Below are 121896 nucleotides of genomic sequence, written 5' to 3'. Positions count from 1 at the left end.
GTCATCAAAACGGATTTAAACTCAAATCAGGAAAACTGAATCGAAGCTGTGAAATCCTGGAAAAGTCTGATTTTAATGTTTGATAATTAGGCCGAGCGGCTGAATGATGTCAGACTGAATATTTTACACCCAGAACATAAATCCTGTCTGATTAATCTGGACCAGGTTTGATTTTAAAGTGAAACATCTAAAATGTTTCTGGATTAAAGACAAATTTACAGATTTTATGAGGTAACCTTTAATAATGCGGGAGCTGCGTTCCCTTCGTGTGAAATCTGTTTGAATGTGGATATTCCTGATGTTTTCTGGACGTTTTTCCAGGCTGTTTAATCCTGAATGTCCTCTGCACAAAGAACACCGGCTGGATTTGCATGTGTTGTTCTGCAAATAAAAGCTGTTTTACTTTTAAAATCAGGATGTAAATCAGGATCAGGGTTTAGTTTTCCATCAGCTGCAGCGAAGCGAAGCGGAGCGGCGGGTTGGACTTTCGGTTCAGGACAAACACGAGCAGAACCGGTTAACGTTTTATTGCTCATAAAAACAAAAGTTCCGATGATTTCTGACGGTTTATATTGGATCAGAGCAGAGCTCAGCGCCTGCAGCACGTCACCGCTGAACCCAGAGAAAGTCCAGGTTCAGGTGTGAGCGGCGCGCTGCAGCAGCATGCAGGCCGCAGCCAGCAGCAGCTGCTGCAGCCTGCGGCCTGCAGACACGCAGCCCGACCCCGCCGTGGGGGGGGCAGAGGTCAGGGGCGTCGTACCGCCGCTGCTGCCTGGGGGGCTCCGGCTGGGAGCCGCCGTGATCCGGGTCGTCGCAAGCGGCTGGAGGTCCGTCTGGGGGGCGGCGGTGTTGGGGGGGGCGGGTGGAGGAGGCGGGTGGGGTGCTTTTAGGGTCGCTGCCGCCGCCGGGGGGGCCGTCACTGCTAGGGGGGCTCTGGCTGGGAGCCGCCGTGATCCGGGTCGTCACAAGCGGCTGGACGTCCGTCTGAGGGGCGGCGGTGCTGGGGGGGCGGGTGGAGGAGGCGGGTGGGGCTCTGGTGGGGCCGTCACTGCTAGGGGGGCTCTGGCTGGGAGCCGCCGTGATCCGGGTCGTCACAAGCGGCTGGACGTCCGTCTGAGGGGCGGCGGTGCTGGGGGGGCGGGTGGAGGAGGCGGGTGGGGCCCTGGTGGGGTCGCTGCTGCCGCCGGGGGGCGTACCGGTCTCCGAGGGGGGGGGCGACCAGCTGAGCGTAGACTGGAGGGTCGCATTAGTCCCTGTGATGGTTGAGGTGAGGGTGGTCGCCATGACGACAGTGGAGGAGCTGTAGCTGGAGGAGGTGGTGTCCTGAGCCTGCAGGGGGAGGAGAGGTGGAGTGAGAACCGACCTGCACCTGGAACACCTGGAACAACACCTGGAACACCTGGAACAACACCTGGAACAACACCTGGAACATCTCGAACAACACCTGGAACAACACCTGGAACACCTGGAACAACACCTGGAACAACACCTGGAACAAAACCTGGAACAACACCTGAAACACCTGGAACACCTGGAACAACACCTGAAACACCTGGAACAACACCTGGAACAACACCTGGAACACTGCAGTTCCAAGATCTGACAACTATAATAATCTGGAACAAACTTCCAGAAAACTGCAAAACTGTCAAAACAACATTTAGTTATAGATATATATTTAGTCTGTTAACTAAATATTTTAGTTTGGTAACTAAATAATGAAATCAACTGAATTGGTAAAATGTTTCTCTCCTGTCTCATAATCAGGTTCTGTGTCGTGTTTTGTGCTGAAATGTTCTAAACAAATAAACTCGACTTGATTTGGATCAGAACCAGAGAACAAACAGAGCTTCCTGTCTGAGCCTTCAGGTAATGACCTGTGTGTGTGTGTGTGTGTGTGTGTGTGTGTGTGTGTGTGTGTGTGTGTGTGTGTGTGTGTGTGTGTGTGTGAGTGTATGCAAAGGAGCAGCATCATCTGTTCCATGACCACATTAAGGGACTTTGCATGCGGCTGCCGTCGCTGATCTGCGTTTCCTGCAGACGTCATCCTGTCTTTGCTTCAATCTCAGTTTCTGCTTCGTGTTTTTCCTCCAGATCTCCTCCTGCTGCCCTGCAGGAGCGTCTCCGGCCCGATCACAGCTCTTCTACGGCGGGGCCACCCTGGGCCACGTCGGGCCCCGTGTTGGGTGCCAATTTGTCAGCAGTCAAAATGTAGCAAGTAACACAAATAAATCACCACAGGACTCGTTCCTGTCTGATTTATTCCAACTGGTCTGTTTTACAGCGTATGATCAGCCTGTCTGATGATGTGTGATTTTATACACTGCAAAAACAAAATGATCTTTGGTCTAGTTTCTAGTGCCAATATTTTAGTTAACTTGAAATAAGTCAGAACTAATTTATAAGTAACTTCTTAGCGAGATATGGCAGCTTGTTCAGTTCCTTAATATTTCATTATTCCTTAACATCGATTAATAAAAAAGTTCTTCCTCAAACAGACTGATCTGACGTTTCCCAGCCGATCAAAACATCCAGAATAAAACCAGTACCCTCCTCCACCAGCAGGTGTCAGGCTTTTTCCTGCTCAACCAGAACCTGGGCCTGAACATGACCTCTGACCCTGCAGGCCCTGAACTGTCTCCATTTGCTCTGAAGCTCAGTTTATCTTTCATCACTGTGAATCTTCATTAATGTTCCAGTTATTCCAGTAAAACTGAGCCAAACCGTCATTTTCCCATGATGCCTCTGTGAAACGCCATCATGGCTCCAGTTCATGTTAATCTGCTGGACAGTTATCTTACCAGAACCAGAACCAGCTGCAGCTTCCTTCTCTGATCTGATCGGGTTTATTTCCCGGCTGAAGCAGAACCTTCCCAGAGGCCAGCGGGTTGTTCACTGGTTCTACTGGTTCTGATTACTGGTTCCGCCTGATTGGATCTGGGATCTGTTACTGACTCGACCCAACCCGTCGATAACTTTACTGTTTGTAACTAAATATTTAATTTGAAGTTAAATATCTGTTGGTTTATCTGCTTGTTAACTAAATATTTTGTTTAAAGTTTTTTTAACTAATTTTTTATTGTGACATTTATAACTGAGTGGATAAAATGGTTAAAATCTGATTTTGAAAAATTAACTTTTGTTGTTATGAAAAACTGAATAACTAAAATTGTTGCTGTTAATTTTTTACAGTGTAGCTTCATAAACTCAAACTGGTTATATCCGAGTCACGTTCTGGTCTGCGACCGTCTACCGGTGACGGTCCAGTTAAAGTCCAGGCTACGCCCAGCAGAACCGGGCTCTGGGCAGGCTAACGGACCCGGTCACGGCCGACCCGTCAGAACCTGAAACCAGAAAACCCGGAGCAGCTGCAGCCGGCGCTGCATGGAAATCTGCATTTGAATGTCGCCATGCTTAAGCTGCTGAACCAAATGTCTGTTCTGGTTCCTGCGGGCCGGCCCGTTCTGCTTCCTTACCTGAGTGCAGCTCAGGAACATGACGACCAGAACCAGCACCTGGGTTCTCTCCATCCTGCCCGGGTCGTCCGTGTGTCTGTCCCCTCCTCCCGGTCTGCCGTTTTATACCTGAGCGGCGCCGCGGCGAGGCGATAGCAGCTGATAACACTTCTGCTCTCAGACTCAACTTCCTGCAGGAGAAACGACCCAGAACTCTGGTTCTGTTCATGAAACAGAACTTCGCACTTCTGACCCGATTCAGACTGAACCATGAAACCTCTGAACCCCTTAAATACAGATTCGCATGAACCCAGAAGGCAGATGTGAATAAAAACAGGCAGAAACGAAACATTCAGAGAGAAACAGCAGGAAAAACGTTCAGCTGCAAAATAACAAAATAATAATAAATATTGTTCCTGGAAACGACAGGATGAGGATGAGGCCGACATTCTGCTGTCAAACTCCTGGAATAGAATACAATAATATAGAATAAAATAAAATAGAATAACATTAAATTAAATTAAATAGAAACGGCCTTTTCTCTCCTGCAAAGGGGAATGCATGTAGCCTCATTATCAGGTATGAATATTCACATAATAAAGCTTTTAATGACTTAAAAACAATGTATGAAAAATGAGATAAGCAATAATAGTAATAACAATATTATAACTATTATTGGTATAATGTATTATTGAACAGTTTTTCTGCGCAGTTATTAGAATAAGAATATCAGACTCAAAGGGAAACGTGAGTCGGATCACTTTTCCCAAAATGTACATAAAATCTAAATTATGTTTTTATTTTTTACATGTTTGAAGTAAATAAAGGTTTTAATTTCTAAACTGTTAAACTAGGATGACTGTTTATCTGGAGCTGCAGGGAAATTAACTGAATGTTGTGGTTTTATTTTCCTGATTGATGTTTTAGTTTATGGATCAGAAATGTGATATTTTAGTTTATGGATCATAAATGTTTCCTCTGCTGTGTTTAGTTTTTCCTCTCAGTTCTTCTGTTTCCACTCTGAACATTTTTTCTCTTTCTATTTAGTTTAAATGTCAAAAAGTAAAAAAATAAGACATTCTGGATTGAAACATAAATTTTTGTTTTCTTGAGGAATATGATTTTTCCTTGAAAGAGAGAATAAAAAAATGAACTTTTTTTTTTCTTGCGTTTTTCTATTGCATATTTTTCTCTATAAAACATTTATGTCTGTCATTTCAAAAAGCCAACAGGAAAATGTTCCACAAGGAGAAAAACAACTTTTAGATATTTTAAATTTTGTTTTGTTTTACTCAAGACTTTTAAAGTAAAAAAAGAAGATTTGACCAGACAGCAAACTGTCTTTCCTCCACCAAACTTTCTCTCCCAGATAGAGAGACAGTTTGAACCAGCTTGAATCAGTCTCACTTCAGCTAAACGCTTCGTAAGGAAACCAGCAGAGGAGACGATAAATCAGCTGAAACTGGGAGGAAACCACAGAAACCAGCAGCTATGAGCTGATAACAGGTCCTGGTCAGACTGATGGTTTTATCGGCTTTTCTTTTCCAATTTGAGGCCAAACTGGAAATTTATCTGGGGAACAATTTTAAACCTTAAAAATGAATAAACAGCTTCCTGCCTGCTGCCCCTGCAGGGTTTGTCTGAGGCCGGAGCTCCAGGTCAGGCTGTGGGGGCCTCGCCTAAAGGTCAGAGGTCACGGAAACAGAAAGGTTGGGAGGAGAAGAGCCAGTTGGTTGTTCTGCTCCGGGAGACAAGCTGCTCTTTGTGGCGTTTATCAGCTGCTGCGTTTTTCCTGCTGCGGCGCAGATAACGCTGCAGGACGCAGGGAGGGAGCCCAGTCCGCCCTGCAGCGCACTGGTTTCACTGGTTTAGTTGCCATGGTAACACTAAACAGAGCAGAGAGGAAGCAGCAGCCATTTTCATTTAATCAGTTTGAACACCACAGTAGTCTTTTCCAGCGTCCAATCAGATTGCTTAGAAGCAGAAATTAAACCCAGTGGGACCAGACTCTTCGCACGTACGGCGCTGACGTCATATCCGCATGGGTAAAATGCGGCTTCTTGCTTCTGCTTTGAGTTACCATGGCAGCTAGAAAAGACAAAGTCTTATTTCAGACGCAAACAAAGCAATAATATGAATATTGTTGTCTTCCTAATATAATGGGCTTTTAAGGTTTCATGGATTTCCAAGCGGTCCTGAATTAAGAAGCCGGTGGCTTGTAAATATCAGTCGCTACCAGTTAAAGCTAAAGCCGCACAGCAAAGTTTACAGCCTTCACTTCACTCCGGATCAACTTGTTCAGCCTAAAACTACCGGGGGGAAACGGCTGGTAAATAAAGGAGCCTCCTGTGTTATTTCCATGGACTCACTTCTGTATTCAGCCTGAAAGAGTTTATGGGAACCAGAGAGCAGACCAGAGCCAGACAGCCGAGCTACTGACCCGCCTGTACAAACCGCTGGAAACACCGTCCTGCTTCACAAGAAACATGCAAAGGTAATAAATCGAAATAACACGGAGACCTTAAGGAACTCGGCCATATTTTTATAAAAGCAACAACTTTGAACCTGAACAGTCAGCTGAACTCTGACACCAGAGCTGCTCTACTGTTAAGCTATGGGCTTGTTGTGTTTCCTCTCGCTGCGGAAGCAAAAAGCCCGAACCGTAAAATCCCCGTTACTTGGCCTCTGTTCAACACTGACGACAATAAATAAGGTAAAAACATGGTCCTTTAGAACAGATTAAAATCTTTAGGACTTAAATAGCACATTTTGATGAGAAAAATGTCCGAGAATATTGCGAGATAAGCTAAAGCTAATGTTAGCCACAAAGTTTAAAGAAGTAAAACTCACCTTAGTATCTGTGAACGTATAACGAGGCGAACATCTTAAAATCTTTCTCCAGCTTATTGTTGGAGCTTCGGCTCGATGTTCATCATTAATTGTTACCTTGGACAAGCACCGAGTGTAAAATGACATTTTCAATAGACCGGAAGCGACCGAGCCACTTAACGCCAAACGCGGAAACTGACGTGCAAAGATCCTGCTGTGCACGTCAAATGTGCGTCAGATTTACGGTCGTACCAGAAACACACTAATACAAAGGTTCCAGGTTGGCCATGAAAAATTCAACTGATTGTGTTCATTTTTGACATGTTAAAGTCTTTGTAATTAATTTAACGCAGTAGCGTCCCAGTGCTGACAGAAAGATTTTCTGTGGTGAAAACCAACAAGCATGTGGCGACAGTGTGCAGGAACAACTCCTTTGTTTTCAGTTGGGTCTGTATTCTGTTTTTATCAGTGAAGCATGTCGACCTGCCTGTTCCTGAAACGTTGTAATAAACTCAACTTCTGCATTTGGTCCTAAACAGTTTGGTCTGGCTTGGTTGGAGCTGCCTTTATGAATACAGTATGCGGGTCTGAATGAATCATTGTAATTATAAAACACAAAAAACAAACAAATAAAACAGTAAAATATAATAAATAACATAAACCAGCTGCAGGAGATCTCCTCTAAGTTAAGAGATTTTATAGTTTAAATGTTAAGTTCAGTTTTTTTTTAACCAGATAAATGAATAAAACCAACCAAATGCATATAAATATTGATTTGAGTAATCTAGTAATTAAAAGAATTAAAAACCAATGTGAATCTATACAGTAAATGGTGTAATTGTAAATATGACTGATGTGTTATTATGTTGACTTGTTTTCTTCCTCCTATAATAACCTGGCCTGATGATGATGATGATGATGATGATGATGATGATGTAATCAGCAGTAATGACTCGGATGTCCTTCATATCGCCTAGGAAACCGGCGCTCATGCAAACGCAGCTGATATTTACATGCTGGGTAGAAACTTCCTGATCCGCTGTGATGCTGCTGGATAAGATCCGCCAACATCCTCCATCACTTCATTCATCGCTTCTTTCCTGACGTTGTGCAGATTTTCAATCAAACATTTCAGAGTTAAAAGTTACATTTGGTTGTTTTTAATTTAGCCAAAGCTTTTATTCTTGCATTTTAAACTTTAATAATGATCATAAACAGGTTCAATGAAGAACCGGGTTAAAGCAAGTTAATAAGTGACAAGTAACATATTTCCAACAAACTAAACATTTAGTTTACTGACTATATATTTTTGTCCCAACTAAACATTTCACAATCTAAACATTTAGTTTGAAGCTAAATATTTAGCTTTGATCTAAATATTTACCATTTTAACTTGTTAGCTAAATATTTAGTTTGAAACTGTGACATCTATAACAAGGTGAAAATGTTCTTTAGAAAAATTAACCCATTTTTTCATTTTATGACAAATTTAATAATTTTTAATTATTAAATTAAACATTTTATTATTTTTAGGGTAATAAAAACGGCATCCCATAATTTGAAACAAAAACACCCATTAATTATTCTAGCTAATTATAAACTTTATTATAAACAGGTTTATGGTCTCATCTTCACACAGGTTAGAAAAATAAACAGATTAAAATCTGGATGTCTGTCGCCCTCTGGTGGAGAGAGTCCAGCATTCAGCTTCCGGTAGGATTTAATGTGAGACCAGAGGAATTAATTTATTACATTCATTTTGTATTTAGATGAGACAAACTTTGTTTCTTCACCTGGCTTGGTGACGTCATCCCCCGTGAGCTGGCTGTAATGAACAGGTTCCACCACCAGGGGGCAGTGTGTGGATTTGAGGCTCCCCACCAGCAGCCGGAAGTGACGGAACGAGCCCGCGGTGAGCAGAGTGGAGGATCGGTGGGTTTAAATGAGCAGAGGAGCGTCTGGTATCAAACATCAGCCGCCCAGAGGTTAATCAGGCCCCCGCGGTCACTTCCTGCCCCGGCCTGATGGCGGCGCCGCCCCAGCAGCAGCAGCCTCCGCCCGGGGCGCTCCGGGAGATCTCCCCGGTGTTCCTCTGCAGGATCGGCCAGGAGACCGTGCAGGACATCGTCACGCGCACCATGGAGATCTTCCAGATCACGCGCGCCACGCAGGTGAGAGGCCGCAGGTGTGTCCGGGTGGGGGCAGGATTACCGGGGTTCTGGAGAACCTTAAACCCGACCTTAGCACGTTTCAGGTCCGGGGAGGTTCGGAGGTACCTCGGTGATCCAGAATCTCCTCTGGGTTTTATTTCTGGCGGAGTGAACGGAACCGGTAGAGAAACGGAACCGGTGAACGGGACGGAACCAGGGGTGTACACAGACATTTTGGGGTCGGGTTCTCCAGTGGATAGAAGGACACCTTGTGGTTCTAATGGAACTGCTGACGGGTTTTTAAAAAGCGTTGTGTTTTTATTTTATTTTTATTTTTGCCAGTTTATTTGAAAATAAATACTTTTATCTTTGATTTGATCTTTAATTTAAAAATAAAAACAAACTGTCCAGGTTAAATGGGAAAAAAAAATCTTCCTGACTGGTCCAGCTCTGGTTCTGGTTCTGGTTCTGACATCCCCCTGTGTGTGACCCAGCTCCCTAACGGAGTGACCCAGAGCCACGCCGTGTACCAGGACCGGTTCGGGAAGCTGCAGGAACACCTGCGGCAGCTCGCCCTGCTCTTCAGGAAGCTGCGGCTGCTGTACGAGCGCTGCGTGGAGATGACCTCTGACCTCCAGGAGTCGCCGACGGAGGTGAGGGCCGAGCCGGACCTGGGTTCTAACAGCGGTATCCGTTAGGATCCGATCCGATCCGTGTGGTTGTGTGTGTTCAGCTCGTCCCGTACGCTGGAGAGGAGCTGGTTCCGGTCCGATCGGAGCCCTGCAGCCCGGCCGTCATCCAGGAGCGCCAGGAGGTTCTGGAGGTGAGAGAAGCCCAGTTATCCACTGTTCACCGGTTCTGATCCGTCTGAGTTCTGGACGGGTTCTGGTTCTGTTCATGTTAGCGACCCAACATCAACCTTCAGCCTCTCACAACAAACGATTCTGGATGATAAAATGTCCCAGAAATGATTGTGATCAATGATAATATTGTCATTTTGAAACCATTTAAAACAAATATAAAATGTGATAATATAATACTGTATTATTATTTATAATATTAACAATGGCATAATAATGCAAGATCAAGAAAACTTTAATTTCTAAGGAAAATTTAACACTGGAGCCAGAAAACATTTAAAATGTCCAAAATAAAAGAAAACAAATGAATGGATTATGAAGTTTCTGTAACCAAAATTATATGTAAACAATAATAATCATAATAATCGTAATCATTCAGCTTCGACGGGGAAAACAGGCTAAAGGGGCAGGAAGTGCAGACTAACTACTTACTGGGTGTCAAATGTTTGCAGCGTTTCTCAGAGCGGTGGCTTTTCACTGATATTGAATGGAATTAATTGATTGTTTATTGATTATTGTGACAGTGAATTAGCCGATGGGCTCCAGCGTGTTGACGGCTTCCAGAGAGGATCTGAAGTCCAGATTCCTCTTTAGTGTCCAGGTCAGGTCGTTGATGGTGCAGGTCCCTGCAGACGCCTCCAGGGGGCAGCACTGCCTCAGCAGCAAACCTTCAACTGGTTCAGAGAACAGAGGCAGGTTATCGATTATCAATCTAAAGGTGATTGATCTTATGATGGACAGTTCTCCATGAGCCCTGACAACCGACCCGCTTAGCACCATTAACGGCGCCGAACTGAATCATGTTGTGCCTTTTCTCCGTTATTCCCTCTGCTTTGCCTTCGTAGCACATCAGTAGTTTTTGGTTGAGGAGTTGCTGCTTCTCAGCAACATGAAGGTGGAACTTCAGCACTTTGTTCAGTTTTTATATTTCTAAACAGAACCGCATAAAGAACATTTTACTTCCCACACCGGACTCTGATTGGACAGTTTCTCTTTCCCGTTCCGTTATGGCCGCCATCTTTGATTCTGCATCAACTTTTTCCTCTGCTTGATGATAACCAGCGGCGCCCCCTGCTGGATGGCGGCCGAGCGACAGCACTGAAACGGGTCTGAGCGGACGTAGTTAAAGAATCAATCAACAATTTATCATCAGTCAATTAATTGTTTTTGTAATTTTGTATGTTCTTATCAAAATGGACATCAGTGAGTCGACCTGGATAACCATCGGCCAAATAATAAAGAACATAGTTCAGGTGGTTCTGGTTCTGTTGGTTTGGACCCTGGTCTGACCCAGATGTTCTGTTTCCCACAGAAAGTCCGTCAGAAGAACCAGGAGATGAAGTTTCTGATGGACCAGATGAGGAACCTGCTGTGGGACGTCAACGCCATGCTGACCCTCAGGAAGTGATGAAGATGCATGACCTCCTCCTCCTCTTCCTCAGGCAGCTAGTGACTCTGTTTGTTCAGGTGTTTCAGAGCTGGCTGCACTTCCTGCTGGCCGCCAGCAGGGGGCGCCGGTCTCTCCTGTCTTTGTTTCCTCACTGGGAGGCATCTCACGGTGTTTTTGTAAACTGACGTGCTTTTGTATGAAATAAACCTTTTTTTAACATGTTGAGTGTTTGTTCCGTGGTTCCCGTTAATCCCAGCAGGGTTCCCGTTAATCCCAGCAGGATTCCCAGGACCAGAGCTGCTCCAGCCCCGGGTGGAGCTCGTTTTCCCGGCCGTGTTGATCCGTGTTTCCTCCCACGCCGCAGCAAGTCGAGGACTCATTCAGTCTGATTCACAACAATAACACAAAGCTGACTTCCGGCCCGAACCCACCAAACCCGACCCGAATCCAGAATCTTCAATCAAGGTGCATTGTGGGTTTTCAGAACCGCCATGGTGGCATCGCGTCCTTGAAAATTGGAGCTGAACCTGTTTTTTTTGTTTGTTTGTTTTGGATCAAAGTTAAAATTATCCTGGGATTTAATTCTGATAAATTAAACTCAGTGGGTCGTTTCAACAATAATAATTTTAATATAATTAATTTTATTATTTAATGTGACACTGACGTGGGCTACTGTTTGTAAAGTTAGTCGAAGAATACATGTAAAATTTTGGGTTATTTAGCCTTCAATTTCATTCATTCAGTTTTCATTCATTGTTGATTTTAAACTAATTTCAAGGTGAATATTCAGTTTATAGATAGGAAATCTAAATATTCAGCCTACAACACATATTTAGCTAACTAAATAATTAGTTCCAAGCTAAATGTTTAGTTTACAAATTATTAGGCTAAATGTTTAGTTTGTAGCCAACTATTCAGAGCTAAGTATTTAGCTTCAAATTAAATATTTAATTTGCTAATGAAATGGATCGAAACTGACAATTTAATGTAAAACACGGTAAATGAGGGTTTTTCTCTCTGACGCCCTGAATGACCCAGATTATTGCTGTTAATTCATAAACTGGCCTCAGATCCAGTTTATGAATCCAGATTCATAAACTGGCCTCTAGAACCCGGCTGAGCTTCGTATTCCAAGAAGCTGTTTGCTTGTTTTGATCTAATCACAGATTGTGCAGAAATAAAGACATTTTTTTCTGTTTATCCTGAGAGGTTTCTTATTGGACTCTGGTTAGAACCAGAACCCGAACACTTCCTGTTCTGTTTGGAACAGAAACCCAGATCACAAAACCGGACCTGCATTTAGAACCGCTTTATTGGTTCTGATAGAAATCCTTTTATTGTTTGACAACATTTCCCTGTGAAATAATCAGTTCATTATTATCGACGGCTCCTGCAAAGTTCTGCTGTGGGCTGAGCAGAACCGGTACCGGTCCCTCTGGCGTTCTGTCACCGTCCATCAGAGAAAGTCTTTCACCGTCCACAAGGACTCCTCTATCCGTCCAAAACCGCCAGGACCGGTCCGCATGGAGGACTGGACCCGTGCTCATCAGGTCGGTCCGGTCCGGTCCGGTCCGGTCCGGCGGCTACGCCCGCTCCAGGTCCTTGTACTTCTTCCGGAGGACGGACACCTGGTCCTTGAAGAGGACGGGGTCCAGGCGGAGCTGGGAGTGGACCAGCGGCATGTAGCCGAACCAGCTGGCGAACGTGTTGACGCACTCCTGCCTCTGGGTGAAGTGCTCCGGGTTGGCCCAGGGGGCGCTCTTCGTGCCCTGGGGGGACGGGACGCGTCAGAGACATTCAGACAACCTGTCCACGTTCAGGAGGACGTACCTGAGGAGGCGGGACTTCCTTGTACTGCTTCCTCTGAGCCACTTTAACAGGCGGCAGGTGAGTCGCCGCAGACACCAGGAAGTTCATCAGGATGTCCTCGCAGTTGGACGTCCGGTCCACCAGCGTCCGCAGGGACTGGGGCAGGTAGTGGGAGAACAGGAAGTTGTAGTACCTGCAGGGACACGCCCACAGGAAGTCAGAGCATTAATAAAAACTAAAGACGGGATTAAAATGTTTCATGGAATTAACAACAGAGTCTGGATTTAATAATAATTTAATTGTCAAAATAAGCAACATTTTAATTCAAAAACCATTTTTGCAACTAAATAATTGAATAAATAGACACATAAGATAAAAATGGGCTGCCACCTTATCGTGGTGGAGGGGTTTGAGTGTCCCAATGATCCTAGGAGCTATGCTGTCTGGGGCTTCATGCCCCTGGTAGGGTCACCCAAGGCAGACAGGTCCTAGGTGAGGGACCAGACAAAGACCCCAATGATGAAGGAAAACTTTGGACTTGGTGTTCCCTCGCCCGGACGCGGGTCACCGGGGCCCCACTCTGGAGCCAGGCCTGGAGGGGGGGCACGATGGCGAGCGTCTGGTGGCCGGGCTTTTACCCATGGAGCCCGGCCGGGCTCAGCCCGAAGAGGAAACATGGGCCCCCCCTCCCATGGGCCCACCACCCGTGGGAGGGGCCAAAGGGGTCGGGTGCAGTGTGGGATGGGTGGCAGCAGAGGGAGGGGACCCTGGCGGTCCGATCCTCGGTTGCAGAAACTGGCTCTTGGGACGTGGAATGTCACCTCTCTGGTGGGGAAGGAGCCGGAGCTAGTGCGTGAGGTCGAGAGGTTCCGGCTAGAAATAGTCGGTCTCGCCTCGACGCACGGCTCTGGTTCTGGAACCAGTCTCCTTGAGAGGGGCTGGACATACTTCCACTCTGGAGTTGCCCAAGGTGAGAGGCGTCGGGCAGGAGTGGGCATACTTGTTGCTCCCCATCTCGGCGCCTGTACGTTGGGGTTTACCCCGGTGAACGAGAGGGTAGCATCCCTCCGCCTACGGGTGGGGGGACGGGTTCTGACTGTCGTTTGTGCTTACGGGCCGAACGACAGTTCAGATTACCCACCCTTTTTGGAGTCCTTAGAGGGGGTACTGGAGAGTGCTCCTCCTGGGGACTCCCTTGTTCTGCTGGGGGACTTCAACGCTCACGTGGGCAATGACAGTGAGACCTGGAGGGGCGTGGTTGGGAGGAACGGCCCGCCCGACCTGAACTCGAGCGGTGTTCTGTTGCTGGACTTCTGTGCTCGCCATGGATTGTCCATAACGAACACCATGTTCAAGCATAAGGGTGTCCATATGTGCACTTGGCACCAGGACACCCTAGGCCGCAGTTCGATGATCGACTTTGTCATCGTTTCATCGGATCTGCGGCCGTATGTCTTGGACACTCGGGTGAAGAGAGGTGCGGAGCTGTCCACTGACCACTACCTGGTGGTGAGTTGGCTCCGGTGGTGGGGGCGAAAGCCGGTCAGACCTGGCAGGCCCAAACGTGTTGTGAGGGTCTGCTGGGAACGTCTGGCGGAATCCCCTGTGAGACGGAGCTTTAACTCCCATCTCCGGCAAAACTTCGAACACGTCCCGGGGGAGGTGGGGGACATGGAGTCTGAGTGGACCGTGTTCCGTGCCTCCATTGTCGAGGCGGCCGATCGGAGCTGTGGCCGCAAGGTTGTCGGTGCCTGTCGCGGCGGCAACCCTCGAACCCGCTGGTGGACACCTTCGGTGAGGGATGCCGTCAGGCTGAAGAAGGAGTCCTATCGGGCCTTTTTGGCCTGTGGGACTCCGGAAGCAGCTGATGGGTACCGGCGGGCGAAGCGGCATGCGGCTCGGGCGGTTGCTGAGGCAAAAACCCGGGCGTGGGAGGAGTTTGGAGAGGCCATGGAGAAAGACTTCCGTACGGCTTCGAGGCGATTCTGGTCCACCATCCGGCGTCTCAGGGGGGGGAAGCGGTGCAGCACCAACACTGTTTATAGTGGGGATGGTGTGCTGCTGACCTCTACTCGGGACGTTGTGGGCCGGTGGGCAGAGTACTTCGAAGACCTCCTCAATCCCACCAACATGCCTTCCACTGAGGAAGCGGAGCCTGGGGACTCTGGGTTAGGCTCTCCAATCTCTGGGGACGAGGTCGCCGAGGTGGTTAAAAAGCTCCTCGGTGGCAGGGCCCCGGGGGTGGATGAGATCCGCCCGGAGTTCCTTAAGGCTCTGGATGTTGTGTTGGCTGACGCGACTCTGCAATATTGCATGGACATCGGGGGCAGTTCCCCTGGACTGGCAGACCGGGGTGGTGGTCCCCCTGTTCAAAAAGGGGGACCGGAGGGTGTGCTCTAATTATAGAGGGGTCACACTCTTAAGCCTCCCTGGCAAGGTCTATTCAGGGGTCCTGGAGAGGAGGGTCTGTCGGATAGTCGAACCTCGGATTCAGGAAGAGCAGTGTGGTTCTGGTTCTGGTCGTGGAACACTGGACCAGCTCTACACCCTCGGCAGGGTCCTGGAGGGTGCTTGGGAGTTGGCCCAACCGGTCTACATGTGTTTTGTGGACTTGGAGAAGGCGTTCGACCGTGTCCCTCGGGGAGCCCTGTGGGGGTTTTTCCGGGAGTATGGGGAACCGGGCCCTTTGATACGGGCTGTCAGGTCCCTGTATGACCGGTGTCAGAGTCTGGTCCGCATTGCCGGCAGTAAGTCGGGCTCGTTTCCGGTGAGACTTGGACTCCGCCAGGGCTGCCCTTTGTCACCGATTCTGTTCATCACTTTCATGGACAGAATTTCTAGACCAGCCAAGGTGTTGAGGGGATCCGATTTGGTGGCCTTAGGATCTCATCTCTGCTTTTTGCAGACGATGTGGTCCTTCTGGCTTCATCAGGTCATGATCTGCAGCTCTCGCTGGAGCGGTTCGCAGCCGAGTGTGAAGCGGCCGGGATGGGGATCAGTGCCTCCAAATCCGAGGCCATGGTCTTGAGCCGGAAAAGGGTAGGGTGCCTTCTCCGGATCGGGGTGTCCTGCCCCAAGTGGAGGAGTTCAAGTATCTCGGGATCTTGTTCACGAATGAGGGAAGAAGGGAGCGAGACATCAACAGGCAGATTGGCGCAGCTTCTGCCGTCAAGCGGGCGCTGTACCGGTCCGTCGTGGTGAAGAGAGAGCTGAGCCAAAAAGCGAAGCTCTCGATTTACCGGTCGATCTACGTTCCCACCCTCATCTATGGTCATGAGCTTTGGGTCATGACCGAAAGAACGAGATCGCGGATACAAGCGGCCGAAATGGGTTTTCTCCGTAGGGTGGCTGGGCTCTCCCTTAGAGATAGGGTGAGAAGCTCAGTCATCCGGGAGGGACTCAGAGTAGAGCCGCTGCTCCTTCACATCGAGAGGAGCCAGTTGAGGTGGCTCGGGCATCTGGTCAGGATGCCTCCTGGACGCCTCCCTGGTGAGGTGTTCCGGGCACGTCCCACCGGGAGGAGGCCCCGGGGAAGACCCAGGACACGCTGGAGGGACTATGTCTCTCGGCTGGCCTGGGAACGCCTCGGGATTCCCCCGGAAGAGCTAGAAGAAGTGGCCGGGGAGAGGGAAGTCTGGGCCTCCCTTCTGAAGCTGCTACCCCGCGACCCGACCTCGGATAAGCGGAAGAGGATGGATGGATGGATGGATGGATGGCTGGATGGATGGATGGATGGATGGATGGATGGATTAAGAATTCCCATGAAGCTGCTACCCCCGTGACCCGACCCCGGATAAGCGGAAGAAGATGGATGGATGGATGGATGGATGGATGGATGGATGGATGGATGGATGGATGGATGGATGGATGGATGGATGGATGGAACTTACCAGGTCAATAAAACTTTTCTGAAGAATATTTAACTCTGGAACCAGAAACGCATCAGGTTCTGGAAATCAACTTTGCATGGAAATAAAGGTGATGAATTGCATTAAAATTGCAATTAGTAAATGAAAATTAACACAGTGAAGTCCCAGCCTTAAATAAAACATGATGTGTTTAATATTCATGTAGCCCCTGGTTAAAAACCATGCACTTAAGGCCTGTAATATTTACAAAATATTTACGAGGTTGGTTTTAAGTAAGAAAAAAAAGGATAAGTGGGAAATGTGTATTGTTTTTGTACATTTTTAATCTGAGTGATTATATACATGATGGAAAAAACAGAAAGCCAAAACTTTTCTGGAGGTGACTTGTGTATTTACATAAGTGTATTGTTTGATTAATCATCCCATTTGTTTAAAGACTATATTGAATATCCTACCTACGAAAGTAGTTTAGGTTAACGAGGGACAAGTGAACTCAACAGAGAGAAAAAAGAACTGAACAATGGGATTATGGGAAGAAGAAAGGAGAAGAGCGCGAGGGAGAGAAGAAGAAGAAGCTAATGGTGACCGCGGCTAATGTTTGCTGAGGTTGAGATGGGAGAAGGAACTGGATTGTTAGGGTACGTTCTGCACAAATAATCCTGCACACGGGGTGTGGGATATCTGCGGAAGAATTCTGCAGTGAAAAGCACGGAGGAAAAACTGCGGCTGAATCAAGGAGAACTGCGGCTGATCCGAGGTGGCGAGAGGGACATGGCGACACTGATTTCAGCGCGACGGAGGAGTAGTCCTGCAACTCGGGTGGCGGAGTTTTAAAGGAAGTTGGACTCGCGAAGCATCCTTCACGGAGAGGACGTCGGCTGAGCGAGCAGGTCGGAGTTGGTTCGTTGTTTAAACGAAGAAGAGGATCGTCGAGGCGACATCGATCTCTAGCTTCACCAGGCCTGCAACGAAACCTTAAACCGGTACCGGACAGTGTGTGTGTGTGTGTGAGAGAGAGTATGGGCCCATGTGTGATATTGTGATTTTGAACTGTAAACTTTCTGTATATGTATGGAGTTCTATTGGTAACAAAAATTTAATTCTGGTTGTAGTAACGCAATGGTTAACAGTGAGGGGTTTTCTTAAAAATCACAAAGGTAAAGTGAGTAAAACATAAGGGACTGAAAGAAAAAGTGCTTTATTTTGTTTTGGGAAACATTTGTTGTGAGGGAATTGATAACCTCATTCTATGTTTAAGTTTTTGATTGTTTTGGGGATTTGTAGAGCTAAGGTTTTATTTTTCTTAAGCTCTTATTAAAAAAACTGTTCAGGTAGCTGGTTGTCTGGAGTAGTTCATGTTACATCATAGGAGTGTATGATAATTGGAAGAGTAAGGAATTACTCAGTATTGGTAAACCTGCGTGGTATCTACCAGAACTATTCGAACCCAAATAGCCACCCCACCATTTTAAGTTCTTGTCCCAGTTACCAGCGGACGGAGCAGTGGGGTGCTACATAAATAAAATGGAGGCACCGCTGGGATACTTTTGATTTTATTTGCATAAAAACAGTATCATACCCAGACAACTAGCTTCTAGATTAAAAGTAAGTCATTTTGGTTAAACACAGCAGAAGACGTATTTTCATTAGTGATTAGTCGTGTTTTAATTTGGTGAAAAGACAGAATGGCTCAGTTACTACATTGGTGTAAAGGAGAGGGAATTAATCCATTACATGCTGTTTTGGTTAAAGATATCCCTGAAGAAACCGAAGTTAGTGTGATAGAAGACACTTTGCAGACCATCAAAGCTCTTGGACGTGTTAGAGTTAGAGGGAGAATGTATGATCCAATGTCTCAAAGCCTGACAGCTCTTTGTGAGTGTAGGGAACCAGTAAGTGCTAAAGCCATTCCTGCTGAGGTAACACCACAAGGTAGTGATTCTCGTTGGAGGATCATTGGGCCATCAGGGGTGGAGGAAGAGAGTACAGCTCAAACGGGGACAGATTCTCTGCAAACACCAGAGCTAGAAATGAGTCAAAATTCACTTTTCCAAGCATCTAGTCCAGAGGCTATAATCAGAGCAGTTGGTGATGTCTTGCAGCTCACTTCAAGACCCACTAGTGACAATGGCAGCTACAGACGACTTCGAACCTTTTCCGGCGTGCTTCCCACACCTCAAGGGGAAGAACACTTGGAGAACTGGCTGGAGCAAGCTAGATTGATGATTGAGGAGTCTGACAAGCCGGACAGAGAAAAAAAGATGAGGATAATGGAGAGTGTAAAAGGTCCTGCCATGGAGATCCTTCAAGCTGTGAGATTTAACAACCCTGATGCTACGCCTACAGAATATCTAAACATTATTGAAAATACCTTTGGGACAACAGAGACTGGCGAAGAGCTCTACTTTGCTTTCAGAATGATGTCTCAACACCCAGCTGAGAAGCTATCAGAGTTTCTCAGGAGAATGGAAAGAGTTCTAAATAAAGTGGTCCAAAGAGGGGGTCTACCTCCCTTGTCCAAAGACAAGGCACGTATTGAGCAACTCATCAAAGGTGCCACACGGTCTGACATGATGATGTTAAGTCTCAGGCTACGGGAGAGGAGAAGTTCTCCACCCGCATTTCTGGAGCTTCTGAATGAAATCCGCATTGAGGAGGAACATGAGGCGTCACGTCGTCGATTAAATCCCCCTAAATCTGTACATGTCAAAAGTACTGCTGCTGCAGCTATGGACTCAAAAGATCTTGCCGTGGAGGTTGAACAGCTGAGGTCACAAGTTTGTGAACTCAAGGCTTTGTCCCTTTCGCGCCTTTCTAACCCTCCTGAGCCACAACCTGCACTTAAAGCAGAAATAAGCAGCTCAGAAGGGGATGGGGGCCTTCAAGCCCTCAAGAGAGAAGTTGTAAAGCTGAGAAAACAAGTGTCAGTAATGTCAGTCCAGTCGACTGCAAGACCAAAAGACCATCCAACCCCCTCAGATCCTTCTTCAAGTCATGAGACGCCTAAAGCAGCTATGCACAAAGAACCCTGTGACATATTCTGCTACAGGTGTGGTGAAGATGGGCACATTTCCACTAAATGTATGTCACCGGAAAACTATCCAAAAGTCATACAAAAGTTGATACAGGCCCAAAGGAGGGGTAAAGCAGGTCAAAGATGTACCAACCCTCGTTCTGAGTGGAAAAATGCTAATGTGAAGAGGAGCGCGGTGAGTCTGCAGGCCAGTAACCTGCCCAAAGGACTAGTAGGACCACCAGCGACTGCTCATGTTAAAGTAAATGGAACACCATGTACTGCTCTCTTGGACAGTGGCTCTCAGGTCACAATCATTTTTGACAGCTGGTATGTCGAACACTTATCACATGTTCCTTTACATCCAGTGTCAGGTTTAGCCATCTGGGGTTTAAGTGAGTCTGAGAGCAGTTACCCATATAAAGGCTACATTCAAGTAGACTTGGAGTTTTCAGAGAAGACATCACACAAAGGAAAATCAGTTCCCATTCTTGCTTTAGTGTGCCCAGACCCGCGATGCTCAGACACCATTCCAGTTCTAATTGGAACCAATGTCAGCAAAGTGTGGTCCCTTCCATTAAATCGTAAAGCAGCCATCTCACGCACTATTTATGCTGCACGAGTTGGTGTAACAGAGAGAGAACTCGCAGATTCTGTAGATCTGGACTTTAAAGAGACGAAGCACAGCAATGTTTCCGTGGCTGATGTTAAATGGGTAGGCCCAGGTCCACTAATGATCCCTGCTGGTGGTGAGCATATAGCCATCTGTAAAGTCATTGAAAAGAAGAGAGTGGGAGATAGCATTCTCATCTCTGAGCGTGCTGCTACACCTGCACTCCCACCAAGTCTGTTTGTGCAGCCCACAGTTTTATTCTCTAAGATGTTGGATAAAGACAAGTTTTTGGTGTTCATGCGAAATGAGTCTCTGAAAGACACTGCCCTACCCATCGGCACAGTAGTAGCTCATCTTCATGTAGCTGACACAGTGACTGAGATCCCAAACACCAAGACACAAAATCCTAAAAAACTTGATCCATCACAATTTAATTTTGATGACCCCTCTATCCCGACTGAGTGGAAAGAGAGACTGGGGAAAAAACTCTCAGAACGATCCCATGTATTCTCAACCGAGGAGTGGGATGTGGGATTAGCATCTGGAGTGGAACACCACATAAGGCTAACTGACAACACTCCTTTCAGAGAGCGATCACGGCGTATAGCACCTGCTGATGTAGAGGACCTTCGTCGCCATCTTCAGGGGTTAATAGCAGCTGGGATAATCAAAGAATCCAGAAGTCCTTATGCCTCACCTATTGTGCTGGCACGAAAGAAAAATGGAAACATTCGCATGTGTGTCGATTATCGTACATTGAACCGCAGAACCATTCCTGATCAGTACACAGTGCCACGCATCGATGATGCGCTGGACTGTTTGTCTGGAAGTAGATGGTTCTCAGTGTTAGATTTAAGAAGCGGATACTACCAGATTCCGATGGCTGAGGAGGATAAAGAAAAGACCGCTTTCATCTGTCCTCTGGGATTTTTCCAGTTCGAAAGGATGCCTCAGGGAATAACTGGTGCTCCTTCAACATTCCAGCGGCTCATGGAAAAGGCCGTTGGGGACATGCACATGCTGGAGGTTATTGTATATCTCGATGACCTGATTGTTTTTGGAAAAACTTTGGAGGAGCATGAGCAAAGGCTTCTCAAGGTCATCGACCGTTTAGGGGAAATAGGACTGAAATTGTCGCTTGATAAATGTCAGTTTTGTAGACCCCAAGTTACATATGTTGGACATGTAGTGTCTGAACGAGGCATTGCTACAGATCCAAGCAAGGTCGAGGCAGTTGCCCACTGGAAGGAACCCACTGATCTTCCATCCCTCCAGTCCTTTCTAGGATTCTGTGGATATTATCGGCGTTTCATCAAAAACTATTCAATTACTGTGAGACCATTAACCGAACTGTGCAAGGGATATCCACCAACTCAAAAGAAGTGGAAATCCGCAAAGTATCCTGGGAGAACCTACTATAAAGTCAATGAACCTTTTGGAGAAAGATGGGATGAGAGTTGCACCGAGGCTTTCAAGCAGATTCTCAAATGCCTCACTCAGGCACCAGTGTTGGCATTTGCGGACCCATCTAAGCCCTACGTGCTGCACATAGATGCAAGTTTTCATGGCTTGGGGGCGGTGCTAAACCAAGAGCATCCCGAAGGACTGAGACCGGTCGCTTTTGCCAGCAGGAAGCTCAGTTCCTCTGAAAAGAACTATCCCGTGCATCAGCTAGAGTTCCTGGCACTTAAGTGGGCCGTGGTGGATAAATTTCACGATTACCTGTATGGCGCAGAGTTTGTTGTAAGGACAGATAACAACCCCCTTACATATATACTCACCACCGCAAAACTTAACGCCACTGGTCATCGCTGGCTCGCAGCTCTTTCCACCTATAACTTCACTCTGCAGTATCGGCCAGGCTCTAGTAACACAGATGCAGACGCGTTATCGCGGAACCCTGTTCCTGATGACAGAGATGAGTTCAGGAGTTTAACACCTGACAATGTTAAAGCACTCTGCAAGCAGGTATCCAGAGACCAGGCTGCTGAACCAGTTAGCTGCGCAGAATCTCTATGTGTCCCTCCCACTGCTATGCCAGAATGCTATGTTTTTCCAACCCGACTAGATCTTGGTTGTTTGACCCAGATCAGCCGAGCAGATCTGATTAAGGCACAAGACCACGACCCAACGATTTCACTGGTCAAAAAATCCTTAAATGGAGGACCAACATTCTCATCTGAGAGGTGTACTGACCATGGGGCCATCTTCCTGCAAAGAGAGGCGAGTAAGCTTGTGCTGGTGGATGGATTGCTCCACAGAAAGATTAATAAACCACCTAGCACAGAAATACTGCAGCTGGTTCTACCCAGAGAACATGTTCCCATGGTGCTCAAGTCGCTCCACGATGAATCAGGTCATCTTGGGGTGGAAAAGACGCTTGAACTGATTCGCAACAGATTCTACTGGCCTAAGATGGGGTCAGAAGTGGAGCAGTATGTGAAAACATGTGGTAGGTGCATTACCCGTAAAGCTCTGCCACAGCGAGCAGCTCCTTTAAATCAGATCACCAGCCAGGGACCACTAGATCTGGTCTGCATTGACTTTCTTTCTCTCGAGCCTGATTTGAGAGGATATGCTAATATCCTGGTGGTGACCGATCACTTTACAAGATACGCTCAGGCGTTTCCAGCTAAAGACCAACAAGCATCTACAGTGGCCAAGATCCTGTGTGAACAGTTCTTTGTTCACTATGGACTTCCTGCACGGATACATTCCGATCAGGGACGTGATTTCGAAAGCAAGCTTATCCAGGACTTGCTGAGAATGTTGGGGATCAGAAAGTCCAGGACATCGCCTTACCATCCTCAGGGAGATCCTCAACCTGAGAGATTTAACCGAACATTGTTGTCCATGCTCGGGACCTTGGATCCCACTCAGAGACAGAGATGGAGTCAGAATGTCAGTCAGTTGGTGCATGCCTATAATTGCACCCAGAATGAGGCAACTGGATATTCCCCCTATCTATTAATGTTCGGAAGGGAGGCTCGTCTTCCGGTGGACATTTGTTTCGGGGTATCAGACGAAACTGGGAAAAGCCCAACTTACCACCAATATGTTTCGAAACTAAGGAAAGATCTGGAACAAGCTTACCACCTTGCTGCAAAAGCCGCGGACAAAAATCATCAACGAAACAAGAAGGCACATGACAAACATGTGAAAGAACAGATCTTAGAAGAAGGAGACCGTGTGCTGCTGAGGAACTTTGGTGTCACCGGAAAACATAAGTTGAAAGAGAGATGGAGGACAGTGCCATACATTGTCTTGGAAAGAATGCCTAACCTGCCAGTCTACAAGGTGAAACCAGAAAGAGGACTTGGGGTTGAGAAAACAGTGCATCGCAACCACCTGTTACCCATTGGTCATCTGGTCCGACTTCCAGCTGGTGCTGAGACAGAACAAGTGCGGAAACCTGTCACTAGGAGCCAACAGAGACGGTCTGAATCTGCCATGCCTGTTGCTCAAACAGATGTTGCACTCTCTTCTGATTCTGAATATGAAGAGGTGAACACGGCAGTTCCATTACAAGTCAACTTGAGAGAACTTTTGAGGCAATCAAACATGAGAGCTACCAAACCTTCTACAGTCACAAGTGAAGTTCAGTTTACGTCTCCCCACAGGACTATTGATGATGCTGGATTAGGTCCCAACTCACCTAACATGCAAGACTCACTGCTCTGCTCTGATCTAGATTTAGAAGGGGGAGAGAAGGAAAGTGATGAGGTAGTAGGTGAGGGAGAACATATCCTTACAGAACGCTGTAGGCGAGTGAGGAAACCAGTCATAAGATTAAGCTATGATGAACTAGGACAGCCATCAGACCAGCCAGTAAGTGTTGTTAGTTGTGGAGTGCTACTTGGAAGTGGAACCTTTAAGGTACCAAGACAACCTTCTTGTTCTACTCTATGGTGTCACTCTATGGCTCTGTGTCCTAACTGTGTTAGTTCTAGCTTACCACAGTTCCCTACTTTTATTTGGGTTATGTAACTTTGATGTTTGATAGGGACATCAAACGGTTTAGAAGGGGGAGGGTGTAGCCCCTGGTTAAAAACCATGCACTTAAGGCCTGTAATATTTACAAAATATTTACGAGGTTGGTTTTAAGTAAGAAAAAAAAGGATAAGTGGGAAATGTGTATTGTTTTTGTACATTTTTAATCTGAGTGATTATATACATGATGGAAAAAACAGAAAGCCAAAACTTTTCTGGAGGTGACTTGTGTATTTACATAAGTGTATTGTTTGATTAATCATCCCATTTGTTTAAAGACTATATTGAATATCCTACCTACGAAAGTAGTTTAGGTTAACGAGGGACAAGTGAACTCAACAGAGAGAAAAAAGAACTGAACAATGGGATTATGGGAAGAAGAAAGGAGAAGAGCGCGAGGGAGAGAAGAAGAAGAAGCTAATGGTGACCGCGGCTAATGTTTGCTGAGGTTGAGATGGGAGAAGGAACTGGATTGTTAGGGTACGTTCTGCACAAATAATCCTGCACACGGGGTGTGGGATATCTGCGGAAGAATTCTGCAGTGAAAAGCACGGAGGAAAAACTGCGGCTGAATCAAGGAGAACTGCGGCTGATCCGAGGTGGCGAGAGGGACATGGCGACACTGATTTCAGCGCGACGGAGGAGTAGTCCTGCAACTCGGGTGGCGGAGTTTTAAAGGAAGTTGGACTCGCGAAGCATCCTTCACGGAGAGGACGTCGGCTGAGCGAGCAGGTCGGAGTTGGTTCGTTGTTTAAACGAAGAAGAGGATCGTCGAGGCGACATCGATCTCTAGCTTCACCAGGCCTGCAACGAAACCTTAAACCGGTACCGGACAGTGTGTGTGTGTGTGTGAGAGAGAGTATGGGCCCATGTGTGATATTGTGATTTTGAACTGTAAACTTTCTGTATATGTATGGAGTTCTATTGGTAACAAAAATTTAATTCTGGTTGTAGTAACGCAATGGTTAACAGTGAGGGGTTTTCTTAAAAATCACAAAGGTAAAGTGAGTAAAACATAAGGGACTGAAAGAAAAAGTGCTTTATTTTGTTTTGGGAAACATTTGTTGTGAGGGAATTGATAACCTCATTCTATGTTTAAGTTTTTGATTGTTTTGGGGATTTGTAGAGCTAAGGTTTTATTTTTCTTAAGCTCTTATTAAAAAAACTGTTCAGGTAGCTGGTTGTCTGGAGTAGTTCATGTTACATCATAGGAGTGTATGATAATTGGAAGAGTAAGGAATTACTCAGTATTGGTAAACCTGCGTGGTATCTACCAGAACTATTCGAACCCAAATAGCCACCCCACCATTTTAAGTTCTTGTCCCAGTTACCAGCGGACGGAGCAGTGGGGTGCTACATAAATAAAATGGAGGCACCGCTGGGATACTTTTGATTTTATTTGCATAAAAACAGTATCATACCCAGACAACTAGCTTCTAGATTAAAAGTAAGTCATTTTGGTTAAACACAGCAGAAGACGTATTTTCATTAGTGATTAGTCGTGTTTTAATTTGGTGAAAAGACAGAATGGCTCAGTTACTACATTGGTGTAAAGGAGAGGGAATTAATCCATTACATGCTGTTTTGGTTAAAGATATCCCTGAAGAAACCGAAGTTAGTGTGATAGAAGACACTTTGCAGACCATCAAAGCTCTTGGACGTGTTAGAGTTAGAGGGAGAATGTATGATCCAATGTCTCAAAGCCTGACAGCTCTTTGTGAGTGTAGGGAACCAGTAAGTGCTAAAGCCATTCCTGCTGAGGTAACACCACAAGGTAGTGATTCTCGTTGGAGGATCATTGGGCCATCAGGGGTGGAGGAAGAGAGTACAGCTCAAACGGGGACAGATTCTCTGCAAACACCAGAGCTAGAAATGAGTCAAAATTCACTTTTCCAAGCATCTAGTCCAGAGGCTATAATCAGAGCAGTTGGTGATGTCTTGCAGCTCACTTCAAGACCCACTAGTGACAATGGCAGCTACAGACGACTTCGAACCTTTTCCGGCGTGCTTCCCACACCTCAAGGGGAAGAACACTTGGAGAACTGGCTGGAGCAAGCTAGATTGATGATTGAGGAGTCTGACAAGCCGGACAGAGAAAAAAAGATGAGGATAATGGAGAGTGTAAAAGGTCCTGCCATGGAGATCCTTCAAGCTGTGAGATTTAACAACCCTGATGCTACGCCTACAGAATATCTAAACATTATTGAAAATACCTTTGGGACAACAGAGACTGGCGAAGAGCTCTACTTTGCTTTCAGAATGATGTCTCAACACCCAGCTGAGAAGCTATCAGAGTTTCTCAGGAGAATGGAAAGAGTTCTAAATAAAGTGGTCCAAAGAGGGGGTCTACCTCCCTTGTCCAAAGACAAGGCACGTATTGAGCAACTCATCAAAGGTGCCACACGGTCTGACATGATGATGTTAAGTCTCAGGCTACGGGAGAGGAGAAGTTCTCCACCCGCATTTCTGGAGCTTCTGAATGAAATCCGCATTGAGGAGGAACATGAGGCGTCACGTCGTCGATTAAATCCCCCTAAATCTGTACATGTCAAAAGTACTGCTGCTGCAGCTATGGACTCAAAAGATCTTGCCGTGGAGGTTGAACAGCTGAGGTCACAAGTTTGTGAACTCAAGGCTTTGTCCCTTTCGCGCCTTTCTAACCCTCCTGAGCCACAACCTGCACTTAAAGCAGAAATAAGCAGCTCAGAAGGGGATGGGGGCCTTCAAGCCCTCAAGAGAGAAGTTGTAAAGCTGAGAAAACAAGTGTCAGTAATGTCAGTCCAGTCGACTGCAAGACCAAAAGACCATCCAACCCCCTCAGATCCTTCTTCAAGTCATGAGACGCCTAAAGCAGCTATGCACAAAGAACCCTGTGACATATTCTGCTACAGGTGTGGTGAAGATGGGCACATTTCCACTAAATGTATGTCACCGGAAAACTATCCAAAAGTCATACAAAAGTTGATACAGGCCCAAAGGAGGGGTAAAGCAGGTCAAAGATGTACCAACCCTCGTTCTGAGTGGAAAAATGCTAATGTGAAGAGGAGCGCGGTGAGTCTGCAGGCCAGTAACCTGCCCAAAGGACTAGTAGGACCACCAGCGACTGCTCATGTTAAAGTAAATGGAACACCATGTACTGCTCTCTTGGACAGTGGCTCTCAGGTCACAATCATTTTTGACAGCTGGTATGTCGAACACTTATCACATGTTCCTTTACATCCAGTGTCAGGTTTAGCCATCTGGGGTTTAAGTGAGTCTGAGAGCAGTTACCCATATAAAGGCTACATTCAAGTAGACTTGGAGTTTTCAGAGAAGACATCACACAAAGGAAAATCAGTTCCCATTCTTGCTTTAGTGTGCCCAGACCCGCGATGCTCAGACACCATTCCAGTTCTAATTGGAACCAATGTCAGCAAAGTGTGGTCCCTTCCATTAAATCGTAAAGCAGCCATCTCACGCACTATTTATGCTGCACGAGTTGGTGTAACAGAGAGAGAACTCGCAGATTCTGTAGATCTGGACTTTAAAGAGACGAAGCACAGCAATGTTTCCGTGGCTGATGTTAAATGGGTAGGCCCAGGTCCACTAATGATCCCTGCTGGTGGTGAGCATATAGCCATCTGTAAAGTCATTGAAAAGAAGAGAGTGGGAGATAGCATTCTCATCTCTGAGCGTGCTGCTACACCTGCACTCCCACCAAGTCTGTTTGTGCAGCCCACAGTTTTATTCTCTAAGATGTTGGATAAAGACAAGTTTTTGGTGTTCATGCGAAATGAGTCTCTGAAAGACACTGCCCTACCCATCGGCACAGTAGTAGCTCATCTTCATGTAGCTGACACAGTGACTGAGATCCCAAACACCAAGACACAAAATCCTAAAAAACTTGATCCATCACAATTTAATTTTGATGACCCCTCTATCCCGACTGAGTGGAAAGAGAGACTGGGGAAAAAACTCTCAGAACGATCCCATGTATTCTCAACCGAGGAGTGGGATGTGGGATTAGCATCTGGAGTGGAACACCACATAAGGCTAACTGACAACACTCCTTTCAGAGAGCGATCACGGCGTATAGCACCTGCTGATGTAGAGGACCTTCGTCGCCATCTTCAGGGGTTAATAGCAGCTGGGATAATCAAAGAATCCAGAAGTCCTTATGCCTCACCTATTGTGCTGGCACGAAAGAAAAATGGAAACATTCGCATGTGTGTCGATTATCGTACATTGAACCGCAGAACCATTCCTGATCAGTACACAGTGCCACGCATCGATGATGCGCTGGACTGTTTGTCTGGAAGTAGATGGTTCTCAGTGTTAGATTTAAGAAGCGGATACTACCAGATTCCGATGGCTGAGGAGGATAAAGAAAAGACCGCTTTCATCTGTCCTCTGGGATTTTTCCAGTTCGAAAGGATGCCTCAGGGAATAACTGGTGCTCCTTCAACATTCCAGCGGCTCATGGAAAAGGCCGTTGGGGACATGCACATGCTGGAGGTTATTGTATATCTCGATGACCTGATTGTTTTTGGAAAAACTTTGGAGGAGCATGAGCAAAGGCTTCTCAAGGTCATCGACCGTTTAGGGGAAATAGGACTGAAATTGTCGCTTGATAAATGTCAGTTTTGTAGACCCCAAGTTACATATGTTGGACATGTAGTGTCTGAACGAGGCATTGCTACAGATCCAAGCAAGGTCGAGGCAGTTGCCCACTGGAAGGAACCCACTGATCTTCCATCCCTCCAGTCCTTTCTAGGATTCTGTGGATATTATCGGCGTTTCATCAAAAACTATTCAATTACTGTGAGACCATTAACCGAACTGTGCAAGGGATATCCACCAACTCAAAAGAAGTGGAAATCCGCAAAGTATCCTGGGAGAACCTACTATAAAGTCAATGAACCTTTTGGAGAAAGATGGGATGAGAGTTGCACCGAGGCTTTCAAGCAGATTCTCAAATGCCTCACTCAGGCACCAGTGTTGGCATTTGCGGACCCATCTAAGCCCTACGTGCTGCACATAGATGCAAGTTTTCATGGCTTGGGGGCGGTGCTAAACCAAGAGCATCCCGAAGGACTGAGACCGGTCGCTTTTGCCAGCAGGAAGCTCAGTTCCTCTGAAAAGAACTATCCCGTGCATCAGCTAGAGTTCCTGGCACTTAAGTGGGCCGTGGTGGATAAATTTCACGATTACCTGTATGGCGCAGAGTTTGTTGTAAGGACAGATAACAACCCCCTTACATATATACTCACCACCGCAAAACTTAACGCCACTGGTCATCGCTGGCTCGCAGCTCTTTCCACCTATAACTTCACTCTGCAGTATCGGCCAGGCTCTAGTAACACAGATGCAGACGCGTTATCGCGGAACCCTGTTCCTGATGACAGAGATGAGTTCAGGAGTTTAACACCTGACAATGTTAAAGCACTCTGCAAGCAGGTATCCAGAGACCAGGCTGCTGAACCAGTTAGCTGCGCAGAATCTCTATGTGTCCCTCCCACTGCTATGCCAGAATGCTATGTTTTTCCAACCCGACTAGATCTTGGTTGTTTGACCCAGATCAGCCGAGCAGATCTGATTAAGGCACAAGACCACGACCCAACGATTTCACTGGTCAAAAAATCCTTAAATGGAGGACCAACATTCTCATCTGAGAGGTGTACTGACCATGGGGCCATCTTCCTGCAAAGAGAGGCGAGTAAGCTTGTGCTGGTGGATGGATTGCTCCACAGAAAGATTAATAAACCACCTAGCACAGAAATACTGCAGCTGGTTCTACCCAGAGAACATGTTCCCATGGTGCTCAAGTCGCTCCACGATGAATCAGGTCATCTTGGGGTGGAAAAGACGCTTGAACTGATTCGCAACAGATTCTACTGGCCTAAGATGGGGTCAGAAGTGGAGCAGTATGTGAAAACATGTGGTAGGTGCATTACCCGTAAAGCTCTGCCACAGCGAGCAGCTCCTTTAAATCAGATCACCAGCCAGGGACCACTAGATCTGGTCTGCATTGACTTTCTTTCTCTCGAGCCTGATTTGAGAGGATATGCTAATATCCTGGTGGTGACCGATCACTTTACAAGATACGCTCAGGCGTTTCCAGCTAAAGACCAACAAGCATCTACAGTGGCCAAGATCCTGTGTGAACAGTTCTTTGTTCACTATGGACTTCCTGCACGGATACATTCCGATCAGGGACGTGATTTCGAAAGCAAGCTTATCCAGGACTTGCTGAGAATGTTGGGGATCAGAAAGTCCAGGACATCGCCTTACCATCCTCAGGGAGATCCTCAACCTGAGAGATTTAACCGAACATTGTTGTCCATGCTCGGGACCTTGGATCCCACTCAGAGACAGAGATGGAGTCAGAATGTCAGTCAGTTGGTGCATGCCTATAATTGCACCCAGAATGAGGCAACTGGATATTCCCCCTATCTATTAATGTTCGGAAGGGAGGCTCGTCTTCCGGTGGACATTTGTTTCGGGGTATCAGACGAAACTGGGAAAAGCCCAACTTACCACCAATATGTTTCGAAACTAAGGAAAGATCTGGAACAAGCTTACCACCTTGCTGCAAAAGCCGCGGACAAAAATCATCAACGAAACAAGAAGGCACATGACAAACATGTGAAAGAACAGATCTTAGAAGAAGGAGACCGTGTGCTGCTGAGGAACTTTGGTGTCACCGGAAAACATAAGTTGAAAGAGAGATGGAGGACAGTGCCATACATTGTCTTGGAAAGAATGCCTAACCTGCCAGTCTACAAGGTGAAACCAGAAAGAGGACTTGGGGTTGAGAAAACAGTGCATCGCAACCACCTGTTACCCATTGGTCATCTGGTCCGACTTCCAGCTGGTGCTGAGACAGAACAAGTGCGGAAACCTGTCACTAGGAGCCAACAGAGACGGTCTGAATCTGCCATGCCTGTTGCTCAAACAGATGTTGCACTCTCTTCTGATTCTGAATATGAAGAGGTGAACACGGCAGTTCCATTACAAGTCAACTTGAGAGAACTTTTGAGGCAATCAAACATGAGAGCTACCAAACCTTCTACAGTCACAAGTGAAGTTCAGTTTACGTCTCCCCACAGGACTATTGATGATGCTGGATTAGGTCCCAACTCACCTAACATGCAAGACTCACTGCTCTGCTCTGATCTAGATTTAGAAGGGGGAGAGAAGGAAAGTGATGAGGTAGTAGGTGAGGGAGAACATATCCTTACAGAACGCTGTAGGCGAGTGAGGAAACCAGTCATAAGATTAAGCTATGATGAACTAGGACAGCCATCAGACCAGCCAGTAAGTGTTGTTAGTTGTGGAGTGCTACTTGGAAGTGGAACCTTTAAGGTACCAAGACAACCTTCTTGTTCTACTCTATGGTGTCACTCTATGGCTCTGTGTCCTAACTGTGTTAGTTCTAGCTTACCACAGTTCCCTACTTTTATTTGGGTTATGTAACTTTGATGTTTGATAGGGACATCAAACGGTTTAGAAGGGGGAGGGTGTAGCCCCTGGTTAAAAACCATGCACTTAAGGCCTGTAATATTTACAAAATATTTACGAGGTTGGTTTTAAGTAAGAAAAAAAAGGATAAGTGGGAAATGTGTATTGTTTTTGTACATTTTTAATCTGAGTGATTATATACATGATGGAAAAAACAGAAAGCCAAAACTTTTCTGGAGGTGACTTGTGTATTTACATAAGTGTATTGTTTGATTAATCATCCCATTTGTTTAAAGACTATATTGAATATCCTACCTACGAAAGTAGTTTAGGTTAACGAGGGACAAGTGAACTCAACAGAGAGAAAAAAGAACTGAACAATGGGATTATGGGAAGAAGAAAGGAGAAGAGCGCGAGGGAGAGAAGAAGAAGAAGCTAATGGTGACCGCGGCTAATGTTTGCTGAGGTTGAGATGGGAGAAGGAACTGGATTGTTAGGGTACGTTCTGCACAAATAATCCTGCACACGGGGTGTGGGATATCTGCGGAAGAATTCTGCAGTGAAAAGCACGGAGGAAAAACTGCGGCTGAATCAAGGAGAACTGCGGCTGATCCGAGGTGGCGAGAGGGACATGGCGACACTGATTTCAGCGCGACGGAGGAGTAGTCCTGCAACTCGGGTGGCGGAGTTTTAAAGGAAGTTGGACTCGCGAAGCATCCTTCACGGAGAGGACGTCGGCTGAGCGAGCAGGTCGGAGTTGGTTCGTTGTTTAAACGAAGAAGAGGATCGTCGAGGCGACATCGATCTCTAGCTTCACCAGGCCTGCAACGAAACCTTAAACCGGTACCGGACAGTGTGTGTGTGTGTGTGAGAGAGAGTATGGGCCCATGTGTGATATTGTGATTTTGAACTGTAAACTTTCTGTATATGTATGGAGTTCTATTGGTAACAAAAATTTAATTCTGGTTGTAGTAACGCAATGGTTAACAGTGAGGGGTTTTCTTAAAAATCACAAAGGTAAAGTGAGTAAAACATAAGGGACTGAAAGAAAAAGTGCTTTATTTTGTTTTGGGAAACATTTGTTGTGAGGGAATTGATAACCTCATTCTATGTTTAAGTTTTTGATTGTTTTGGGGATTTGTAGAGCTAAGGTTTTATTTTTCTTAAGCTCTTATTAAAAAAACTGTTCAGGTAGCTGGTTGTCTGGAGTAGTTCATGTTACATCATAGGAGTGTATGATAATTGGAAGAGTAAGGAATTACTCAGTATTGGTAAACCTGCGTGGTATCTACCAGAACTATTCGAACCCAAATAGCCACCCCACCATTTTAAGTTCTTGTCCCAGTTACCAGCGGACGGAGCAGTGGGGTGCTACATTCATATAATCAGACTTAAATCTTTTGAAATAATTCTGATGTTCATGTCCATCAGAAATAGAGATGATTTTTAGGGTCAAGATTTGAATCAGAAATTATTTTAAAGTCAGAAAAAAGAGGAAAAGAGTAAGCAAATCAAATATTTATCTAAAACAATTTCACTCAGTTTATATTTAGCCAAAAATAGATTTATGCATAACATTCTGCATTCTGAACAAACTGTGTTCAGTATCAGGTTAGCTTGGCTGCGTAATGCAAAGCAAGCATTTAAAAATCGATTTTTGAATCCATTCAGGATCCTCAGGACCAGAAATCGATTTCTGTCTGTCCAGAATGGTTCCGGTTCCGATCGGACCCAGACCGTCTGATGAAGCGGACCTGTGGTAGAAGGCGGCGCCGGTCAAGACAATGGAGTACTCGTTGGTCCATTTGGACGTGTAGCCCCAGGCGTGTTTCAGCGGGTCCCAGAAGTGGCTCCGGGGCGGATAGCCGACGATCCGGTCCGGGAAGCTGCGCCACACCAGGAAGGCGAAGTTCACCTGCAGAGAGGAGGCCGTCAGGCTGGGAGTGTGTGTGAGAGAGTGTGTGAGTGTGTGTGTCCAACTCCTCACACCTCGCTGGTCAGCAGCACCGTGTCCTCGTCCAGGCTCAGCACCGCCTCCGTTTCTATGGCGATGTGAGGCAGGAAGCGGCTGGTGGTCTGAGAGGAGAAGAGCTGGTGAGACGCAGCTGTGAAACAAACAGGAAGTGACATCACGGCTCTCACCTTCCTCCTGCTGTCCGTGACGACGAGGGGGACGGGCATGGGCGGCCATTTGCTGCGGCTGGGCGGTGGCTTCTCGCTGTTCCACAGGATGATGATCTGGAAGCAGAGACCGGATCAGCACCAGAACCTCTAGAACCCGGCTGAGGTCCAGCTGGGACTGGTTCAGGATTCACTCTGGAGGAGGAACCAGTTCCAGAACCGATTCTGACCAACTGGATCCGATCGTCAGAGGATGAACGGAGATCTGCTGATCTTCTCAGGGCGACCCACAGGGGGCGCCGTCTGAGAAACTGTTCAGTTATTTCTCCTGAGCTTCATTCTCAGTTACTGTCACCATGTTGTTCATTAATTCACCAAACATTTGGTGAATAAACTAAATATTTTACCCTGAAGCCAAATATTTAGCATGCTAATTGAATATTTAGCTTGAAATTGGGAGATGAATGAATGAATGAATGACATGGTGAACTATAACTTTGAAAAATGAAACTCCATTTTATATCTTATGCTAAAATGTCTTTTTTCTATTTTGATTGTTACAAACGGCGGCCCACGGTGCCACGCTGCCCGGGGTTTGGGCCAGAGTGAATTCTTTAGCCGGGTCCGTTTCTTTACCTGTGAGCAGTACTTGGACCTGGAGACCACCTGGAGCAGCTTCATGATTGGTTGAGACTGGGAGACGAGCGGCGAGACGGCGTGGATGACGGCGGTGAACTCGTGGCCAGGACTGACACCTGGTGCGGTCCAGAACAGAGAAGACAGATCAGAGGGTCCGAACCAATCGGAACCAACTAATGAGCCAACAACAGGCTGGGTCTGGGTCAGAACCACAGCTAAAAGTGCTTCAAAAGTCTTTTATTCATATATCTACAATTAACACCTTAAAATGTCTAAAATTAATTTTAAAAAGTAAGTTGGCTTTAAATGCAGGACTCATAATGGGCTCTTTGCACCTGCTGCGCTGACGTCACAACCGCATGAGCAAATGCGGCTCTCTTTTTTCCGCTTTGAGTTACCATGACAGCTAGAAAAGACAAAGTCTTATTTCAGACGCAAATAAAACAATACTATGAACATTGCTGTCTTCCTAATATAATGGACTTTTAAGTTTTCATGGATTTCCAAGCGGTCCTGAATTAAGAAGACGGTGGCTTGTAAATATTCGTAGCTACCAGTTAAAGCTAAAGCCGCACAGCAAAGTTTACAGCCTTCACTTCACTCCGGATCAACTTCTTCAGCCTAAAGCAGAAGGTAAAGGAGCCTCCTGTGTTATTTCCATGGAATCACTTCTGTATTCAGCCTGAAAGAGTTTATGGGAACCAGAGAGCAGACCAGAGCCAGACAGCCGAGCTACTGACCCGCCTGTACAAACCGCTGGAAACACCGTCCTGCTTCACAAGAAACATGCAAAACTATAATAAAACTAAATAACACGGAGACCTTAAGGAACACGGCCATATTTTTCTAAAAGCAACAACTCTGAACCTGAACCATCAGCTGAACTAGAACTCCGACACCAGAGCTGCTCTACTGTTAAGCTATGGGCTTGTTGTTCCTCAGGCTTCAGAAGCAAAAAGCCTGAACCGTAAAATCCCCGTTACTTGGTCTCTGACACTAACGACAATAAACCACGTAATATACTTGAAAATATGGTAAAAACATTGTCCGTTAATGAATGATGAAAAAAGTTTAGATACTTAAATAGCACATTTTTACAAGAAAAATGTCTAGCATAAGCTAAAGCTAATGTTAGCCACAAAGTTTAAAGTAAAACTCACCTTCGTATCTGTGTATAACGAGGCGAACATCTTAAAACCTTTCTCCAGCTTATTGTTAGGGCTTCGGATTGATGTTCATCATTAATTGTTACCTTGGACAAGCCCTGCAAACACCCAGTGTAAAGTGCCTTTTTCAATAGGTCGGAAACGATTGAGCCGCTTTTCCCCGAACGCGGAAGCTGAGGAGCAAAGAGCCCATTTGGTCTAGCTGGACCAAATTCATAGAATACCTGATATTTAATGATATTTAATAATATTTAATCATATTTAATCATATTTAATAATATTTAATGATATTTAATCTCATATAATCTATGTATTTTTTTTCTCGTGGGATTTTTCTGTCAAGCAAAAGTTTGAGTCACACCAGAAATCTTCATTTCATTCTGTGACTCCCTGCTAATACCCATGCTAGCTCGCTAGTTAGCTTGTTTGTGTCTATCGTGGGTAAATGTAATTTTATCAGTTGGATGAAGTTTGAACATTTCTTTAGTCTTAAATTTCTTTTGATAAAAGTCTTAAGCTTGAGTTGCTGAAACCTGCAGACCCAGCAGTCCAAACCGCTCAAGTTCTCCTCCCAAAAGCAGAACCAACATTAACCTTCAATCCAAAAATAACTTTGTTTTAGGAAGTGAAACTGAAAGAGGGCCGTGGTTTGAGGAGGTTCCAGGCCCGGTTCCCAGTTCTCAGGTCCCAGGTCCCAGGAACCGGCCCGGTTCCCTGGTCCCAGCCTGGTTCCCAGGTCCCGGCCCGGTTCCCAAGTGTGTGCGTACCTAGTCCCAGGTAGTAGAAGGGGAAGTGCGCCAGGTGAGTGGAGAACTCTGGTAGAACCAGCAGGCCTCCTGGCAGGGAGTTCCACATGTATCTGTTCCTGGAGACGTGGGAGAAGACCCGGTCCTTGATGATCTGAGCAGAAACAGGAAGTAGTTTTATCTCAGTAGGAAGCCCTACATCAGACCCAGCAGAACCGGCCCGGATGACTCCGGACTCACCTCCAGGGTGGTGAGGACAATCTTGTCCACAGAGGAAAAGTAGGCGTCCCACAACATCTGGGTCCGCTGGCGGAGCTGCAGGACTCGCTTGTTAGGTACGGCGCGCACGGTGGACGGCACCTGGAGACGGGAGGAGGAGAAGAAGAGTCAGAGGAAGACTCTCTGTCTTTCAGACATGTTCAGGGTGGACAGGAGCGCCGACACCAGAACCAGAACCTGGACCCAGGGCTGAACATGGAGGCTAATTTAGATGGATTCTGCCTTCAGGAAGATAATTAGTTCTCTGTCCCGACGAAACGTCGGACTCGGCGCCGGCTCCGGTTCTGTTTGGATAATTCGAGCTTCATTAGCGAAACACGTTGATTTCCTGTCCGCTCCGAGGCTCGCAGGAAGTTTGGCTCAGGACTAATCTGAGGGTTCTGGTTCTGAAGAAAATGTTTCTACTCTTTATTGAATTAGAAAAAGAGACTTTTTAAACTCATTTTAAATATTTTTTTATTTTGCGTTGGACGCCTTGACTTAACGATCGTACCGATTAGCCATAAAATGCTAACAGACTCTTGTCTGAATAATTAGCATTTATTCACCGAACGCCTTATTAAAAATCTTACCCAGGTCTGACACCTTAACACATTCTGTTGAAATTATTGATACAAATGATAATGTCATTTTCAGACCATTTTTACCAATTATAATAATAATGGCACAAGAATGTGAGCACATCCAATAAAACTTTAGTTTCTAAAGAGTATTTCAGCATTTTAAATAAAACAAAACAACAATAATGAAAATGGATTATGAAGTCTCTGTAACCAAAATTGTATTTAAAACAATAATCAGCTTAGACTGGGAAAACAGGCTAAAGGGGCAGTTAGCGCTAACTAGCTGCTACGTAGCGGCTGTCAAAGGTTTACGGTGTTTTTCAAAATGGCGGCTTTTAGTACAGGAGACTGTCTCTTTAATGCTTGTTGTCTAAATGGAAATGATCAATTTAATTTATCTTGGCATTAATTGTTTATTGATTGCTTACTGTTACAGAGTTGGTCCTACAGTTTAATGACAACGTTTCTTTTTTTTCAAAATAACTTCAGATATTATCACTAAAATAGTTAACTGTCTTTTGAGCAACTTTTCTGGGCTCCTGTGAAAGTTGATCAATATTTCTGATGGGAAACAAACTGGCTCTGATGCCATGCACCATAAAATTGCACAAATTGGAATTATGAAAATAAATTTGCTTAATGTAACACACCGAATTTGATTGTAGATAAATAAATAAAATAAACATACATTTTTACGCTGGTTTTTTGGATGTTTTGAAATTGGTTTATTTTGTAAAACTGCATAGAAATTTAACGAGTCACATGATGAACAACAGGATGTTACTACTGGCAGAAAAGAAGAAGACAGGAAGTGGTAGGAGGCTGATGGCGCGGCGTGATTTTTAGTGACTGAACAAACTTTATTCTTTTGTATTATTGCAAAACTGTGTTTTTTCAACATTATCTGAATATTGAAAAAGTTTTGTGAACATTTGTTCTAACTCGTCTCTCGTTTCAGACCCATTCCCGTTTTGTCTGATTCCTGAAACTCACCTGCATGAGGTTCAGAGTCTGATCTTTATTTTCATTGGTTAACAAGAAACCAATCAGAAACAAGCGTCACTCAAATGTCAAACTCTCTGATTGATTATTGATTTAATCCCAGAAGCATGTCAAGTCTGTTCCAGTGGGCATTTAATCTGAGGGGTTCAACTTCTACAGGCGGGTTTGTTTTAATCTGAGTCAACTTTGATTGAACCAGCAACCCTTGGCTCCCACTCTGCAGAAGTGTGTGTAGGCGTGTGGGTGTGTGTGTGTGTGTGTGTGTGTGTGTGTGTTACCTGCAGCAGCAGCCGCTCGTCTCCCTCGATGACGGCCTGGTTCCACTGGATGACATCAGAGAAGGGAAGCTCCCAGCCGTTACTGAGCAGGACGGGGATGCAGGCCGCCTGGACACACACACCCCCCCCCCCCCCCCCCCCCCCCACACACACACACACACACACACACACACACACAGTTTGGGTGGGGTCAGGTCTGAACGAGGCCAGCTTTCCTCTGCAGTGACTTAGTGGGAGCTGAGACCGACTCTGAGGCTAAAGCAGAACAGAACAGGTCCGGTTCTGGAGTTCCGGTCCTCTGGGTTCTGCGGACCGGACCTTGCTGTTCCCCATGAGCCCAGCAGGGGGCAGCAGCAGCGACTGGAAGGGAAAACCTGCTGCTGGAGGGAATTAGGATGCAGTTGGGATGAACCGGGTTCTGTGATTCTGGACCGGTTTCAGCGAGGCTCCGTGAGGGGAGATCCAAACACCCTGGAGCTGGGGGAAAGTTTCTGACCACAGCTCTACTCTGGGTCCGACTGGCACCGAACCCAACACGCCAGGCTGGACCCTGAAAGGGGGACAGGAAGTAGAAACAGAGGCTTCCTGCTGCTGATTGGTCGGTTCTCTGGAACCGGGCCCAGTGTTTCCAGAACCGTCTGGGTCCATGTTGCAAGGCAGAACTCTGTGCCTCAGACGGCCCCGTCTGCCCGGCCGGAACATGATGGACGACTTAATGGACCGTCTGAGGCTAAGAGGCTGAAAGCGGGCCGGGCCGAGTCAGAACCGGAGCACTCAGCAGGAAACACTCAGATGGATCAATGCGCTAACTCAGCTGCTTCCTGTCGGCCCGGTCCGATAAACCCAGAGATAATTCAGTAAAATCTCCACATACAAGAACCCGACCTGGTTCAGACGGCGCTTAATTAAAAAAATTAAATTAAATTAAAAACATTAACGACTTAAAACTTCAACATATCATCAGGGAAAATTTATTTCTGCACTAAATTGTCCATTTATATCTGGTGTCAAATCACATAATAGACATAATATTTACTCCATTTTTCTGATTACTCAAGATGGCCGCCATGGTTGTCAAGGGAAATTTATTGTTGAGCTAAAATAGCCAATTAAATACATGTTTTTGGTATCAAATCATAAACTACACATTTGGAACCATAGAAATCATATTTTATTTTCTTGATCTTCTTTTCGTGATGGACATTTTTCAAAATGGCTGCCATTGTGGAGAATAAATGTTTACACTGGAATCATCAGGAGTTACTAGCCACAGATAACCAAAATGTTATGATCATTAGCTACAACAACCTAAACAACAATCTTAGCTCTGCTAGTGCTAAAACACTAAACACATTAAGAAATTAGCAGAAGCTAACGCTAACCATTAAGACGTCTGTCTCTCAGCTCCTTCCTGTTGACGTTTGGTTTGAGACTCACTGACAGCAAAGTCCTCAGTTTCAGGTTTTGCTCCATGTTATTATTTTAAAGTTGTGTGATCAGGATGACTAAAGTGTCAAACATGATGTGACATAAAGATCATCTGTCATAAAAACTGGCAACATTTTATGGCAATAATTGGCTAAAAGGCTAAAAACGGCAGCCATCTTGAAAAATGGACTCCACAAATCTGATCTTTATGAAGAACAAATGTTTCCTATAAACCATGTAGGGACAGTAAACATGTGGGAGAGGAGACCAGAACAGAAGCACAGTGGTGGCAGCATCATGCTGTGGGATCACGGAACCGATCCGTTACCTGCAGCGACTCCAGGAAGCGGAAAGAGCCGAGGCGGCGGCCCCGAGGAACCAGGCAGAAGGTGGAGTTATGGAGCAACTCCTGGTAGTCGAACCTGCAACACAGGAGCAACATGGAGGAGCTCAGCAACATGGAGCAGCAACATGAAGGAGCAACATGAAGGAGCAACATGGAGCAGCAACATGGAGGAGCTCAGCAACATGGAGCAGCAACGTGAAGCAGCAACATGGAGGAGGTCAGCAACATGAAGGAGCAACATGGAGCAGCAACATGGAGGAGCTCAGCAACATGAAGGAGCAACATGGAGCAGCAACATGGAGGAGCTCAGCAACATGGAGCAGCAACATGGAGGAGCTCAGCAACATGAAGGAGCAACATGGAGCAGCAACATGGAGGAGCTCAGCAACATGAAGGAGCAACATGAAGGAGCAACATAGAGGAACAACATGAAGGAGCTCAGCAACATGGAGGAGCTCAGCAACATGAAGGAGCAACATGGAGCAGCAACATGGAGGAGCTCAGCAACATGGAGGAGCTCAGCAACATGAAGGAGCAACATGGAGCAGCAACATGGAGGAGCTCAGCAACATGGAGGAGCTCAGCAACATGAAGGAGCTCAGCAACATGAAGGAGCAACATGGAGCAGCAACATGGAGGAGCTCAGTAACATGGAGCAGCAACATGGAGGAGCTCAGCAACATGAAGGAGCAACATGGAGCAGCAACATGGAGGAGCTCAGCAACATGAAGGAGCAACATGAAGGAGCAACATGGAGGAACAACATGAAGGAGCTCAGCAACATGGAGGAGCTCAGCAACATGAAGGAGCAACATGGAGGAACAACATGAAGGAGCTCAGCAACATGGAGGAGCTCAGCAACATGAAGGAGCAACATGAAGGAGCAACATGGAGCAGCAACATGGAGGAGCTCAGCAACGCAGCAGAACATCTGAAAATTGTGATCCATCATTCTAGGAGCTGCTGCTCAGAGCGACGCCGGTAGAAACATTAAAGGGTTAACAGAGGAGCCATGTTGGGACGACTTCCTGGAGGCGGAGCTTCAGACAGAGCAGGAGCTTCTTAAAGAGACAGAGGCCCAATTTCAAGGCGTTAAATTAGGAAGTAAAATTTAAGTCATTTTTTAAAATATGAAATGTTTTTATAACTGAATGTCAGCGAACTGATCCGGACCAGAACCTCACAGAACCGGGCTGAGATGGTCAGACTGGAGGATAATTCAGTTAAAAACAGCAGAAATTCATCAGAGATCCAGAAATATGTCTGGGTCCAAAGGGCGAGTCGCTCAGTAAATCTAGTTCTGCAGCTGCCAGTCAGAGGAAGAAAGAATCCAGGAACCGGGTCAGAACCGAGACCACCTCCTCTTCCTCCTCCTCCTCCTCAGCGCCGCTCCGGCGTGCAGCTTGTTGTTTCTGGACGGCTGCATGGTGAACACAAATACCCGGACCGCAGCCCAGCCTGTCATTAGAGGGCCACGGCCCGACCCGGCCCGGCCCGTTAGCAGAACCTTCTCGGTTCCGCCTTGCATTAAACACAGAGCGGTGTAATCTGAACATGACCCCGCGGCAGCTGATCCGCTAACACCGGTTCTCCTGCCTCCATCAGGTGAAGAGAAACGGCAGATTTGGAGTTACATAAAATGTTTCAGCTTTAATTCGGATTAAACCACATTAATAAAACATCAGACTGGTTCCTCTGCAAGGATTTAACTCATCTGCCACGAATCCAGCCGACCTGCAGAACCACCGGCCTCATCTGGGCTCTGCGGGGGATTTTATACCGGCGGCCATTTGTAAAGTTAAAAATATCAGCAATAATCTGGATTATTTAGTCCATAAGAGAAAAAATAGGAGTTAGTTCATTTTTCAAAATCTATTTTCACCAGTTTGCAGCTAAGTTCCAAACTAAATATTTAGATCACAGCTAGCAAGGTTAGAGATTAAATGTTTAGCTTCAACCCAAATATTTAGTTTGAAGCTAGCTAGTTAGCTTCAAACTAAATATTTAGCCAGCTAACTAAATATGTTGTTTGTAAACCAAATATCCACCTTGTATACTCGGTATTTAGCTTGTTAGCTAAACATTTAGATCAAAACTAGCTAATTTTTTAGCTAACAAAACAAAACATTTAGCTACCTAACTAAACATTTAGTTTGTGAACTAAATATTTAGCTTGGTAACTAAATATTTAGTTTCTAAACTCAGTATTTAGTTTGATAGCTAGATATTTAGCTCTGAACTAGCTATATTTTTAGTTTTCAACCTAAACATTTAATTTTTTTATTTATATGTAGCTAACTAAATATTGAATTTGTTAATTCAATATTTAGCTTCAAACTAAATGTTTAGTTTGAAACAGTTTGTAACTGAACGACCAGTGAAAGGTGAGCTGCTTCCTTTTCTCTCAGGTTATTTCTGATGTTTTCTGGCCGTTTTGTTTGATGCTAAGTTTAGCAGCAGGAGCTCAGCTGGACATGACGGGAATCCGTGTCCTGTTGTCCTGCAGCGACCTGGACCCGCCCACCGGTTCTGATTGGACACAATAATCAGATGTTACTGGGGGAATGGGCCCATCAGAACCAGCCAGGTCAGGCCCCCAGGTGCGCCGCCTCCTTTCAGCCTGAACAACGGGCAGGTTGGCGCCGATCCGTTAGCGCTGACCCGCCTGCCGGGGCCCATTCAGGGCCCCACAAAGGCACCGGCCCTCGTCAAACGCTCCGACCCAAAACAACACGGCTTCATGGAGCAGCTTTACACATCCAGCATAACACCGGGACCGCTGAGGTCGACCAGAACCAGAACCCATGTCTGTGTGTGTGTCTATGTGTGCGTTTGTTTCTAATACCTTGTGGGGACCATTTTCCTGACATATAGTACGTTGTGGGGACCGAAGCCTGGTGTGTCTGCATGTGTACATGTGTGTGTGTGTGTAGGGGTGTGTGGGGGTGTGTGTGTACATGTGTGTGTGTGTGTGTGTGTGTGTGTGTGTGTGTGTGTGTGTGTGTGTGTGTGTGTGTGTGTGACATGGAGCAGCCTGACCCCTGGTTATCTGTGAGGCGTTTCTGGAATGTTGGGAGTTTCTCATGAATCTCTGTCTCTCTGTGTGTCTCCAGCTGGAAAGTTTGGGAAGGCGTTTGGGTCACGCTGGACATGACCTTTGACCCTGGGGTGTAAACTCCTGCTGGACCCCGGCCCGGCGGAACTCCGTCCCTCCGCTTTAATCCTGGCTGAGCCTGCTGGCGGCAGAGCTTCATTCCCAGCTGGCTCCTCGGAATAGAAACGGCAGCGATGGAGACCAGGACGCCCCTCCCCAACCTGCTGCTGAGGACATGGACACAGGGGACACGTCCCCCTCCGATGGACTCGCCATCATCTTCATCAGCATCAGACTGAATCGAAAGCTGGTAGTCCAGTTGACCCGGTTCTGCTGCGGTTCTTCCAGAGTCAAACCAACCAAACGATGTCAGAAACTTTTATAGTTTCAGGCTGAAGGAACATTTTGGTCTCTACTAAATCAACTCGTCTATTTTTCTTTTATTATGCTTCTGAACTACAAATAGCCTGAAATGTGACCAAAGACTGAAGAATCGTAGTAAATAAAAACTTTTTTTGGATTTCTACAACTGGGAAACTTTTCATCCTGTAAAGTCGAAACGTTCAAACAGCTTCAACCTTCATTAGGATGAACAAAGAAAATCACAACAATGAGCAAAAAGAAAGATTTTCATGTCAGGTTGTTTAGATGTTTGTTAAACAGAAAAGTTTTCCTGGCGTGTCGGCGTCTAACTGGTACCGTTTGGTAACTGGACCCGTCAGAACGTCTCAGTGTCTGCAGCTGGAAGACGCAGCAGAGATCTTTTATCCTGAAGAGGAACCACTCTGCAGTGAAACGTGACACCAGCCGTCCGCTGCACAGAGGCGCTGGCTGAGCTCCGGAACCGGGTCGGGCCGATCCACCCTGAGCGGCGCCGGGGAGCGGGACACAGAGCAGGCAGTGTGCTGGGCCTGGCCCGGGTCCAGAAACTCTCCAGAACATTCCTGAGAGAGACGGACGCCTGGCAGCCAGAGGGTTCTGGTAAACAAGCTGAACAACAGCTGAGAGCAGGAGGAGGCCCGGTTCTGGAGCAGGACGACCCGATCCAGCAATTTACACAATATTAATGCTCAGAGAACGGAACGATTAATCGGTTATTCTGACGATTAATCGGTTATTCGGATGAAAAATTGCAGATTCTTCATCAAAGCCTTTTTGCACAATATTAGAAATACATAAAAATGCAAGTAAACAAATTATTTCTGTTTTAAATAATAAAATAAACATTTTATTCGTTTAGTGAACCTTTGATCACCTGCAGCTAAAAAATCCAAACATCATCATCCTGTGAAAATCTCAGGCCTTCCTGCTGGACATCAACACAGATCTAATCTGGTGATTAATCTCTTAGATTAGCAGATTATTAACTGGATGCAAAAGGTGATTAATATGAGATTGTTTACAGAATCTGAGTCAGGAGAAGCTGAACCCGCCTGTACTGAAGTTCTGGACAGAGACGTTTCTTTTACATCTTATGTGCAAAATGTTTTAATTTTTCTTCAGTTTTGGATTTCTGCAAATGGCCTTTTTTTTTTTTTACAGATAGTTAACAATTAATCGATTACTAAATTAGTTGACAATTATTTTAAAAATCAATTAAATGTCTCTGTTGTTGTTCTGATCACCAGTCTGGAGCAGCAACACGTTGGTTCGCTCTGAACCGGCGCAGAAGCTCACTAATAGGAGGCTGCACCTTTACAGTTGCAGCGGCGCGGCGCCGGCTCCTGACTGAAGCTGGTTTCTATTGATCTTCTGACGCCTCGGAGGAGAGAGAGAGCTGCAGGAGAATGTGCAGCTCTGCTGAGCGATCGGCTGCTTAAAGAGCCCAAACCTCCACTGGAATAAAAGCAGAGCTGCAGGAGACGTCCAGATTTTAAATCTGAATCAGCTGCTGCTAACCTGAGCTAACCTGCTAAAACCTGAGCTAACCTGCTAAAACCTGAGTTAACATGGTAAAACCTGAGTTAACCTGGTAAAACCTGCTAACCTGCTAAAACCTGAGCTAACCTGCTAAAACCTGAGTTAACCTGGTAAAACCTGCTAACCTGCTAAAACCTGAGCTAACCTGCTAAAACCTGAGTTAACCTGCTAAAACCTGAGTTAACCTGGTAAAACCTGCTAACCTGCTAAAACCTGAGCTAACCTGCTAAAACCTGAGCTAACCTGCTAAACACTGAGTTAACCTGGTAAAACCTGCTAAAACCTGAGCTAACCTGCTAAAACCTGAGCTAACCTGAGCCAACCTGCTAAAACTTGAGCTAACCTGCTAAAACCTGAGTTAACCTGGTAAAACCTGAGTTAACCTGCTAACCTGCTAAAACCTGAGCTAACCTGCTAAAACCTGCTAACCTGCTAAAACCTGAGCTAACCTGAGCCAACCTGCTAAAACCTGAGCTAAGCTGCTAAAACCTGAGTTAACCTGGTAAAACCTGCTAAAACCTGAGCTAACCTGCTAAAACCTGAGCTAAACTGCTAAAACGTGAGTTAACCTGGTAAAACCTGCTAACCTGCTAAAACCTGAGTTAACCTGGTAAAACCTGCTAACCTGCTAAAACCTGAGCTAACCTGAGCTAACCTGCTAAAACCTGAGCTAACCTGCTAAAACCTGAGTTAACCTGGTAAAACCTGCTAACCTGCTAAAACCTGCTAAGCTGCTAAAACCTGAGTTAACCTGCTAAAACCTGCTACCTGCTAAAACCTGAGCTAACCTGCTAAAACCTGCTAACCTGCTAAACCTGAGCTAACCTGAGCCAACCTGCTAAAACATGAGCTAACCTGCTAAAACCTGAGTTAACCTGCTAAAACCTGAGCTAACCTGCTAAAACCTGCTAACCTGCTAAAACCTGAGCTAACATGAGCCAACCTGCTAAAACCTGAGCTAACCTGCTAAGACGTGAGTTAGCCTGCTAAAACCTGAGCTAACCTGCTAAAACCTGAGTTAACCTGGTAAAACCTGCTAACCTGCTAAAACCTGAGCTAACCTGCTAAAACCTGAGCTAACCTGCTAAGACGTGAGTTAGCCTGCTAAAACCTGAGCTAACCTGCTAAAACCTGAGCTAACCTGCTAAAACCTGAGTTAACCTGGTAAAACCTGCTAACCTGCTAAAACCTGAGCTAACCTGCTAAAACCTGAGCTAACCTGGTAAAACCTGCTAACCTGCTAAAACCTGAGCCAACCTGCTAAAACGTGAGTTAGCCTGCTAAAACCTGAGCTTACCTGAGCTAACCTGCTAAAACCTGAGCTAACCTGCTAAAACCTGAGCTAACCTGGTAAAACCTGCTAACCTGCTAAACACTGAGTTAACCTGGTAAAACCTGAGTTAACCTGGTAAAACCTGCTAAAACCTGAGCTAACCTGCTAAAACCTGAGCTAACCTGAGCCAACCTGCTAAAACTTGAGCTAACCTGCTAAAACCTGAGTTAACCTGGTAAAACCTGCTAACCTGCTAAAACCTGAGCTAACCTGCTAAAACCTGAGCTAACCTGCGAAACACTGAGTTAACCTGGTAAAACCTGCTAACATGCTAAAACCTGAGCCTACCTGGTAAAACCTGCTAACCTGCTAAAACCTGAGCTAACCTGAGCCAACCGGCTAAAACCTGAGCTAACCTGCTAAAACCTGATCTAACCTGAGCCAACCTGCTAAAACCTGAGCTAACATGCTAAAACCTGCTAACCCGATAAAACTCGAGGTCTGAGCAACACGTCTTCGTTTCTGCTTTTCTGTTTCCCTGTTTGTGTCTGACGGCCTCAGCTCTCTGCAGCCTGCTGGTTCTGGAATGATTCTTATTGGGCCGGCGCTGCTGGGGCGTGACATCATCATCACAGCTGCCCTCTGATTGGAGGAAAACCCACAGCTACAACACAGATTATGAAATTAATATACAGCGGCTAAAATCAGAACTAAACACGACATATTTTATAGAAAACATGTTTTTAAAGGCTGTTGACACCAGATGTGGGTAAAAACTCAAACAATCCAAATTAAGAATTTGAGTTTTATGCAATAATATGAAAAGATGCAGGGAAAAAGTATTGAACACAAGCAGACAGAGAAATCTATCAGCAGCTGAGTGTCCATCACAAATGTGAGTAAGTCTTTGGTAATTTTCTAACCATGTCAAAAAACACAATTTGACAATTTAAGTGTTTAATAAACAATTAAAAACCATGTGAGAATAAATCTGTTTGAGCCATAAGTCATTAAAACCTTTCAGCGCCATCGTCAACCAACCACTTCCTGTTTCCTTTTTCTTTGGGGTTGCACCAGCAGCAACATCCGCTGGCTGATCATGTGACTCGTGACGCAAAGAATGTTTTCCATTAAGCAAATTTAATTTTAAAAAATCTAATTGGACCATCTTATGCAATTTGACATTGTTCTTTCAGCAAACTGCCTTTTTAAGAGTCCCTAAGCTCTGGTTAACCTGATCATTTAATTAGTTTGCAGTTACTTCAATAATCGATTAATCACAATTAATTCGACTAATTGTTTCATTCCCACTGGAATCCAAATGAAAATCTATGTAAAGAACTAAAATTCAGAGTTCAAAGAAGATTTAAAGTCGGTTTGTGAGGAAGAATGAAGCTGCCGTTACCAAAAAGCTTTGCTACAAATAGCAACACTCTGTTATTTATATTATCACACATAAGTTCATTTCTGAACTCATTTGTTTTTGTTTACTAACAAACACCTGGTGAAAATATCAGAAATGTTTTTACTTTGAACATTTTGACGTGTTGAATACTTATTTTCCTCTGCAGGTTTGTTTCTCAGAAGCTCACACATGCTCTCTAAACAAAGCGCTCCCACTTTTAGCTCTGGCAGCCGGCCTCAGCCCACACACACACACACACACACACACACACACACAGAGGCAGCACCAGAACCAGAACCAGAACCAGGCGTGAAGTCAATTAGACACGCAGAGGAGAAAGGGAGCGTCTTTCCGCTGCGACACAATCAGCTACTGCAGCTCTGGAGAGAGAAGCTTTCTGCATTGCTAAACACACACACACACACACACACACACACACACCCACACACACCCCCACACACACCTACACACACACACACCCACACACCTACACACACACACACACACCTACACACACACACTCCGGCCTGCATCCAAGCCGAGGAGCAGCCAGTATAAACCAGCCGATAAAATGAACAAACATGGAGTCAGTTTGCAGGAATCCTCAGGAAACCGTGAAACGGTTCTGATCAAGAGATCCAGACGACCCCACCGGTCCCAACCGGACCCAGCCAGACCCAACTGGACCCAACCGGACCAACCAGACCTAACCGGACCCAACCGGACCTAACCGGACGGGTCCAAACCAACCAGACAGTTTAAACAAAGTATTCCAGCCGTTTGATCGTCATATTTCATGGAAATACTGAAGAATATGAAGTGTTGTGTTTACAGGAGAGCTGCAGTTGCCATGGCGACCCCGCGGCTCATTTCATCCAATCAGAGGAAACATGTTGAAGATTTAAAAACCTGACTTTGTAACCCAAGCTCTGAAGCTGCAGCTAACGTTTACTAACCAATTATTCTGATGATTAATCAATTAATCGGATAGAAATCTGCCACATTCTGCAGATTTTATATTTAATCACCTAAATTTATTTTATTCCATATTGGAAATGCATCAGACATTAAAATAATAATAATAATAATAATAATAATAATAATAATAATAATGAAAATGTTTTAAATAATAAAATCAACATTTTGTTGCCTAAAAGTCAATAACAGCTTTTCTTTCGAGAACATTTGATCATTTGTAGCAAAAGATGAATCTGCAGCTAAAAACATCAACATGAGAAAAGATCAGCTGATCATCAATACATCTGATCTGGTGATTAATTTATTGATTAACTGCAATACAATCAGCTACTGCAGCTCTGGTCAGGATTAACCGGCTGATAATTAAAGTGTTGAATAAATTTCTCTCCAGAACCTGATCAGCTGGAGCTGAAAGAGATCTGGGTCCAACAGATTTACAGACAAAGAAGATTTTTTATCTTAAATGCAAAATGTTAATATTTTCTACATTTCTGGCTTCAATACCGACTGGCTGAGTTGTTCGTTCAGAAAATGTTTCTTTGAAGTCTATATAATCCAGTTAACGATTAATCAGTTACTAAGTTAGTAGATGATTATTTCATTAACCGATTAATTGCGATTAATCGCTTCAGTCCTATTATACGGATTTAATCGGTTCAGCTTCAGATGGAAAGTTTGCAGCCTGCTGCATGAGGCCAAGATAGTAGCGGAGGTTAGCAAAGGTTAGCAAAGGTTGGCAGAGGTTAGCTAAGGTTAGCGGAGGTTAGCAAACATTAGCGAATGTTCTGGAGGTTCATCCAGAACCTCCAGTCTGGTTCTGATCTCCATCTGGTCGCTTTGTTCTTTGACCCAATTTCACTGAAAGAATGAAAGACATTTGTTGCTTCAATTAAAGCCATAAAATCTCTGACTAACTGTAATAATTCGGACTGAAGCAGCATAATCCTCCGGATTATTATGGATTATCTGTTTGTGATGCTGCTGTTAGACTGCATCCTGTTTCCTTCACTCTGAGCTCAGATCATCCTGTCAGTTTGATCCCAGTTAAGACATATCAAACTTTTACTCCTGACTCTTCATTTGGACCCTGAAGCCAGTTTCCATGACAACCACTGTGATGGTTAGGGACTAACTGACTGAATAAAGTCTGACTGTGGATGTTTTCTGGTGAAAACTCCTCAGCAACTCTTCATGTCATGATAAACAGGTTTTTGGTCTATTTAAACGTTTTACTGCTCAGCCTCAGAGCTGCAGAGAAAAAACTTCAGCTCCAGTAAATCCTGCAGCTTCTGTCTCCAGTCGTGTTTCCGTCTCTGCAGGGAGAAGCCGGCGGCAGCTGCAGCTCCTTTTCTCGCCGTATTCCACTGAAATGTGCCGTTTATGTTATATTTTTGTGGTTTCTCAGACATTGTTGGCGTTGGGTGCAGCAGGGCGGCGACACGCTGCGCTGCGTTTGATGCGTGTGTGCGGCCGCACTGGTGTTTCTGGGCAAGGATCCCGTCCAGATTCCAGGTTCTGGAAGGGTTAGAACCGGCTGCTGATGTGGCGTCTTTAACAGAACCGACCGGGTCAGGATTCGGGTCAGAAACGCTGCCGGGACGCTGGCAGGTCCAGAACCAGAAACACACAATCGGAGAAACATGTTCTACAGCTCTGAACCGGATCAGGACAAATATGATTGGATACGTAATCAATTAGTAAACCAAATATTTATCATAGCTGGTTAAATATTTAGCTAACTGAAAATGTTTAGCATGATGCTAAATATTCAGTAAGGAGCTTGATGTTAACTTAGCTAGCAAAACATTTAGCTTACTAATAAAATGTTCAGGATTAATATACTAAATACATTCATTTAGTTAATATACTATTTACTACTATACTAAATAATATAATATTTAGTTAACAAACTAAATACTTTGTCAGTAATCTAAATACTCAAATCTAAATATTTAGATTATAGCTAAATACTTTGCTTCAACCTACATATTTTGTAAAACAAATATTTAGCTTAGCTATCATAATACTTGCTAAGTGTTTAGACAGGATCTAAATATTCAGCTTCAAGCTTAACATTCTGTTGCTATGTAAATATTTAGTTAAATCGTGCTTCAAACTAAATATTTATCTTGCTAACTATATATTTAATTTGAAACAGTGACATTTATAGATGAGTGAACAACATAGTGAAAATATGACTGAAAAATTAACTCCTGTATTTTTCTTTAACAGGCTAAATAATCCAAATTATTGCTGATAATTTCTGACTTTACAAACAGAACTCCATGCACTCAGCAGTAAAGTTGTTTATTGAACAGCAACAAATAGAGGAGAAAACAGCTCCTGATGTTTTTGTCTAACTGGTGACCGTCTCTACCCAGAGGGGAGCACTGTTGCATGATGGGAGATAAAACAGAGGCGATGAAGGCAGAGCAGCGAGGAATCAAAGAGGCAGCAGCGGGACTCCAGGGGAGGTGAGATCCTCTAATTAAACAACAACACACGAGCAGCGAGTGTGACTGAACTGCCCAAGTCCTCAGAGCTCCCTGCTGAGCTCCAACAACACGCAGCATCCAATTACTGCCGAGCATCAGATCCCTGAAACTGGATCTGAGGGGTTCATTAGAGCAGCTCGCACCGCAAATATCCGACTGGATGGTCGTTAGCAGCGACCAGCGCAGCTGGAGGTCCGGTTCCGACCGGTTCCGACCGCACACATCAAACTGGTGGCACCAGGGAGCGCCGGAGAACGCTCTGATCGGTCCAAATGGAACCAGTGCAGAGCTACTTACAGAACTTTGGATCCATTTGGATCAACCGCCCATTTTTACAGCCTTTACTGAAAAGAAATGATCATTTTTATGAGGTTTCTTTTACTGGTGTGTTTTTGGCCCAAATGACTTGCCATACAGATTAACACTGCAAAAACACAGAATCTTACCAAGTCATTTTTATCTAGTTTGTAGTGTAAACATTTTAGTGAACTATCTAACTTGTAAAAGTAATTTTTATCAATATATAGAAACTTAAGTCAATAATTCTTTAATATTGATGAAAAGTTCCAGTTTCAGATTATTTCACTTATAATATGGAAAAATGTTTTAACTGAAATAAAGTGGAACTTTTTCATCAATATTAAGGAATTATTGACTTAAAACAAGTTCAGATTTATTACTTTAAAGATTTTAAGATTACTAATATATTTACACTAGAATGAAGACAAAAGTTATTTTGTCAGATTTCATGTCTGAACAGCAGAACCAGCCGGTCCGTCGGTACCAGACCGGGTCTGATCAGAACCGCTGGCGGCTCCAGGTCCGAGGCTGACAGCTGATTGGTCCGTTACCCAGGTGAAGCGGAACAGCCAATCAGAGGGCTGCGGTAAGCGGCTCAGAACGGGAGGCTTCACTTCCAGAGGGAGCGAAGAGGAAGCAGCTGGTGATGAAAGCCTGACGCCTGACCTCACTTCCTCCCGTTTCTGGGGAAACGCTCAGGTTTCATCCTGACCGTCAGTCGGAACATTCTTCGTCTCAGAGCGGCCATGTTGAAATCTGCCTTTGATCTCCTGGGGAGGCCCGTTTATACCGCTGGTGATGAAACCGACCTGACGTTGTCATGACGACGCTTTTATCATTTCGTGTTATAAACAGGAACAGAAATCCCCCCTGGCTCTGATCAGGTTAGCTCCCAGCGCTAGCCTGACGCTCATCAGCACCAGGCTAGCGCTGGAGCTTTTAAAGATTTATTCCAACTGTTCTGTGTTGTAAAATCATGGGGGGGAAAATGGTGGACGTTTTTTTCCAGCTGAGATCTGCAGAAACAGGAGGAAACGTCAGAAACCCGAGGCCCGCAGGGCGCCGGCGGGAAATAATCGGAGTTATTTAGCCTCTTAGAATCGACAGAAACCAGGAATTATTCCTAAAAGTCTGACTTCTACTCGTTTACAAATGTCACAGTTCAAAATAAATATTCAGTTAGCCAGCTAAATAATAATATTCTTTATTTTGTACAATTATTTTTATATTATCATTTATTATTGTATTTTTATTTGTTAGCGAACTAAACATTTAGCTTTCAACTAAATATTCTGCCAGAGCTAAATGCTCTATTTATTTATAATGAGAAATTAAATGTGTATTCATTTTTATATAACTAAATATTTAGATTGGATCTAAATATTAGCTAACTACCTCTTTAGCCCTAAGCTAAATTTGTATCTTGCTGCTGGTTTGTGGGTCAGAGGTCACTGGGAACCTGCTAACCGCCGTGCTAACCGCCATGCTGTCCAGGTTAAAGCAGAGACTGAGGAACGGAGAGGAAGTCGTGTTTCATCATCAGCCGCTGGTTTGTGGGTTCAGCAGCGTTTGTAGCTGAATGTTCAGATCATCCATCAGAGCGAAACCTGCAGGCGAGACGTTTCTGGAGCAACGCAGAGAATCTGAATCCTCCGAATGTTTCCCATTCATCAGGAAGAGGCCGCCATCTTTAAAGCTCAGCTTCATGAGTTATTCATCATCCTCTGCAGCGCTATCTGGGGCGCGCACACACACACACATACATACACACACACACACACTCTAACACACACAGAGAAACAAGGCAAACAGGAATCTAAAATTCTCCAGCATCCATCCATCTGAAGGTCAAATCCGGGTCAGAACTTCCACCAGAATCTGATGTTTTATAATCATTCAGCCCATGAATTGCCCCCCACCGGGTAAATCCCAGTTTAGCCCCGTTACCCCCCGCCGTTAATACCCGATCCAGGAAGTTGTTCGGTTCGGTTCCCCTGCAGGGAGGAAGTGCCGCTGAGCAGCAGCCAATCAGAGCGCTCCGCTCACATCAAAGCTGCTGATATTAAATGGTTTTTCCTCTGGTCGGAGGAGCCTGGTGGTTCTGACCCGGTTTCTCTGAGTCGCTGGGCCCGGTCTAATCGTTGGAACGCTTCCTCTGCTAGGTGAGGATCCAGGGGTCAGAGGTCGCTGAGGTGTAACTAGCGGAGCTGCAGGTTTCCACTCCAGCAGATCCAGACAAAGAGTCGCGGCGGCTGCAGGGATTCCTGCTGTGATCGCATAAAGAGACTCGTCAACAGGGGGTGCTGCTGGGGGCCACAGGGGGCCACAAGGGGTACTGCTGGGGGGCTACAGGCGGCGCTGCTGGGGGGCCACAAGGGGCACTACAGGCGGCGCTGCTGGGGGGCCACGGGGGGCCACAAGGGGTACTGCTGGGGGGCTACAGGCGGCGCTGCTGGGGGGCCACGGGGGGCCACGGGGGGCCACAAGGGGTACTGCTGGGGGGCTACAGGCGGCGCTGCTGGGGGCCACGGGGGGCCAGAGGGGGCCACATTGGCCTCATTATATTTAGTATTTTTCAGTCTGCAGCGTTTCTGTTTCTGACTTTCTCAATTTTTCCCTCTGATTTGCAGAATCTCATCGTTATAACTCTATGATTATCAGTCATAACCAGGCTGAGCAGAACCGAGCAGAACTGTGTCATGGATCTGACCTGGTCAGGTTCTGTTGCTGCTCTTGCTGGTTCTGGACGTGTCGGGTCGCCGGTGGTTCCGGTCCCTTCAGGTTAATCTGCTGGCAGCAGCTGCAGCCGCTCATTAGCCTGAAGGGACCCAGTAAGAACCTCAGGCTGCACTGCGGGTCACTGGGACAGAACCAGAACCAGGAGGAAGCTCTCCATGTTCATCCTCCATGTTTAATAAATCCACATCCTGTGAAAACCACTAATGATGGTCACTTGATGAATGGACTGGTGTCGGTTCTGGTTCTGATCCAGTTGATCACAATATTCTCTTAGAACGGCCTGGACATGCGGGTATCAGAGGAACAGAACTGGTTCCCATCTGTCCCACAGATCCCAGTTTGTTCATGTGGTTCAGGACCGGTTCTTTTATCAGAATTATGAAGTTAAATGGAATCATTTCAGATTTATTACAGTTTTTCAACACTCAAAGATGCTTTACCATATATATATTTATACACATAAATATGATTCCTATTGTAGAAAATCATCAGCATGTGATAAATGTTCATGTTACTAACATGTTAATAATCTGTTATTACTCTACAGAATATTGTCAAAATTAGAAACATCCTGTCCAGGAGTGATGCTGGAAAACCAACCCCGCCCACGTAGCCATAACCCCGCCCACGTAGCCATAACCCCGCCCATAGTTCCACAATCCCGCCCCTAGCCCCGCCCTTACCTCTCATACTCCAGGTTGTCATGGTCACATCGGGCGTCCTTGTGTTTCTCCCAGTCCTTCCCGTGGCGGCAGGTCGTCAGGGAAACGATGTCCTTCCCGTTGTGGATGTGATGCAGCGCGTTGCGGGTGTCGGAGCCGATGCCCGTCAGGTAGCGCTTCCCCTTGAACATGAGCAGGTACTTCCTGCGCGGCGGCGTGGTGTTCCTGAGCAGCCAGCCGCGCTCGCCGCCTTTCTGCGGGTGATCCCTGGAGAAGAGCGGGATGGAGACGTCGAAGCCGGGCCGGAAGTGCTCCGTGTTCAGGCTGGCCTTGGCCAGGATGGCCTGGCCCACGTTGAAGCCCAGGTCCTCCGTGTAGTTGGGCCAGGTGCCGGAGTACAGGTTGAAGATGAGGTGGTTCCGCCCGTCGTTCCAGGACGGGAAACTGCGGATGCGTTCGTCCATGTTGGGGACGAACTGACCCGACAGCTGGTCCCGGTCCAGAGTGTCTATCCCCAGGACGAACAGGCAGGCCTCACGGGGGTCCGGCGTGTAGTAGCGCGACTCGGCGATGGAGGTCAGGATCTTCCTGTAGCTCTCCGACACGCGGTCGCCTTTCTCCGCCGGGTAGATGTAGACCCGGAAGCCTTCCCGCCCTCGGCGCCGGCACCGCGAGAAGTCGAAGCACGTGTCCATGCGGCAGCGGCTGTCCCTGTAGACGGTGGACCAGGCCTGCCGCCGTTGCCGTGGCGACTCGGCCGAGCCCGGGTCGGTCTGCAGCTCGTCCAGGTGGGCGTAGCGGGGCAGGTAGGCCCTGTCGGTCCAGTTGGGCCAGGGTCGCAGGACGTCCGAGCGGTGGTGCGTCAGCAGGCGCAGCAGGCGCAGCTGGACGCCGCCGCCGCAGTAGAACAGAACCAGCCAGCAGCAGGCGCACAGGCCCAGCAGGACGTACTTCTTACGCGCCTGCATGGGGGCTCAGGCCCCCCGCCGGGCCGGGGCGGGGCGGTCCGGACTCTAACAGCGGGGTCTGGGCCGGGGCGCTAACATGACAACCGTTGAGCCAGAACGATCCGATCTGAGGTTCTGATCCGCTCCTGCAGCCGTCTGTCCGGCCGCGCTCTGGCTGATGAAGGCCGGCTCCTCACTCCGCCTCATGCTGACGGCGCGGCGCCACCTGGACAGGAGAGCAAACAGACCACATTACTGCACAACAAGGATGCTGCTGTGTGGCTCCGCGGGCCGGGCTGGGCCGGGCCGGGCCGGGCCGCAGGCTGGACCCGCTCCAGCAGCAGAACTGGAACCACTTTGATTCTCTAATAGGATCCAGTTTGATTCAAACATCATAAACCAGAGCCTGCTGCCGGCAGGGCAACCAAACCACGACTGACACCACCCTCTGATAGAGGTGGAGCAACTTCCTGAGCAATTTCACATCGATTTGTTAAAACATGTATTTACAAATACCAATATTTAGTTTGAAGCAGAGTTAATTAAATATTTAGCTTGTTTACTAAAGATTTAGATCCAAGCTAAATATTTAGTTAGCCAGTTAGCTTAACCAAATAACCAAAGCTGCTGCTGCTGCTAACTTTTCACAGTAACTTTACCAGCAGCCCATAGTGAACATCAGTCGATAAAAGCCATGGAAACGGCTGGTTGCTAGGAAACGATGCGTGATGTCATCAACTGTATATGAATACAAACATTGTTTTCGTGTTCTGAAGTAAATATGCTTCAGTTTAAATGTTGATGAGGATGGAGCAGCTCTGCAGGAGGCCTAAAACCTCAGCAGAGGTCATATCTGTCAGGGGTCAAAGGTCAGCGGGTCAGAACCAGAACCGACTAAACAGAGTGTACCACCCGGTCTTCAGAAACAACAGAAATCATAAGAAATAAAATGAGATATTTCAGAATTAGGTCCAACAAACGGAACCCTGATGGGTCCAAACAGGAAACAGGAAGGGAGGAACTGGGACCGTCACACTGGGCCCCAGTTTACCGTTTAATACCAGAAGAACCGGGTCGCTGTTGGCCAGAACAGAACCAGGTCTCTGTGAGTTTCAACGCTTCTTCTGCGGATCTTTATTTACACAAACTTTCCCCCCATTAACTGTGTGTGTGTGTGTGGGGGGGGGGGGGGGGGGCAGCTCCCCTCCTGCCAGCAGTCACACAAAGGCGGCTTTCAGGCCTCACCTTCCCATTCCTCCTACCTGCCCGGCCCGCTGGCGGCTCCACAAACAGAACTGGGTCGATCGGCGCCAGCAGAGAACACTCAGGTTTAACGGTCGACCCGATTCTACTGACCGACGTTCTGACCCGGCTTCAGACCGCAGAACCAGAACATCTGGAATGTGGAGCAACAAGCTTCCATTCAGAACCACCAGGACTTTCTGGGGTTCAGTTCTAGAGGTTCTACAGGACAAACTGGGTTTTAGCAGATTCTACAGAGTTCTGGTTAAAGATGGAACCAACATGGATCAAAGGTCCAGTCACCTGTTCAACGTTGCTTCAGTCCAAATAGGTTCTGCTCAGCTCCGCTGTGTCTGGTTCCTCCATCTTGGTTCCCTCTTTCTTGGTTTCCTCCTTCTTGGTTTCCTCCATCTTGGTTTCCTCCATCTTGGTTTCCTCCTTCTTGGTTTCCTCCATCTTGGTTTCCTCCATCTTAGTTTCCTCCATCTTGGTTCCCTCTTTCTTGGTTTCCTCCTTCTTGGTTTCCTCCATCTTGGTTTCCTCCATCTTGGTTTCCTCTTTCTTGGTTTCCTTCATCTTGGTTTTCATCGTCCATCCGTTGCCGTTCTGCTAACCTCAGCCTCTTGGGAATAATATTTCTCTTCAGATGATTTGGGAATGACCTTTGACCTCTCACCTGCTTCTCTAAGGTCATTGCTGATGTCTTTCCATCTCGTCGTTGTGCTAACACCCTGGAGCTCCAGATGGCGCCGTTTTTCCGCTCACAGATTTTCTATTTCAGCTTCATGCTGATTCATGAATTTATCAGAATTCCCGCTTAAGGAAACCATCTGGTGTCTCCATCCCGTCCTCACATTCATGAGTCTCAGAAAGACCTGAGCGGCACGTCGTGCTGCTGCTCCAAAGGCTTCTGGATCAGCTTCTTTTGGACGCTGGTTCTGGTTCTGGGAGAAGTCAGGTTAGAGTCCGTTTCCACCTCATCAATAATTCCTGCTGCAGCTGAAGAATTGATTTTCCTCCCTGCTGTTCTCCGCCTCCAGAGAATCGTTTGACCAGGTTTCAGTAATCAGATTACAGAGTCGGCCCAGGTGAAAAACTCAAGGACTTACAGGTTCTGGTCTCAGACAAGCAGCCTGGTAACCCGAGCAGAACCGGGTCAGAACCACATCACTCCTAATGATGACCCAATACAGAAACTCTGATTTTAAACATGGAGTACCACAAGGATCGGTCCTTGGACCCATTTTTTTCTCATGACATCCCATCATACTCCCCTCCAGGCTTTATTTTTCCCCCTCCAGGCTTTATTTGCCCCTCCTCCAGGCTTTATTTGCCCCATCCCTCAGGCTTTATTTGCCCCCTCCAGGCTTTATTTGCCCCCCTCCAGGCTAAGCATCATTTATTTATTTAATCTAAAGTTTTTAGGCAACAGTGACAGTAAAGATGGTTTATGCTAGCTTTATAGTTGGCGCATTGAATTGGTGGCGCCACTAATATGGCTGCCGTTGCCCGTTGCCCTCACGCTATTATTTTGAAATTATGCTGCCTGCTTGTACAAAGTTTTTTACCACAAGACCATGGACTGCCCTAGTTCTGCTGTTTTTAAAGTTGTGTGATCAGGACCAAAGCTGAAAACTGATGTGACATAAAGTTCATCCAAGTCATGGAAATGGGAAACATTTTATGGCAAGAATTGGTTTAAAAAGCTCAACAACGGCGGCCATCTTGAAAAATGACCTTCCTGAAATTCAAGTGGCTGATAGGAATTTTTATGCTTGTATCAACAGTAAGGATTTTTACAGCAAAACGCTGATGGAGGCCAGTGTGTGTGTGTGTGTGTGTGGGCGTGGGTGTGCGTGTGTGTGTGTGCGTGCGTGTGTGTGCGTGCGTGCGTGCGTGTGTGTGGGTGTGCGTGTGTGTGTGTGTTTTCTCTGGCTGCAGCAGATTAGTTCAGTTCAGATGAAAACACAGAGCTTGTGGTGAGGTGAGCGGCTCAGAGGAGCTAAAATTAAACGGGGACTCTGTCATTACAGCCCGACTGTTTGGGCCGGTTCTGGTTGAATCGGGTCTGTTTGGACGGGTTCTGGATGGGCCGGTACTATATGTTTTCCATCCTGCTGTAAATGGGCCGAGCTCCATTATTTTAGATCGGGGCGTGAAAACTGTGCAGATGGAGTCCGGTCCAGTCCGGTCCGGTCCGGTCCAGTCCGGTGATGGCAGCATCATCCTGGGGGCTGTGTGAAGGTGGAGAACCAGAGTCGGATCCAACTGGTTCTGGATTGGTTTTAGGATACATCCAACTGGACCGGTTCTGAACAGGCCCGGTTCCGGTCCAAACACCTCAGATTCAGACCTCAGAGGTTCTGATTAAATGTTTTTATTTTCATCCGGAACCAGAGCTTCAGACCCGGATCAGATGTCCAGAACCAGAACCTCCTCAGGACCTGGAACATCAGGAAGAGATCCACTTCATCAGAACCGGTTCTGATCCGCAGCTCTAACCCGAAAAAATCAATTTTTTCTCCTGGTCATTAAAGGCACCATCAGCCAGCACCTTTCTGGACCCGGTCAGGTTCAGTTCATCTTAAAGATCCAGTTCAGAAGGAACAGAACCACCTGGTCCTTGGCATCATTTTCTGGACCTGATGGCAACCTCAGTCCGCGGTGAGCAGAACCTCCAGAACCAGAACCTCCCGCCTCTACGCTTCCCTTTAAAGTCCTGATAAGTTCTGTTCCGGTCGGTCTGGATCCGTCAGAGCAGGAACCTGAGGAGGACCAGCATGCACTGCGGCCCACCGCGCGCTGTGTCAGAACCTCAGAACCTCAGGTGAGATGGACCGGACCTCAACAGACCAGAACCTCTCAGATCTGACACCACATTGGACCGGACCTCAACAGAACCGCAGCATTTAACCCGACAGAGCATGTCTTACCCGTGCCTGGTCCCGGTCCGAACTGCCTGGTCCCGGAACGAACTGTCCTGAGATTAGCCGGTTTTCCTTTCCGAACCGGGGGTTTCGAGGAGGTTCTGAGGTCCAGAGCCAGCGGAATTAAAACTCCCTGACAAACCGGGTCCGGCTCTCCAGGTCCTTCCGGCCCGGTTCGGTCCGGTCCGGTCCACCTCTCCTCACCGTCTCCGTTCAGCCTCCATCACCTGCTGACAAAGGTGCGCTGCTGGGCGCGCGCGCTGTGTTGTTGCTGCGGGTAGGAAGCAGCGAATCCGAACCGGAACCGAACCGATCAGCGCAGACAGGTCTGATCCGCGTGCACAGGAGCGCGAGCCTCCTCTTCCTCCTCTAGGATGAGAGTCCCCGCGCGCGTGGGCCGTGCTCCATCCTCATCCTCAGCCCCTGCTCTGACCCGCCCCCCCGGCCGCAGCTGATTGGTTCAGAGCGACACGCAACATCTGGACGTGACCTGCGCAACTGGAGGGTCACGCGCGGCCGTGGAGGGACGCGGAGACGCGTGACGGCGGCTCCTTTAAAGGAGGAGGAGGAGTCAGGAGGGAGAGCTCCGCGGCTCGACAGCGCCGCTCTGTGGTCATGAGACGTCAGCAGCTGCAGAGGAAATTTCTAAAAAACAAAGAAACAAAATTATTATTATAGGAAATCAATATACTGTAAATAAACAGAGAACATATGGAAATCCATTTCTGCCATGAAAGACAAAATAAAAGCCCAACAGGAAGTCATAATTTTAATTTTCAAAGTTATAATTCTGAGATTCAAAATCCTAATTTTGATATGGAGTCATAATTTAACTTTCAGTCAATTTTGGAGATATGAATTTTGAGAATTAAAATGATAATTTTGAGATTAAAAGTCAATTTTGACTTTTGAAGTCAGTTTGGATATTCAAAGTCGCCATTTTCATTTTAAGTCATTTTTGGATAGAAATTCATCATTTTGAGACTTAAAGTCATTTTAGTTTTTCATTCATAATTGAGAATCAGACATAATTTAACTTTCAAAATGATTTTGATACAAATTAAGAAATTCAAAGTCAAGATCATTGACTTCATCATACAAGTTTCTTTAGAGAAACAGTGATTATCATAATTCCCTTTATTCTCAAAATTATGACAGAAAGTTCATTTATTCTTGTAATTCTGACTTTAAATCTCGCAATTGTGGTTTCCTGTCAGGCCTTTATTTATTTTTTTTGGCAGGAATGGACTTCCATAGACAAAGTAAACCAAGTCAACTCAACACCGGGCTTGAGTCATTTTATCATCAGAGACTAAATTTAGATAAACTTATATTTTCTCAAACAGGTTAGTAACTGGAAATAGTTCTGGGAAAATTATTAACAGACTGATCTGGACTAAAACCGATCTGGACCTGAGGTCGGGTTTTATTTCCTGCTAATCCTGCGTGAGCCAGACATGCCGAGAGGAGAACCGGAACCGGAACTGACCCGGAAACACCTGAAGATCCGCCAGGGGGAGCTGGAGAGTTGAAGAGGAAAATGACTGCTTCCTTTCTGATTGACCCCAAAACATAACTATTCTTTAATTATAATTAAAATTTTATAAACATTTAACTTTTTATTAGTTAGAAAAATAATAAATCTAGAAACTTGTTTATCATCTGAACCTGAGAAACAGTAAAATAAGAAAAAGAGAAGCAGCGCCACCTGGTGGCTGAAATTACATCATTAGGGGAAATAAGAACACAGCAACTTTATGGGCTTAAAATACCAATTTATTACTTTGCACATGAACACAAGATTTCCCTGCAGGCTAAAAAAAATTAACATGTCACATAATATTAATAATAATAATTATAACAAGTGAATGGCCTTCTGCTCTACGGTCCAAACAGAACAGTCCAACAGAACCCTTCACTCAGAAGTTTAACAACCCCCCCAACAGGAACCAAAGAGGTAAAAACAAAATGAAATGCACAATACAGAAAATTACAAATCCATCGAGATATAAACAGATATCAAAGTGAGAGGAATTGAAAATAATTCATGCTCTCCTGTTAAAACGGGCCACGGAACCAGGGAGCCTCTTTAAAAAGGTTAAAAACCGGACCTGGTGCTGTGCCGGCGCCTCTGGACCGCAAAGAGGAGGGACTCAGAGTCACCATGGCAACAGGAGGTCCCTGTTCCCCGGCTGACCCGGCCCGGAGGAGCGGGCCGGCTCTTTAACGGGTCCACGTTTGATCAAAGTACCTCGTTTGGATCTGAACACGACGCAAAGAGCCGGCGCCGTCCGCCGCCCCGTGATCCTCAGAGGAGCCTCAGAAACAGCGAGACGGGACAATATTGCTAGGCTAAAAACATTTACCCCAAACTTTAGATCTTTTCTTATAATAAATATGATTGAAAAAGGTTTTAATAGTTTTTTAAAGGACGAAACTCCAGCATGCAGGCGAGCAAATCTACAACGAGTTAAAGGAAACGGTCTAAACTACGACGACGTCAACGCAGGTTGACGTCGTCGAATAGGCGTCAACGTTGCCGGCAGAAAACGCATACGCCGATACTAAACGCGCGGAAGCCGGCAATGGCCTGCTGACGCCACTGAATGCACGTCCCCACTGATTGACACGAGCAAAGAAAACAAACCAAGCTTCAGAAAATAATAATCAGTTACAGAAGAGGAGATTCATTATCGCTTCGTTTGATCGAGGTTCATATTGCTCTGGGAGTGATCATAAGCCCCGCCCCCTCACCGCGCCACGCCAGTGTGCACGCCGCCAACAGGAAGGTGCTCAAACTCATTCATAGTAAACCTGCAGCTTTACGGGCGGTTTATTACAAAAGGGTTTCCGCTGAGCGCCGCCACCTGAATGAGGCGTGCACGCCGGCCACTCCTGCCTCACACCACCAGGGGGCTCCACTGTCAACGCAGTGCTAGTTTAGTCCAGTGTTAAAAAATAAAAACACGAAGCCAACACCGCCCAGACTTGGCGGTGCGTTTGCTCCGGTGAAGTCGTTTCAGATCCCTCCTGATTGTCTCCATCGATCCGATCGGAAGCTGCTACACTGAACCAATCACATGAGAGGAAGCATGAATCCACCTCCTCCTCCTCGGCCTGAACCAGAATGCTACAAATAAAGATTAAACCCGCCGCCGGCCGTCCGCCGTAAAAGTTCATCACAACAGTAACATCGACAACAATAAACAACAACGACGACGACATCGAGGGTAAACTACGAGCTCTAAACAACAACCACCAAACGCTTTATATTAAACTTTACAAATCTGCTTCGTTGGATGTAGAAATGCATAAAGAGACTGATAGAGCGGCCTCGGGTCAGTGCAATGAGGAGGCCGCTAACAAACCCGGCCGGCAGCGCCACCTTCAGCTCCCACCCCCCTGCTACACCCCCACAGATTCCCTCCGCTGCCTCCAGGAGGCGCTGCTCTGCAGGTGTAAATATATGCTTATATGTCCTGTATGTGTGAATATAAAAACGAGTCATCTGAGGCATTTACAGCAGTTCTCTCCTAGTTTCCCTTTACAGTTCAGTGGCCTGCCATCAAACACACACTCATACACCACCGACACACACACACACACACACACACAGATGAGGGGAAGCATGGACACACAGGTCACCTCGCTTGTAAAAGACCGAAAAGGAGAAAGTTTCAACACACACTCATAAAAAGGAAAAATATAATATATATAATATTTCATTCTTAAAAGGTCAAGCCCCTGCGCCTCCCTCCCACCACCCGACGAACCCCAGACCTTGTGACAGATTTGGCCCCGAGGGGCTTTGAGGTAAAGTAGATCAGAGTCCTGCTTAGCTGGGAGAGCCGAGGACGCGCCCAGGCGGCGCTCCGCGGCTCCGAGTTTCTTACAAACACGCCACGAGTGCAGACATTCATAGAAGAAAAAACAAAAACAAACTCAAAACAATGGCTCGACTGGTCGTTTGTGTGTGTGGGGTTTGTTTTTGTTTTTTCGGTTGTGCATCGGGGCCCCTGGGGGCCCACAGTGCTAGGTTGCTGGTTGAGAAACGGCGGCCCGGGCAGGAAAAGGCCGGTCAGAAAGCGCCCTGCGAAGCTGCGTTTGACCGGCAGCCGAGCCGCTTTGGTGCAGAGTCAGAAAATAAAAACAGAGTGATGAAGAAGAGAGACGAGGACAGAGAGACGAGGAAGAGGAGAAGATCCACAGGAAGACGCTCAGCTCAGGCGAAGTACATGGTGTGCTGGGTGTCATAGTGGATCTGGACGGCCTTGGCCAGCGCCTGCGGGTCCCGGCCGTTACTCTGACCCGACACGTGGCTGCCCTCAGCGCTGCAAAGACAGGAAGAGCTCAGGTCAGCGGAAAATACACAGGAAGTGAGGTCATCAGCACAGGAAACAGCTGCTCCTTCTGAAAGATCAGCAAAACTATTAACACCCCTTAAGATGAATTCAAAATGGAACCCAGGACCTTCTTGCTGCAAGGCAACAGTAGAGGCAGCAGCACTTCCTGACTCAGACTCACTCATTTATTTTAGCATAAGCTTTCACAAATTATCGTTGGTGGAGCATATTAGCATTAGCTTTCATGCTGGTATGTGATTTAGCATTAGCTTCCTCTGCTATATGCCATGTTAGTATAGCAGTTTAGCATTAGCTTCCGCTAAATATTATGTTGGTACAATGCTTTAGGATTAGTTCTAACTACATAGTATCTTGGTGTATGATTTATTACTGGCTCCCTCCACTAAAACCCCGGTTAGCATAGGGCTTTAGCATTAGCTTCTATTAAATACCATGCTGTTGTAATGCTTTAGCAGCTGCACATATAATGTTTATGATTAGATTTTAGGGTTAGTTCACTGCTAACGTCTTAGTTAACAGTGAACACCACTGCTCTTGTGGTTAGTCGCATCCCTAATATTCAGCTTTTATTTTGAAAGCGATCCTCTGAGGATTATGCTCAGTAGAACTTCAGGTACCAGGCCCGCCTCACCTGTCGTGGTCTTTGTCCACCAGGTGGTAACGAGCGCGGAAGGCCACCAGCCGGGCGTAGTAGGCCGGGGCCGGGATGGAGACAGAGCGTGTGCAGCGGACGTAGGTGTGGCACAGCTGATAGGTGAGGAGCTGCAGTTCGTCGGCTGTGAAGCAGTTGTCGTCCCACAGGACGTGGTAGTGGGACGGACGGCTGGTTCCCTGGGGGGTGAAGTCGAGGTCAAACACCTGCAGCTCATCTCGTCATCCATGTGAGGAAGTCTGAGGTCTCACCTGAATTCCAGCGTGGCTGCACAGGTAGAAGTCGAACTCCGACGGGTGTGTGATGGTGCTGTCCACCGTGGTCCCAGCCGGAACATTCCCACTCTTCCCAACCTGTGGACCAATCACACCGCATTGAAACTCAGACCGGCCAGAGGACAGACGGGGACAGAAGACAGAGTCCCACCGACCCGCTCGGCTTTGTCGGAGCAGAACAGGCGAGTGTGGTGGCGCTTCTGGACCACGATGTAGGTGATTCCGGGCCTGTAGTCTTCCTCCAGACTGATGCACGCCTTCCTGATGGCGATCAGCTCCGGCCACGCCACCTGGAACACAAACCAGCTGAATCACTTCCTGCCACACGATTCGCCGGGCTCTTTGGAACAGACTCCGCCCCCACCTGCTTCATCTGTCCCTCGGAGACGCCACCGCGGTAGTAAATGATCCGTGTGGGCTTGAAGCGGGTCGACTTGTAGAACTGGATGAGCAGCTCCCGCACCATGTTGGTCAGATCTTGGATCACTTCCTGACTGAAGAGTTGCTCCTGCAGAGGAAGCTTGGCCCTTAGCAACAACCCAGACAGGGATTTTGGTACTGGATGGGGTTTGAACTACCTGGGACATGTCCTGTCGGGACGTCTGGACTCGAACTGTTGCACAGTATCGGCTGGGGTGACCATCCATGCTTCCCACCACCGCTGCGATGGACGGCTTCTTCCCATCGCCCGCTGGAGGATGAGTGACGTCGGCGCCGAGGAAGATGACGGGCTGCTGGAACACGGAGGGCCTGGACGAGCAGCAGCATGAAGGACAGATCAGTTGGAGTCATCATGCCTGCAGGTTCTCTGATATGGCGCCAAATCATATTAGCCCCAAAATTAAGACTATTGCACCCTTGGCAGTGACTACTTCCTTGTAGCACAAGGCTACATCCATTCCAAAGCCAGCTACTAATCTGATTGATGACAGGCTGGCAATGCTAACTCAGCAACCGTTAGAGGCAACAGAGCGGCCAGCGCTGGCAAATGAGAAGGAGCGTTCTAGCTAACGTTAGCATCTGAGAGGCTAACAACTAGCACACATAGAATGGTGACCCACTGGATTATTTACTTCCTCTGTTGGTTATTAGCAAGAACAGCTAATATCATTAATGACTAGCATGTTCAGGTTTATCACCCACAACTTGTACCTTTTTCTTTAAAGGAAACTTTATAAAGAAAACTGGTTGACACACAATATCTGTAAGTGCCATGATGCTCTGACATGAATTCTTTTGACAGTTTACTGTAATTTAATGTGACACCAAGCATAAACATCCTGTATAACTCAGTGCTGAAGATAACAGTAAACTATCAAAAGAAGATGTCAATGCATGCAATTTAAGGGGCTCAGGTATTGTATGTCAACCAGTTTTCTTGATAAAATTCCCTTTATAGAAGAAAGTATGAGTCGTGGGTGATGGGAGTAGGAATACGAGATGTTAGCCCATCAAAAGATAATGCCAGTCTATCCATGCAAATGGCCTGCAGAGGAAGTAGGCAATCCAGTGGGGGAAACTCTCCCTTGGCATGCCAGTAACCAACCTCTCCAATGCTAATGCTAGCTAGAACTCTCCTTTACATTTGCCATTGGATATAGCCTCCTGCTGCAAAGAAGTAGCTATCACTGCGTGTGCGACAGTCCTTATTTTGGCACCAATATTGCGCCATACCCTGAGGACGATTCACTGACCTCTGATGAGGAACCAGGACGTTGTTGATGCCTCCCAGTTTGGCGTTGATCTTCAGACAGAGGTTGGACAGAGTCTGGGGCGACGTCTTCACCACGTTCTTCACCTGGACGCACTGCGTGGCCATGCCCAGCAGGGTGTCTCCCACCCGCTTCACCTCAGCTGCAATCCACATCACTGTTAAAACCCCGCACCACGTTACCACACGTCTTCAGGAGGAAAGAAGGGAGCTCTTACCGTAGACGGGCGTTTTTCCAGGCAGGATGACAACGATCAGCTGAAGACCTACGTAGGACATCTTGAGGTGTTTGAACATGGGCTCTACGCTGTCGGCTCCCTGGGCGTATTTACAGAAGCACGGCTGGCCCTGGATCGGCATCCCGGCATCTTTGGAGATCTTCCTCAGCTGGTCGGTGAAGCTCCTGAAAAAAGTTACTGGTTTATTCTGGAAAAGACTCATCGACCTAAAACTTTTACAGAATCAGGCCCCGATTCTGATGGATTTGTTGTAAAAAGACAAACACCAAATAGACAACATCTACTTTGTATCTAACTAAAGATAGAGCCTGCAGAAGTCCTGAGACTGGGGTGAAGGTTCAAACACTGTAAACATCCATCCAGAGAGATCATATAATAGATATGAAGATCACAGCATATTCATGAGTTGGAATGAATCTCCTCCAAATCTGACAGCAAGCATCAAAATCCGACAGCAAGAATCAAAATCTGACAGGACATTGAGGCAGCAACTCACTTGAGCAGGTCCTCCCGACATTGTTTCTGGGGGGCAAAGCAGGCCACGGCCCACACCTTGATCTCTATGCCGGCGTAGAACTGCTTCCCTCTCATATCCCACACCCCCTGGTTGGGAGTGGCCACGGTCTTATTCTGCGGAGAGAGTCCCTACACTCTTAGTCAACCCCCCGTTTGGATGGGTTGATACAAACACTGCAACTAGAAACAAACCCACAAAACTGAACACAGACTTCAGCAGGAGACGCTTTCAGCATCAGGCAGATGGCTTGGAGGAGAGGAGCTCAGATTTTCCAGCTTCCTTATCAGAAGGAATTAAAATATGGACAAAACTTCAAATCAGAATGTTTACAGAATGTTTATTCAGAGCTTTATTCATCCTCCAGGATCAGAACCAAGCTGAGCAGCTCCTGCGTCATTTTACAGCATCAGAAGTTTTACAGAGAATCATCATCATCATCATCATCATCATCTTGGGAGATGATGTTCAACAGGAAATAGACTGAAGCTTCTCCCTTCAGAGTCCCAACCAGACATAAGGTTCTCCAATCAGCTGATCTGGAATTGGTGACATGAGATTATTAAATCTATTCAGGACTCGCGATGGGAAAAGCTTCCAGTCTAAAGCAGTTCACTGGAAGATGACCCGACTCTATATCAGCAGGACCGGAACCAGGGGAAACCCAGCAGGACCGGAACCAGGAAACCCAGCAGGACCGGAACCAGGGAAACCCAGGGAATCTGGATCATGAAGTTATTCGGATCAGGAGGGCAGCAGATTATTATTAATTTGAAATCTTTTTCTCTGTGAGGATCACAAAAAACTTCTAGTTTTATTTATCTGGAAAACGGCAGTCTGGTGGGATTTTCATCATCCTGCTGGGAGTCGGATTATCTTCCTGTTAGAAGCACGTTCATTCATTCTCCTTTCACACAATCAATGAACCCAAACCAGCTACAATATTATCATTTGTGATCAGTTGTTGATTTGTGCATGGGAAAACATTCTGATCAGTGATTGGTCAATAAGCAGCTGGTTTGAAGTTCAGAGAGGGAATCTCAGCAGCTCATCACGTTTTTATTTTGTTATGAATGAACCTGTATTTTGTCCACCAGGGGGAGACATCAGTAGCTTAAAATGGGAATAAATGCATTAAGGTGCATCAATTTTCAGAACCAGTTTCTATCTGCTGCTGTTGGACTGTGACCCTCTGTGGTAGCCAGGGAGTAAACCTGCTGAAGTTCTACTTTCAGCTTCTTTCTTCAGTCAAACAGACTGAAGAGGTTTAAATGCAGAAACATCAGCTTTAGCGCTGCTGTTGGTTGATACCTGAATTTGATCATTAGCAGAGGGATTCTTTAGAGCACTTGGATCGACTAACTTGGATTTTAACACCAAAAATTTGGGTATTAGGTAACAAACTTCCTATTGTGAAGAATCATTAAAGTTTTGAACAACAACTCAATCTTTGACCCGACTACAACCGTGTTTCTATAAACCTTTATGCACATTTTGAAGTATTGCATTTGGATTTCCCGATGGGAGATGGAAAGCAGTTGTTTTCCTTTATTTAACCAGGTAAAACTCCATTGAGATCAGGATCTCATTTTCAAGATTTGCTGAATAAGTTTTGACGTAGCGAATGCTCCCATCCGCTGGATCTGTGCCTCGCCAGAGGCACCAAACTCAAGTACAAACCTCCAGGAGGGGAGGACTCTGTCTGGTTCAAAGCATCCTCTACTTCCTGTTTATTACGGTCACGCGTAGTGTCAACATCTGACGAAATCATGCTCTCTGTTGCCTGGTTGACTCAAACCAGAAGATGGAAACACGATAAATTTGTGTTTTATGTTACCTTTTTGTTACGTGTTAAAAATGTGCATAATGTTTTGATGGAAATGTAGCTACTGATGCTTCTGATGACCTGAAAACAGTGGTTCTCCTGGTTAATCCTGATCTTTTCTCACAGAGGTTAAGACTTTTATAAAATTCTTCATAAACAGGAATAAAAGTTCCTAAAAGTGTTGATTTCACTTCCTTATTTTGAAGGAAGATGTTTTAGATAAAAACAGTTAATTTTTCAGTATTTTAAACAATAAATGAAACAAGAATAACAGCAGAAATCAGATCAAGGGTGCACCGATTTCAGTTTTCTGGCCGATCTTTAAAAAGCCTGACCTGCTGATTCTGATTTTTGGTCTTAAAAATTGTTAAGTATGGTGATAAAGTTGGTAACAGTAGGGTGACTGGTATCGGTGGTGGATTTCCTGACCTAAGATCGGTTTCTCATGCGAGTATCTGCTGTCGCCGATCTCCCATCGGGCGGTCGGCGTATCGGTGTGACCCTGGTCCAGGCAGTGAGAAAAGCTGCTGAGGTTCCCTCCGTACAGGAACTCGGGGAAGGCTCCAGGTTTCAGACTCAAGGTGCCTTTTCAGTTCAGTTCAGTTTAAATCTGGAACCTGAACCGGTTTCAGGGCCGGTTCCTCTCGGCCCTGAAACCCTGGAGCCCCCCCAGCGGCGGGCCCCCCCCCCTCCCGGTGCTCCCCAGCCCAGTACTCACCCTGCCACAGTCCCTCCCTGTGTCTGTACTCACCCGGCCCCCATACTGCAGCATGGGCGCTGGGAGGACACGCCCCGTCACCTCTGTCATGTCATTGTGCACAACGATGCCGAACTCTTTCAGGTAGGGGTCCGGGCCCCCGACCATGCTGTTGCTTTTGACCTGAGGAAGAGGAGGAGCGTTAAGCCCCGCCCACAGCAGTTGGAGAACATCATTATTATTTTTGCAGTTGGCCTCACCAGGCGGCTGATCTCCTCCTGCCGGTCGGGGGCGGAGCGCGCCGTAGCTTTGATCATGGTGGACGTCTGGTTGTCGGTGAGCTTCTTGATGCAGCGCTGACCGGCCACGATGTTGCAGACCTGCAGGAGGACAGGAAGTAAAACCCAGCAGAAAACGTATCACATTATCAGCGCCAACATGAATAATTATTGATTCATTTTGTTTTAAATATCTGAATACTGCCACACTGCTGGTGGAGAAACCTGAAACTGTTTGCTGCGCAACTTACCCAGCAGGTTGTTGCTAGGTAACCGAAGAATGAGTGAGTTAGTTGATGGCACCCAACTAGCTTAGCTAGCCATGAGAGGTTGAGCACCTAAAGCCTGTCCTCTGCCTACATCTCCCAGAATGCTGTGCGGTTCTGGACTGAAGTTCAGCAAATATTCTATATCTGTGTTTTTCAAAGCGGGCCGCCAGGGGGCGCCAGTGGAGTTAATATGAGAAGATTACTGTACATATTTTCTTATCAAAAGAAGGGATTTTAATTTATAATAAATTCAACATCAGAATAATAAAGTCACCTTATAAAATTTTCCACCAAAAAGCTCATTGCCAACAAAAATTAGAAGGCATGAGGCAGAATTTATGCTAAGTGAATTCAATAATTATTGAATGGTAAATAAAAGTGGAATAAAGTCAAATGTTTTTCCATATATTGTCTGTGGATTTGTAAAGAGCAGTCAGAGAGGAAGCGGGCGGGTTCTCACCTCCAGAGGAAGGTAGGTGTGCTTCTGCTCCTGCCCGACTTGCAGGCAGGGTAAATGAGGATACTTGAGCTGCAGGCTGTACTTCTGCTTGAAGTACTGGGCCACCGTGCACTCCATGGCCTGGCCGTTCTCCAGCTGCAGCGGGAACCTGCAGAGGAACAGCGGCACCGCGGTGAACGGCTGAGAGGAAGAGGAGGAGGACGAAGCAGGAGGAGGCGAAGCTTACGTTTGGTGGCTGGCGGGTCGGCGCGTCACGTTACACACGCGGTACTTCCTCTTCATCTGGCCGCAGTGCGTCACTTCCACCTTCAGACCTGCCAGAGCAGAGAGAGACCATGGAGCTAACACGCTAACAGCAACACGCCAACATTAACGTGCCAACAGCAACGCACCAACAGCAACGCACCAACAGCAACACGCTAACAGCAACATGCCAACATTAACACACCAACAGCAACGCACCAACAGCAACACGCTAACAGCAACATGCCAACATTAACACACCAACAGCAACGCACCAACAGCAACACGCTAACAGCTAAGCGCTTCTCTGTGTGTGTGTGTGTGTGTGTGTTTCTCTGTGTGTGTACCTCTGATCTCCTTGGTGAACTTGACCCTCTGTGAGTCCGTCAGCGGTTTGGTCTGTTCGTTGATGTTCTGGATGTCCAGCACTTCACACATGAACTCGATGACGGGCTGAGCGCGGTAGAAAGCCGTAGCCGACACTGAGGAGTGGAGAGGAGTAGTTAGAGAACCGGAACTGGGACCAGAACCACCGTCAGAACAATCACAAGCAGGAAGCTCCATGTGGCGACCACAAAAGTGTGACATTTGTGTTTATGACTTGAAATTGTTAATACAAGTTCTGTACTTTATTTTGGAGAAGAGTTTTCCTTTATTTTTTATGTGCTTTGTAATGTTTACCCCACGCCAGCAGGGGGCGGGTGGCGGTTTTAGTGTCCTGCTTGCATTTTCCCTCATTGCTGCATGACACTTGAACTGAACAAGCCGTTTCCTCGTCTTTCTCCTGTTCTCCAGGTGGGTAAATATGAAAATAGGTTTTTAATCCAGTAATTAGACATATTTGGAACATCTGTGAATGTATTTGGAATAGTTATGAGCTATATTAGTTATTCAATTCTTGACTTTGTGTCGTTTCGTTTGAAGAAAGTAACTACGCACGGTGTACATGCTAACGTTAGCCATTAGCCAAGTCTGTTTAATACATGCTCTTCACCCACTTCAGTTTATGCTGGAAAAACCGTTAGAAACTGAAGAACTCAATGTCTATTTTTCTGTTTTGGCTTTTGTAAGGTCCCCACCACCAGTGTTAAAATAGTTTTTTTACCATTAGGATTCAGGATGATAAAAAAAAGTGACTTTAAAAATGACGTTTGTTTTTATGAAGGACTTTAGTTTATTGAACGTCCAATGCAGTACTGTCTTAAGTTAAAAAGTAGCTGGTTAAGGTAACCACTGTCTAATGTGTTTCATTTTAGATAAATAGCTTAGAAAGCTAAGAAGAAGAATGAGTGGATATGTGTTTAGGAAAGAGATGTTTGTTTTGTCGCTAAAAGATGTTTGTTTTTGTCACTTATGGACACTGAAATGTATTAAAAAGGTTGAACTTTGAATATATAAACTGTAAAGAAAGAAACTCAATACAACAAGTATGTTTGGATGTAAAACTTGAATAAATTGCTGCATGACACTTGAACTGAACAAGCCGTTTCCTCGTCTTTCTCCTGTTCTCCAGGAGTATATCTGTCAACAGCGGTGCTGTCGCTACGGTACCCGTTACAGATTTTTGGTGGCCCGTACGGGGAGCGGCGTCAGATGCACAGGCGACAAGCACAATTAGGACCAGCTGTGTGAAGCATTCCGGCAGCTAAGGACCTTTCAGCCTATGGACCTGGAGGAAGATTGGACCTTATATCCATGACACTGTGCATTCACCACAACGTGTACTTGTGAAACAGTGGCAGTGCTACGTAGCTGCAACCGGACCTGAAGCCACGGGTGAAGGAGCTGGAGCTCGGAGAAGTGATCAACGGCGAGGGAGACGGAAAAGCAGTCATGGCGGACAGTGAGAGAAAAGGCTTGGTGTGGGACATCAAGAAGAGTCTGCTCACTCTGACGGCCGATGAACTTTTCCAACTGGCTCGGAGTGTTGGTCCTGTGCCGGGAAAAGATGCATCCACGCTTCAGGTTGGCGAGGAAGAAAACTGCTTTGAGCACATCCTGGGCTTCATGAACAGTGACACTCTCATTCAATCTGAGGATTCAGGTATGGCAGTGTTGTTGGAGCTTAATGACACTGTGAGCAATCTCATCTTAAGTCGGAATGTTCGGTCTGAACCGGTAGCACATGTTAATAGGCACAATGTAATGAAAACTGCAGAGCAGAGTGAAAACATGGTAACAGATCAGCCGAATGTAGATATTGAAGATGTGGCGGACAGGGTTCCTAACACTAATAAAATACACACAGTTGAGGTTAGCCCGGCTACCGCCCTACCAACTACCATTTCACCACTTGCACACTCTTTCACAGCTACACAGAACCCAGAGACAGTAGAGTTACAGAAAATGTTCACCAGTTTACTGCAATATATCAACAACCCCACATCACCACCCACTGTCCGAGTCACGCCAGAACACCCTACACCATTGCACCCTACACTACCACCAGATCCCAAATATGCAACCGAACATACACCGGGACAAGAAATATATGACAGACACGACCGAGTTGTGCCCCTTGGAGACTTCTCAAGGCTGCGACGTGAGTTCAAGGTTCAAGGTGGCCAGATCTGCGATCAGAGCTCGGATCTAAGTTACAATAATATATGCAGACAAATTGATGATGGAGTGAAAGACCGGTTCAGTGAGACTGAAATACTGAGAGGTGTTCTCAGAATCATCAAACCAGGGCACTTTAAAGACATGTTAATGCACAAAGACGATCTGACTATAGAAGAGCTGAAGGGCTTCCTGCAATCCCACCTAGGCGGGCGAAGCAATACAGAACTCTTCCAAGAGTTAATGTGTACAAAACAGAATGACAACGAAACCCCCCAACAGTTCTTGTACCGTGTCATAAGTTTGAAACAAAAGATCCTGTTTGCTTCAAAACACGGCGACGCAGGAGTGAAATACAATGCTAGCACAGTTCAGGATATTTTCCTTCACACCATATATCAAGGTCTCAGTCAAAAACATAACGACATACGCAGAGAACTTAAAACATTGCTCTCTGATAGCAGTGTGTCTGATGAGGCAATCTTGAAGCAAATGATGAAAATAACAAGCACAGAGAATGAGCGACAAAGACGTCTGGGGCCAGCTGTGAAACAAAAACAAGTAAACGTGCATAGCACTGAATTAGTGGAGGTTGGAGTTGCAGTTGCACAAGGCAGTGGAGCGAAGAGGGATGCCCCAGATAAACAGCAGAATGCCAATGTACTCCAGCAGTTAACTGAGAAAGTAACAGAGTTAATGGCTAAAGTTGAGCTACTGCAAAAACCACAGCATACTCACAGCTTTGAGCCCTGCCACCATTGCAAAACTCATGTGGAACAAAAGAGACCCAAGTCAAATAGCTGTACTAACTGCCTGGCACAGAACCTTCCACGCTGCACTCACTGTTTTTACTGCGGTGAAGACGGCCATAGAGCCGTAGGCTGCCTGAAGAAGCCGAAGCGTCAGGAAAACTGGAGCCGGTCGCTGCAGCGGGACAACCAGTGACCGGATCTCGTATCCAGTCCCTCAGTGTTAAGTGCAATGTGTTAATGTCAGAGAATGGTGCCAAGGGGAGTTTACTGAATAAAAGACCTAAAGTAAACAATGAAAGTGACCCCAAATCTCCTCTTTCCCTACCTACCCAAACAAGCAGGCGCCTAGCCAAGTTCATAGGTGCTAAGGCCCTTGCACGATGTGACTTGAATGGCTTGACAGTCAATGCGCTGTTAGACAGCGGAGCTCAGGTGAGCATGATTGATCGGAGCTGGAAGAAGAAGTACTTACCGGATGCACCAGTGAGACCCCTCAGTGAAATCTTTGATGACGAAGAGCTGGAGATACAAGCTGTGAACGGAGAAGCCCTTCCTTTTGATGGCTGGGTCCTCATCACAGTCAGTTTTGCTGGAAATTCTGTCCTTAGCCAACCCATAATGGTGCCTTTCCTCATCAGCGGTATCACGCTTGAACGGCCAATCCTTGGATTCAATGTGCTAGAGGAGGTGGTTCAGAGTAGACCAGCAGAACTCCTTCCAGCTCTCACCACACTCCTCTCTGACTCCATATCTGCCTCTATGGATCAGGTGGAGATGCTGGTGAACTTCCTTCAGGCAGATAAACCCCCTATGCATCCGAGACTGTTGAGAACTGGCAATTATGTCATTGCAGTCCCAGCTGGACAAGTTGCCTGGGTCAAGTGCCAGATTCCGCCGACTGTAGATCTGTCAGATCCTCTTCTCTTGTTCGAACCCGAAGAAAACAATGCTCATCTCGAAGAACTTGAGATAGGGGAGGGCCTGGTTGAAATACAATCAGCGAAGCGACCCTACACCACAATACCAATAAGAAATAGCACAAAGCATCTAGTCACTATACCAAGAAAGACTGTTCTGGGGAGCATCCAAGCTGTTGCTAGGGTGATTGAGGCCAACCCACAGGAGCCGCCCAGACCCAGAATTGTAGCCAATGTTGCAGCCACATCAGCTGCTCAAACTGCTTCTGGCTTGTGGCAACCCCCCGTGGATCTCAGCCACCTTAGTGGAGAAGAACAAGACAAAGTAAAGAAAATGCTGTGGGAAGAATCAGCTGCTTTCGCCCGAGATAGTCATGATATTGGCTGTATTCCCAGTTTGCAGATGTCAATCAACCTCAAGGATGACATTCCAGTGCAGAGAGCTTACGCGTCTGTCCCCAAACCACTGTTCAAAGAGGTGAAGGAATATGTGCAAGACTTGCTGATGAAGGGCTGGATTGTTAAGTCCAAGTCCTCTTATGCTGCACCAGTGGTCTGCGTCCGGAAAAAGGACGGTACGCTCCGCCTCTGCATAGATTATCGTCTCTTGAATCAGAAAACCATCCCTGACCGACATCCTTTACCTAGGATACAAGACCTGACTGACACTCTTGGTGGCTATTCCTGGTTCAGTATCCTTGACCAAGGGAAAGCCTACCACCAAGGTTTTGTTGCCAAAGACGCCCAACATCTTACTGCTTTCATTACACCCTGGGGACTGTATGAATGGGTTCGTATCCCATTTGGCCTGTCAAACGCCCCCGCGGCCTTCCAGCGGAGTATGGAGGAGATGTTAGGTCCCTTGAGAGATGACTACTGTCTCCCGTATCTCGACGACGTACTATGTTATGCGAAAACCTTTGACGAGCACATAGAAGGGGTCCGCGGAGTACTTCAGGCACTTCAGAGACACGGGGTGAAGCTAAGACCTGAAAAGTGCGAGCTGTTTCGACGGGAGGTGAGATACGTGGGACGCCTTGTGTCAGCTCAGGGAGTGAGGATTGACCCCAAAGATCTGGATGCAGTGCGATCATTAGCCAGCAGAACGCCGCAGACGGTTGGAGATGTGAGAAAACTCACTGGGTTTTTGGGCTATTACCGCTCTTACATCCAGGACTTTTCAAGGATAGCAAAGCCCATCTATGAGCTACTACAAGCCAAGCCTGGGCAAACAGCTGTAGGGCGTGGTAAGAGCAAAGGTCCACAACTACCCTCTAGAACACCTGTAGAGTGGACTGCTGAACACCAGCAAGCCCTTGACCGGCTCGTTTCTCTTCTTGTTAGCCCCCCTGTATTAGCGTATCCCAATTTCAATGCACCGTTTATCTTGCACACAGATGCTTCAGACCAGGGACTGGGCGCAATCCTGTACCAACACCAGGATGGCAAGTTGAGAGTTATCGGGTACGGGTCTAGGACCTTAACTGCAGCTGAGCGGAACTACCATCTGCATAGTGGGAAGCTGGAGTTCCTTGCCTTGAAGTGGGCGGTGTGTGAGAAATTCAGGGATTACCTGTTTTATGCACCTCACTTCACAATATACACGGACAACAATCCACTCACGTATGTAATGACCACCGCAAAGCTGAATGCTGTAGGTCATCGGTGGGTTGGAGAACTCTCTGACTTCAGATTCGATATTAAGTACAGACCTGGAAAGTCCAACATAGACGCTGACACGCTATCACGTCTCCCTTTGGACATTACAGCGTACTGTGAGTCCTGCACCAAAGACTGCTCTGACAATGTAGTCCGTGCTGTGTGGGATGGGAGTAAAGTAGCCAAACACAAAGATGTGGCTTGGGTGGCGGCTCTGAATATCTCCTCCCAGGCTGATTTGTCTCCTACCTTTCATCACTTGAACGCCATAAGTCATGATGAGCTTGTGGAAGCACAGCGTGCGGATAAAGCCATCAGTGAGGTGATTAAGCTGAAGGAGACCGGAACACCGTTGATTGATGAGATACGTAAAGCTGCCGGTGGAGCTACTAAAAGACTGTTCCATGAATGGAGTAAGCTAGTATGGGAAAATGGTCTCCTGTACAGGCGTGCCAATGGAAGAAAGCAGTTGGTACTCCCTACCAAGTACAGAGACCTTGTTTTGAAGAAGCTTCACAATGACATGGCTCATGTTGGCACAGAAAGGGTCCTAAACCTCGCCAGAGAAAGGTTCTATTGGCCCTTCATGGCGAAAGAGATTGAGGACCATATAACTAAGAAATGTCCATGCATCAAGTCAAAGAAGCCAGTTACTCATGTTCGCGCGCCGATGGGCAGTATCACATCGAGCTCACCACTAGAGTTGGTGTGTATTGATTACTTGCACCTGGAGACCAGCCGTGGTGGCTATGAGTATATCCTAGTGGTCGTAGATCATTTCACAAGGTTCGCTCAAGCTTACCCGACCAAGAATAAGAGTGCAAAGACAGCCGCTGAGCGTATCTTTAATGACTTCGTCCTTCGTTTTGGATATCCGTCCAAGTTACACCATGATCAGGGCCGCGAATTTGAAAATGAATTATTCCAAACCCTCCAACAGCTGTCAGGTATCCGTCATTCCAGAACATCACCCTACCATCCCCAGGGAAATCCGGCGGAGCGGTTCAATCGGACGATCTTGCAAATGTTGAGGACGTTGACTGACAAAGACAAAGAAAGATGGAAGGATCAGATACCGAGGGTGGTACATGCGTACAATTGTACCCGACATGAGTCAACGGGTTTCTCACCCTTCTTTCTCCTTTACGGCCGTCACCCTCGTCTGCCCATTGATATACTGTTCGGGTTGCTTGAAGACACAGAACCTGACTCGCCGAAAGGGTACGCAAAGAAGTGGGCAAAGCAGATGTCTGAGGCCTATAGAATTGCCAGTGAGAACAGCAAGCGGGCCAGTGCCAAAGGCAAAGTCCTCTATGACAAGAGGGCAAGAGGAGTGGTGCTACAGCCTGGCGATCGAGTCTTAGTCAGGAACCTCAGCGAGCGTGGTGGGCCAGGAAAACTAAGGTCATATTGGGAGAAGGCCATCTACATTGTGAAAGAACAGTTTGCTGATAACCCAGTGTACGTAGTCTATCCGGAGTCTGGGGATCAGAAAAAGACAAGAACACTCCATCGCAATTTGCTTTTGCTCGTTAATGACCTACCAGTTGAAGAACCAACAGGCCAGGTTCACCCTGAGAAAAGAACCCAGAAAAGTAAACGCGAAGCCCGACTTACCATCCCAGAGTGTATGAACCCACCGCAAGGAGCAGATTCAGACTCCGACTCTGGGTCCGACTCTGAAGGTCCTCGCTACTGGTTGAGGGCACCAGCTAACAGGACGCAGGAGGTACCCACGGTTGCCCCACCACAACAACCAGCCATTCCTGTGAGTCGCCAAATTCCAGTACCTGTACCGGAGGATATGACAGTGGACGCCGACTACTTACCTTCAGTTGACCCGGTACCTATAAGACAAATAGGGACTGGAGAACTTGAACAGGATGAAGGCCAGTCTGATGATGTGAGACCTGAGGAGCAAGATGGCTATGCTGAGACTCCAGAGCCCATTCCAGTTGCACAGCCTCTGGTCAATGTAATGCCAGACCGACAAGTAGAGGTCAGAAGGTCAAACCGGGACAGACAACCTCGACAGATCCTTACATATGAGAGACTTGGTCAACCCACGCTGACAACAGCTAGAGTTGACATGGCAAATGCAAGCTTACACTCTGCACCTCACACTATACAACCCCTACACCCACTCATTCCCTATACAACACCAACATACTCTTTCAGCCCTTATTCCACTCCGTATGTCCCCTTTACATACATGCCTTACCACTTACCATCACACCCATACATCTTACCTGTTCCTGTCACCTGTTAAGGAGAGTTGAGTAGAAATGGTGGGACCCATTTATTTTTGTCGGGGAGTGTGTGGCGACCACAAAAGTGTGACATTTGTGTTTATGACTTGAAATTGTTAATACAAGTTCTGTACTTTATTTTGGAGAAGAGTTTTCCTTTATTTTTTATGTGCTTTGTAATGTTTACCCCACGCCAGCAGGGGGCGGGTGGCGGTTTTAGTGTCCTGCTTGCATTTTCCCTCATTGCTGCATGACACTTGAACTGAACAAGCCGTTTCCTCGTCTTTCTCCTGTTCTCCAGGTGGGTAAATATGAAAATAGGTTTTTAATCCAGTAATTAGACATATTTGGAACATCTGTGAATGTATTTGGAATAGTTATGAGCTATATTAGTTATTCAATTCTTGACTTTGTGTCGTTTCGTTTGAAGAAAGTAACTACGCACGGTGTACATGCTAACGTTAGCCATTAGCCAAGTCTGTTTAATACATGCTCTTCACCCACTTCAGTTTATGCTGGAAAAACCGTTAGAAACTGAAGAACTCAATGTCTATTTTTCTGTTTTGGCTTTTGTAAGGTCCCCACCACCAGTGTTAAAATAGTTTTTTTACCATTAGGATTCAGGATGATAAAAAAAAGTGACTTTAAAAATGACGTTTGTTTTTATGAAGGACTTTATTGAACGTCCAATGCAGTACTGTCTTAAGTTAAAAAGTAGCTGGTTAAGGTAACCACTGTCTAATGTGTTTCATTTTAGATAAATAGCTTAGAAAGCTAAGAAGAAGAATGAGTGGATATGTGTTTAGGAAAGAGATGTTTGTTTTGTCGCTAAAAGATGTTTGTTTTTGTCACTTATGGACACTGAAATGTATTAAAAAGGTTGAACTTTGAATATATAAACTGTAAAGAAAGAAACTCAATACAACAAGTATGTTTGGATGTAAAACTTGAATAAATTGCTGCATGACACTTGAACTGAACAAGCCGTTTCCTCGTCTTTCTCCTGTTCTCCAGGAGTATATCTGTCAACAGCGGTGCTGTCGCTACGGTACCCGTTACATCCACTTTTAAACTAAAACTATTAATCATTACAGAAATAACAGTAATAATTGACTAATTGTTAACTGAAGTACATAAAATCTAAAAAAAAGGTAATTCACTGAAAACACTAATGAAGCCAAAACTGTACAAAATATAAATATTTAGCATTAAAGATGAACATTTTTTTAGAAATTTGCTCTAATCTTTAACCAGGTCTTAAACATGTGATTCCTTGTTTTTAAAAATGTTTTCTAATTGATCGGATGTAATATTCTAATTTTAAATGTCATGTTTCCATTACCAGTAAGGCATTCAAACTATTAATAGTAATTAATCTATTTAATGCATTTCACTTTGTGATAAAGGACATGAATAAAATTTACTTTTCAGTAATATTCTAATTTACTGAATGGCTGTGTATATAGTTTATGGAGAAAGGAATAAAATAAAAATAAAAGTAAACATTTTCTAGCTGCACAGAAACCAAAAACACAGATGTCTCATAGTTGATCAGAACCGGATCAGAAGTGATCCGGTTCTGATCCAGGTTCTGGGGAAGGATTAGCTTCTTACCGTCGATGTTGAGCATCATGTTCCACATGGCCGGCCGGACGGACTGATGGAAGCCGAACCAAACCTCCCGGCCTCCACCCAGAGGGTGGTAGTATCCCTCTGGAGGAGAGAAGAAGGAGCGCCCCACCGGGGTGTACCTGGAGGAGACATTCACCCTGTCACCTCCAGGAAAAACTACATTCACCCTGTCACCTCCAGGAAAAACTACATTCACCCACTCACTTATAAACAGTATAATTTTATAAGACAATCCAAACTATTTTACCTTCATTTGTTATAAAAATTCTGTATATCAAATATGACCTAAAAGAAATTTGATTGAACTCCTTGAAATTGGGCCTCTGTCTCTTTAAGAAGTTCCTGCTGATTCTGAAGCTCCGCCTCCAGGAAGTCGTCCCAACATGGCTCCTCTTTAACCCTTTAACATTTTTACCAGTGTCGCTCTGAGCAGCAGCTCCTATAATGAGATCAGCAGCTGTTTGCTAATTGCTGCTGGCTAGTCTGAAGGAGTGGAGTGGGGGAGGAGCTGCGCCTCGAAGGTGGGGCTAGGTCCATCGGGGCATTTTAAAGTTCAATGGTTGCCATGGAGATTGAAGGATTTTTCAAACATCATCTGAATGCTGAATGCTTCCAGATAGAAGCTGCTGTCAGAACTACAATATTTCTGGGTAGCCAGTTTTATTAGTCACGGTACCACATGGTACCCGTGAGCCTGCAGGACCCGGTTACCTCATGGAGGGCAGGTGCCGTGTGATGACGTCCAGCGCCTGGACCGAGTCCTCGGGAACCTCGTTCAGGTGACCCGACAGCGCCTCCAGCAGCATCTGCAGGCTCACCACCGACACCCACTGTAGGGACACCTTGAAGGTCTGGTCCTTCCCCTCGCCCGGCAGGGTCACCTCCAGGTCCACCTGGGGGCGGACCAAAACCGTCAACATGCCTGCGCTGTCGAGAGGTAGAGGGTTCAAAGATCAGACACCCACCCTGTCTCTGCCAATCGGTAGCGGATGAGCCGTGTACATGTTCCTCTTCCCGTCGTAGCCCGGCTGCCGGTCCCCAAAGATCTGCATCTTAAAGTGTCGCACCATGGTGTCCACCACCTCCCTGCAAGATGGGCAGAACATCACCACAGAGCCGAGCTGGGCCGGGCCAAGCAGAGCAGAGTCGAACCGAGCAGAGCCGGGCCAAGTCGGGCTAAACAGAGCCGGGCCGGGCAGGGCCGAGCAGAGCAGAGCCTCCACCTACCTGTTGACCCGCCGGGGGCGTTTCTCCGGCTTGATCTCGATGTCATAATGGTAGACGTCAATCTTGGGTATCTGAACCTGGAAGTGGTTGGCGAGGAGCCGGATGGGTTTCCCCACCGTGCCGAGGCCGGGACGACGCGGAGGCTGGAAGAGAGAGGTGGGGGCAGGCGGGCCTGGGGGGACAGGAGGTCAGGAGGTCAGACGGGTTCCAACAATACAACAACATCTACAGTTACAGAAACAGACAGAGCCCTGCCAGCAGCAGGATCTGCTCCGTTTTACTTCTTCTTTAATGTCGAGCGTTTCTCCAGGTAAAAACCAACTTACTGATAGATAAACGCCACGTCAATAATAATCAATAATGAAATAGACGACGCAGTAAAATAAGCAGAATGGAGAGACATTAAATGCCAACAATGATCAGGATGGAAATAAGACAAACATGTCGGTGCTGAGAGGAAATTTATTTTATTTTCATCATCATGAATCCAGTCCAGAAGAAGAACCAATCACAACCCCCAGAAGTAGCCATGTTTTGTTATTCACATTTTGAAGTATTGCATTATAAAAATTATTTATGGAAACATCAAAATTCAAAATAACTTCCTCAATTTCACAAAACAGTTTCTATGTTCGCTGGAGGCGGTTTTTGGCTTTTCAGACAGAGTTAATGCTAAAGGAGCGATGGAAACAGATTTACTGAATAAGTTCTGATGTAGTGAACGATCCCATCCACTGCTGGGCCGGAGCCTGACCAGAGGAACCAAACCGAGGGCCGTCTCTGCTCAAGGCTAGTTAGCAACCTCCACTTCCTGTTTATTACAGCCATGCGTAGCGTCATCTGATGACATCACGCTCTGCGCCACCTGGTTGATTCTCTCCACACCAGGAGATGGAAACACGACTAATTCACATTTTATTTTTTCTTCTTTGTGACATTTTAAAGGTTTAATCTAAATTCACATGGAAACGTTGGAGTCGCTCTCAGCAGCTGAATCTCTCTAAAGCTCAGAGGTCTGGTGGGAACTTTTAGGCTCAGATTGGAGCTAAAGTGGATATTTTTATAATTATTTTAATGCAAACTGTAGAAAAATACACAGATTGGAAAGAGTTCTGGCTTTTCCGGCGACCCAAAGAGCAGAACTGAAACAGAACTGAGCTTCAGAACCCCAGAAGAAGATAGACGGTCAGCTCTGACCTCTGACCTCCAGAGGTCAAGGAGAGGGTGGAAAAACAACGACCTCCAATTATGCGCCGCCCCCCAGCTCCACCCAGACACAGCTCCCTCGGCCCCCATGGGGAACAAAGAGGGCCCCATCAGATGGCCAGATGGAGGGATTACCGTTGGCACGGCTGCTCTGGAAAGAAAGTACACCCCTGAACTTTACACCCACATTCATATGGGGGGGCGCAGCTTCCCGTCATGGCGTCACTGAGCAATAATAATAAGATCTGGTGGATTTTAAACATTTTAGTGAATTTAGAGGCTGAAGAGCTGATCTGAAGGAGGGTCCAGGTTCAGAACCAATGCCTCTCCGTTACATCAACTGGACCTCCTGATTAACAGAACCGACCCAGAAAGGATGCCGGCTACGGGGAGCAGAGCAATGGAGGCCAGGGGGACACGGGGGTCCTGAACCCAAACACGACGCTCCAGTTAGTCAGTGAAGCGCGAGAGCACAGACAATCAGGAGCCTCGCCGCCGCTCTGAGAACACGCCGCCCCGATCCCCATCACCCCCCTCCTCTGGACCGAACCGTCTGCACTCCAACCTCAGAGATGACGCCGGCCGATGGGTTCTGTCATGACCTGTAACGTCTGATGATTCAGACCGCTCCGTCCAACTGGCCGCGTTACCGATGGCAACGCACGGCCGGAGGCTGCAGAAGGTGTGAACACGTAGGCGTCAGAAAACACAGCCCGACACCCAGGCGGTGTGTTCAGGGGAACCCTCAGATCAGCTGATCCAACCGGTCCGGACTCAAGATGGATCCACAAAGACAGAAACGTCTCTGGGACAAGAGGGACAGTCGATGGAGGACGGGAAGTCCAAACTTTGGACAGGGAAGACGAGCCTTAAGAGAAAAGTGGGAGAAGCAACCAGGGTCTCATGTCGTCCTCAGGTGACCCAAACAAGCCTGGCATGGTTACGGACAACGACCCGAACCCTGAGCTGAATGGAGGCCCAGTGACCCACCTGTCCTAACTGCCCCGTTAGCGTCCTAACTGCCCAGTTGGTGAACTGAACTGCCCTGTCAGTGTGACATCTACTTCCAACCACGTTCAGAAGTGAAGAAGCGTTTCGTTTTGATGAGCAGAAACGTGGCATTGCTTCTACTGAAGCTCTCAGGAGCGTCACATCCTGAGAATCTGCATCATTAGAGAATCACAACATACATCCAGATAATTATCCTGAAAATCAGAAAGCTTCCTTTTTTACTCCATGAAATGTTGAAACTGAAATCTGTTTGGTTGATGGGCAAAAAGAAACCCAGAAAAATCCTTTTGTAGTTATTTTCCCATGACTCATCCAGCTCCACTTATCTGACGTCTCGTCTTCACAACAGGCGAGTTTCAGCCGGACCCACAGAAAAAGGAACCAGCTGAACATCGGACTGGGTTTACCTGACAGCCTGTTAATTCATCAATAAATCACATCTGGTAATTAACCGAACCCCGGCTCCCACCTACAGTCTTGGCTCCAACAACCCACTGAGCTCACCGAGCCGAGCGCCACAGGAAGTACAGCCACCGTCTCCTGACGCAGCTGACCGAGGGGCCGACCGCAGAGGGGCCCAACTGCTCAAAGCCCGGCGTGCCCAAGGCAACCAGCGAGGCCGCCGTGCTCAGATCCTCGGCCCGGTGCAGAGTCAGGCTGAACATCTGCAGAAACCTGGACTGATCCTGCAGATCTTCACCTCTACTCCTCGTTTCTTCTGTTGGTGAAACTAATCAAAGCCCTGAACAATCTACCTTCCCTCCCTGCAGGGTTTCACCTTCTGTCCTCTTTCATTGTGATGTAACTTCCTGCCTGCAGCCTGAAGGTCAGTTGGACTTAAACTATTTCATTAAGATTCTGTAGGATTTCACAGCTGCAGCTATTGATAGTTTCAATAATCAATAACTCTGAAGATTAACTGAATTAAAACAAAACTGGAACATTCTGCAGATTTTTCATTTAACAACTTAATCTTATTTTATAAAATATTTGAAAATACATAAAGATGCAAACAAATCTATTGATTTTTTAAATAAGTTGTTGCATTTCGTTACCCAAAAGGAAACAACATTCCTTACTGCTGCCTTTCTGGATGAATCAACGTGTGAAAAGCTCAGGCCTTTCTGCTGGACTCAGTACAGCTGATCTGGGATTCATTTATTGATTAACAGATTAATAATTGATTAGGAAGAAAAAGGTGATTGATAGATTTATTTGCGGAATGTGAACCAGGTGAAGCTAAAACTACTTCTAGAGATTTACAAACAAAGAAAGTTTTTATCTTAAATGCTAAACCTTTATATATTTTGTACAGTTTTGGGTTAATTTCTGTTCTGGATGTTCTTATAGCTCATTCTTATAGTCTGTATACTCCAGGTAACAATTTATACATTCCTAAATTAGTTGACGATTATTTCAGAAATTGATTAATCACCATTAATCGGACTGTTTCAGCCCAACTTAATTTTAATTGAGGCAGGAATTTTGCACATAGTAAATGCAGTAATTTATAGATTATTGATATTTATTGTCTAAACTCAGATTAAAGTTCTGCTTCCTGATGCTTTCGGTGGCTGGAGATGCTGGAGTTGCTTCTGATTTTATTTCAGACGTTAGACTCAGATTCAGCCAACACTGAGAAGTGGCTGGTTATTAAACGATAAAAACGCTCACAGCTCATCTAAAAACAAACTAACACATTTTTACACCAATCATTAATTTATCCTGAAAACAAAACCAAACATACTTTAATTTAACTTTCCTGCAGGAACTAGATGAACAGTAAAAAAAAAAAACTTTTAAAACCAAAACTTTTACTTTAACTAGATCAGAGCTGATTAATTATATTAATTATGTTGCTATAAACTGGCCTTCAGTATGTTGGAAACGCAGCAGGTGAAGCTGAACTTGATTCAAGTGGAGTCTGAATCCGGTTCCTGTGGCCTGAGTTTGTTTCCTGCAGTGAATCATTTCTGTCCGTCTCCACCGGACCTCCGCGAGTCCATCGTCTCCACCGGACCTCCGCGAGTCCATCGTCTCCACCGGACCTCCGCGAGTACATCGTCTCCACCGGACCTCCGCGAGTACATCGTCTCCACCGGACCTCCGCGAGTCCATCGTCTCCACCGGACCTCCGCGAGTCCATCGTCTAAACCGGACCTCCGCGAGTCCATCGTCTCCACCGGACCTCCGCGAGTCCATCGCCTCCACCGGACCTCCGCGAGTCCATCGCCTCCACCGGACCTCCGCGAGTCCATCGTCTCCACCGGACCTCCGCGAGTCCATCGTCTCCACCGGACCTCCGCGAGTCCATCGCCTCCACCGGACCTCCGCGAGTCCATCGCCTCCACCGGACCTCCGCGAGTCCATCGCCTCCACCGGACCTCCGCGAGTCCATCGCCTCCACCGGACCTCCGCGAGTCCATCGTCTCCACCGGACCTCCGCGAGTCCATCGCCTCCACCGGACCTCCGCGAGTCCATCGTCTCCACCGGACCTCCGCGAGTCCATCGCCTCCACCGGACTTCCGCGAGTCCATCGTCTAAACCGGACCTCCGCGAGTCCATCGTCTCCACCGGACTTCCGCGAGTCCATCGTCTAAACCGGACCTCCGCGAGTCCATCGTCTCCACCGGACCTCCGCGAGTCCATCGTCTAAACCGGACCTCCGCGAGTACATCGTCTCCACCGGACCTCCGCGAGTCCATCGTCTCCACCGGACCTCCGCGAGTCCATCGTTTCTCACCGATTCACAGCAGAAACAGTCAAACACAGAGAACAACACGGAGCAGCCGGAAAGCAGCAAGCCCAGGTAAATCGCTTTTTCTCATGTCACATTTTCAACAATAATTTAGACACAAATGTGTATTATTTAGATCGGTGTTCAACATGTGGCCCAGGGTCATTTGTGGCCCTTGAATGTCTTTGATCGGCCCCTCAACCACAAGTCAAGAACGGTAAAAATTTGGCCAACAAAAACAAAAACACATGATGGTCACAAAAAGTTGTAAAATGTCGGCTTTTCTTTTTTGTGGTTTGCATCTTTAGATTTCATAAAAATCTTGTTTATTATTGGTAAAACAAACACAAAAAAAAGAGAAAAAAAAGTCAAACTAATTTTTCATCTCTAATTTAATGAATTTTGTGTCCTGTTAGTTTAAATTAGTCAGTTTTGGACCAACGGGCTAAATGTTTGGACATCACTGATTTAAATATTCATACAATTCTGATTACATCAACTGCCACCAAAACAATCCAGAGGTCACCTATAAATTAATTTTTAAATTATAAGCTCTACTCTACAGCCTTCCCTCTTTAGTTCTGTCTCCAGTACTCATTTCTAATAATGCAGCATAATAAACTGCAGATGCTCCATCATCAGCGTGAGAAATATTCAGAGCAATAACTGTTGGCAAATATATTCCAGGTGTTATGAACCTGCACTTTTCATGCTAACGTAATATTTAGTCAGTTGGACCGACAGGCTGCAGGAGATGACATTACCCAAAAGGTTAAAGGTCACAGAGGGATGGAAGCACAGGTAAGAAAGAAAATAATATCTTAGCAATATTTAGCATTATTATCACCAGAAAAGATGCTCTAACAACCTGCTGCTCTTAATATAATATAATATTTTAATTTAAATAATTATCATTCTGGTTTTCCATAAACTAGAAACAAATTTCCTCATTTCACTTGTTGCTGAGCTTTCTGACTGTGACTCATCCCAGCACTCAGCCTCCTCTGTTCTGCAGAAAAAGACCCAGAATTAGCTGAAACAACACCCCCAAACTTCCTCTTTTCAAACGCTTCTGTTGAGTCCACAGGTGGAGATCGGGTTTAACCCCAGACCGTCACACCTGAGAGACATTTACCTGTTCAGTCAACACCTCACCTAACACTGGACGGCTGTCTCTGCGTTTCTAATCTGGTTTTCCAGAAAAACACTCCATAAATATCATTTACAAACCACATCATGACAATACAGCTTTAGTTTAACCTCTCCAATTAAAATTACTTTTTAAAACTAAAACAAAAATGATGTTACAAATTAAAACCATTATCTGATATGTTTGGATTTTTTTCCCGGTTTGACATCAGTGGAAAAAAATTATTTGGTGCTTTAAATTAGTTCATCAAGCAGATACTGAGTCATTTTAACTTGTAGGGAAAGAAAACTGTCAGTCTGAGAAACTTCATCAGTCTGTACCATAATAGGACATAAATATTCTATTCTCTTCTGAATAATCAGATATAGCAGCAAGGTAAACAAAAATTAAAGGTGAAATAATTTTAATTCCACTTATTGAGACATTAAGATGTATTAATCACCAATGTTTATTTAATGGGAGAAGCATTCGTGTGAATCTGACTTTTTGGCAGTTCTGGTCTTCCATACAACACACCTGTGGATGGTTGCGCAGCACTGCTGCCCACCAGCAGCACATAAAGCCACTAAAAACACCAGATTCTTCATTAATCTCCCAGGCTGATAAATGTGATCACATTTGGTCGGTGATGAAATGGATTTCCACGCACAATCACAGCATCTGGGCTCAGTAAGTGCGTGTCCGGGCCGTGTCCTCGGCAGGCTGTGTGTCTTTGTTATCATATAAGAGGAGATGAATATGATGGAGCTGGCCGCAGATGGGATCAATAAAAGCGCCATCCGTCCACCGCCGCCGAGCGCGTGGCTGCGGCTCAAGGAGAAGCGCGTGAACCGATGACAACCCCGCAGAAAAACCGAAAACAACGAGCCCGAAGGACCCCGCACGCTGGCTCGCTCAACCACCGAAACGCGTTGTGTTTTTAAAGCAGCTTTCATTTTGTTTTTCCGCCCATCGCTGAGAGCTCGGCTCCAGGCAGGCAGCCGCTGACGGCGGTGAGGAGATTTCTGGGTTTTCAGGCGGATTTCGACGACATTTTGAGAGGAAAAGAATGAGCGTGAAGCTGCGAGGCAGAATAAACAGCAGCGTAAACACAGCGTGAAGGAGGAAGGAAGGAAGGAAGGAAGGTCCCAGTTAAATCCCCTCCGACACACAATACCAGCAGAGACTCGCTCTAAACACACTCAGACCCCCCACACAGGCAAAAATACACCCCCCAACTCCCACTAACACTCTCGGGGACCACGGTCCGGGCCTCGGTGGAATCTCCGTGGAGGCCTCACGACAGCCTCGGCCCCCAGTGAAGCGCGCCGCCTCCACACACGCCCTCCGCCCGCTGCTCCGCGGTGTGGGACGGGTCTTACCTGGTCCGAGCGCTTCCATGGCCGAGGCCTCTCTCTCCGTCTCTGTCCCGGCCTGGCGGCTCCGTACCGAGGCTGAAATTGGGGGCGGTATGTCGAAGCTGTTGGTGTCTGATTAAAGGAAACTGGAGATGGACGCTCCGCTGGCTGCTGCTGTCGGACTCACCGTTGGTACTGCTGGGGATTTCGAGCTGCGCATGTGCCCCTTAGAAGTCCTACAGCCGATTGTGCGCATGCGCAAAGAGGGTGTAGCGCACTTAAAAACACAACTTGATGATAAAAGACAGCATGTAAACGAAATTAGTGGATAGAATACGTTTTTTCTTCCGTATTTGTTTTTTATTTTATTTTTTATTGCATTTACTTTTTAGTTTAGTTTAGTTTAGTTTAGTTTAGTTTAGTTTATAAATCTGTTTAGCGTCCACAATCCATTCCAGTAGGTGGCTGAATATACCAAAACGTGGCTTCCCAAACGCCATTAAAAATGAAGAAAGAAACCATATATCAAAATACAGACACTCAGTATTTAAATAATTAATTTGACATTAAATATAAAAGCACTTAGAGTTATTTAACAAAGTAAATTTACATGTTATCAACAGAAAAATTAATAGGTAATAGCAACCTTTGCGTTTTTGCTTAAGAGTTTAATATGTCAAATACTCAAGTTTTACATAAAAGAATTAAAAATTGAAACTAAGATTAAAATTTTAAATTTAAATAATTAAATTATTATAATAATCTTTCATTTCCTTTAGTAACTTATCAATGATCAATTCATCAGTCTGATTCTTGTATCACAACATAAATATCAAAATAATAATAATAATATAAAACAAAGTTTAAAACAAAAAAATCAACATATATACTGTAAAACATAAACAAAACAATAAGATAGATTATAATGTGTGTGTAAGCCACAAAAATGAATGTTCAGAAACCGTTCATTTGAGTTTAGAAGCCTTTTGAAGCTTCGGTGATCAGTAGGTTGATGTCATGCAGCTTCAGCTAATGCACATTTATTCTGAAAATGGTCTGCAGCAAAGACTAGTGTACAACTGAATGAAAATATCTGGAAAAAAGAAATTATGAATAAAAATAAAAGTTTATAAAATAAAACAAAAAAATTGCAAAATATAAATATGCTATGTGAAAGCAACCAACACAACAAATATCAAAATATTTAAAAAAATTAAAAAGAGAAAAAAAAGTAAATTGATTTATAAATGCAATATATAAATAACAAATAAAGCATCAAACTAGAATTTAACCATTTTATTACGCTGTTGAAGTCACATCACAAGTGCCACCATCATACCAATAAGTTCATCTATGACATTGATGTTTGCTCCGGTTATCACTTAGTTTATCCTCTCACATATCTTCAGCTGCAAGCGTCTCTTTTCAACTCAGTTTTCATAATGACTAAAGGATTCTCATCTTAAAAAATAATGTTGGTCAGCTGGTTATTAAAATTACAGCTTTAAAACGGTCATAGTCACATAGTAGAACATTCATAATAACTGTTATACCTAAACAGTTACTATTAAATTATGCATTTAGCGAAGCTATAACACATGAATGCGATTGCAACACTAATAAAATTAAATGAGCATGACTATACATAAAAAGAAATGATGGTAAAATGGTTTTAAAACATTATTAAATTAAGAAAATTTTTCTTTGTTTTCGCGCTGCTGCTTTTATTCCCTCCCTGGGTTGTGTCGTCACAGTGGGCGGATCCAAGAGTCCAGAACGGACCAATGGCTGGAGGAGAAGCGGTTGATTGGCAGCTCTGTGGTGGAAGCGAAGCTCCAGCTGTCACGACGCGCCAAAGCTTAAACTGCGCTACGTGAGAGCGGGTCAGGCGGGAGGAAGAGGAGCTGTGTGCGGGGAACCGGGTAATCTGGGCCTGAATGTGGACCTAAAGATCAGAACAAGTTCTTTACTCGGTGGTGTCACAGAAGCGGTACTTTCAGCGTCGGTTCGACTGAGCGGGATAGTTGGGTTTTAATCCAGAGGAGCCGTCCGAACTGAGATGAGCCTGGTTGTGTCCCAGCAGCAGGTAAAGCACCGGGTTTATAAGTGGGCCTACTGGGTTTCTGTGGTTCTTACTCCTGGTTCCGGTTCCATTTGTGTGTTTTTAGGTTCTGAACTGTGATGTTAAAATGAGCAGAGAGCTAGCCGCTTAGCTTGGGAGCTAGGTTAGCCTGTAGTACAGGACGGGCTGGACTGAGGCCTGTTTCCCCCCATTAAGATTCAGATTAAAATGGACTTTGACTTGTTTATCCGCTGCTATCACCTCATGGTTCAGCAACCTGGGGTCGGAGAGCAGGAGATGGACCGCAGTGTGTTCAGTTTGAGGCCGTTTCCAGGAGTAAAGTTTAGGAGGAATGAAGCCATGATGCTTCATTGTTTGCGTCCAGGCGCCACAGCTGCAACTCGGCCTGGATTTAAACAGAAACCCGCCTTACAGAACCGAACCCGGGCTACCCAGCTGGTACTCTGGGTTTCCACCTGGCCGGTCTGAGCTGTAAAATGGCCTCCCTCTGGTTCTGGATGGCTGCAGGTTTCAGTGAAGCTTTGTCCTCTGTGGGGTCATTCAGGTCACATCTAGGATCCTGTAATCAGCGTCCAGGGAAACCGAACACACAAACTCACCTGGGAACATTTTATTTTAATCATAAACCATAAATAAAAACAGAAGATTCACTGGTGTTCTTCATAAAACAGGGCATTTACTTAAAGTGAACCAAACATGTTTTGACCAAAGTGGAAACTTAAAGTTTTGATACATTTAATTAATATATATTTTTAATAAAATTAAAAATGTGATTTCAGTGATGTGTGTTTAGTGCAGAGCAGCAGTGTCCAAACTTTGTCACATGGGCCAAAATTGTAACTTGAATGACCTTGTGGGCCAAAACAATATCTTTAACACAATTTTTTAACATATTCAACAATAAACTAAGCGTGAACTGTTTTAATCAAGCAAAATAATCAGGTTTTTTCAAAGAGCCAAAACTTGAAATGTTTTTTCTTTATTAAATGAAAGGCATCCAGTTTGTTTATTTGTGGATTCAATTGAAGAAAACTGATAAAGTATTTCATCCAGGGCGTGTTGCGGTGGCGTAGGGGAAAGCGCGACCCACGTTTGGAGACCTTGAGTCCGTCGCTGGTTCGACTCCCGGACCCGACGATATTTGCCGCATGTCTTCCCCCCTCTCCATCCCCCCTTTCCTGTCAGCCTACTTTCATATAAGGGACACTAGAGCCACAAAAGACCCCCTGGAGGGGTAAAAAAAAAAATTCATCAGTTCTCAGCAATAAAATCAGGATCTTCATCAGAAACACTTCCTGCATTCAGCCAACTTCTAACCCAGCAGTTAAAATCAGATTCTGGAACACGAAGGTCTAATTTAGACTGTAAATTCCCAAAGGGATTAATAAAGTTTCTATCTATAATTTTATAAGTAGATGTGATCCTGGTTACCGTGACGACAGAGGGAAACCAGACGATCACTTTGTGTTGCATCCAACATTTTTGTAAGTAAATTTAGATTTTAGTCATGGTTTTGTTCTATTTTATTCTTGAATTGTGTTTGGGGGGGCCGCACTAAATCAGTCCAGGGGCCGTTAATGGCCCCTGCGCCCCACTTTGAACACCCTCGCTGTAAACGTACCTGCGGCCTGTGGAAGGTTTTCTGTTCTGCTTCTCCTCTCTAGTGAAGCCGTCTCGTTGTTTTCAGGCTGAAGCGCCGCCAGCAGCGGCCCAGACGACGCCGGACAGCGACTCCGACAGCGGGATGGGCTCGCCGGCCGAGGAGGCGGTTACCATGACGACGGCTGACACAAGAGACGCCGTTCCAGGTACAGAAACTGAAACTAAAGGAGTTCTGGTAGAACAGGTTTACAGATGAAGGGTTTTTTTTTATCTTAAATGTTTATATTTTTGTGTAGTTTTGGCTTCATTACTGCTCTGTGTTCTTTCAGTAATCAGTAAAGGTTCTGGTTCTGAACGGCCCGGTTTGTTTTTCAGATTCAGACGATGAAGACGTCGCAGCTCGCAGGAAGCCTCGGCGAAACGCCATCGTAGACAGCGAGGAAGAGGAGGTGGCGGCAGAGAAGAGCGTGGACTTGGTTGGGGGTCAGAGGTCGCCTGGCTCCAGCGGCGAGGAGGCGGAGCCTGAGGAGGGGGGGCGGAGCAGCAGGACGATCCGCCAGGCTCCTAATGACAGCGAGGAAGAGGAGGATGTGAAGAAGAGGGAGAAGAGTCAGAGAAATCACGAGAAGAAGAAAAAACGCAGCAAAGCGATGGAGATACTGAAGAAGAAGAAGAAAGCGGCGCGGTTCTGTGAGGAAGAGGAGGTGCGTCTTCATCCTGAACAAGTTCCAGCGTTCAGATGGAAAAAATCATTTTAATCTGGTCTCTTCAGGACGGAGCGCTTCCTGTGGTTCTGAACGACAGCGGCTGTCCTCTAGGAGACCCGGACCTGTTCGACACCGGCCTGGCTGATGAAGAGGAGGAGGAGGAAGAGTCTCTGGACGCCATCAGAGCCGCAGTCAGGATGAAGATGAGAAACCAGGAGGTAGAAGCAGGAGCTCTGCTCCTCCCACTGCTGCAGGTTGTTTCTGGTTCCTCTGACTGAGGCTTCGCTCTGACTGCAGGAGGAAGAGGAGGAGGATGAAGAGGCTCCAGAGAAACCCCGCCGCGCGGTCCGTGACGCTAAAGCGCAGTAAGCCTTCAGGAAGTTGAGCCGAGCGCTAAAACGTTGTTCTTGTTCCGTCTACAGGAGAGGAGAGCGGCTCGCGCCAGCAGGGAGGCCATGAAGCAGCTGCACAGCGAGTCGCAGCGTCTGGTCCGAGGTTCGCCGCCGCCGCCGCCATCAGAGCCGTCGCCGTCACCGGTGAGTGGCGGCGGCGTGCTGAAGGCTCAACCTGTTCTCCGTCTCCACAGAGTCCAGCCTCGGCCTGCCGTACCACATCCCAGAACCCAAAACCATCCAGCAGTTCTACAGGAGGAGGGCCCGGCCCCAGGGGCCCGCCATGGCCCTGCTCAAGTAAACACACACAGAGAGAGACACACACACACACACACACACATAGAGAGAGAGAGAGAGACACACACACACAGAGAGAGACACACACACACATAGAGAGAGACACACACACACATAGAGAGAGAGACACACACACAGAGAGACACACACACACACATAGAGAGAGACACACACAGAGAGACACACACACACATAGAGAGAGACACACACACACATAGAGAGAGACACACACACAGAGAGACACACACACAGAGAGAGACACACACACACATAGAGAGAGACACACACACAGAGAGAGAGACACACACACATAGAGAGAGAGACACACACACACATAGAGAGAGACACACACACATAGAGAGAGAGACACACACACATAGAGAGAGAGACACACACACACAGAGAGAGAGACACACACACACATAGAGAGAGACACACACAGAGAGACACACACACAGAGAGAGAGACACACACAGAGAGACACACACACACATAGAGAGAGAGACACACACAGAGAGAGAGACACACACACATAGAGAGAGACACACACACATAGAGAGAGAGACACACACACACATAGAGAGAGACACACACAGAGAGAGAGACACACACACACAGAGAGAGAGAGACACACACACACACAGAGAGAGACACACACAGAGAGAGAGACACACACACACAGAGAGAGACACACACACACACACACAGAGAGAGAGACACACACACACACACACAGAGAGAGAGACACACAGAGAGAGAGAGACACAGAGAGAGAGACACACACACACAGAGAGAGAGACACACACACACACACACAGAGAGAGAGACACACACACACAGAGAGAGAGACACACTTTGCATTGACTGCCACTCATTAGTTCCAGTGATTACTCTTATCCCAGATATTTTCCATCACCATAACCAGAGTTGGATAGTAACTAGTTACATTTACTCGAGTAACTTTTAGGAGTATTTTTACTTCGCTGTACATTTTACTTTTGCTTGAGTAATTTTATGAATATCTCTGCTGTTGAGTAAAATTTCTGGATGAAAAACAAAAATGTCTCGACCAGAAACTCAGACTCAAACTTGCAGGTTCTGTAAACTTTCTTCTTTCTTTCTAGGACTTTTTACTTTTACTGGAATCGTTAATAGTCTATTCCTGAGCTGAACTAAATTCAAACCTTACCTCTAAACCTGACCTCTGACCTCTGACCAGAGTTGGTAAAGTACTCAAAGTGTTTGATACTGGAGTACTGATTACCTGATCAACTCATCAATCATTTAATATTGAAGTTAATTTTTGTTCTCAGATCTTCCAGATATTCGGAGCTGATGCTGGAGACGCCGTCGGCCCCGCCCACCCAGCAGGAGGCTCCGCCCTCCCTGGACCTCTCGTCCAATCAGATCCGGTCCTTACCTGCACCTGCAGCCGCCTCCTCCCCACAGCAGCAGAACCTGCCTGCAGAGGAACCGGAGTCCAGTCCGATGCTGCTGCTCTCAGAAACTCTGCAGCAGTCTCTCGGTGCCGATTCTGCAGAACTGCTTCCTGACGGTGGACCAGAACAGAACCAAGCAGCCTCAGAACCTCAGTCCGACCCGGTTCCGCCGTCTGCATCAGAACCAGCCAGAACAAAGGCGGACCGACTGTCTCGCCTGAAGGAGCTGGGATTGGACCCGCCACCGCCGGCCAAGCTGAGTCCTGACGACGGCGTGTTTGTTCAGCTCGATCCGCCTCACTGCAACCCGGGTGAGAATCGGGATCGGCCTGGTCCGAACCGGCCCGGATCACCGTCAGAGTCCGGAATCACAGTCTAACCCAGATCTGCCGGTCAACAGGAGTGGCGGCCCTGAAGGAGCGCTACCTGCGACACGTCCAGGCGCCCATTCGTCCGCCGGTGGAGCGCACCGTTCAGCTCACCATCATCCGTAAAGACGGCGCCCCCTCTGGCCAGGAGGAGCTGCGCTCAGAGTCCGTTACCGTCACCTTGAAGGAGGGAGCCGAGGAGCCGGCCGCCACCAAGCCGGGTTGGTCACCTGACGGTCCGACATGCTGCCGCGTTCCTGACACGGCGCCATGTTCCTCGGCCCTGATGGCGTTTCCATGTTCTGACGCGTTTCTGATTTTCAGTTCTCAGTTTTCTTTTCGTCTCTGCAGGAGAGAAGCTGCTGACCCTGAAGCAGCGGCTGCAGCTCGCCATGGCCCAGCGCCGGAAGGAGGAGCGAGCGCGAAAAGCCGAGCTTCATCGCCTCGACAACGAAGACTGTGGGGACGAGGAAGAGGAGGAAGAGGAAGATATGACAGACGAGTCTGAGGAAGAGGTGAAAACCCGACAGGCTGCTGCTGCAGTCGCTATAACTCAGGCTCTTTAACTGGTGTGTAACTGGCAGAATGTGGACGACTTACTGGGTGGTGATGGCGGCGAGGAAGAGGAGGACAAGGAGGAAGAGGAGAGCGCGGCTCGCAGCGTCCGCAGCCTTTCTCCCGCCGCTCAGACTCCGGACCGTTTCCACATGGACGGGACGCTGATGCTGTTCCCGGGCAGCTCCTGCTCCCGGACCGGGTGAGTTTGATCCGGTACCGATCCGGCCCGCGGCGCCGATCCGGCCGGGACTTGTTCCTGACGGCTGTTCTGTCTTCCAGGGACGGGGTGAGGAAGTCTGGACCCGACGTGTCCGGCAAGACCGGTGAGTCAGGAGAACAGAGTCCAACATGGTTCATCCTTTGAACACGAAGGCCTTAAAACGTCTTGAATTCATTTAAAAACATAAAAATCGGTTTTAAATGAATCACAATCTTTGTCCTAGAAGGAATATTTCTATTTTGTCTCAGGGACTTTCAGTCAGGCAAAGTTTCAGTCGCCTGCATCTTAATTACATTCTGTGACTCAAGGCGGTTGACGCTATGCTAACTAGCTGCTAATACACCTAGCTAGCTGGCTCGCTAGCTTTTCCCTGTCTGTCATTGGTAAGTGTAAATTTACCCAGGACAAATTTACATGGGTAAATTTTGTTCTTTCTGTTGCCAACTCGATGCCAGGTGCATTCTGGGAAAAGCATGTTGGCACAGAGAACGGCTGGCGCTGCTGCTGCGGCTGGCGCGCTGCTGCGGCTGGCGCGCTGCTGAGCTTAAAGCAACATTTGAAACGGAAGGTTTGATGGATTCGAAACGGTTTTCCATTCTGATTGTCGTGACTCTGAGTCGGAGCAGCAGCATCCTGGTCCCGGTGAGGCTCATCTCCGTGTCTCCGTGTCCCCAGAGGAGGACGGCAGCCACAACAGCAGCCTGGAGCTGCCCGGCTCCATGCTCACCTCCTACCAGCCCGTCAACCAGCAGCGCAGCGCGGCCCGCGGGCCCCACGCCGCCGCCCTGCGCTCCCCGTCGCCCTGCTTCTTCCGGCCCAGCATCCTCGGCTCCGCCTCCAAGGTGACCTGACCTCTGACCCCGGGTTTGTACTGCTGCTGTGGACGTGTATGTGTTCTGACCCGGTTCCGACCCGTTCTCCCCCACCCAGAGCTCCGGCCGGCTGTCGGAACCGTCCCTCTGCCTCCCGGTGGAGGACTCCCAGGACCTGTACGCGCCGCCGTCCCCCAGCGCCGCGGGGAGCGGCCCGGTTCTGGGCGGGGACTCCCAGGCCCGGTTCTGCCTGGAGGACGAGGTCCAGTCCCAGCTGCTGGACGCCGACGGCTTCCTGAACGTGGGGTCGCGACCAGGGGCGACCCACAAGAGGCAGCTGCTACTGGACAGCCTGGACGAGAACGCCATGGACGCCCAGATGGGGGCGCTGCTGGAGCTCTGCTCCGGCCGCTTCGGGTCAGCACCGACCGGCCCGGCCCAGGACGAGCTGCTGGGGTTCTGCTCCGGAGCGTTCCCGCAGACCGCTTCTGAGGAAGAGGAGGAGAGGAAGGAGGAAGAGGAGGACAAGATGGAGGAGCTGATGGGGCTCTGCTCCGGGAGGTTCCCCGGCCCAGGTGGGTTCTGGTTCTGGAGCAGGAACTGGATCGGGCATCAGAAGTTTTTATCATATTGATGAAATAAATATTTAACTGTTAGAACATTTAATTATAAAATCTTTTTGTTTTTTCACAGATTTTTCTTTAATTTTTAAAAATATTTTCATTTGATTGTTTCTGTTTCAGATTCTGCTGACTCGGCTTCACCAGCTGCAGAACGGTACCAAAGACCGATCCGACTTCCTTCCAGAGCGAAAGCGACAGGAAACAGTTAAACAGAAGTTTATCTGTGGGTTAAACTTCTGCTTTTCGTTTCCTCCCACAAAGAGAGACGAAGGCTGAGGAAGAGGAGGAGGAGGACGACTGCGAGTTTCGTCTTCTGTCGGATGTAGAAAGTGAAAAGGTGAGGAAGTTTCCTGAGTCTGGACGTTTGATTGGTTCCTGGAAAAACTGAATCACGTGATTGGATTAACAGGAGGAAGAGGAGGAGGATGAAGATGATGTCGGTGAGGAAGAGGAAAATAATGAGGAAGAGGAGGAGCTGCAGGGTGTCTTCGCTCCTCGTCGATCAGAGAAGAAGAAAATGTAAATTATTTAAGCTAAGCTAACCTCAGTGTGACGGTTCTGCTGTAAAAACCCGGTTCTGGTTCCGGTTCTGGTCACAGGGCGCTGATGGATTACGTGGAGTCGGAGGCGGAGCTCTCAGGAAGTGACATCGGCAGCGACGATGAGGAGGGTGACCGAGACAGCGAGTACGAGGAAGAGGAGCTGCTGGAGGAGCTCCCGTCGGACGAAGAGCTTCAGAACCAAGTCAACAAGATTCACATGTGAGTCCGGTCCGCCGACCCGGTTCCGCAGGCTGATCCGGTTCTGAAACGGTCCGGCTGACGGTTTCCTCTCCGCAGGAAGCAGATCCTGGACGACGACAAGCGGCGGCTGAGGCTGTACCAGGACCGCTACCTGGCCGACGGCGACCTGCACTCAGACGGGCCGGGCCGAGCGCGCCGCTTCCGCTGGAAGAACATCGGTGAGCCGACCGGGTCAGAACCGGGTCCAAACTGGAGACACGGGGTCAGAAATGATCCCAACTGAATCGGCGCCTCTGTAGAGAGAAAAGCGTAAATTTGCACCAAAAACTGAAATGTTCTGGAAAAAACTATTTTTCTACAAGAGTCAAAATTTTATTTTCAGACCAAACCCAGAAATATCCAAGCTTTTCTAGAAAATTTCTGAGGTTTAATTTATTTTTTAAACTTTTTTTCTTAACTTTTCGAACAGAGAAATTTTTGCTGAAGATTGACTCGGTGAAGTTTCGAAGCGTCGCAGCAGGACGGGTAACCCTAACCCCAACCCTAACCCCAACCCCAACCCTAACCCTTCATTTAGTCGGACAAATTTCTGCAGTTTATTTTTTGTACGCCATATTTGAAATGCATTAAAAGATGCAAGTAATCTCATTCTAAGTTTTAAAAAAAAGGGAACCACAGCAGATGGAACCGATGATGTAGTTTTGGTTCTGAATCAAACCGGGTCTACCGGACCATCAGGTCGGAACCGTCCTGAAGTTAAAAACACAGAAGATCCGACCGTAAAAACATCGTTGGCCATTTTCAACGACCTCAGCAGATGGACTGGTTCTGTTTGAAGCAGCCGGTTTAAAACCTGCTGACCCAGAACTTGGTCAGCAGAACCAGGCCCCTGCAGAACCTCATGAACCGGGCCTCAGTGTGTGTCCTCTGGTCCAGATGCCGGGTTCGACGGGTCAGCCGCGGATGGAGAGGAAGACGGGGAGGAAGAGGACGACGTGGACCCGGCGGAGGTCCAGAGGAGGAAGGACCGACTGGAGAGGGAGCAGTGGCTCCGAGAGCAGGTAGGTCCGACCTTCATCACGGTTCTGCTGCGGACGGAACCGGGTCTGACCCGTGTGTCTCAGACGGAGCAGAAAACTCTGAAAGGAGAGGATCCGGACGGAGAGGACGAGCAGATCGGAGACGAGGACAGTCGGTTCATGAAGCTGGCCAAGAAACTGACGGCCAGAACGCTGCAGAGGAAAGGTGGGTCCGGTCCGGTCCTGCCCAGGTTCTGATGGTTTATCGGATCAGAACCTAACTCTGACCTGTTGCTAACAGAACCGCCTCAGTCGGACCAGAGGACCGCAGCTGCTCTGAACCCGTTCCAGAAACCCTCCCAGCCCGTCCAGGTGGGTCTCGTCCTCCAGAACCGTCTGGGTGGGTCGGTTCTGACGGGTCGGCGGCTACTCTGAGTGACCCGGCTCTCTTCCAGGTGAGGAGGGGCTCCCTGCTGAGCCAGCCGGCCGCCGTGCTGCAGAAGCTGGCCGGCCTCTCGGAGGGGAACCCGCTGGCTCCCAGGAGCTCCAGAGGATTCCTGTTCCAAACGCTGTCGCCTGACAAGGCGCCAACAGAGCGCGCTCAGAACCAGGTGAGGCTCGGTGGGCAGGTAGACCGCCACCTGCACCCTGCTGAGATTTAGTCAAATAAAATTTAATGTTAACCTTTTATAAGCCCGTCACTGTAAGAAATTAATGACAAATATAAATAAGCTCAATTTCCATTCTGATAGTTTTGAAAGGCAATTTTATTTGCAGAAACTTAAAATCCAATTTGTTTGTCTTCAGTTTTTAATTTCCATTTTGTTTGGTTTTATTTTGAATATTTGATATTCTGCCGTTTCAGTGTGAAGCGTTCTGTACAAAATCAGTTTATTGATCTGAGAGGGCAAGCATTATACCATTATCAGTTTATTACTTGAAAAAATGGTCTCAAAACATGATTATCGCAATAATTTCTAAGAATTTATTGTCCATTAAAATGTTATTGTGGCAGGTCTGCACTTTTACAAAATGTACAACTTTGGATCTAAAGAAACTGTTTAGGTCTTAAAGTTTTATGAGATGTATCGTTTTGGGATTTAAATGTAATTTATAGATGGTTCAAGGGTGAAACATAAGTCATATAACGCTACTACCGTCAACATAAAATTCAGAACTTTTAGCATAATGAACATATTTTTGCTCATTGAACGTCTTAATTTCTGATTGAAATATATTATGCTATGATATATTTCAATCACTGGCTGCTACAACAGTGAATGGAGCAGCAGTTAGCAGTTAGCTGCTCAGCTAGCTTGAAATGCAAACACAGTATTAGCGTGTTTTTTTCCCCCCCACTTAATACCTCGTCTACAAGAAACTGGTTGATAAATTTTATATGATAAAAACTTTATTGGAATCTCAGCCACGTGCTTAGCGGACACTAATAACCTGTAAGTAAACAGAATTAGAGTTTAATCCTCCAGGCATCTGTGAAAACTCACGGGAAGCACCGCCACCCCGTGGTGAAAATCGGTATAACACCTAAATTCATTACTCTTTCAACCCCTTTTAATTCTGTAAAATTACCAACAAAACAAACTGTTGTGATCACACCTTTGTTTGAACCACCTCATTTGATCAGTTTTACATTTTATCATTTAACTGGTTCTGTTAAAACCGCCCGAGTCAAGAGACAACCTGCAGAACCTCTGGCTGCACAGATCAGCTTCCACCTCTCCACCACTAGAGGGAGCTATTGCCCTGCAGTTGCACAATACTACAGAGTGGTTCTGGTTCTGTTGGGAACAAAGAACCAGTTTGGTTTTCTCATGGTTCTGGCTGTGAGTCCACCTCCTCACATGCTGGACCTAAGGTTCTGTTGGGTTCTGCTCTCAGGTGGTGAGGAAGAGGAGCCAGGTGGGGGCGGTGAGCCCGGCAGCCAAGCGGCCGTGCAGACAGAACCGAACCGCTGGACCCAACAGGAACTCTCAGAGGAGCATCTTCAGCTTCCTGGACCACTGACCTCTGACCTCCACCAGTTCTGATCCATCTTGGATTCAGACCGGTTTAAATGTTTCATCGTGTAAATATTGTCTGATGAATTTTAACCTTTGATGCTGACCGTCTTTGTTTTACAGTGTAAATAAAAGCAGATTTTAAGATCCGGTTTGTGTCGCCTCGGTTCCGACTGTTGGCTAAAACTCAAACCAAACCGCAGAGTCCGACCCGGCTGCCAAAGTCCAAACCAGTTCAACTGAAACCGTTTGATTTCAAAATGGATTCACTAACTTCAAGAAGTGACATCACTAAACATTCAACCAATGACCTGCTCCGACTCCAGCTGATTGGTGGCGGATTCTGTGAATATTAGATGATCTGTAGTTTACAGAGGAACGTTTTCCTGCTGATTAAACCTCAACTAGACCCAAAACGCTGAAAATGTCAAGTTTGGAACGGATCCAAACCGGGGCTGGGAGCGTTCACCGTGACCTTTAACCTTTGCCTCTGAGAGCACCAAACTAGAATTATAAATGTATAAAATAACATTAATACAAAGTCAATGTTATTACACATGGAAATTTGATTTCTATATTTTCAGAGTTGCAAGCCAAACTGCTTGTTTACTGTAAATGTAGTTTCAGCTGATGTTACTTTAAATAGACCGTTTAAATGCCACTGCATTTCAAAATCCAGATTTTCTTTTAGCTCGCTGCTTCTGTAAGGTTAAAGTCAACAGCCTGGTAATACCGGTATGATGCTAATGCTAGCAGCTATGCTACACAGTAGCTTAATGAGCATCTGCTGTCGACATGTTGGAACGGGGCCCAATGAAAACCTGCTTGGACCGGCCCTGGTGAACTGAACCGGTTCAGGAGCGGAGACTCGGCTGGTTCCTCTCCGAACCTTCGGTAGTTTGATCATTTGGACCCACAGAACCCGGACTGGAGGACTTTCTTCTTCTTCCTGTCGCCTGATCGCAGCTCGGAGCCTAATGAGTCTCTAATGACAGGCTGCGGTCCAAACGAGCCCTTCATGTCGCTCCGTCTCATTAGGAGGCTCGGTGATTAGAGGCGGGTCCCGCGGTTCGGAGCGGGCCCATTAAGCATCACTAGGGGCCAGCAGCAGCGGGGGCCCCGCCTGCAGAGCCGCCGGTTCGACTCAGCATCGATCATTCCGCTCCATTCGGAGAAACCCTCCGGTTTGGTTCGGATCGCAGGGTCACCAAACCGGATCTGATTGGAGTTTAATAGCAACATTTTATCTGAAGCTTCCGGAACAACTTGCTTTAACCCCGCAGAGGTCAGAACCGCGCAGCCGAACATCCTGAGGACTCGGATCCGGGTCATTCAGACCCACAGAGGCTGCAGTGTGTGTGTGTGTGTGTGTGTGTGTGTGGGTGTGTGTGTGTGTGTGTGTGAGAGAGAGAGAGAGAGAGAGAACCAGGTTTTTATATCCTTGTGGGGACCAACGTCTGTCTACAGCGCGGCTCCTTGTGGGACATCGATGAATCTGTAACCAACGGATCCACAATGAGTTTACAAAGTTCTTAAGACCCAGCTTTTATTTTGATAGTCCACTTATCGGAAGTACCTGCATATATTATCTACGTATTTACGAGCCAACTAAATATTTAGCTTTCTAATTAGATATTTAGTTTGAAATTTTGATAAATGAATGAAAAACAGGGTGAAAATATGACTTAAAATTAACCCCTTTTTTTTCCTCAATGTGATAAATTAAATTTAGACCAATTTATTTTTCATGAGGACAGTGCATATTAATCAACATGAATTCATCACATAAATTACCAGTTTTAGCCAGGGAGGCTAATTTCCCTCTGTAGTTCCCTAGCAGGTTGTTAATATAGTTAACATGCATGACAGATTTCAATATGTAGTTAAATTTAGTGTAACATACAGTAAACATTTATTACAAAAATAAAAACAAGACACAACCAAGAATAAAAGAAGCAAAAACAGTTAGTTTAAAAGTCACAACCCAAAGTATTGCTGTTCATTTTTGACTCTAGCTTTACCACAGCCTGGTTCTGGTTCTGCAGGCCCTGTTCTGGGTCCGGCAGGGAAACAGGTGCTGCAGGCGGGTTCGACCCAAACAGAGCAGCTTCATGCAGGAGGTGAGAAGTTCTGCTGCTGCTCTGTTTGCTCAGCATGTTAACGTTTCAGCTGGCTGCGTCTCTTCGTCACTGTCCTCTGCAGACGCCACTTTTCTTCTTCTCCCCCTCAAACAGAGGCGGCGCTCTGTGGATGTGTGTGTGTGTGTGTGTGTGTGTGTGTGTGATGAGGCCGCAGGGCTGTGTTTGATGTATTTTTCATGTGCTGAGGCTACTGCAAGAGGATGAAGAGGGAGTAAGGCAGGAAGGACGTCGGCAGCTGATGCACTTGAATGGGATTCTAGTTGAAGGAGAACTGGGATAAAAGTGTGTGTGTGTGTGTGTGTGTGTGTGTGTGTGTGTGTGTGTGTGTGTGTGTGTGTGTTTTGAGGGTTGCTCTTTCTGCCAGCAGCAAAAACATGTCAGGAGGGATGAGAGACGCTGAAGTTGTTAAATCTGTGTGATGTAGCCTCTCTGCATACCACACACACACACACACACACACACACACCCTGCAGCCTTCCTGCATGGTTTCGCCTGGCACTGTTGCATTGTGGGTAACACCTACCAAACACTGCAGGTTGAATCAGATGAACCTGGTGATCATGTCTGCAGCCTGAGTGAATGATTTAATCTGCTTGTTGTTTAAACTACATTTCCCAGAATGCACCAGAGGAACTTATGATGTATAGGAGAAAGTTTCACTCCAGCAGCAGGCTGAGATCTGGAGGTCAGCAGGTCAGGCAGCGACAGGTTAAAGGTCAGCCAGAGATCTGCAGCAGGTCCAGACAGAGTGGCTGAGTAAAGGTCAGAAGGTCGTCGGCGTTGTGATGTTCTGTGATCTCATCCTGGATCCGCTTCATGCTCCAAAATGTTTGGTTTTATTGCAGCTCAGCTGTGACAGAACATCATGAGCTGCTGGGACACGAGGCGAAGGCGTCCCTCTGGAAACAAAGGAAGCATTCAAGGTTCCCACATTGAAAGTGACCTCTGCAGATCCTCCTGTCCTGCTCTGACGCTCCGGTTCAGCCAGATCACAGAATCCTTCTGATCAACTTCAGTTCATTTACCAAGTTAAAGCAACAGATTGATTTTATTTCTCATATTTCATTCATATTCGGAACATTGGCTGCAGTTTGTAAACTTAAACCGAAATAATTAAAATTGTTATAAGACAAAAAGTTATATTTTTACACAAATATTTAGTTTCACTCCAAGCTAAATGTTTAGTTCAGAGCTAGCTAAATTATATTTAGATAGATCAAAGCTAAAACTTAGCTCAAAACTAAATATTATTTGGTAACTTAAATATTTGACTTTGCTAATTTTTTTGCCAAATATTTAGCTTGAATCTAAATATTTAGTTCAGAGTTAAATCTTTAGGTAATATGCAAATTCACTTGCTGATATCTGTAAGTGGACTGCCAAAATAAAAGCTGGGTTTTCTTAACCTCTTCACAATCTCCTAAATTTAAATTGTTCACGTCAACAAGGGAATTTGCATATTGGGGAAATATTTAGTATGAAAGCCAAATATTTAGTTAGCTCTGAGCTCGATAAATTCTTAGGTTGGAGCTAAATATTTAGTGCAATATATTTAACTAAATATTTATAAAGCTAGCTTAGTTTGGTGCTAAATATTTAGCTAGCTCAGTAAATATTGACAGAACTCTGTATTGTTGCTTCCTAAGGAATTTGTTGGAAGCTAACTGTTTTGTTTGGAGCTGAACATTTAGTTTGTGTTGGTATATTTAGCTCCAAACATGACATTTAGTTTGAAACTGTGACATTGATAAATGAATGAATAACAGTGAAAATATGACTTTGAAAACTTAACCCCCATTTTCTTCTCATAAGGATAAATAACCAAATTATTGACTCAATCGGCACCCCGTACATGAGAGAGCCCAGGACTCAGCCTTGGGGAACAGCAGCAGGAGCTCAGCCTGTAATGAGTGGAGAAGAACCTGACAAGGTTCAAAATTAAAAAACCCTGGAGCCAGCAGGGGGCCGCAAAGTTCGCTGATTCCTCTGCTGAATGGTTCTGATCCATTTCTTTCATGTTCGAGCAGAAATTCAGAAATCAGAGTTTTCTGGTTTCCAGACAGGAACTCTGTGCTCACATTGTTGTGTCTTCCTCCCGCAGCAGGATGTTAGTCACACGGAGGGAGGAGGAGGAGCAGGGAGGAAGAGGAGGCAGATAAACATCAGCCAGGAGCGCGAGAGGAGGAGGAGGAGGAACTGGGAGGGCGCAGCGACCAGCAGCGGCTCCAGCGACCAGAACCAGTAGAAAAGGTAAGAACCAAGTAGAACCATGTAGACCCGATCACACTGCGAGAGGAGGAGGAAGAGGAGCGGGGATGGGGTGAGTTACATAAGGAGCCTGGACCGAACCTCCTGGCTCGGTTCACCAAAGCATCCAGAATCGGAGCGGAGCTCAGACCGACCCGGTTCGGTTCGGGTTCGGCTGCTCCATTCTGTCGCATTTTCACGGTTCTGCCGCAGGATCAGAGGCGGGTTCGCGGAATAAAGCGAACCGAGCCTTCATCAACATCAACGCATGCGCGCTCCCGACTCGGTCACGTCCCGTCCTTCAGCCTCACGTGCGCGCGCGGCGCGGGCTGGGGAGTGATTGACAGCTGCCTGCAGTCAGGATTAGACGTTTCCATGCGATGATGATGATGATGATGATGATGATGATGGAAGCGCCCATAGGTCACGCATCAGTGCGTGTGCGCATGCGTGCATATTGAGTGTTATCCTTCTTGTTGCTGCTGGATTATAATCTGCTGCTGCTCAGCGGTTCTGTTCTGGAGCTCCTGACCCGGTTGGTGGTCCAGACGGTTCTGGTTCGGTTCTTTGTCTGCTTCTCTTCTCTGGTTCGGTCCAATCTCCTCCGCTGGGTTAAATCTGGACCTGCTCCTGTTCAATGAATCCATGCGTTGGCCCGGTCCGGGGCTCAGCGCCCTGCGCCCCTATGAAGTGTGGACTCAGTCAGGGGTCAGGGGTCAGGGTTGGGACCGAACGGCCTGGGTCGTAACGTCACATCCAAAATGGCGGACTGGTCACTGTTTAGCATCCTGCTGCTAAAAACTACAGCAAGACAGATCATTTTAAATGTACAGTAAAGATATTTCTGCTGCAGATATTAGTTTTGTTGTGACTCGTTGATCACAGAAAATTCTATATAATCCCACATGTTCAGTGAAACAACAATTATTTCAATGCGTTGCTTTTGAAAACTGATTTTATTTTGTATTTTTGCGACAGACAGCTCGTTCTGTGAACTTATTGCATATTTCCAAGATGGGAAAAAAAAAAAACACATTAAAATGTTCTAATGTTGGGGCGTGCCGTGGTGGCGTAGCGGTCAACGCGACCCGCACCTGGAGGCCCTCAGTCCTCGACGCGGCCGTCGCGGGTTCGACTCCCGGACCTGACGACATTTGCCGCATGTCTTCCCCCGTTTCCTGTCAGCCTGCTGTCATATAAGGGACACTAGAGCCACAAAAGACCCTGGAGGGGTAAAAAAAAGTTCTAATATTTAATAATCAGTCTGCCATTTGGCTAATAGAGACATAAAACCATCTGTTTTATGCAGCTAAAGGTTAGTTTGGTATAAAGTGGAGATAACAAAGATCCAGTGAAGGACAAACATGCAGAATAAAAATGCCTGATGCTACATTTGAAAAATAAAAAGACTAATGAAACTAAAATGTGTTATTTTTCCGTTTGTGGGCTCTAGTTTCCCTTTTTCAAAGTAGGCTGACAGGAAAGGGGAGGCATGCGGTAAACAGGCGCGTTGAGGCCGCGGTGCCTCTGAATCCCTCCGCCACCACCACACATTTAAAAATGTCATTTTACATGTCTGTCGACGGGATCTCCTGGGATAAAAGAAAGATGGGAACTAGAAATGAATGTTGTGATTGAAGATGAAGAGTGGGAGCAAGTGTGTGTAACTGGACATAAACTGACTAACAGTCCAACATGGAAAGAATTTTATTGGAAAATAATCGTTAGATATTTCAAAACTCCATATATTATTTCCAAATTTGATCAAGCTAAATCAAATTTGTGCTGGAGACAGTGCGGACTAGTTGGAGATCACACTCATGTCTTTTGGGATTGCCCAAAGATTAAGAAATTTTAGGAGGGAATTAGAGAGGAAATTTCAAATATTTTGCACACTTATATTGATTGGAACCCCCGGATCTTTGTTCTGGGAATTCCCCCAAGTAATTTAAGTAAAGAAGAACAGTACTTGTTTGGAATCCTTGTTCTCGTAGCCAAAAAAATGATAACAGTATGTTGGTATAAACTTTTACCCCCTACTGTAAATCAATGGAAAGAGAAACTAGTGAACGTTTATACGATGGAGAAAATAACAGCAAAATTAAATTTGTCCACTGACTTATTTAAGAAAAGATGGAACCCTTTGAAGACATATTTCCAATTAATATTGTAGTGAGTAAGATAAATGTAAACACACAGGCACATATTTTATATGTAGATTTAACACATATCTCCGTTATAATAAAGACAAAAGTCACTCAAGAAAGATTTTTCCTTTATTTCATCCCCCATGTAAAAAATCCTTGATCTTCAGCTCGCCGACTTGTTTGGTTGTTGTTGTTCAACTGTTTGTCTGGTTGTATTGGAAATTGTTGTTTCTGACTTATTGTATTAATCATTGATTTTGAATATTGATCTGATAAAATAAAGTCTTTGTTCAAAAAAAAAAAAAAAATGTCATTTTAAAAGAAACTGAATGTTGTGACTTTATGAACCAATAAATTCATCAGTTTCCTGCTCCTCTAGTCTGAGAAGAAAACTTTTGTTTAAAAGTCATGATAATAAAACCAAGCAGCTTTTTATTCCACTCCCACAAAAAAGATATTCATTTCATAATTATGTGAAAGTGTTATACATAATTATGTATAACACTTATACATAATTATTTTATGTATAAAAGTTTCTGCAAAAGTTTTATACTTTATAATAACTTCCTGCAAAAGAAAATCCAAATAAATATAAATTCCTGTGAGATTTTAAGACAATAAACATTTTTTCAGCTGTAATTTCTCCTTCTGTTCTCTGATTGGTAGAAAATCCCGGTCAATGAGAAACAACCGGGATTAACGAGGCGGCGGCCAGGCCCGGTCAGACAGCAGCTGCCTGGGTTGGGTTGAAGCTCTAACCCGGCAGTCCAGAATCGGACCGGTCCGGTTCTGGACTGAAACTGAGAGGCAAAGCAGCCAAATGTGTTGATCCGGATGATGAGGAAACTCTGGTTATTCGGGACTTTCAGACCCGGCAGAAGCAGCTCTTGGACCCGATGGTGGCTCTGAGTTCAGTTCTGTTGTGTCGTGTCTTTCAGTGAGTCTCAGTCGAGGTCAGTGATGCTGCACCATCAGAACCAACATCTGGACCTGGCCTACAGAGGCGGCACCAACAGCTGCCCCCTCAGGAACAAAGACAGCAACTTCAACTTCCTGCCAGGCGCCAACGACGAAGCCCAGGCAGAAACCAGGAGAGGAGGCGATGAGAACCGGAACCAGGTCCGTCCCCGGAACCTGCCGTTGGGTCGCGACCCTCAGAGTTCGCCTACCTCCGGCTTCAACTCGAGCCTGATGTCGCCTCGCTCCCGCCTGCCCTGCTGGAGCCCACTGGAGCCGCTCCCTGAAATCGAGACGGGGGATGACGGGTACGGACGGGTCCCGCCGGACGGAGCGGAGGAGTGGAGGATGGAGGAGGAGGAGAGGATGATGATGTTTGATGAGAAGAAGGAGCGCCAGAGGAAGGAGGAGGACCCGGATGACGAATGGGGAGACAGCGACTCGGAGTCGGAGTTCAGCTGTCGCTCCGGCGGCAGCGTCTCCTCCCTGAATGTGGAGAGTGGAGGCGAGGCGGGAATCCTGGGCGGCTGGGACCGGGTCGGCGTCGGAGAGCCCAAATCAAGCAAGCCTGAAGCCGGGCCGACCAGAACCGGAGATGTGAGACAGAGGAGCTTCAGCAACAAGCCGCCGACCGGGAGCGACCTGCCAGGGGAGCGTAACCACGGCGACAACCAATCGTCCGACTCGGACGGCGAGCTGCCGGAGCTGATGGACGCCGTGTGGACGCTGCGGGACCGCGAGCGCTTCAAGGCGCAGGAGATGGAGAAGCACCAGGTGCAGCTGACCATGTACCGCCGGCTGGCGCTGATCCGCTGGGTGCGCACGCTGCAGGGCCGCGTCCAGGAGCAGCAGAACCGCCTGCAGTCCAGCTTCGACGTCATCCTGACCCACAGGAAGGAGCTGCTGCGGATGGGAGCCGCCGCCGCTGTCGCCCAATCATAGGAGGCCTACAGTGTGATGTCACAGCGCCTGTGTCTCATTGTGTTTCTGTGTCTGTAAATGTGTGTGACTTTCTGCGGGACCCTAGAGCTCTACATCGGTGTGACGTCACCATGACGACACTGTGATGATACCATGATGTTACTATGATGATACTACCATAACATTGTGATGATACTATGACGTTGCCATGACAACAGGGTGGCCATACCATAATGATACCTTGAAGGCAGTATGATGAAACCATGACAACCAGTGTTGATACCATGACAACAGAGGCAGATAAACTTGACTCTGAACCAACCGTTCTGTCTTTATTCCTGAACATTTTGTGTTTGTATCTGACTTATTATCCCAGATTAAAGAAATTATCTGAACTTTGTGTGTTTGGGAGTTTTTATCTGATCTGGGCTGAACAGAACAAACATGGCTGATGCTATTTTTACCTCTGCTTCCTGCAGCAGCCTCTCCTCTAACAATGGGCTCTGTGTGGCCTGAACAGCGGTGTTGTGTGTCTGATCGTCACACGGCCGCTTGTTTGTCCTTGTGATTCCATGTGAGGCCGCGGCGCTCCCAGATACAAGCCGCAGCGCCGCCCTGTAATCTCCATCCTGAGGGGGTCGCCGGGCCCTTGGAGCGCCCTGGAGGTCCGATCTGTCTGAGTGCAGGAGCCAGGGCCCCGGGGCCAGTTCGGGATAATCCCTGCTCCTCCCCCGGCCGTTTCAGAAGCTTATCAGAGCCGTTGTTCTCAGGCTGACGGTTCTGGATCCAGGCCGAGCAGAAAACATGTTTACCACGAAACCGAGACGGAAACCAGCAGCAGCTCCCAAAAGAAGGAACAGACCGGTGGGGTGGAGGGATTTCAGAATCAACCTCCAAATAAATCAGAATATGGAAGAAAACGTCAATTATTTTCAGACTGAGAGTTTTTATATTGAAAACCTGGAACCTCAGGAACAAACCGGGTGTCACAGCAGCTGGAAGTCTTTAAAGAAGCGCAGAGAAATCTGGTTTCCCACCAAACCCCAATTTAACCAGCAGCCTTTGGCTGCTCAAAGGCACTTCAACAGGAAACGTCTTAACACTGCTGAATATGTTTTTAGGTTTAAACAGCAGAATAAATCTTCAGGACCCTCCTCTTCCTCAGTCTGAGCAGTCTCTGGTCTCCTCCACCAGGGGGCGACACTGCACCGCCGAAACAGAAGAAAAATGTAATTCATAAATAAAAATTTATAAAATAATAGAAAATGGTTCAAATTCAAATATTTATATTTTGAAATGTATCTAATGTTGACTTATTTGAAATAAAGTGCATAGAATTATGTATTTTAAGTTTTATTTTCTGGTACAAATGAATCTATAAAGTAAAACTAAGAAATTTGAGCTTTAAGATTAATTATATCTGAGGATTTAAACCGTCAGCAGAACTTTTATACGCTGAACATGGGATTTATCCAGAAACTTGCTGCATAGGGGTGTACTTACTTTACCTCAGGATGGGAGGCCGCAGGTACACCCTGCTGTGTGCAGGAAGTAACAGCAGAGGGCGGCAGCGAGCAGGGGCCACAATGCAGGCCCCGCATCGGGACGAACGGAAACGGCCCAGTGCATGCTGGGAAAAGGAGGACGTTATGAGAATTTCAGATTTCTCTGTTCAAAATAATTATTTTGAGAGATTGATTTAATTTTTTCAGGACCGTTCTTAGTTTTAAATAAAAAGTTTCAGAGATTTGACCCAATTAAAGTTCCAATGAATTCTGTCAATATTTACATAAAAGTTCATGAGTGTGAAGATTTAAATCCTTAAATTTAATATAAATATAAATGTGTTTTTACCAGATCATGTTGATGTTTAGAGATCAAACTGAACAGAACCAGAACCGGTTCAGTACAAAGACTCCAGTCCAGACTGATGACGTCATCACCGGGGTCTCAAAAAGATTCCTGGGGAAAACTTCAAAACTATCATCATCCTCCTCTTCATCCTCTGTTTTCGTCACTGAACACTCATCATGTTCCTCCAGCGGCGCACAGCCACTCTGCTCCTCCGAACCGAGCCGGACTGGACCGGACCGACTCCACATGAGAAAGTTTGGGCTCCGCTGCTGCAGTTTGAACGCAGACACCACGCGCCCTCTTCCTCCTCCTCCTCCTCTTCCTCTGCCTGATGTGGTGTGACAGAGCGGAGGCCCGCGGCGCTCCGCTGGCGTGGAAACTATCAGCTCTGACAGGAACGGGGTGGCTGGGGGGAGGAAGAGGAAGAGAGAGGGATGAAGGGTGAGGAGGAGGAGGATGGAGGGGAGGCCACGGCCCGAGGATGATGAAGAGATGATGAAGATAGATAGATAGATAGATAGATAGATAGATAGATAGATAGATAGATAGATAGATAGATAGATAGATAGATAGATAGATAGATAGATGATCACACCTGTTCTTCATTTTCCAATCAGCTGGTCTGAGTCTGCAGGTGAGCTCTGTGTACGGAAGCCCTGGAGGCCCAAAACATTCTGCTTCCATCAGTTCATTAACTGTTAATAAGCTGAATTCATCCTTCAGTTTCCTCCTTTAAATAATTTGAACTTAAAGCAGAAACAAAACAAACAAAAGAAAACATGAAAAATAAACAGATTATTACTTTTAAGAGTCCAGAATCTTTTAATTTCTCATTAATATCCTAAATGTTTTCCAGATTAAAACCTGTTTCCTTCAAGTAACATTTTATTTGATCCCAGTTTTATTCATTTGTGCTTAAAGTGTTTCAGATCCTTTTGTGCATCAAATCGGTTCATTTACTGCAAAGATGGAGTTTTACCATTTTATTTAGTTTTTATTTGCAAACAAAAACTCAGGAGAAGAAATGTGTCATAAATATAAAAGTAGTTTCATATTTATGTCCAAAAATATCATTTTGTAAAGATGTCTTAAAAAATAACTTTGATTAGAGAAGAACAAAATACTTGAACCTGATTTGTTTCACTTGTTTTAATCTGTTAAAATTAAATAATCTGTTTCTGTAATTCTTAATTAATAAAATACAGATGATAAAAAACAACAGCTTTGTTTTTATTTTTCTATTAAAATCCGGGAAAAGGAAACAGAGACATTTAAAATATAAACATCAGGATGTTTGTTTATATTTTATTACAGGCTGAATTATTTTCTTCTATTTCATTTTATGATTTTTTTCTTTAATTTCAGACAAAAACAGAAACGTGAAAAAAAGTTTTCCAGGAAAAATCCAGCAGGAAGTAAATCTGGTCAGTTTTCCTGGACCTGTTGGGAAACCTGCGGATCGCCCTGGAGGTCAGAGGTCAGAGTGATTCCGGGACTGGATCTGTGTGTGTGTGTGTGTGTGTGTGTGTGTGTGTGTGTGCTTCAGCTGCCTCGGCTGCTTTAACCAGCTAATAAATATGAAACCAGCAGGTTAAACTGGGAGCTGAAAGGATTATCTCCGTCTATAGAGTCCCGTGAAAAATCCCCCGACCTCATAAAGACGCATGTTGGTCCATAAAACCTCCGGGAACAAAAGCAGGAGAAAGAAAGCTTTTTCACGCTTAAGAGGTTCTCAGGAGCGCATTGAGGGGGTCCTCTGCGGGGCCCCGCCCACTGATTATCCGGCTGCGATTGGCAGGTGCGTGCGCCGGGCCCCGGGGCCGCGGGGGCAGCTGCAGGTCCCTCTGCCCTCTGATGGGGGTAAACGGTGACATCCTGGAACAAAAGTGAGGAGTGGAGTGGGAGTCTCTGACCCGGCGCCGTGAAATCGAGGATTAAACCGATAAGCAGCGAGAACGCTGGAAGTACCAGGCCGGGTTCTGGAGTCAGGGTGGGCCGCTGCACTTTGTAATGAATTTAGCAAAGTGACAGAAAGAAGGAAGCTAATCTTTAAACGCGTCGCCTCTTATCTGGATCTCCCTGAGATGCTGATGAACGCCGGGCGTAACTGACCCGCGCAGGGGGCATCTCTGCCTGGAAGTGGCTAATCTCTGCGGTCCAAACAGAGTCGCCCCTCCACTCGGTGTCGCCCCTCCACTCGGTGTCACCCCTCCACTCGGAGTCGCCCCTCCACTCGGTGTCACCCCTCCACTCGGTGTCGCCCCTCCACTCGGTGTCGCCCCTCCACTCGGTGTCGCCCCTCCACTCGGTGTCGCCCCTCCACTCGGTGTCACCCCCCCACTCGGTGTCACCCCCCCACTCGGTGGCTCGAGGCGACACGAGGCTCCTCAGCTTAATCCCTGGAACTCCTCAGAGCTGCAGCTTCACCTCCCAGCTAAAAGGGATTAATGGTCATAAATAATGATGAATAACAAACAGCGCGGTGTTTAAAGTGTTTAACCCAGAGAATCCCGTCCAAACTGTGGAGCTCAGAGCTGAACACCTTCCTGACAAAAGACCCAAATAAAGAGCAGCACCAGAACCAGAACCATGCGGAAGAACCTCCCAGGGAGACCGGATTTGTAAAGTTACACAGTTGGACATTAACAGCAGAAACCTATTAATTATTCTGTAGTAACAGTAAAAATGGTTGTTAATTTTTCTAATGAATAAATTCACTAGTAAGCTAAATATTCAGTTTGAAGAAGTTAATATGCAAATTCACTTGCAGATCAGGTTATTATTATTATTTATAGATTTCATGTCGGGTTTAGATGAATTATTGCCATTTACTATGATGGAGTTTGGGCCAGAATATCCAAAACTACATTCTTAATCCCGTTTTTATTTTACAAATGTAATAACTTCATTCATCCTGTCATATTTAACCATGTTTAATGTCTCCACACCATCTTTTCTTGCATCTTGTTTTAATTTTTCACTACTCACCCTTTGTTTTTCCAGTTTCTTCTGCTGGATGTTTACCCGCCAAATGTAAAGACTGACAGATAAGCGGAAATGCACTATCAAAATAAAAGCCGGATCTGAATCCTTCAATGCTGACGTGTCGCCGTTGCTGTAGATCCAGAGCTAAACGTCTGAATTGCTTTTTTAAACTGAACTGTTGTTTAAGAAAAGACGAAATTAAACAATGACGAAGAGATGACAGGAAGCGATTCGGAAGACCCAACTTCCGGTTAACGGCAAGTGAATTTGTATATTAGCTATATAACTATCTCAGCGCCTGCTATTTAAATATTTAGCTTAAAACTGTGACGTTTATAACATGAATGAATGAATAACATGGTGAGAATGACTTGCTTTGAGTTTGTGACTTTACAAACGGCAGCCCGTAATGTCCTGCATTTTCTAGATCCGGGGTGTCCAATGTGTGGCCCAGGGGCCATTTATGGCCCTTAAAATTATGTTGTTAGACCCCTATATACAAGTGAAGAAGAGTAAAAAATGGCCAGCAAAATAGAAAACAATTGACCCCAAAATGTTGGAAATTTATGGAAAATTGTCTGTTTTTCTTTTAATAGGGAAACTGTCTGAAGCCCTTTTTATGTTCAGGGTTGTGGAAAAATCACAAAACAAATTTTTTCATGTTTTATTTCATTTTGGGGCCCACAGGTAGCTGAAATTTGCGAGTTTTGGCCTCAGGGACAAAAAGTTTGGACACCCCTGATTTATTCATTTTAATCAACTATGTAGAAGCAAGGAAACATGATGCTGTACTGGTTCTACTGGTTCTACTGGGACTCTGTCCTTTAAGCTGGTAAATCTGTGTCACTACCTAACCCTCGTCTTCCTCCTCTTCCTCCTCAGCTGTCAGGACAAAGAAGCTGCTAGAAACTGGGAACAGGAAAATGAAAGCTTGGTGCGATAAAACTGGTAGATAATCATCTTTTCATTTAACTTTCATCTGCCGACTTGAATATTCAAAAGCCCAATTAAAGCGTTGGTATCTGCTCCTCTTCAGCAGCTCAGGCCGAGCTGACCTTTTGACCCCTGATGGAGGGCAGCAGGCCTGAACGCTCCGCGTGGCTCTGCGTGTCACAGCGGCAGAACTCCGAGGCCCACGGCCATTCCTGTGTGAGCCCGCGATAAAAGAGGGGAGCTTCCCGTCGGTCCTCCTCGCCCCGCTCCCCCATGAAGAGCGACTTGGCAGGGTAATTAAGAATGGCCTCTAAACACGGCAGCATGGCAGCAACGCTCCAGATGAAAGTAAATGATTAAAATAATTACAGGCTGAGCGCTGATGAGCCGCAGTGAGGGCTGGCCGCCGGACATCGGGCGGTAATTAGATAATTAATCTGAATGCAAATGATGAGCCCTAACGAAGCAGTCAGGCTGAACCAGCGACAACTGCCGAGAGTGAGGAAGAGTGAGGAAGAGTGAGGAAGAGGGGAGAGAGAGGGGAGGGAGAGAGGAGGAAGAGAGGAGAGAGAGAGGAGGGAGAGGGGAGGAAGAGAGGAGGAAGAGAGGAGGGAGAGAGGAGGAAGAGGGGAGGAAGAGAGGAGGAAGAGGGGAGGAAGAGAGGAGAGAGAGAGGAGGGAGAGGGGAGAGAGAGGGGAGGGAGAGAGGAGGGAGAGAGGAGGGAGAGAGGAGGGAGAGAGGAGGGAGAGAGGAGGAAGAGAGGAGGGAGAGAGGAGGAAGAGGGGAGAGAGAGAGGAGGGAGAGGGGAGGAAGAGAGGAGAGAGAGAGGAGGGAGAGGGGAGAGAGAGAGGAGGGAGAGGGGAGGAAGAGAGGAGAGAGAGAGGAGGGAGAGGGGAGAGAGAGGGGAGGGAGAGAGGAGGGAGAGAGGAGGGAGAGAGGAGGAAGAGAGGAGGGAGAGAGGAGGAAGAGGGGAGGAAGAGAGGAGAGAGAGAGGAGGGAGAGGGGAGAGAGAGGGGAGGGAGAGAGGAGGGAGAGAGGAGAGAGAGGGGAGAGAGAGGAGGGAGAGAGGAGGGAGAGAGGAGGGAGAGAGGAGGAAGAGAGGAGGGAGAGAGGAGGAAGAGGGGAGGGAGAGAGGAGGGAGAGGGGAGGAAGAGAGGAGAGAGAGAGGAGGGAGAGGGGAGAGAGAGGGGAGGGAGAGAGGAGGGAGAGAGGAGGGAGAGAGGAGGAAGAGAGGAGGGAGAGAGGAGGAAGAGGGGAGGAAGAGAGGAGAGAGAGAGGAGGGAGAGGGGAGAGAGGAGGGAGAGAGGAGAGAGAGAGGAGAGAGAGGGGAGAGAGAGGGGAGGAACGCATGAAAATGAGAGAAAAAGCTGCAGCTTCTGCTGTAAACCAACAGGAAGAGAAAAGTTTCACTGCTCCTGACAGCATCTGCTGAGTTAAAAATAAACAAAACAGCGCCTGCATGAGCAAAACACCGAAATGAGAAATGAAGATGAAAAACCACCTGAGGAGAAAAACAGCGCAGGCTGAGCACACGCTGGAACTGCAAGAGCAAACAGTGGATTTTCACAGAAACGCTCATTATTTCTGCTGCTCCTCTTCCTCTGCAGCGCCGAGGTAAACAGCCTCTGAAGCGGCGCGCAGCTGGCAGAACCCACCTCTGACCCGGACCAGAACCGTTTCATCTGGATCTGCAGACACACAACCAGAACCGGCCAGGATTACTTACACTCTTCATCACCTTTATTAACAACACATGGAGGTCCAATTCAATCAAATTAAATGAGTTACATTTACTAAAAAACAACTTTAGGAGAATTTTTACTCCTTCTGGAGTTCTACATCATCTAGTTCTACATCATCTAGTTCTACATCATCTAGTTCTACATCATCTAGTTCTACATTCTTTCACTGACTTTAAGCTGCTCGTTTATGAATCACTGAACAGATTAAAGATGTTTTGCTGCTGCTGGATCAACCTGCTGGTTCTGGTTCTGGTTCTGCTCTGCATCCAGAACCAAACATGGAGAGGCAACATTCAGCTTCTATGCACCACAGATCTGGAACAAACTTCCAGAAAACTGAAAAACAGCCAAAACCCTGAGCTCCTTTAAATATAGACTAAAAACCAGTTGCTTTGATTAGCAATAACTGGGACATTGATCAATATATTTGATCATTTTGATGTCATTTGACAAAATATAATTGGTTACTGTATGATGTTTTTCTCATGTGAATCACTTTGAACTGCCTTGTTACTGAACGCTTCTGTACTAATAAACTCGACTGATCAATAATCCATAAATGTCCCAGATTAATGTCTGTTAATCTGGGGATAATCCCTGTTTTTTCCAGATGTTTATTCATAACTTCCTTTAGATTCTGTTTTGTTTTTGCAATAAAAACGCATTTGATTTGGATTGATTTATTTCAGTTTTAATCTTCACCTTGTCCTCATTTTATGGTTATTATCTGCTTCATTAAACAAACAGGAAATAATCAGGTAATCCTGCTGCGTTCAGTGACTAATGAAGCTAATTAAATGAGCGAAGCCTCACGCTCCACTTGGACAATAAAACACAGGAAACATTAAGCCTTAAAAATTTTACAGTTCTTCTCTGATTATTACATAAGTTTGTCACCTGCAGGTGTTTTCTCCATGTCCTCTGAATCAAAATATCTGAGGATTTATGTTTATTAATATTTTGGTGATGCATCATTGAAGCTTTCAGAGAAACGTTTAACCACTCACACTTATGACTGAGACAATTAATCGGATTGATTATTAAAATAATCAACTAGTTTAGTAATCAATCATCAGCTGGAGTATGCAAACAAAAACAGGAATTAGCCAAATGAATATCTTCAGAGCAGCAATTAAGACAAAAATGTATAAAATATATGAACATTTTGAGTTTAAAATGAAGAAAATCCCTTTATAAATCTCCTTTACCCAGAACTAAAGAAAACTTTATTTACACAAATAAAAACAGTAAAGAATGAATGAATGACACAGAACTGCTGTGTTCAGATTTTCTTCATTCTGGATTTATTCAAACAGACAGAAAATCCAGACAAGAGTCCAAAAATAAGATGTTTAATAAAAGCGTCTCCTGGATAATCTGTAATTCCACCTTCATAATCCTAAAGTACTGAAGGAGAGCCAGAATCTTTCAGAACCTCCTAAAAAATGGCGGCAGTATTTACATAGTCCATATCCCAGCAGTCTGGTTCTGGTTCTGGTTCGGATAGAAACTAAATGAAGGAAGAACCTGGAGAATAAACTGTTATTGAGAACAGAACCGGAAGCTGCAGTTCGGTCCATTCAGTTAGAAAGATCATCCGGTGTTTCTATAACTATAAACTAACAGCTTTACACAGAAAGCCCCGCAGTCTGATCAGCCCAGGTGTTGTGAATCTGTCCGTCCCCCGGTCACTCCACCACCAGCTCGAACTGCTCTGCCTCCCGGAACTCCGCGTTCATCTGGGCCGCCAGGACCTCCAGCTCCTCGGTGTTGATCTGCTGCACCTTCCGCTTCTTCCGCTTCTCCTTCACCACCGCTACCCCGGGGATGTTCGGGTCCGGTTCGGGTCCGCATTCATCGGCCTCTAGCATAGACGCGAATGACCCAGAAACCTCCAGAGAGGACCGGGAGAGCTCCACTCGGCTCCGGACCACCTCCGGGGTGCTGAGCTTCTCGAAGCCGAACAAAGTCTCTCTGTGCCCCGGGCTGTGGAGCGAGCTGTCGCTGAGCTTGCTGTAGGAGCGGCGGACCTTCTGGGTCCAGACCGAGTCCTGTGGATCTGCGGGCTGAGAGGCGGCCGGGGGAGAGGAGGCCAGGATGGGAGACGGTACGGGGGGCCGCGGCTGCTTCCTCCTCCCGGCTGAGGAGGACGGACCACTGGGTGTGGGTTCGAGGGCCTGCTGCCTCTTCTTCCCGGCTGAAGTGGGGGTCCGGCGGTTCGAGCCGGGTTCCGGGGTTGAGCCCTTTGTTTCCTTGAGGTTCTGAGACCTCCTAGGGGTGTTCTCCTTGTTGTTCCCGGACAGAGCGGTGGTTTTCCTGGGGGCGATCTTCCTCACAGTGATGGACCGCTTCACTCCCAGCGCCATTTTGGTCTCGCTTTCCTGCAGAGCTCCAGGGGAACCAAACCGAGGAGAACGTCTCCGCTGCGAGCCTTGGAGGTGGTTCGCCTCCACCATTACGGTGCGGGGGGTCCCTTCGCTCATCCCGCGCTCTGTCCCGGTGAGATTTCAGTTAATATTTCTGGTAATCTGATCACAATTCCGCTCAGTGAAACAAACACAACAGCGATCCGTTTAAAATTACCCGCCCTTTGTTTTCTGGTCACGTCTTGATGACGCACTCAGGCTGCGACAGTTAAACTCCAGCTAACTTTTGCTGTGTAATCCGAACAGGAGAAGCTCCATTACTGCTTCATCTTCTCTGTTTTCCTCTAATAATTCACATTTCGCCCGTTTGACATCATGGAATATTTAATCGGGATTCAGGGACCGGATTATGTGCTCGTCGCTGCTGATAATGTTGCTGCCAGCAGCATTATTCAGATGAAACACGGTATGCTACCTCGTTAGCTTAGCTTAGCATCTGCTCTGCCGGTGGATTTAGGTCTTGTTTCTGTCTTTGTTTACATTTTAATGCTCTTATTATAAAATATAACTGGAGTCTTAAGGTTTTATTGTTGTTATGTAATTTACGGTAGAGTTTTATTATACTTAATGGGGGAAAATTGAGAAAAATTGCGCTAACGGCGTTGTTAACATTAAATTTATTAACTGTTATTGTGTTCTTTAATTTTACCCTCCAAAGTCTCCTGGCTCTTAATATTTAATCATATTTGAAGGTGATTTTTGCTACATTTACCCCGACCTGGCCTGTAGG

General features: G+C 46.4%; 8 protein-coding genes and 1 long non-coding RNA gene across 14 annotated transcripts in view; 4 read left to right on the top strand and 5 right to left on the bottom strand.

The window, feature by feature from the left end:
- Nucleotides 1-606: 606 nt before the first annotated feature.
- On the bottom strand, nucleotides 607-3751 carry LOC116731568 (classical arabinogalactan protein 9-like). Its single transcript, XM_032581391.1, has 2 exons — nucleotides 3477-3751; nucleotides 607-1329 (listed from the first exon to the last, which is right to left on the bottom strand). Exons 1-2 carry the CDS (start codon nucleotides 3528-3530, stop codon nucleotides 607-609), a joined length of 777 nt encoding a protein of 258 aa, XP_032437282.1. The 5' UTR covers nucleotides 3531-3751.
- Nucleotides 3752-8161: 4410 nt separating this feature from the next.
- Nucleotides 8162-10909, top strand: LOC116731150 (mediator of RNA polymerase II transcription subunit 30). Its single transcript, XM_032580695.1, has 4 exons — nucleotides 8162-8455; nucleotides 8929-9087; nucleotides 9168-9257; nucleotides 10607-10909. Exons 1-4 carry the CDS (start codon nucleotides 8309-8311, stop codon nucleotides 10700-10702), a joined length of 492 nt encoding a protein of 163 aa, XP_032436586.1. The 5' UTR covers nucleotides 8162-8308; the 3' UTR covers nucleotides 10703-10909.
- A 1069-nt stretch (nucleotides 10910-11978) lies between these two features.
- Nucleotides 11979-60501, bottom strand: ext1c (exostoses (multiple) 1c). Of its 2 annotated transcripts, XM_032580694.1 has the most exons (12): nucleotides 59975-60499; nucleotides 54874-56025; nucleotides 39969-40062; nucleotides 38213-38320; nucleotides 36331-36450; nucleotides 36112-36244; nucleotides 34176-34294; nucleotides 33561-33656; nucleotides 33408-33494; nucleotides 33173-33333; nucleotides 12515-12686; nucleotides 11979-12453 (listed from the first exon to the last, which is right to left on the bottom strand). In XM_032580694.1, the coding sequence occupies exons 2-12, from the start codon at nucleotides 55818-55820 to the stop codon at nucleotides 12268-12270; spliced, it is 2223 nt and encodes a 740-aa protein (XP_032436585.1). In that variant the 5' UTR covers nucleotides 55821-56025; nucleotides 59975-60499; the 3' UTR covers nucleotides 11979-12267. The 2 variants fall into 2 exon arrangements, with proteins under 2 accessions (XP_032436585.1, XP_032436584.1); XM_032580693.1 differs by having other exon boundaries at nucleotides 33408-33656; nucleotides 59975-60501.
- A 1221-nt stretch (nucleotides 60502-61722) lies between these two features.
- On the bottom strand, nucleotides 61723-90157 carry ago4 (argonaute RISC component 4). 4 transcript variants are annotated; one of them, XM_032580076.1, is made up of 19 exons: nucleotides 89957-90157; nucleotides 82491-82662; nucleotides 82229-82349; nucleotides 81975-82156; nucleotides 81246-81382; nucleotides 71843-71977; nucleotides 71479-71566; nucleotides 71253-71400; nucleotides 70506-70625; nucleotides 70267-70428; nucleotides 67706-67854; nucleotides 67189-67373; nucleotides 66954-67113; nucleotides 65838-66009; nucleotides 65624-65767; nucleotides 65415-65549; nucleotides 65236-65337; nucleotides 64964-65163; nucleotides 61723-64299 (listed from the first exon to the last, which is right to left on the bottom strand). In XM_032580076.1, the coding sequence occupies exons 1-19, from the start codon at nucleotides 89973-89975 to the stop codon at nucleotides 64191-64193; spliced, it is 2640 nt and encodes an 879-aa protein (XP_032435967.1). In that variant the 5' UTR covers nucleotides 89976-90157; the 3' UTR covers nucleotides 61723-64190. The 4 variants fall into 4 exon arrangements, with proteins under 4 accessions (XP_032435967.1, XP_032435970.1, XP_032435971.1 ...); XM_032580079.1 differs by having other exon boundaries at nucleotides 70300-70428; XM_032580080.1 differs by having other exon boundaries at nucleotides 67706-67839; nucleotides 70300-70428.
- A 1545-nt stretch (nucleotides 90158-91702) lies between these two features.
- clspn (claspin) lies at nucleotides 91703-102962 on the top strand. Its single transcript, XM_032581016.1, has 24 exons — nucleotides 91703-92018; nucleotides 93703-93823; nucleotides 93993-94321; nucleotides 94390-94542; nucleotides 94622-94669; nucleotides 94747-94819; nucleotides 94911-95013; nucleotides 96327-96763; nucleotides 96853-97041; nucleotides 97172-97335; nucleotides 97405-97577; nucleotides 97658-97701; nucleotides 98274-98440; nucleotides 98529-98985; nucleotides 99154-99187; nucleotides 99295-99370; nucleotides 99443-99552; nucleotides 99633-99794; nucleotides 99873-99994; nucleotides 100713-100837; nucleotides 100901-101021; nucleotides 101097-101167; nucleotides 101251-101406; nucleotides 102695-102962. The coding sequence occupies exons 1-24, from the start codon at nucleotides 91992-91994 to the stop codon at nucleotides 102818-102820; spliced, it is 3588 nt and encodes a 1195-aa protein (XP_032436907.1). The 5' UTR covers nucleotides 91703-91991; the 3' UTR covers nucleotides 102821-102962.
- Nucleotides 102963-107008: 4046 nt separating this feature from the next.
- Nucleotides 107009-111621, top strand: c19h1orf216 (chromosome 19 C1orf216 homolog). 2 transcript variants are annotated; one of them, XM_032581026.1, is made up of 2 exons: nucleotides 107009-107274; nucleotides 110287-111621. In XM_032581026.1, the coding sequence occupies exons 1-2, from the start codon at nucleotides 107270-107272 to the stop codon at nucleotides 111245-111247; spliced, it is 966 nt and encodes a 321-aa protein (XP_032436917.1). In that variant the 5' UTR covers nucleotides 107009-107269; the 3' UTR covers nucleotides 111248-111621. The 2 variants fall into 2 exon arrangements, with proteins under 2 accessions (XP_032436917.1, XP_032436918.1); XM_032581027.1 differs by having other exon boundaries at nucleotides 107011-107204.
- Nucleotides 111533-113074, bottom strand: LOC116731313 (uncharacterized). The gene is made up of 2 exons (XR_004341566.1): nucleotides 112730-113074; nucleotides 111533-112429 (listed from the first exon to the last, which is right to left on the bottom strand). It is a non-coding gene; the product is annotated as an uncharacterized LOC116731313 (long non-coding RNA).
- Nucleotides 113075-120021: 6947 nt separating this feature from the next.
- Nucleotides 120022-121253, bottom strand: cdca5 (cell division cycle associated 5). Its single transcript, XM_032581029.1, has one exon. It carries the CDS (start codon nucleotides 121221-121223, stop codon nucleotides 120429-120431), a length of 795 nt encoding a protein of 264 aa, XP_032436920.1. The 5' UTR covers nucleotides 121224-121253; the 3' UTR covers nucleotides 120022-120428.
- Nucleotides 121254-121356: 103 nt separating this feature from the next.
- The window catches only part of psmb2 (proteasome 20S subunit beta 2), an 8453-nt gene continuing 7913 nt past the window's right edge, over nucleotides 121357-121896 (top strand). The window contains exon 1 of the mRNA XM_032581030.1: nucleotides 121357-121572. Within this exon, the coding sequence (XP_032436921.1) occupies nucleotides 121482-121572 (91 nt within the window). The 5' untranslated portion in view covers nucleotides 121357-121481. The remainder of the gene's footprint in view (nucleotides 121573-121896) is intronic.

This window comes from Xiphophorus hellerii, chromosome 13, assembly GCF_003331165.1.
Source record: "Xiphophorus hellerii strain 12219 chromosome 13, Xiphophorus_hellerii-4.1, whole genome shotgun sequence".
NCBI classification, from domain to species: domain Eukaryota; kingdom Metazoa; phylum Chordata; class Actinopteri; order Cyprinodontiformes; family Poeciliidae; genus Xiphophorus; species Xiphophorus hellerii.
The sequence above is the reverse complement of the archived record's forward strand: the minus strand, read 5'-3'. Positions and strand labels throughout refer to the sequence as shown.

What these genes read in the sequence shown, in the direction of transcription:
- ago4 (XM_032580076.1), bottom strand. An exon ending in CGGCACCTGCCCTCCATGAG is followed by an intron (nt 81,383 to 81,974) that starts GTAACCGGGTCC and finishes TGTCTCCTCCAG; the next exon opens with GTACACCCCGGTGGGGCGCT. An exon ending in GTGGACAAAGACCACGACAG is followed by an intron (nt 64,300 to 64,963) that starts GTGAGGCGGGCC and finishes CTGTCTTTGCAG; the next exon opens with CGCTGAGGGCAGCCACGTGT.
- clspn (XM_032581016.1), top strand. Translation starts at nt 91,992, where the DNA reads ATGAGCCTGGTTGTGTCCCAGCAGCAG. An exon ending in CACAAGAGACGCCGTTCCAG is followed by an intron (nt 93,824 to 93,992) that starts GTACAGAAACTG and finishes TTTGTTTTTCAG; the next exon opens with ATTCAGACGATGAAGACGTC. An exon ending in TCCGCCTCACTGCAACCCGG is followed by an intron (nt 96,764 to 96,852) that starts GTGAGAATCGGG and finishes GCCGGTCAACAG; the next exon opens with GAGTGGCGGCCCTGAAGGAG.
- LOC116731568 (XM_032581391.1), bottom strand. Translation starts at nt 3,530, where the DNA reads ATGGAGAGAACCCAGGTGCTGGTTCTGGTCGTCATGTTCCTGAGCTGC. An exon ending in TGTTCCTGAGCTGCACTCAG is followed by an intron (nt 1,330 to 3,476) that starts GTAAGGAAGCAG and finishes CTCCCCCTGCAG; the next exon opens with GCTCAGGACACCACCTCCTC.
- cdca5 (XM_032581029.1), bottom strand. Translation starts at nt 121,223, where the DNA reads ATGAGCGAAGGGACCCCCCGCACCGTAATGGTGGAGGCGAACCACCTC.
- LOC116731150 (XM_032580695.1), top strand. Translation starts at nt 8,309, where the DNA reads ATGGCGGCGCCGCCCCAGCAGCAGCAGCCTCCGCCCGGGGCGCTCCGG. An exon ending in AGATCACGCGCGCCACGCAG is followed by an intron (nt 8,456 to 8,928) that starts GTGAGAGGCCGC and finishes TGTGTGACCCAG; the next exon opens with CTCCCTAACGGAGTGACCCA. An exon ending in TCCAGGAGTCGCCGACGGAG is followed by an intron (nt 9,088 to 9,167) that starts GTGAGGGCCGAG and finishes GTGTGTGTTCAG; the next exon opens with CTCGTCCCGTACGCTGGAGA.
- ext1c (XM_032580693.1), bottom strand. Translation starts at nt 55,820, where the DNA reads ATGCAGGCGCGTAAGAAGTACGTCCTGCTGGGCCTGTGCGCCTGCTGC. An exon ending in CTTCTACTACCTGGGACTAG is followed by an intron (nt 34,295 to 36,111) that starts GTACGCACACAC and finishes GGACCGCACCAG; the next exon opens with GTGTCAGTCCTGGCCACGAG. An exon ending in GGTCCAAGTACTGCTCACAG is followed by an intron (nt 33,657 to 34,175) that starts GTAAAGAAACGG and finishes CTCTGCTTCCAG; the next exon opens with ATCATCATCCTGTGGAACAG.